The sequence below is a fragment of the Ylistrum balloti genome, unplaced genomic scaffold (genome assembly GCF_031769215.1).
Source record: "Ylistrum balloti isolate Yb309-2 unplaced genomic scaffold, AGI_CSIRO_Ybal_v1 Utg370018, whole genome shotgun sequence".
NCBI classification, from domain to species: Eukaryota; Metazoa; Mollusca; class Bivalvia; order Pectinida; family Pectinidae; genus Ylistrum; species Ylistrum balloti.
In genome coordinates, this window is record NW_026782087.1 from 6,374 (window position 1) to 150,552 (window position 144,179).

Consider the following 144,179-nt stretch of genomic DNA (forward strand, 5'->3'; position numbering starts at 1 on the left):
CCCCACACCCAACTGTCCTTACCTTCTCAACACAACCCCACACCTCACTGTCCTTACCTTCTCAACACAACCCCACACCCAACTGTCCTTACCTTCTCAACACAACCCCACACCCAACTGTCCTTACCTTCTCAACACAACCCCACACCTCACTGTCCTTACCTTCTCAACACAATCCTACACCCGACTGTCCTTACCTCCTCAACACAACCCCACACCCCACTGTCCTTACCTTCTCAACACAACCCCACACCCAACTGTCCTTACCTTCTCAACACAACCCCACACCTGACTGTCCTTACCTTCTCAACACAACCCCACACCTCACTGTCCTTACCTTCTCAACACAACCCCACACCCGACTGTCATTACCTTCTCAACACAACCCCACACCTCACTGTCATTACCTTCTCAACACAACCCCACACCTCACTGTCCTTGCCTTCTCAACACAACCCCACACCCGACTGTCCTTACCTTCTCAACACAACCCCACACCCCACTGTCCTTACCTTCTCAACACAACCCCACACCCAACTCTCCTTACCTTCTCAACACAACCCCACACCCGACTGTCATTACCTTCTCAACACAACCCCACACCTCACTGTCATTACCTTCTCAACACAACCCCACATCTCACTGTCATTACCTTCTCAACACAATCCCACACTTCACTGTCCTTACCTTCTCCACACAACCCCACACCCCACTGTCCTTACCTTCTCAACACAACCCCACACCCGACTGTCATTACCTTCTCAACACAACCCCACACCCCACTGTCCTTACCTTCTCAACACAACCCCACACCCCAGTGTCCTTACCTTCTCCACACAACCCCACACCTGACTGTCCTTACCTTCTCCACACAACCCCACACCTCACTGTCCTTACTTTCTCAACACAACCACACACCTCAATGTCCTTACCTTCACAACACAACCCCACACCCCACTGTCCTTACCTTCTCAACACAACCCCACACCCCACTGTCCTTACCTTCTCAACACAACCCCACATCTCACTATCCTTACTTTCTCAACACAACCACACACCTCAATGTCCTTATCTTCTCAATACAACCCCACACCCCACTGTCCTTACCTTCTCAACACAACCCCACACCTCACTGTCATAACCTTCTCAACACAACCCCACACCTCACTGTCCTTGCCTTCTCAACACAATCCTACACCCGACTGTCCTTACCTCCTCAACACAACCCCACACCCCACTGTCCTTACCTTCTCCACACAACCCCACACCTCACTGTCCTTGCCTTCTCAACACAACCCCACACCTCACTGTCATTACCTTCTCAACACAACCCCACATCCCACTATCCTTACCTTCTCCACACAACCCCACACCCAACTGTCCTTACGTTCTCAACACAACCCCACACCTCACTGTCCTTGCCTTCTCAACACAATCCTCCTGTTACCTCCTCAACACAACCCCACACCCCACTGTCCTTACCTTCTCAACACAACCCCACACCCAACTCTCCTTACCTTCTCAACACAACCCCACACCTCACTGTCATTACCTTCTCAACACAACCCCACATCTCACTGTCATTACCTTCTCAACACAACCCCACACCCCACTGTCCTTACCTTCTCAACACAACCCCACACCCAACTCTCCTTACCTTCTCAACACAACCCCACACCTCACTGTCATTACCTTCTCAACACAACCCCACATCTCACTGTCATTACCTTCTCAACACAATCCCACACTTCACACCTTCTCCACACAACCCCACACCCCACTGTCCTTACCTTCTCAACACAACCCCACATCTCACTGTCATTACCTTCTCAACACAACCCCACACCCCACTGTCCTTACCTTCTCAACACAACCCCACACCTCACTGTCATTACCTTCTCAACACAACCCCACATCTCACTGTCATTACCTTCTCAACACAACCCCACACCCCACTGTCCTTACCTTCTCAACACAACCCCACACCCAACTCTCCTTACCTTCTCAACACAACCCCACACCTCACTGTCATTACCTTCTCAACACAACCCCACATCTCACTGTCATTACCTTCTCAACACAATCCCACACTTCACTGTCCTTACCTTCTCCACACAACCCCACACCCCACTGTCCTCCCACACCTCACTGTCCTTACCTTCTCAAGACAACCACACACCTCACTGTCCTTACTTTCTCAACACAACCACACACCTCAATGTCCTTACCTTCTCAATACAACTCCACACCCCAGTGTCCTTACCTTCACAACACAACTCCACACCCCACTGTCCTTACCTTCTCAACACAACCCCACACCCCACTGTCCTTACCTTCTCAACACAACCCCACATCTCACTATCCTTACTTTCTCAACACAACCACACACCTCAATGTCCTTATCTTCTCAATACAACCCCACACCCCACTGTCCTTACCTTCTCAACACAACCCCACACCTCACTGTCATAACCTTCTCAACACAACCCCACACCCAACTGTCCTTACCTTCTCAACACAACCCCACACCCCACTGTCCTTACCTTCTCAACACAACCCCACACCCCACTGTCCTTACCTTCTCAACACAACCCCACACCCCACTGTCCTTACCTTCTCAACACAACCCCACACCTCACTGTCCTTACCTTCTCAAGACAACCACACACCTCACTGTCCTTACCTTCTCAATACAACCCCATACCCCACTGTCCTTACCTTCTCAATACAACTCCACACCCCACTGGCCTGTTCTGCCTCTGATAACCGACCTTCAGGCAAGTCAGAAACCCTATATAGACAAACTGTCAAGAAGTCTTAATGGACAGATGCAATATTCTCTCCATCTTGTGGTGTTCCTTAGCTGGTACATATCTGTCAGTTTCCGTGACTAAGAGGAGATAACTTCTTCTAGCAACACACAAATAGTCAAGTTGTCTTGCTTGTCCAGTTGTCAAGTTGATCATCTTCTGTAATGCATCCGCCGTAGGGGGAAGTAAGTGTTACAATAAAGTATATCATCAGCTTATAAAACACTTGCATGAATTCATATCATGTGTAAAAGCATTTATATACAGAGATAAACTAGTAGAACTTTACAGTTTTGTATTACTCCTTGTCAAACCTCAGAGGGTTCCGACATCAATAAATCTTTTTAAAAAAAGGGGAATTCATTACTTCTGAAAATAAACAGCCTTCACTACCAAAATGTTCATTTGTTTTTCATTAAATTTCTATACTTACACTGTATAACTGAAAGAATTTCTAATCACGATTACATTTGATCACAGACTTTACATCTAAACCTTAGACCGCGATTCTTGGACAAAGGCGACACTTTCGTAAGAGCTGTTTGAGATAAGCATAGTTCACCTTTCAATGGCATGTTCCAAATTTCTGTTGAACATTTCAGCTTTTGCCATAAAGTTATTGAGAGAGGATCTTGCATCTTTCCAATGATATTTGGAATTTTCTTAATTATTTAATAATTTAACGCGTCATGAGCATTAAGAAAAGTCACAAGTTGAATTATTTGATAAGTTTTATAAATTCCACAGTATATCACATAAACATGAATGTAAGATTCTATTTATCTTAGAATCTGTCGAATAAGCGAACACTGCAGTCTCAAATTATATTTCATTGCATAATAGCTAGCTTTTTGCTCGGAAAACTAATTACATATGATGTCATAATTGATGCGTTTCTTCTAAACTCTTGTTGATGTGATATTTTTTTTTATTTTACACGCTTAAAATAAAATTAAATCCTAAACTCTTCAACATTTGCCAACACTTTTTAGCAACATTCATGGTGGGTTATTTATTTTTCGCTAACGTTTATCATACATTGTCTGGTCTTTTAATACTGCCATTCGCCCCACGTACAGTAGAGTTACATTTCAAAGTTGGTTCAGATTGATTCTCGTAAACTCCGTTACAGCATTATGAAACAGAATAATTGTAATAAACCCTGTTGTAATTATGCCCAGCTTTAATCCTAAATTCGCTGAACTAACAAGAACTCGTATATGGCAGTGGTAGTGTGAGGAAACGCTGTACAATTACTTATTCTATACGTTATTTTTTATTATGGGCTTCGTATGTGATTAAGAGCTCTTCAATACATAGAGGAAACAATGCATTGATGTCGTACTCCTCCTTAATATAATTGCTTTCTTAAATCGTGTAAATAATAAGTACGGAAGAAACTGTGTGAATAGCATTATCCTGCTTCCGGGGCAATTGCGTTTTAGAATGGATTACCCAATTGTATAAACTGTATTCTACCTGTTTCATCAATGTTTACATTTTGCACTATGGTGTATAGGTCAAATGCCGAAAGGTTCCGAAAACTTAGGTGCTGCGCATGTCGTGTGTATAATGAGAGAATAATGGCGGAGAAAGTAGGGAAGACGACTGCCGTGGGGACTAAATCCATGCCCATGAAATTATTTGCTACATGGGAAGTGGAAAAAACATCCCCAAACTGTATACCAAGGTCTGTATAATTTATTTTTCTGGTAGTTGTGCATGCACCATTTTTCGATATCTCCGCTACAGCGAATGTCATCGGGTGCATGATGCTGATTCATATGAAAAACTTGCTTGATTAAAGAAATCTTTGGATTAGAAAACATCATTTTGGGAAATATCCGTCGTACATACTGATTAAAGCTGTTTTAGCTGACTTCATTTAAAATGTACATAATATTTATTAAGACTCCATCGATTGCAGACGTCTTGTGAACTGGTGTTTATAAATTTAGGATTCGTTTGACAGGTGTAATGCTTGATCGTAGTGATGAGTGCATCGTCTGTCAATCAGCTACTGCCCGAGGCGGCATGGTTACTTTCATTACGTAACAGAGAGACGGTGTCCTCAAAACATAAGAATTTCAGAAGTACATAATAACTAAAACGGTCGATTTGTAACGATGGTTGTACAATATCCAAATATTTCTGTTTTAAGTAATTACATGTAGTTTATCTCTGACACAGAGGAGTTTCATGAGAATTACCAGTAGCTTCTAATGAAATCACTTTCCCTTAAGTGTAAATCTTATATGATTCTTTTTCCTAAGGCACAATGTTATTTATATATTCACAATTACATGTGCATAACTTAATTGACTCCTGGAAATTAAATGTATGCATTGTGGTATATTCATGGAAGGATTCTCTATTAACCCCACACATGAGCATTTAAGATTTTTGTTAAACTACAGACATTCAGGTACTAAAGTTTGTGAATGCCAATTTTCATGGTAGTTGTGCAGGCCTTAGAGATACATAAAACCAACCTAGAAGCCATGACTGCTATGCTTATAAACAAAGTCTGATTGTCTGATAACAAAACAATAGTATTATGTTGCCTACTGGGCCATCAAAAAAATTAATGGTAAGATAACCAATGAGTATCATTTTTGGGTACCCCAAGTCCCCAACACTACATGCAATCTGACCATGACACTTTAATCTTACAGATGGTCCTAGAATAATCATGCCGCTGTCTGTCAGATGTTAATAATGTCGGGTGGATATAGTGTACCGGTCATTTTTACCCGACTTGGTTAAGTGACAGAAAGTATACTCTAATAGAACTAGAAAAGTCTTGTTTCATATATTATAGTCAATTGTTTATTCAATACACTTCTTAAAAGTAACTGTATGATGTCTGCTAAGATATATTTGACTGCAGTTCTTAAGCACCTTGAGGAAATTCAGGCTGATGGCTATAAGGTCATTGATAGCCAACAAGTGGTCATTTTGGATTTTTACACTGAAAATTTCTAATTTGTTATCGTTATTTCTTGTGGAGTATGGAATAAATCTTTCAAAAATTTCTTAAGTAGGTTCCCCTTTGTCCCTAGCTGTGGCTGTTTGATTTTAATACTGATTAGAAAACGAAGAATAGAAGACAGGCAGCCATCATTGATCTTTTTTAATAAAAGTTTGTTATCACCATTTCTTGAGAAGTATTGGATGGCTCTCTCTCAAATTTCATATGTATGTTCTACTTTGTCCCTATGATTTTAGAACTGATCAGAAAAATAAAATGGCTGACATGCAGCCATCTTAGATTTTTACAATGAGTTTATTATTGCTTTTTCTTGGAAGCACTGGATGGATCTTTCTCAAATATCATGTGTAGATTTCTTTTGGTCCAAAGTTGTGCCATTTTGATTTTTGCAATTAATTTGAAAAATAAAAATTGCTGAAAGATGACCATTTTGGATTTGGCACATAAAGATTATCTTAAATCTTAAATTAGTTTTTAAGATTTCATATAATCGAGTGAAAGTAGAGTAAAGGAGGGAAAAGATTACATTTTTCAAGCACAAATGAAGATCAAACTATCAGTGTTCCCATTCACGCACATATGTACGTAATTCACGTTTAAAATGTAAATTCCCACGTAAGAAAATACAGAGATATACGTAATATTCACGCACATTTATGAATCACTAATTCTTGCCCTCAACCCGTCAGACTTATGATAATCCTTCGGAACGTGTCGGGCCGCTTTATGCGGATTATGCCTAGAACCGAGATACCCGAATGCATAGATGTATACACAAAATGGCGCAGGTGACACTCAATAGCTTTTGGGAATCGTCTGCTGTTAGCAGAAACAAACGAAAAAGTAGAGATGATGATGAAATAGACAGCTCGTCTGAAACAAGAAAACATACTAAAACATCATCGGCACAATATCCAAAAACTTTTCAACAGAAATGGCTGTCAGAATTCGATTGGCTGAGAAAAGAAGATTCTGGTATGTTCTGTTCCCTATGTAAGGAAATGCCGCACTGTAAATTTTCGCCGTTTTGTAAAGGAACCAAAAATTTTCAGAGATCAGCGCTTGTGCGACATCAGCAGTCAAAAGATCATCTACTATCGATTCAGACAAAACGACAAAAGGTGTACATGAACGCTGCCAAAACATGCTTGAAAAAGAATTATCAGCCTATACTCGAGGCTCAACTGAAGACGGCACTGTGGCTGGCCAAGGAGGACATACTCATCCTCATATTCCATAAAGAACACATTAACTAATATGAACTGAAAAGAAACATGGAATTTGACCCTATATACCTATAACATCAATCATACCCCCACTTTTTAACTTCATACCTCCAGTTTTTGGAAGGTGGGGGTATGAATACCCCCAGTTTGAAAAGTGAGTGGGAACACTGACTATGGTGGGTGCCAAGATCCCTTTGGGATTTCTTGTTCTTCAATCCTATTTATGATCGTGCCAAATTCAAAGTACAGATAAAGATAACACCAAAATCCTAGATATCAAGAGATGAATGTGTCCTGGCATCACACAAAGAAGACATGGAAATCCTAATATTGCCAGCAGACAAAAGATGAGCAACTCTTATGATGCTTAAGTCCATATACCTAGAGGAGAGCAAAGAACTCCTGAGTGATAAGAGTTTGGTTAAGTGTCACAAGAGGGATCTTACTGATAGACATATCACTACACCAGTACAACTTCTGAGAGCCCTTAAACACCATTAATGGATTCTGACAGTCACCCAGTATAGGTGCATATATCCTACATCCACCAACATCCTAGGGTTACAGAAGTACTCCTGCCCCTCAGAACCATAGTGTCATCTTGAGATTCTATCACATATAACAAAGCTTAGTTCCTCTCTAAAGTTTTATTCCCTTTGATAGTACTGAACTGGGAAGAGACCCACTGTAACAGTACTAACTGTGCTGAGACCTGAGGATGTGACAGTCCTGTTTACCAGTGTCCCAGATGAGCTCGCATGTCATCTGACAGAGACTTGGGATGATCCTACACTCATCCAGCTAACAGTGTTATCCTTCCAACATATCACAGATCTTATGGATGTATGTCTTCATTGTGATTGGTAACTTTCACCACAAACTGGTGTGACTCTCCTTGATCTGTCTGATCATAGCCAACCTTGTCATGGAACACTCCAAAGAATTGAGCTTTTAGAGATATTTAAGGTGGATATATTGATAATAAACTGGCTTTCAATCTGATGAATGTGGTAGATAATTTCATGGATCATTAAAAGAACTGTCACCCAGCCATACAATTCTGTGTGAAAACGAATCCCTTGAATTCACTGTCTATTGGTAAACCCACCCAAAACAGACCTATGCCTTCAATACGACAGCCATCAACCTCTGAAACACAAACTGTATGTAATTCAGTACTTTAACCCACAGGGTCAACTTCATATGTTCCACAGATAAGGCCAAACATTCATGAGTACCACCTTAAGAAAGTCCTCAGTGTGTCTTGGCTATAGTAACTGGTCTTTGGATCTTGCTGGCAGCTGGACCAAAGCCACATAACCAGCAAGTGGCTGCCAACCAGCCAATGGACACACTACTCCTCCATACATATGAGGAATATCAGAGCTAATAAAGAGAAAAATCCACCAAGTGGCAGTGATGGTACTCACCAAGCCCCACAATACCATTCAGGGGATGTTGGTAGCACCTAAGGACAAAATAACAACAGACAAATCTGGTGAAAGATCTACCTCACTATTCTTACAGATTGTCCACCTTTGTATGTTGGAGAGACAGAAAGTCCACTCTGTAAATGGGTGTAAGAATACCACAGATATTCCTCTTGCGTTTGGCATCCTGGCCCACATAGAGATCACTCCCTCAATTTCCACTCTACAACATCAGAATGTTGTACTCACGCTTGTTTCAATGTGTTGTAAAGTGGTAATTTACATAATTGCTTTCAGACCTGACCTCAACAAGGATTAGAGGACATGACTACACACCATACCCATCCTCTATGCCAATCTTTGTTCATTTACATGACAATGGGATAATCTCCAGTCATGTCACAATATCATTAAGATAAAGCACAATTTTTTTTCAGAGCTGATAATCTTTACTTACTCTTCCATTAAGGAATAGCTTTGAATATATGAATAGGAGGGAAGATTATGAAAATCCACATTTTGTAATTTACACTGTATACAGTACTGCATGATCTTCTTTTCACAGGTCAATTAGGTTAATTTATCAAAATTTCAAGACATGTGATTTTCAGATTTTTGGTTGAGGTCAGAAAACCAGTTGTTTACTCAGGATAATGAGTAGATACACTGTAGATATTTGTGTGCAGTGTAGATAGATGTTGTGTAAACAAACCTTGTATATGTTTCCAATTGACTTGACCTCTGTGGGCCTTCATTTCATCATCAGTAGAATGGCACAGGCTCCAGTGTTTCTAAAGTCTGTCTTTACTCAACATGAACATAGCTCATCCTTTTGTTGTATCTGCACCAAGGGACATTGGCTTTCTTCTAATTTACAGAGAATGATAGTTAAGTTATTTGGTACAGTTATGGATATTTGACATTGTATGGTGTAATAAATTCTGGGTTGATGGATCAATGTAAGATCAGAACCCTTTCAATCCAGGTTATACTGGGGTAATTATGTACTCAATAAAGACAATACATGTATATACATACAGTGTTATTGACAGTCAGAAAAAGATGTTTATCATAGACAGACAGAATGATGATTAATATTATAAACAGAGGGAAGGAAGATGAATATCAACAGAGCAAAGGAAGATCTACTATAGACAGAGTAAAAGAAGGTAAATATGATAGACAGAGGGAAGGGAGGTAAATATTATAGACAGAGGGAAGGGAGATAGATATTATAGACAGAGGGAAGGGAGATAGATATTATAGACAGAGGGAAGAGAGATAGATTTTATTGACAGTGGGAGAGAAGATAGATATTATAGACAGAGGGAAGAGAGATAGATTTTATTGACAGTGGGAGAGAAGATAGATATTATAGACAGGGAGATAGATATTATAGACAGAGGTAAGGGAGAGGGAGGGAAGATAGATATTATAGACAGGGAGATAGATATTATAGACAGAGGGAAGGGAGATAGATATTATAGACAGAGGGAGGGAAGATAGATATTATAGACAGAGGGAAGGGAGATAGATATTATAGACAGAGGGAAGGGAGATAGATATTATAGACAGAGGGAGGGAAGATAGATATTATAGACAGAGGGAGTGGAGATAGATATTATAGACAGAGGGAAGATAGATATTATAGACAGGGAGATAGATATTATAGACAGAAGGAAGGGAGATATACTATAGACAGAGTGAAAGAAGATGCTGTAGCAAGAGTTCTGAACGTCAACTAAAGCACAACATTCTGTCTCTTAGACTGATTGGTACACTGCTGACCAACCTCAGACAGGCCAATTGAGAGTTATGCTGCCTCCTCAGGATTGTTTCATGAGGTTGTAGCACTTGTACAAGTACACAAAATATTGCAAATGAAGAAGTCAGGGGCACAGAATCGAAACATCAGCCGAGATACTGTGCTAAGGCCTCTCATCTCCCACATCATGAAGCCAAGTCACATTTAAGTGGGAATGCCCCTTAATGATCAGCAACATTGTATCAAAATCAAATGGGTCCCACAAAAGCATCTAAATGTATTTCCGGTGTAATGATGTGCCAGGAACTCTTCTTTGATGAGTCAAAACTTATCCTGTATTGCCAATATGTTTTTTAACATCTTGGTAAATGCTATGCCAATAACTTCATGGTTAAATGTGACAGGTTTGGTGGTGGTGGTAGTGTAATGTTGTGGGGCAAGATCTGTAGTGGCTGCGGAACCCACTTAGCTGTTATTGAAGGCACAGTTTGACAGCTAAATGATATATTGACACTGTTCTGTAACCTGTCGTGGTGCTTATTTATCCACCAACACAAGGTAATTTTCCAACAAGACAATGCTCAACTTTCTTGTGGCGTGACATACAATAGGATATTTCTGTCAAAACAATGTAAATAAGTTACCTTGGCCGCCATATAGTGCCAATCTCTCATCAAAATGCTTATATGGAACATGTTAGGTTGACACATTCAAATACATCCAGGTCTATTAGACTCCTCCTGCTCTGTGCCAGGTACTTCTTGGTGAGTGCAAGAACATCCCTGTGGTACAAATAGACTGTGCATAAAATTCTATGCATCACAGAAATCGAGCAACAGCAAATGCTAACAGGGGTCATACTCATGTTTGAAGTCGAAAAATTTTGATGTCAACCACCTCATTTGCCTTGGCCTTGTTAAAGTATTAATGGATTAATCTTAATTCACTGTGTTGTCCAATAGCTTAGATGTGCATCCTCGAATGGTTGTATAATTAATGATGATAGTGGGAATAAAGTAATGAAAATATTGGAGGTTGTGTTTCTTCTGTTTGTCAATAAATATAGCATCAAAATAGAAACTGTCTTTCTATTGGATTTATAAATGACACTGGTGCAAAGGCAAATATAACTTAAGCCCATTATCAGGTTTAGTCAAGAAGCTGTTTGTGTTATATAGTAATATATTTAAAGTAAGAGTTGCTGTATATTTGAATAGATTTTAAATTAAAATATCCCCCCCCCTGATAAAATCTTCCTTTATTTCGATAAACACATCATACACAGCATTTATGAGTGTCCTTCACACTTTTATTTAATATGATTTCATGAAATGCATTGTATGTGTACCATGTAACCTGTTGTCTTTTCAGATTGTGCTCCCTCACACTAAACCGTCTGATCGTGTTAAAGCCACTGGAAAATGAAAACCATTCATTAATTATCGCTGTCAAAATGCAGGTAAGACTTCTGATCATAACGATAAAAACTCTGAAGATTTATTGATAATAGCACAAATGGAATTTGCAATATTGCAAGACTTATATAATGTATGTACTACCAAAAAATAGTCTTGCAGTATATTTAATCTGTACAAAGAAAAAAAAAACCACTTTTTTATTGTGATAGTCCTGTGTTATCTTATTCCTAGATATAGTTAGAAAATGTTTTCAACAAGTAAAATTTACACAGGTGTTCTTGTAGAATTGTGTTGTATGATTCTTGATGTAGAGGCCTTTAGACACAGGTGCATGTTCACTGATACTGAGTGGAAAGCAGGGAAAAAAAACCTGTTGTGTGACTGAAGATATGTGTACTACTGAGCATAGCAGTAACAATTGCACAGCACAAGCTATAGTAGCAAAGCTGTAATAATGGATTTCAGCAATGTGTGTGTAATATGTCTTGAGGCTCTCTACAAATGTCATGGCAACATCAAGTAATATATAGAAAGTTCATGTATTCCATTTTTAGCTTACCTGCCCAGAGGACAAGTGAACTGATGTTGTAGAGTCAGTTTGTCCAGCTTAAACTTTTTTCTTTCATGAGTAACCAAAATGCTCCTGTCATGATTTAAGTTTATATTTAAATACACTGCATCCTGTTATGTTTGAAAATTTCTCTAGAGTTCCCAAGTTTATGCTAAGGAGTCTGGTGTCACACCAGGACAAAAATACATTCATCAGCTTCTCCAAGGGTCAAACTTGACCCTCTTATACCTGTAATGTTATGTCTAGGGAAGATGTGAACAACATCCTTCATGTTGTCTCTGGGGCCAAAGTTGACCCTCTTATACCTGTAATGTTAAGAAGATGTGAACAACATCCTTCATGTTGTCTCTGGGGCCAAAGTTGACCCTCTTATACCTGTAATGTTATGTCTAGGGAAGATGTGAACAACATCCTGTAATGTTATGTCTAGGGAAGATGTGAACAACATCCTTCATGTTGTCTCTGGGGCCAAAGTTGACCCTCTTATACCTGTAATGTTATGTCTAGGGAAGATGTGAACAACATCCTTCATGTTGTCTCTGGGGCCAAAGTTGACCCTCTTATACCTGTAATGTTACATGTGAACAACATCCTTCATGACCCTCTCATACCTGTAATGTTATGTCTAGGGAAGATGTGAACAACATCCTTCATGTTGTCTCTGGGGCCAAAGTTGACCCTCTTATACCTCTTCATACCTAGGGAAGATGTGAACAACATCCTTCATGTTGTCTCTGGGGCCAAAGTTGACCCTCTTATACCTGTAATGTTATGTCTAGGGAAGATGTGAACAACATCCTTCATGATGTCTCTGGGGCCAAAGTTGACCCTCTTATACCTGTAATGTTATGTCTAGGGAAGATGTGAACAACATCCTTCATGTTGTCTCTGGGGCCAAAGTTGACCCTCTCATACCTGTAATGTTATGTCTAGGGAAGATGTGAACAACATCCTTCATTTTGTCTCTGGGGCCAAAGTTGACCCTCTTATATCTGTAATGTTATGTCTAGGGAAGATGTGAACAACATCCTTCATGATGTCTCTTATGATGGCTTTAAATGTTAAAAAGCAGCAAAGTATAGGCTTTCAGAGCTTCTGAAAATGTAGGCATTTGGAAACTTCTGCAGTTTATGTACGGAACATAGAATGGTTTTAATTTGATCACATGAGCTGTGCTAGGTGGGTGGTATCAATTACTAATTGTTAACTTCTATAAAAAGGGTTTTATGGGGTTTTTTTTTACGCAAAAGCTTTTCACAAAAAGGGATTAATTTTTCATGGAAGCCATGAAATACATTCATGCTTTCATCATTTAACAATCGACCTCCATGTTTCTACTTTCCATGGTATGATATGATTTTTTATCTTAAAAAATAGCAAAAAATTGATTCCCTGGAAAAAATCTTAGTTTTTTCAGTATGCATGTCCTATAGAAATAAACAAGCAAATTTGTCTTTCAACAAACTGAAAAGGAAGTAAAAACAAGCAGAGTCTACTTCACCTCGTTAATATATATAAATAGGAAGTGATGATAAGTGGATTCTACTTAAAATGTGTTATTTGGACAAATGTGAAATGATATTGGTGAAATTTCTGTGTAGTTGTAAGATAACTACATATCACTTCTCTTGACACACAATATGATCTTTGGATTCCTATATCAAGGACTAACTATCAGTTAGGGACCTTCCTTCAGTGTTCCACATGACTGCTGTTAGAATTTCGGCTCATTAGGAAGTGTTTGATAGAGCTATTCTGCCCATACGTAACATTCTTATCCTGTTTTTGTCCTCGTGTTATGTACATTGTAGCACAGAGATGACAGGAAGAGCAACAGGATCAATACACCCCAGTCTCTGTCATGTCTTGTTTACAAATCTGTAGCTGGCTCCATGTTATTGTAGCACTGTCACCCACATCTACCACACAATTAAGTTGGGGAAATGTTTGGGAAAGTTTGAAAGGGTAAATGAGTCCAGACAGGCTATAGGTTAAACATAGAGAGACAAACTAAATCAATGTTGTCATGTTGCACAGAGGTTTGGGGAGATTTTCCCTAAGATGTGCATATATTAGGTTTAGTCTGAGGAGTGTCCTGCCAGTTTTATGTGAAAACATTCAGTGAGAGTAAACAATACATATGTGTAGGTACTGAATAAAACGAGATACACATGGTATGAGTAACACATTGAATTAGTCGTCAAGAGTAAAGTATACTTTTATATATAAAATAAGATGTGATGTCAGAGCTTTCAATTGAGTATATAGCTTGTATGGTGCAATATGTTAACTTACATATTCAGATATAAATACTTGCAGGGTGCTTGTATGTCAGTGACAGAGATAGATTTGGCCTTGTTTTACAGCTAAAAAGCTGTTTTCCCTAACTAAATCAGGGACAAATCAGACAAAACATCTTAACAGTTTCTAAATAAGCATAGAAAGCTTTAAATTCAGAATAAATTCAGGAATAAAGTTTGTTTCATGTTTTAACCTTTTTATAGCACTTCATAGTACCAGTGCAATACATATTATACTGTCATTAAAATCTTATGTGAATACATCTAGTTAGTTATATTAATTCCATGTACCAAAGTTTCTGCAACTTCGAAATCATAATAAGAGACCCTTTCGTTAACTGTTCTCATTATCACATGATGAATACATAATATGGCCCCATGGCATGTAAGGAAAATGACGGAGTCTTCATTCACATAAATTCCAAGCTGCTTTCCCCAGTCCATATCTGAAACGTAATTCACATATTGTATGAACCTTGTTATTAACCAATGGGAGACTGGATAAACATTCAGTCTAATCTCAAAGTAATCAATTACATATATAAAGAAAATATCATCATTAATAATTGTTTACCTTAATTCTGTGTCATAAAACGATGATTTTATTTTTCCTGTTTTTGTTTTTTCAGAACTCCAAGAGAACACTTCGCTCCAACGAAATAAGTATGCCATCATCAGGTCTTCTGGATGTGGAATTAGATTTAGCCTTTTCTCTACAGGTAAAGTCCAAAATGATATTGTGTTTGGATCTAAGCTGATCTCTTCAAATAAACTTCAGGTTGTAATGATAATTGTAATATAAAGAAGAACGTACATTGTAAACGCTTATACCATTTCAGACTTCAATAATGTATTTAAAGCCACTAAAATAACTTACTTTTAGGCTGTCCCAGTATCACCAATACTTTGAGACAATCTAGAGACTTATATAGTGTAGTCCCAGTATCACAAATACCTTGAGACAATCTAGAGACTTATATAGTGTAGTCCCAGTATCACCAATACTTTGAGACAATCTAGAGACTTATATGGTGTCGTCCCAGTATCACCAATACTTTGAGACAATCTAGAGACTTATATGGTGTCGTCCCAGTATCACCAATACTTTGAGACAATCTAGAGACTTATATGGTGTAGTGTGTCACTAAATGTATCACAAATACCTTGAGACAATCTAGAGACTTACATGGTGTAGTCCCAGTATCACCAATACTTTGTGACAATCTAGAGACTTACATGGTGTAGTCTCGGTGTGTCACTAAATGTGTATTGAGACAATCTAGAGACTTATATGGTGTCGTCCCAGTATCACCAATACTTTGAGACAATCTAGAGACTTATGGTGTAGTCCCAGTATCACCAATACTTTGAGGCAAACTAGAGACTTACATGGTGTAGTCTTGGTGTGTCACTGAATGTTTATTGAGGCTGTTAAAAGACTTGTATGGTGTAGTGCCTGTATCAACAAAACTTTGAGATAATCTAGAGACTTATATAGTGTAGTCCCAGTATCACCAATACTTTGTGACAATCTAGAGACTTATATGGTGTAGTCTTTGTGTGTCACTAAATGCTTAGTGAGGCTGTTTAGAGACTTATATGGTGTAGTCTTTGTGTGTCACTAAATGTTTATTGAGGCTGTTTAGAGACTTACATGGTGTAGTCTTGGTGTGTCACTAAATGTTTATTGAGGCTGTTTAGAGACTTACATGGTGTAGTCTTGGTGTGTCACTAAATGTTTATTGAGGCTGTTTAGAGACTTACATGGTGTAGTCTCGGTGTGTCACTAAATGTTTATTGAGGCTGTTTAGAGACTTATATGGTGTAGTCTTTGTGTGTCACTAAATGCTTAGTGAGGCTGTTTAGAGACTTACATGGTGTAGTCTCAGTGTGTCACTAAATGTTTAGTGAGGCTGTTTAGAGACTTATATGGTGTAGTCCTGGTCCCTGTATCACTTTGAGGCTCTCCTGATATATTTAGTCACCCAACAGTAACACTTGTTAAACTATTTATGTTGTTCCAGGAAAATATACTTGCACCTTAATAGCAGTGCTCCATGGTGATAAGGCTTGAAATTGAGTCATTGATCATGACTAAGACAGCTTAATCCTAGTCTTCAGGGTGTTTCACACAGAGTAGGATCTTTTGGTTGTTTGAAGTGAAATATGGCGAGGTATTGGCAAGAAAAGGATTGAGTTAATGTATTTTTACTTTAATTCATACGACTGTGTTATTTGGCATTCAGATTAATTACTGAGATTTGGCTGTGTAGAAAAGTGACATATATTTCCCATATGAAAACCATGAGACTGAAGATTTAATGAAGTCAATAGGATTTCACTATTTATTGTTTAGAGTTCTTCATTGTCATGTGTTTGTTGTGAGCACTCATGAGTTTTCATTTATTTCCAAGACCTAGATTTATTTAGCATCTGAAATGCTGATTTAGGATTTCTAACTTTTTTATGAGCTGCAATTACAACAACTTGACATAAGATGGTAGAAATTAGTGTATCACTATTCTGAAAGTTAGTATTAATGCTATAAACAAGTCCTTTGGTTGCAATCACTTGTGTACTAAAATATGTTTTATGCCAATAATTAGATTAATAAAGTCCAACAAACCAAACAATGATTACTGGTCAGGATCATAGTCATCAGATTAAGATGGCCACCACTATGTTTAGTTTTTCCATCAAACCACAGAGGGGATCTAGATCTTCCTGAAACTTTAGCACATGATAATTTATTGTTGAAGTAAATAAGATGGATGCCTTCATCCAGCTAAATTGTGATATTTGGTTATTATTATTTGTTATTAGGAACATTTGAATAAAACTCAGATTTGAGATCAAATTCAGCATGCCACCATTTGATCAAATTAAATCAAAATGTCAGTATTGCCAACAGCATTGTCATATATAACAATGTCAAACCAGCTGACAAGTGTGATCACTCATCCAACACTGCTTACCAAGCATAAAGTGTCATCATGATCATAACCCTGTCTGCAGTGTGATCACAACCCAAGTGTGATCATAACCCTGTCTGCAGTGTGATCACCAACCCTAGTGTGATCATAACCCTGTCTGCAGTGTGATCACAACCCAAGTGTGATCATAACCAAAGTGTGATCATAACCCAGTCTGCAGTGTGATCATAACCCAAGTGTGATCATAACCCTGTCTGCAGTGTGATCACCAAGCCTAGTGTGATCATAACCCTGTCTGCAGTGTGATCACCAACCCAAGTGTATTCATAACCCTGTCTGCAGTGTGATCACCAAGCCTAGTGTGATCATAACCCTGTCTGCAGTGTGATCACCAAGCCTAGTGTGATCATAACCCTGTCTGCAGTGTGATCACCAACCCAAGTGTATTCATAACCCTGTCTGCAGTGTGATCACCAAGCCTAGTGTGATCATAACCCAGTCTGCAGTGTGATCACCAACCCAAGTGTATTCATAACCCTGTCTGCAGTGTGATCACCAAGCCAAGTGTATTCATAACCCTGTATACAGTGTGATCATAACCCAAGTGTGATCATAACCCTGTATACAGTGTGATCATAACCCAAGTGTGATCATAACCCTGTCTGCAGTGTGATCATAACCCAAGTGTGATCATAACCCTGTCTGCAGTGTGATCATAACCCAAGTGTGATCATAACCCTGTCTGCAGTGTGATCATAACCCATAAAGTGTGATCAGTGTAACCCTGTCTGCAGTGTGATCATAACCCAAGTGTGATCATAACCCTGTCTGCAGTGTGATCATAACCCAAGTGTGATCATAACCCTGTCTGCAGTGTGATCATAACCCAAGTGTGATCATAACCCTGTCTGCAGTGTGATCATAACCCAAGTGTGATCATAACCCTGTCTGCAGTGTGATCATAACCCAAGTGTGATCATAACCCTGTCTGCAGTGTGATCATAACCCTGTCTGCAGTGTGATCATAACCCAAGTGTAATCATAACCCTGTCTGCAGTGTGATCATAACCCAAGTGTGATCATAACCCTGTCTGCAGTGTGATAACCCAGCCAAGTGTGATCATAACCCAGTCTGCAGTGTGATCACCAAGCCTAGTGTGATGATAACCCAGTCTACAGTGTGATCATAACCGAAGTGTGATGATAACCCAGTCTGCAGTGTGATCACCAAGCCTAGTGTGATCATAACCCAGTCTGCAGTGTGATCACCAAACCTAGTGTGATCATAACCCAGTCTGCAGTGTGATCACCAAGCCTAGTGTGATCATAACCCAGTCTGCAGTGTGATCACCAAACCTAGTGTGATCATAACCCAGTCTGCAGTGTGATCACCAAGCCTTGTGTGATCATAACCCTGTGAGAATAGTTATAACTGAGCCAACAATGTACAGGTACCCATTGTGGGAGTCTTACAATAGTTCAGATTCATATTCAACAAATGTTTGGCTACTTCTGATTCATGTTTGTCTACCTGCATCAGTGCAGCAACACAGTTTACTGATAAACACCAGCACAAGTGTGGGATCATCAGTATCGTTCCACACAATGATGCTTAACTCATTGTGGTTAAAAAGGTAGAAAATCCGGAATAAAGGAAACAGAGGAGTTATATTCCATATTTCTTTTATCTAAGGAAATCACAAGTTAGGGTTTTGCAATGAGGAAGAATATTGTGTCCGTATATCATGACTATTATAAGCTTCTCACCTTGTCTTGACAAATGATTTTATGCATCAGATGTGTCTATTACTGCCTAGTTATATGATGGCCTCACAAACAGAACTCTTTCAGTGGTCATTAGTCGAGTTATTGTACAGATATTGAGAGATAACAGGATGACTCTGTACCAGCTAACATCAGTAGTCAGTTGTATAGTCAATGTAGAAATGGGAATGGGGATGGGTTTGATCTTCTAACACTAATTATCAGTAACCTATATTTTCTAAAGACAGTATATATATGTTGGTAAGTGTTTCTCCTTAGTGCCAAGGTTATTTGGGGGTCAGCCTAAACACAAGACTAGGTACATTGTATGAGCAGGTAAGTAAGACATGGGTTCAGTTCCATCTTGAGACAAGTCACACACTGTGCTATTGCAGATGAGACAAAACTGATAAAAATCAATACATAGTGTGTATAGTCTAAGCTTCTATGCTGAAGCTTTTGTGCTCTGTAGCATATTTGAAATTCTTGTGTATCCTTGAAATTGACTTATGGGTTTTAATTTAACCCAATAGCTTTTTTTTTTTTTTTTTAAATGTGGCAAGCAAGACAAAAACCACACTGATCAAATAGAGAGCAAGTTTGTTGCAGTTTGGAAAAAAAATATATACACTGAAATGTAATGATCTGAAAACCTGTCACACTTGATATTTATAATTCATAAACTTTGATTACATATCAATGCAAAATCATAAGTTTCCAATCAACGCAAGATAGTGGAAACCTAATGATTTCAGCATTGTCAGATACTGATCAGGGTAGACAGTGATTAAAAAGAAGTAGAAGAAGTTGAGTGATGACAGCCAATGTTAAAAATGAAGTATAGAGTTAGCAGAATTATTTTTCATCAATATTAACTCTGTGGATTGAAAACTTTTCATAATTACTTAAAGTGAAAGAAAACAAGTTAAAGAGCCAGACCCACTCTGTTATAGATATTTTTTCATATTTTATTGACTGAAAATGTTGTTGTATATTAATAGATAATATATAAGTAAAGATTTGTATAAAGTTTCGAACTTGAAATTGAAAGGGTACCGCAGATATCGGTGCCCGAATTAGTCTCATTAATCAACACCAGGATAGGAATATTGATGAGGAAAAGTCACATGATATGTTCAGATGTGGTCAGAACCCCCAAAAAAATGGAGGAAGAGGTGAGTAGTACGTCCATGTGACATCGCTTGTAAGGAGATTTTACCGATAAATGCAATCAATACTCTATATATCCTGTATGGAAATCATCTAATGTATGTATTGATCACATCTTTCAATGCTTAGATATGACACGAAAACGTGCAGATTACGAGAAAAAATGATTAATTGCAAAGAGGCCTTCAAAACATGTTTTCTTCCCCACTTCCCTCACACTCTTTCTGCCATGTTGGAAGACGGCCGATTTATTTACAGTTCTTTGCTCATGCGTCAGAGGGCAGGACTTCCCGCATAATCATGAATTAGCAAATTCTTTTTTAAAACTATTTATTACGTTAGATTGGTGGTGATTTACTTTAAAATTGCGGTATTACAGGGTTAGTCAGAACTTTTGCTACCCAAGAAAAATAGAAAATCATGATTTTTTTTTTATATAAAATAATATCGGTCGAGAAGTGGGTCCGGCTCTTTAAGAATTTCATTTGTGATATATCTGGGAAAATTAGAAACTGGACAAGTAAATTTAGGTCATTTTAACTGCCTGATAGATGAGTAATTTTTAAAGTTTTTAAGATTTTGCCTTTCATTTAGCTGCAATATAAAAAGAAATTAGTATAAGAAAACAGTCTATGTCACTCAGCTGATAGAGAAATTAGTGTAAGATGAGTTTATGTCACTCAGCTGATAGAGAAATTAGTGTAAGATGAGTTTATGTCACTCAGCTGATAGAGAAATTAGTATAAGGTGAATCTATGTCACTTAGCTGATAGAGAAGTTAGTATAAGATGAGTTTATGTCACTCAGCTGATAGAGAAGTTAGTATAAGGTGAATCTATGTCACTCAGCTGATAGAGAAATTAGTGTAAGATGAGTGTATGTCACTCAGCTGATAGAGAAGTTAGTATAAGATGAGTTTATGTCACTCAGCTGATGGAGTTGTTAGTATAAGGTGAATCTATGTCACTCAGCTGATAGAGAAGTTAGTATAAGACGAGTTTATGTCACTCAGCTGATGGAGTAGTTAGTATAAGATGAGTTTATGTCACTCAGCTGATAGAGAAGTTAGTATAAGACGAGTTTATGTCACTCAGCTGATAGAGAAGTTAGTATAAGATGAGTCTATGTCACTCAGCTGATAGAGAAGTTAGTATAAGATGAGTTTATGTCACTCAGCTGATGGAGTTGTTAGTATAAGATGAGTCTATGTCACTCAGCTGATAGAGAAGTTAGTATAAGATGAGTTTATGTCACTCAGCTGATGGAGTTGTTAGTATAAGATGAGTGTATGTCACTCAGCTGATAGAGAAGTTAGTATAAGGTGAATCTATGTCACTTAGCTGATGGAGTTGTTAGTATAAGACGAGTTTATGTCACTCAGCTGATAGAGAAGTTAGTATAAGATGAGTCTATGTCACTCAGCTGATAGAGAAGTTAGTATAAGATGAGTTTATGTCACTCAGCTCATGAACCATCTTTCATTGACTCACTTGTTGAGCCAGTCTGCTGATGGCTTATGTATTTTTGGCTCAGTTGAATTCATTTCCAGTCAGAGCATTCTGTTTGAATGTGCTTATTTTTGCTTCATTCATTTTACAAATTGTAATCAAAGCTTGCCACCAGGGTTGTGATTCCTACCAATTGCATCAGGCTGGTGATCATGACATTTAATATGAGTAATGATCTTTCCGTCATGTATTGTGTTACTGATAGTGTAACACGACACGAATTGGATTCCGATTAGACTTTTCCATGACGTTTCCAAGCTGAAAATATCGTTGGATAAAATCTTAGTCATCATGCAGTCAAAGAATTACTATTGATTGTTTTCATATCGAATGATGAATAGTGATCAATACATTGATTTGTACAGCCTGAGTGTAATTGGTTAAAAAAAATGAGGTAATTATATCATGTTTCGTTTTCTTTTTTTTTTAAACAATTCCAGAAAAATGTCGAAATTGATAATGAAGGTAGCTAAAGATGTGTAAGTGCCTGTATTCATGGGAGAATACTTCCGTCTCTGGAAAATTGTGTTGATATAAAAACAACAAGAAAATACTGACATAAACAAAATGGCAAACCAAACTCAAAATGGATGTTATGAGAGCAAAATATTAACAAAAGAAAGATTGACATGGGGATGCTTGAGAAATATTCTTAAGAGACCACGTTTCAGCTGGTATACACTCTAATTTGGAGTACCTATCTACTTATTAACATTTTGATTTGAAATCTGGTATATTGTTGTATAATGGAAAATTGGAGGTTAGATTTTTACCTGGTTCTTGTCAATGAATATTTCCAGAGTTATGGCCCATGAACTTTAAAAATTTAAAGAAATTCTCTGTTTTTGCTCATTTTCAGTGTTGGATGGGAATGTTGAACTGAAATTTGATTAACACCATTTCAGCTACTGATTAATTTTGGTTGATGACTTTGGTCAGCCAATACCTACCAGGACAGTCTTAAAAGTCATGAATACACCTGTAACCAATAGCCGTAAATATCTTAAAAAAGGACACTGTGTCACACCACATATTGCAATTTTCTAAATAGCAGTGTTTTGATTACATGTGTTATAATGAGAAGAGAATTCTTATTAAGATCTAACTCATTGGTTTTCAGTATCCACATTTTCTGAAGCGAGATGGAAACAAACTCCATGTAATGTTACAGAGACGGAAAAAGTATAAAAATAAAACCATCCTAGGCTACAAGACATTGGCTGTGGGTCAGATTAATATGGGACAGGTAAGGAAACAAATTCAAGGTCATCAGTCTTTGATGTCTAAGGTCGTCATTGCTGTGTCTGTTGTTCATAATCAGTGTATCCCTCGTTCTTGTCCATATGTTACATCATATACTGAAAGACAAGCATGGTTTTTACCATTGACATTTAAAAGTAAAGAACAAAAAGCCAAAATCTGCCATTTTTGTTTTTGTTTTAGGTTGTAAACAATTGGCTGAACACATGTAAGCCTGTTTTTTTAATGTGATATGATTGGTTTACATGTTATTTTGTTTGTAGGTTCTACAGAGATCAATAGATAAGGATCTTAACCTATTCAGCGATACCAAAGACAACAGTACAGTGCTAGTGGCCAAATTGACAATGGTGACAGTGTCAAGTCAACCGGTGGACCATGTAGAGAGTGACCAGAGAAAAGCCATTTCATCTGATGTTGGTAAGGGGTCAGTCACCTTCAGTCGGACAATGAGGACATTTTTGTCACTGTTGATGTCTGTGTTCTCAATATTGATCTACTTTGTCACAGTTAATTTGTTGATGATGTCAGTGTTGTCACTATTGATGTCTGCGTTGCCACTATAAATGTCTGTGTTATACTGTTGATGTCGTATTCTTTTGATGTCTATGTTGTCATTGTTAATGTCTCTGTAGTCACTATTGATGTCTATGTTGTCATTGTTAATTTGTTGATGTCTATGTTGTCACTGCTGATGTCTGTGTTGTCACTAATGATGTCTTTGTTGTCACTGTTGATGTCTGAGTTCAAAGTTTTGATGTCAGTTTTGTCACTAATGATGTCTATGGCATCACTGTTGATGTCTGTATTGTAACGATTGATGTCAGTGTTATCACTTTTGATGTCTTTGTTGTTGCTATTGATGTCTGTGTTGTCACTGTTGATTTCAGTGTTGTCACTTTTGATGTGTGTGTTGTCACTATTAATGTCTGTGTTGTCACTATTGATGTCAGTGTTGTCACTATTGATGTCTGGTTGTCACTATTGATGTCAGTGTTGTCACTATTGATGTCTGAGTTGCCACTATTGATGTCTATGGCGTCACTGTTGATGTCTGTGTTGTTATGATTGATGTCAGTGTTATCACTATTGATATCAGTGTTGTCACTATTGATGTCTGAGTTGCCACTATTGATGCCTGTGTTGTCAATATTGATGTCTGAGTTGCCACTATTGATGTCAATCTTTTCACTGTTGATATCTTTGTTGTCACTGTTGATGTCTGAGTTCTCACTATTGATGTCTGAGTTCGCACTATTGATGTCTATGTTCTCACTATTGATGTCTGAGTTCTCAGTATTGATGTCTGAGTTCTCACTGTTGATGTCTGTGTTGTCACTATTGATGTCTGTGTTGTCACTATTGATGTCTGTGTTGTCACTATTGATGTCTGTGTTGTCACTATTGATGGCAATCTTTTCAATCTGTTGATGTCAGTGTTGTCACTTTTGATGTCAGTGTTGTCACTATTGATGTCTGTGTTGTCACTATTGATGCCTGTGTTGTCACTATTGATGTCTGAGTTGCCAATATTGATGTCAATCTTTTCACTGTTGATGTCTGTGTTGCCACTATTGATGCCTGTGTTGTCACTATTGATGTCTGTGTTGTCACTTTTGATGGCAATCTTTTCACTGTTGATGTTGGTGTTGTCACTTTTGATGTCAGTGTTGTCACTTTTGATGTCAGTGTTGTCACTAGTGATGTCTGAGTTGCCACTTTTGATGTCAATCTTTTCACTGTTGATGTCTGTGTTGTCACTTGATGTCTGTGTTGTCACTATTGATGTCTGTGTTGTCACTATTGATGTCTGTGTTGTCACTATAGATGTCTGTGTTGTCACTATAAATGTCTGTGTTGTCACTGTTGATGTCTCTGTTGATGTCTGTTCTTTTGATGCCACTGTTGTTCTTTTTGACAGATCGTTCTCCTGATGTTGATAACGACAGCGATGATGATTACCCAGACCATGAAGAGTGGTCAAATGATGGTTTCAGTGATTGTGATAACACACTGATGGAGGATGATGGACGTACTCGGCCTAGGAAAGTTAGTCGGGGTAATATACGACCTGTGCCTCGTGGACGAGTAAGTTTAGATCACATTTCAAATGTAAATCACATTTAGCAATCACAATGGAGGAGGATGGTTTGAAAGAGGTCACATGCTAGGAGGAATTAGGGATAGATTTATGGAGAAATTCAACATTTAAGGAAAAATCACTTACAATGATCTGTAAACACTTAAATACTTTGTAGCACCCTTAATCTTGGTATTTTGTCAAAGTGGCTTGATGAGGTTTGAGAAAAGCGTATTCAGAGTTTATATTCTGAGGATGTGAAGTCTGTATCCAGGAAACAGGATTGAAGGCAATTTGTATATTTTGTTGTGTTTGAAAGGATTCAGTATGATGTAGCTGAAAATGTGGAGGGGTTTAGGTACATGCTCTCAACATGTAACCATTTATTATGTTGGATTCCAGTTCATAGATTAACTTCTAACGTATGACTTCAATACAAAGATGGGTGGTCGGGTGGCGCAGTGGTAACGTATTCGCCTTTCACCTAGCTGACCGGGGTTTGATTCCTGGAACGGATGTGAAAATGTAAGGGGTCACCTACCCGACCACATGGGTTTTTCCCGGGTACTCTGGTTTCCTCCCACAATAAGACCCCTCGCGCTTACATCCAGGCCAACAAGAGTGATCAATATAAGTTGACATAACTTGTTTTGCAATATTGTTGTAAAATAAATAAAGTTTATATATAAAATACAAAGATAGGTTTAATTAAGCTAAAAACAATTGAAAAAAATGACAGATAGATTTCTTTGCTTTGTAATTAAACATATAACCAGTAGAGCATTACATCAAAGGACTGTAAGATTGATTTCTTGAGGTCACAAGTCTTGTATTGGAAGGAATAACCGGACTTTATAGATAGAAGGGATTCAAAGTACAGAGAAGATTATAGAGAACTTTTGGGTTTCTAAACGAATTCCACAGTAATTTTAGTCTGTAGCTTAGTATAGGGAAATATCATTTTAACTGGTAATGACCTTATTTGGGTATGGATTAATTAGTTCAACCTGGTTATTTATAATAGACAACTCTATACAGAGACCACAGTCAATCCTATTTGTGAACACGATATTTGTTATTTCAAAAACACAAGAATATGGTTAAATTCAAAATGTACATTTGGAAATAGCACAAAATATACTCAGCAAAATACTTTAGCATCTTTTTCTATTCAATGATGTTATTATATCAAATATATTTTTGTTTGTATTTTTATGATGTAGGATCAGTGTGCAGTAGTGTACTGTAAATCATAAAGTTTGATGAAATAGCACACCAGGATCATATACATGAACATTCTGTCATTTCTGGCATGTAGTACTTTATGCATGATTGCACATAACTTTGACACATGTAGGTAAATGCCCTTTGAAAGTTCACCTAAATGTCAAATGGGTCGATGCCAGGCTTGTCAGAAAACCTGTGTCAGTTGATAATAGGTATGTTTGATGCTGGTAGGTACATTAGAGATGTTGCTTTTCACTACCATGTTCATCCTTCAACAATATCCTGAATGAGACGACCAGATATGTTTCTGACTGTCCTTCCATCTGGACAACCTAGAAAAACAATGGCACAGAGGACTGTTTTCTTGTAACAAAGTCAAGACTTCAAAGTTCCCTTTCTGTGCCAAAAATTGCTGATAGACTTCACAGAGCTACAAGACTTAGTGTTTCTTGTCAAACTGTGTGGAATCATCTCTTCGCGGTGAGTTTACATGGTAGACATCCAGTAACCAGTGTTCCATTGACACAACACCATCGGTCAAGTTGTCTTAAGTTGGGCTGCAACACCAATGGAACAAAGTCATTTAACTGAGTTGCGCTTCAATGTCCAGTATGTTGTTGAAGGGAGGTGTGTATGCAGACGACGTCACGAGAGATATAACTATGGTGATATTATCCAGCACAATCAGTGTGGAGCTGGTAGTGTGGTGGTGCGGGGAGGGATCACATGGAGAGGAAAGACTGATCTGGTAACAGTCCAAGAACCACTAATTACATAGCATTACTGGACATCTTGGACACGGTATTAGACAGCGTCACCATGTTAATTTCATTGCAGAACTCTTACACTCTCTTCGTCAAGAAAGGGTTACCATTGTTAAAATCAGAAATCTGATCAGAACCATGAGGCAATGCTGTATAGCTGTAGTGGCAGGGGATAGCGGACATGCTCACTATTAACTTTTGGTGTAATTGCCATAGTGTTACTCCTGTCCTGTATGATTTAATCTCACAATTAAGTGCTAGAAGCTACCATAAAGAAAATGGCCGGATTTGGTTCTTGAGGCATCATATTCCTTTTTGAATAGGAAATGAATTGGCCTGTGGTTTTTACTGAAAGAAAATGTTACAGATTTCTGCACTTTTGTTGTTTGGTATATTAAGACCCCTATGTGAGTTTTTGCCAGCTATGTAAAACTCATACTATGCCCTATATATAATTGTCCCTTTGAGGAAATTGAAGTGGAAGTGTAACAAAGACATTGAATCGGTAAAAGATGTTTGGTAATAAGCTTTACCAACCTGTATGTGAGCTCAGTGACAAGCTCCACACATCTCTTGACTTAAAGGCTTGGCATAAAGACCCAAGAGTAGATTTGTTTGAGTTCCACAGGTACATGTAAATCAAGGCAAATGTTGGGATGTATGAAGTTTAGCCAGTTATGTTTATGTATTAAATAACGATATACATTTTTACATCTAAGCTGATGCTCATAACCTTTAATTTTTTGGTTTCAGCTACAGAGAAACATAAAACAGAGATTTATTGCATTGCTGAAGAAGTTCAAAGCATCAGAGGATGTAAGTAATACAGGAATTTCACTTTAAAAGAAACACATTATCTTCACTGACAATGTAATTCATCACATACTCCAACCTCCTTTACCCCATGTTGTTTGAATGTTCATACAGCAAAATAGTCCGTTTAATTCTAATCCCAAAGAAGGGTCTACAGTACTTGTCCGGTGTTGTTGTACACGATCATCGATCGTGTATACTGTCACCCGGATTGTAGGGGATTAAGTATGGCCTGTGTTTTAACCTGGATGTTTCAACCCCAACACTAGCGAGATCATAATCAAATGACATGTGTGAAAATCCACAGCTGGAGGTCACTGTGATGGACAGTTAAAATACAAATTTAGATCCACTTCTGTGTCCGTGTCCCCTATCATTCCCTGAAAAATAAAGTTGTCATTAGGGCTGGATCACACAGGCCACAGTTTCATAGAATAGATAGAATCTAGAGAGAAGGAAAGAGAGAGATAGAAAGAGAGAGAGAAAGAAAGAGAGAAACAGAGACAGAAATAAAGGTCTGGAACCTCATTACAGAATGCTGATAAAAAACTAACACAAATAATTGTTAGTTGTTCTATATAGACTATATGTGTCTCTGTGGTGACTGAAGGTATTATTTTATGTTAGTATGCTTCCTTAAAATTATTTGGGGGAACATCTATAGTTGCTGCTTTTTGTCCGTTCGTCCTTTCGTGTCTGGAGCATAACTTTGCACAGTTAATGGAGGATCATGAAATTTAATGTACTCATTGGTCATACTAAGTGGATGTACAGTGTACTGAATTCAGGACCTGCGATCCCCACAATTACAGTGTTAGTGCTCTTTGCTAAAATTCCATGGTCAGAGCATAACTTTTAGTTGCTTTCATTTAATGTAGTCTAAACATTCTGTGACATCACTCTCTCCAGAACCTGGTCATCCATTTCTTTTTATATAACACGCTATCTATGATAGTTACTTTACTTGTGGGGGTGTTCTAATCAGATGCGACAACAGTCAGATACTGCAAATTTACCGTATTCGATCCAATAAGCACCCAGAGCGCTTAAAAAATTGCAATTAAGTGGGGCGCTTATTAGAAACCATCTTAGATGTGAAAGAACACATTCAGTACTAAAAAAATCTGCCTCCACCAGCAACTTTCAGTCTCCTTTTTGAGGTGTTTTGTAAAGAGGTTTTCAATTCACTCTCTTTTTGTCTTCAATCATGAATTCACTACTCACTACTCACGAAGATGTTACCACCAGTTGTAAAAACAGCAAAAGGCCTGCATACCAAACTTTAGCCACGGAAAAATTGCAATTCATGTACCAAACTTTAGCCATGGCATGGGAGGTCCATGCTTTAGCTATGTACCAAACGTTAGTCATGGCAGGGGAAGTCCATGCTTTAGCCATGTACCAAACTTTAGCCATGGCAGGGGAAGTCCATGCTTTAGCCATGTACCAAACTTTAGCCATGGCAGGGGAAGTCCATGCTTTAGCCATGTACCAAACTTTAGCCATGGCATGGGAGGTCCACCAGTACCAAACGTTTTGGCAGGGGAAGTCCATGCCATGTACCAAACTTTCTGCTTCAGCCATGTTTTAGCCATGAGGGGTGTTTTGTACCAAAACTCATGCTTTAGCCATGTACCAAACTTTCATGCTTTAGCCATGTACCAAACTTTAGCCATGGCAAGGGGAGGTCCATGCTTTAGCCATGTACCAAACTTTAGCCACGGAAGGAGAAGACCTTGCTTCAGCCATGTACTAAACTTTAACCATGGCGGGGGGAGGTCCATGCTTCAGCCATGTACCAAACTTTAGCCATGGCAGGGGAGGTCCATGCTTCGGCCATGTACTAAACTTTAGCTATGGCAGGGGTAAGTCCATGCTTTAGCCATGTACCAAACTTTAGCCATGGCAGGGGAAGTCCATGCTTCAGCCATGTACCAAACTTTAGCCATGGTATGCTTTAGCCATGGGAAGTCCATGCTTTAGCCATGTACCAAACTTTAGCCATGGCAGGGGAAGTCCATGCTTTAGCCATGTACCAAACTTTAGCCATGGCAGGGGAAGTCCATGCTTTAGCCATGTACCAAACTTTAGCCATGGCAGGGGAAGTCCATGCTTTAGCCATGTACCAAACTTTAGCCATGGCAGGGGAAGTCCATGCTTTAGCCATGCTTTAGCCATGTAGCCATCAGCCATGTACCAAACTTTAGCCATGGCAGGGGAAGTCCATGCTTTAGCCATGTACCAAACTTTAGTGATGGCAGGGGAAGTCCATGTTTTAGCCATGTACCAAACTTTAGCCATGGCAGGGGAAGTCCATGCTTTAGCCATGTACCAAACTTTAGCCATGGCAGGGGAAGTCCATGCTTTAGCCATGTACCAAACTTTAGCCATGGCAGGGGAAGTCCATGCTTTAGCCATGTACCTAATTTTAGCCATGGCAGGGGAAAGTCCATACCAAACTTTAGCCATGGAAGTAGTCCATGCTTTAGCCATGTACCAAACTTTAGCCATGGCAGGGGAAGTCCATGCTTTAGCCATGTACCAAACTTTAGCCATGGCAAGGGGAGGTCCATGCTTTAGCCATGTACCAAACTTTAGCCATGGCAGGGGAAGTCCATGCTTTAGCCATGTACCAAACTTTAGCCATGGCAGGGGAAGTCCATGCTTTAGCCATGTACCAAACTTTAGCCATGTACCAAACTTTAGCCATGGCAGGGGAAGTCCATGCTTTAGCCATGTACCAAACTTTAGCCATGGCAAGGGGAGGTCCATGCTTTAGCTATGTACCAAACGTTAGTCATGGCAGGGGAAGTCCATGCTTTAGCCATGTACCAAACTTTAGCCATGGCAAGGGGAGGTCCATGCTTTAGCCATGTACCAAACTTTAGCCATGGCAGGGGAAGTCCATGCTTTAGCCATGTACCAAACTTTAGCCATGGCGGGGGAAGTCCATGCTTTAGCCATGTACCAAACTTTAGCCATGGCAGGGGAGGTCCATGCTTTAGCCATGTACCAAACTTTAGCCATGGCAGGGGAAGTCCATGTTTTAGCCATGTACCAAACTTTAGCCATGGCAGGGGAAGTCCATGCTTTAGCCATGTACCAAATTTTAGCCATGGCAGGGGAAGTCCATCCTTTAGCTGTCTCTGTGAAAATGTGTCTCTGATGCATGGAGCTTATTATGCAGTAGGTACTTGTAAATTACCAAGGATACTCTTAGTCCATGGTTAAAACATATTGATATACAGTATAATTTGTCACCTCAAGTCAGTCCTGACATTTGCTTACACATTCAAAACAAAATGAGGCAGTATTTAAGACAAAATATAATTCATTGATAAAATTTGTGAGCTGACTACATTCATTTGTAATGTTAAATGCAACTCATCATTGCATGACCAAATATGGCATCAATATAAATAGCACAAACCCAAAGGCAGTAATTAATAAAAGCATCTTTCCATCATTTTGCATAAACAGTGTACTTGTGTTTTTGCTATCAGAGCCAAAAGTATGGTCAACTGAAACATCATTAGGTCACAAACTACCGCACCAAGACCCACGGATAACACACATACACTGCAGTACTGTTGTAAGTTAGACATGATGTTTGTCTCTAATTCCCAGCCTCTGTCCACACTGAGTTGAACCTGTGTCAGTATACAGGTGAAAGCTTGGGTCTTGAGTGGGCGTGAGCTGGTGTTTCAACCATGTCTGCGAGTGGGAGGGATTGTGGTCTACACTGTGCAGGCGTTTGAGTACCACAACACTCGACACATTCTGTTGAAAGATATTGACATATTAAGTTGGTCATTAAGCTCAACTCATTAAAAAATGATATGCACAAGAGTGTAATCCTTAGCAATAGATTGTTGACATTTAAATTCTGACACTGATAGGTACATGTCTGTGTCATTGTTGTGATTATATAGTCAGCAGATTGTCACAAGTGATTGCTACAAAGTGCCATCAATGGTAAACCATACTTATTTTGTATGTCCCTAACATGTAGCATGGTGTTTTGATGTAGAGATATGTATATAAAAAATGAAATGTAACTGCATCCCCTAATGATGGTGCAATGTACAGGAATTAGGTCACTGTGGCTTTCACCTCAAAATCAGTGGTTAAATACCAGGATGAGTACTCGGTTAATTCTTATCCAGGCTGTCAAAGATACCTTACATTTGATGGGACTTAAAAACACAGCTACATCACTCAGAGATGGTGTGCTGTGAAATTAAGCCACCGTGTCCTTCACCTGCATATAAAAGATCAAAGTGCAAAATTTTCAATGCATTCATGTCTCAGCAATCATATTTGAACAGAATGCAGTTGGTTAATCACCCACAGATAGTATGCAGAGCCCTGAAACTGAATCACAGTGACCTTTACCCTCAGGTCAGAGGTTAATTAAGTACACAATTCCTAATACAATATTGCCTGTATCTTTGAACCAGGTAATAATCTTACACAAACTTAATGCATTAGCAACCAGCATTGGTCATTACATCATAATTATGTCAAAAAAAAAAGAATTTTACAAAACATTTATGTAAGTTGGACCTTGTATCAAACACAGACTAAGAATGTTAGTAGTCAGAAATTGCATTTCTTTCAATATTTATTGGAGCTTACTGAAGTGAGTTTTATTTGATATCATAACACAGCAGTCATGTCATTTTGTTTTGTTACAGGGCCTGGATTCTGAGGCAGACCATGAACTCTGTGATCCTGATGTAAACCCAGACCCTGCTGATGCTGATGACATTGAGGACTTGATTGATGAGTTAGAGGATCTAAGTGACAGTGGAGCAGAGCCAGAGTTAGATACTGTCAGTGTGGTGTCTACACCAAAACCCAGACTCAGGTACAAACCATTTACCTTAGTGGTAGAAAACCCAGACACAGGTACTACCTTACTGGTAGAAAACCCAGATTCAGGTACTACCTTACTGGTACAACACCCAGACACAGGTACTACCTTACTGGTACAACACCCAGACACAGGTACTACCTAACTGGTACAACACCCAGACTCAGGTACTACCTTACTGGTACAACACCCAGACTCGGGTACTACCTTACTCTTACAACACCCAGACAAGGGTACTAGCTTACTGGTACAACACCCAGACACAGGTACTACCTTACTGGTACAACATCCAGCCACAGGTACTACCTTAGGGGTACAACACCCAGACACAGGTACTACCTTACTGGTACAACACTCAGACACAGGTACTACCTTACTGGTACAACACCCAGACACAGGTACTACCTTACTGGTACAACACCCAGACTCATGTACTACCTTACTGGTACAACATACTACCTTACTGGTACAACACACAGACACAGGTACTACCTTACTGGTACAACATCCAGACACAGGTACTACCTTACTGGTACAACTACCCCAGACACAGGTACTACCTTACTGGTACAACACCCAGACTTGGGTACTACCTTACTGGTACAACACCCAGACACAGGTACTACCTTACTGGTACAACACCCAGACACAGGTACTACCTTACTGGTACAACATCCAGACACAGGTACTACCTTACTGGTACAACACCCAGACACAGGTACTACCTTACTGGTACAACACCCAGACACAGGTACTACCTTACTGGTACAACACCCAGACACAGGTACTACCTTACTGGTACAACACTCAGAAACAGGTACTACCTTACTGGTACAACACCCAGACACGGGTACTACCTTACTGGTACAACACTCAGACCTAGGTACTACCTAAGTGGTACAACACCCAGACTCATGTACTACCTTACTGGTACAACACTCAGACACAGGTACTACCTTACTGGTACAACACTCAGGCACAGGTACTACCTTACTGGTACAACACCCAGACTTGGGTACTACCTTACTGGTACAACACCCAGACACAGGTACTACCTTACTGGTACAACACCCAGACACAGGTACTACCTTACTGGTACAACATCCAGACACAGGTACTACCTTAATGGTACAACATCCAGACAAGGGTACTAGCTTACTGGTACAACATCCAGACACAGGTACTACCTTACTGGTACAACATCCAGACACGGGTACTACCTTACTGGTACAACATCCAGACACAGGTACTACCTTACTGGTACAACACCCAGACACAGGTACTACCTTACTGGTACAACATCCAGACACAGGTACTACCTTACGGGTACAACACCCAGACACAGGTACTACCTTACTGGTACAATACCCTGACCTAGGTACTACCTTACTCTTACAACACCCAGACACAGGTACTACCTTACTGGTACAACATCCAGACACAGGTACTACCTTACGGGTACAACACCCAGACACAGGTACTACCTTAATCCTTAATGGTACAACACCCAGACCTAGGTACTACCTTACTCTTACAACATCCAGACTCAGGTACTACCTTACTCTTACAACACACAGACACAGGTACTACCTTACTGGTACAACATCCAGACTCAGGTACTACCTTACTGGTACAACATCCAGACACAGGTACTACCTTACTGGTACAACACCCAGACTCTGGAACATATATCCCTTTTTGCTACAAAACCCTGACTTTGGTACATATTTACCTTAGTTTGGTATATCATATCTATGAACAATTTCAATTAATAGTATTTAACTTGAAACCAATAAATCAATATAAGATCTGTTGTGATAATTAAAACCCAGACTCTGGAATATATCCTTTACATTACTGATATAAAACCTGGGCCTTTTGGTGCTCATGGTGATCCATCTTGATCACTAACCAAAATCAGTGTTATCACTCTATCACTTAAATTGATGATGAATTTCTATCAAACTACCTTTTTTGGACAAAGACCAGTTATTAACAAAACCTGATATGAGTTGATGTTACAGGATTCCAAGGTCAAGGTCATCTTTACGCTTTAAAGGAATTTGTTAAAGATAGACATGCATAGTTGTATACATTGGAGCTGGGACATTTATATCTTGCCTACATTTTCATGTTGAATAATAAAACACCTGTATGGTCTTTCACATCATAATCCTACATATTCATATTAAAAATGTATTCTGAATTCTTCAAGGTTTTTTTGCCAGATATATGAAAAAATGATTTAGTTATAAATGATTTCTATTTTGTAGGCCATTCTTTACTCGCAATGGATTTGATGCTTCTGAATCAAGTAGAGTAAGTACAATGTTGATGGTCACTTTCGTAAAGCATGGTCAGATTAGTCACGAAATGCTTTAGTTCTCTTTTTAGTTTTTGTCTGTTATCTGACACACCTTACAATAGAACTCCTCCTATGTTTCTTGTCCAATATAAACTACCTTGTACTTAGTTGTCCATGTCGTTCCGGTCTAACTATTTAAGTTGTCATGCATGCCTTGTTGTTGGAGACGACATTCAGCAGTCACATAATCATTAAATCACTGGCTCCTACAACACATTTAAGATTCAGCAACATTAGATGCAGTAATTAGGGGGTCCAAAAATATCTTGTTACTGTACTTGTTACATTTACATATGTTAGCTCTCTCAAACCAAAAGTGGGGTTGTGTGGTTGGGGGTGGGGGGTGGGGGGAGGTGGGGGGATGTTATCGTTTATGTGGTGCACAAATGTCACGTTACTGTATGGTATCATGACAAGGCTATGCTTTACATAAAGGGGACATGTATTGCTGTCAAATAAACCAAGGAATATGTGCTACACTCAGATAGACCAAAGGATATGTATTACACACAGGTAAGCCAGATATATATGTATTGCACTCAGGTAGACCAAAGGATATGTATTACGCTCAGACAAAGGGATATGTATTGCAAACAGGTAGACCAGATATATGTATTACACACAGGTAGACCAGATATATGGTAGACCAGATATATGTATTACACTCAGGTAGACCAGAGATATGTATTACACTCATGTGACCAGATATATGTATTACACACAGGTAGACCAGATATATGTATTACACTCAGGTAGACCAGAGATATGTATTACACTCATGTGACCAGATATATGACCAGAGATATGTATTACACTCATGTGACCAGATATATGTATTACACTCAGGTAGACCAGAGATATGTATTACACACAGATATATGTATTACACTCAGGATATATGTATTACACTCAGGTAGACCAGAGATATGTATTACACTCATGTGACCAGATATATGTATTACACACAGGTAGACCAGATATATGTATTACACTCAGGTAGACCAGAGATATGTATTACACTCATGTGACCAGATATATGTATTACACTCAGGTAGACCAGAGATATGTATTACACTCATGTGACCAGATATATGTATTACACACAGGTAGACCAGATATATGTATTACACTCAGGTAGACCAGTAATATGTATTACACACAGGTAGGCCAGATATATGTATTACACACAGGTAGACCAGGAATATGTATTACACTCAGGTAGACCAGTGATATGTATTACACACAGGTAGACCAGGAATATGTATTACACTCAGGTAGACCAGATATATCTCTTACACTCAGATGGCCAGAGATATGTATTACACTCAGGAAGGACAGAAATATGTATTACACTCAGGTAGACCAGTGATATGTATTACACACAGGTAGGCCAGATATATCTCTTACACTCAGATGGCCAGAGATATGTATTACACTCAGGTAGACCAGTGATATGTATTACACTCATGTAGACAAGATACATGTATTACACTCAGGTACACCAGTTATATCTCTTACACTCAGGTAGGTCAGGCATATGTAAAACACTCAGGTAGACCAGAGATATGTATTACACTCAGGTAGGCCAGAGATATGTATTACACTCAGGTAGACCAGAGATATCTCTTACACTCAGATGGCCAGAGATGTGTATTACACTCAGGTAGTCCAGAGATATGTATTACACTCATGTGACCAGATATATGTATTACACACAGGTAGACCAGATATATGTATTACACTCAGGTAGACCAGTGATATATATTACACTCAGACAAAGGGATATGTATTACACTCAGATGAAAGGGGCATGTACTACACTCGGTTAGATCAGGGGTATGTATTACACTCAGATATATCATAAATAAATATGTGTTACATTCAGATGGATCAGGGATATGTATTACACTTAGATATATAGACACTGAAATATGGTGATTACACTCAGATTAGTAATACTTCAACATGATAAGTTTGTGTAGTGAATGAAGGCATTAGACGGTTGCTTTGATGTCCATGATAGGTTATTATAAATATCTAACCCAGTATAGAGTATATAACACTGTGTGTGCATGACTCTTGTGTTATTGTACAGGAAAGTGGTAAACTCAGTGACGACAACAGTTCTCGGAAAAATGACTCCGACAGTTTAGCTGTAAGTACAATTTTCTTTTGTTTATTTTCTGTTCTTAGAGGTTTTTGTGTCCACTGTTGTATTTCTGCGAAACTTTTGTTGGTCAAATATGATAAGCTTACTATGAATAGTTATTATCCTTGTATGTGCTAACTAATAAGGAATAATAGAGTGATATTTTGGTAGCCATGGTAACCAGTTATCATCAAGCAAAGAATGATGAAGATGATAAGACTTTTCCCTCATATTCATGCAGAGCAAATTTGAAATTTCATTAAAAGATCAAACATCAGTAGACACTTATATTAAATTTTGAGTTTGGTATTTTCTATGAAAAATCATTACCAAGGACACACCCATATTAACTGAAATCTCATTATATATGATAGTAAAAAACCTTTGTGATTTTAAATAATTCCTCCTAGAGAATTAATAAAATTACGCAGCTGTATGATCTTGTTTGGCCATCCAGCATGAGATTTGCACGGAACACTGTAGTATTTCGAGGGTATCTGGAAACTCTTGACCTCTTCTTTCAAGTGTTAACTAGCTTGATATTTGTTACTAAAGCTTTCTGATTCATCATATACAACTACGAGGTCTTCAGTCTTCCCTTAACTATCATTTACACACACAATGTCCCATTCTGTCACTCTTATATGCCTGTATATTACCTTTAGCCTACACTTACCTAGTAGCCTTCATAAACCCAACCCTGATTAAGTTGACTGCTGAAAAGCTATTTTACACCTACCCTCTAGCTAGTAGGCTAAAGAAAAGTACCGGTAATTTTACACCAAACCTCTAGCTAGTAGGCAACAGAAAAGCTATTTTACACCCATTTCCTAACCAGAAGGCTACAGAAAAGCAATTTTACACCTATTTCCTAGCCTGCAGGCTTAGAAAAGCTATTTTACACCCATTTCCTAACCAGAAGGCTACAGAAAAGCTATTTTACACCCATTTCCTAGCCTGCAGGCTTAGAAAAGCTATTTGACACCCATTTCCTAACTAGCAGGCTACAGAAAAGTTATTTTACACCCATTTCCAAGCCTGCGGGCTACAGAAAAGTTATTTTACATCAATTTCCTAACAGCAGGCTAGAGAAAAACTACCTTACACCCATTTCCATTGCAGGCTATGCAAATATTACCTACCTTTCACCCTACACTAGCTAGCAGACTGAAGAAATGCTACCTTACACCAATCCTCTAGGTAGCAGACTAAAGAAATGCTACCTTACACCAATCCCCTAGCTAGCACACTACAGAAATGCTACCTTACACCAATCCCCTAGCTAGCACACTACAGAAATGTTACCTTAAACCAATCTCCTAGTCAACAGCCGACAGAAATGTTTCCATAATTGTTCACCCAGTCTTCAAACAAATGGACTACAGACATGCTGAATAGTTTACACCTATCCTTTACTGAAGGTAGCAGGTTACAGAGATGCAGGCTTAAACCTTCCTCCTACCTGTCAATTTGTATATTACATTGTTATCCTAGATTCTTTTGATTACATTGAAAGGATAGTGACTGTATTCACATTTCAGTGTTTGACACAATTTTACTACTCAACATGAATTTACACCATCTTCTTTAACTTTCATAACCTCAAAAACAGTGTTTGATAGTAAAAAAACCTACATTTACACTAATTAATTGTTTCTGTGGAATCTTGACTAAGAGCATAAAAACAGAATTGGTTACTCTGACATTTTGCATGTTGTAGTTGAAAAAATGTTATCTAGGTATGTTTAAAGTGAAAGCAGATGATACTAGAATCCAAGTTTATTTTGTAGTTTTGTGTGATTTTGTTTTTGATGTAAGCTTGTACATTTAGGATGTTGTTGTTGGGATCAGATTTAAAATTCTGGTCTTAAGGATGTAGCGATTTAATTATTAAGATAATGGGTAAGTCTGGTTTATAGACTTCTAAATCTCGGGCCCATGTTGATTTAGGAATGTGTGCAGCCCTTGATTCAGGGAAGCCAAGAGAAAGCTGCGCCATGCGAGGTAATGTATGGTTGGCCACATACTGTCTTCTCTAGTTTTTACCTCAATTGTAGTTGATGCAGCATTTTCACTTCTCAAGCACAGAAAAAAAGTCTGCATGGTTTTTACAGGGTGAATTTGTGCTGTCATTTTAACTTTTTGTTAAAACAGTCCTGCACATATCTTGGCCTATTTTGTGTTTTATATGACCAAGGTGTAAATAGGAAAGGGCTGTTGTTTGAATTTTCCCAAATTTGAACCCTGTTTATTAACAACTGCATCATATCCTCTTTGTCAACATCATGTATGGTATTGAAATCTAAAAGGGAGCCAAAACAGAGTAACATCTACTGCTCAAACAAGCACTGAGCGTGTTGATACGTTTTGTGTAAGTTATCTACCCTTTGCTTGGTTTGTGGGGTTGTATGCTTAGTCTGCAGGTTTTTATCAGGGTTTGTTGGCCCATTTGTATGCCTTGTTTTATTGGTTTATTTAACATTTAGCCCATGAACACTAATTAATGTATCAGCTGATAAGCAATAATAATTCGTGGCGTATACCCTGATAAAACACTCGTCTGTTTGGGTATATATATAGGACCGCGATACTGACCCGGACCAGGTTGAATCGCACGGCAAGCCCAAATCTCCAAAACTGAAACCCAAGATGTCTCGCATGCGGAGCCGCTCATACCGAGAAAAACAAGCCAAGAAGGATGTGAAACAGCTTGTGCGACGCAATAGCACTGGAGTGGTTGAGGGTTCGGTCAGTACCTGTCTAACACGTGTGGTATTGGACTGACCAGGCTGATTTGCATATATCATTAGGCTCTACAAACCTTGCCAGCATACATTTACCCATTTTTTTTTCATGTGCCTCTCACTCAGCTAGCTTTTCACTGCACTGTTTACTTCTGTCTTTTCTCTTTATTATTATTTCTTTCATTCATATTTGGTGGGTTTTTTTTGTCTTGAAAAAGAATGTTTGAACTACATGTATTTTAGATTTAGATGTGATTTCAAGTTTCTGTGATGGAGCTTTGTCTATCATATATATATATGCACTTTGAAATGTCTGTGCAATGGGTGGGGAGCCACTGCCCCACATTTCACAGGGGTTCAGTATTTTATTCACTTAGCATGTTTTAGCTTGATCACTCCTGGTTTGGAATGCAAACTTCTGGAAGTTTCTTTTTACTAGTACATAAGTGGACAAATCAACTGAATGTGAAAAAAATTGATATGGAAAATAATGGGAATTTTTTAACAACACATTTTATTGAAATTAACCGTCAAAAGTAATGCTGTGGGATGCCCGTGTCCATTATTTTTACATCAATTTTATAATTTTAAACCTGGCATAATTGATGTGAAGGTCACAGGGATTTGATGAAGGGCAGGTGGTGGTGGTGGTGGTGGTGGTGGTGGTGGTCGGGGTGGGGGGAGGTGAGTAATCTAAAGACTTGAAAAAAATTGTTTATTCATATTCAAGATTGCAACAATTAAGTTTTTGAAACATCTTTTTGTGTAGTGTTAAGACTTGATTAGTAGTAGGCAATGGCCCGCTTTAATTTGCAAGTGTTTTTAAGTGAAATATCTTGACCTTTATTTCTGATCTATCTATGGTGATGATGTCTAATTTGTTCAATTAGTTAAAATTAAAAAGCTTCTTCTCAAGAACCAGTAGGTCTACAATCATATTTACCTGTTAGCACCATTTTGAAAACACTAAAATGTCTTGCTTTGAAGATAGAAATGACTCACATCATAGGTGTTGTATTGGTTGAAATGCCTAGCAACTTCTTCTGATGAACCAAAAATCCCAAGTCCAATTATTTTGCCATTTTTTTTTTAATTGAATTATGTATTACACTATGTACAGAAATTTCTTCACATTTAGTTGAACTGTCAGTGACTAATCCTATTTCCAGTATATTTCTTTCTTTATTATGCTATTATGTAGATGACCTTGACCCAACTCCAACCTGATTTAAGGTAGGACAGTTGTAGAGACGTTCAGCTGGTTTGAGATAGTTATTGTAATTTGATCTCTCCCTTTGTCCTATGAATCCAAGACAACTTTATCTTTAAACAGAAGACAGTGTCTGTGATTACTTATTATCCTTACTCATATAGTACTCATACTTACTTAATCTATGTGTATTTTACAAATCTTAGTAAAGACTACTAACATTTTTTCAGACACCTGCCTGCCTTTTGCCATGAGTTAAGGTCAGCATTAATGTTCCCATATGGTAAAAGTAACACAGAAGATATCTAATTATGTTTTCATCAACAAAGCAAAACAAATGTTGAAAGGATGATTCTTATAGATCAAATTTTTATGTTTAAATCCTATTTTAGAAAAAAAAATTCAGGAGTAAATTTGTTCTGTTTTATGTATAATGGTATGTAATATGGTATGAATTTTAATCAATATTTGCGATTTAGAGATGTGGATGCCCTGAAACAGTACTGGCCTCTAAGTGTTAGTCTATTTCATACCAGAAGATTATTACAGAAATAGGTTGTCTATAGATAAAAGTGACCTTGTGATGCAATAGTCCAGGTAAATGAGCAGTAGAGATTTTGAGTTTAAAGTTAAAGCATTTATTACTGATGTGACTATTAAGTTTGAAATTCTGATTTGATACAGGGCTGTTAATGTCTAAAGCTACTAATCAGGAGTTTCTCCCAATATAGGCCAGGTCACTTAAGTCCCATGTAATGATAGCCAGGGTACTATGTAACTTATACCATGAAATACTTTAGTGACGTCTATACTTTATTTACTCCTACGGCTTTCATTTCTATTGCCTGTTCCTGCTTTTGTTTTGTTTTTAAACCTACTAAAGGCTTTTTTTTTTGGTGACGATGCCAGTTTGCAGACTAACACCACAGTGAGTTTACGTGGTGATTGCTTCAATCACTCTTCATCCAACTGTCATACTTAAATTTCTAATCAAGAACATCCCGAAAAATGGTAACAATGCAACAAAATTTGCTGATAATAGGCAAGCAGAGTGATAGGATTTATCCTCTAACCAGTTCAGTGTGTGAATACAATGCCATTATTGCCACAATGAAGGAGGAGATATAAAACAAAGGTGTTATGGTGCCACTCACTTTCAGGTTCTTATGGAGAAATGTCACAAGAGGTTAACAGCTTTGATAATCCGACTTTCATGGTGTAGGATATGGGATTTGTCACTTCCATCATCATTTAGTTTCGTTTGTGCTGCTTTTCCTAATTGGGAGTGAGATGTCTATCACCATTTCAAAATTAGAGGATAATATGCTTGTTTTTATGCATATACTGGAGATTAATGAATTTTGCTTTTGTCAAGTGTTAAAATGACAAAATACATGATTTAATTGCCAGTATATGAGTAAAAACAAGCATGCTATCCCCATTTTGAAATAATTCGAGTCTAAAAGTGATGTTATTCTCACAATATCAACAAAATTCAAGAAAAACTAAGACCTGCAAAATTTTATGTGAAAAGGCCACTCACAATGTCCGAGCCAATCAAAATACTCCTTTCAAACATTGATGACATAAAAGCTCCGTCATAGGGATTGGGAATAATTGTCATTCTCTATATTATTTTCCTGTAAAGGTAAGAGACGATACCATGTGACATGATTTTACTTAGTTGTGATAAATCATAATTGAAGTTGATCCCTGAATTTAGAATATCACATACTTTAGAAATCATGATCTTTATCGACATTCTGAAAAACTCACTTTAAGCGAAAAGTCTAATGGAACATGTCACAAAGATTATCATAATCATACTCACGTCGTGACATGTTTTAACATATCGTTATAATATATTTCTACAATGTTAATGCTGATCGTCTGCCTCAGCAGGAAAGCTGGTCACTATCTTTTAGGCTAGCGTCAGAATTCATGAGTCTACCAGGATCATGAAAATTGTCCAATAAAATAACCACTATTTTAGAATTTTTTTTTTTTGTTTTAAAGTACTTATTTCTATCCCACAATCATCAGCTTATCAAATCACCCTTTATCAACTGTCTTTTTTTGTATCATACTTCCATTGTCCGTCCATCTTCAAACAATTCTTGTTATCACTATTTCTGAATGGATCATTCTCTGATTTTATGATGTAGGTTGACCTTAGTCCTTTGTTGTGCCTTCTGTATTTTAGAACTGATTGAAAAAAAAAAAAAAAGATGGCCAACAGGCAGTCATCTTGGTGTTTGACAGTCATATTTTTTGTCCAGTTTCTGGAGAAGTGTTGGATGGATCATTCTCAAATTTCATATGTAGGTTTGCTGCAGTTAGAAATTATAGAAATTATGCGTATTCCATTATGGGACTGATCAAAAAACAAAATGGCTGACCGGTGGCCATCTGGGATTTTTGACAATGAAAGATTGTTATTGCTTCTTCTGGAAAAGTCCTAGATGGGTCTTTCCAAAATTGGCTTTATCCCTAGTTGTGCCCTTTTAACTTTTTTGACTGAAAAAACAAAATGGCTGACAATTGACCATTTTGGATTTTGCTATGAAAGTTTGGTATTGGGATTTTCTTGAGAAGTATTGGATGCAGGTTTCTTAAATTTTCAAATTTCAAATAATTAAGAGTAAAAACAAAGGGAGGAGGAGAAAAGAGCTTTTCTTCAATGATAAAATATAGAAGAAGAAGATATTATTTCAAAGTGATTTAAATCTAGTTTTATTGTAACATGGTGAAAAGGCACTAGTGACTAGGAAACCTATTGTAGGAACTATAATTACCTCCCTTTATGCCTGGTGTCCACTGTAATGCATGAAGTGATGACCTGTCACTGGGAAACATTTTGTTCCATATCTATTTTCATCAAGGCGCTATGAGGTGTGAAATTTTTCAAAGAGAAAGAGGCTGTTTGACAGTTGAGGACTGTCGACTTTTGAGCTTGTGTTTCATTTTTCGTACAAAAGAGAATGCTTTGTGATAGCCTGTTGAGCATTATTCTGTTTTGGAAAGGTATGTTCTGAAATTCAAATGCACATGCATGGAGACTTGGATTTACAACATGGTGAGTCCTGCCAGGAAAAAGTAAACGTAAAATAAGTGGGGGGGGGCAGTCATGTGGGAATATATTTTGTAAAGAATTAACTTTCTCTAGACCTGGGATCCATGGTAACACTTCCTGTGTTGACCATTTACTAGGGAACCTGTTGTGTGAACTATTGCCTCCCATTATATCTGGGTTTCTGGTATCTATAATATTTGAAGCATTATTGCATGTATATATGAATGACATGGCTGATGTATTTGGAGCTTTAATATATATATAATTATATATGTATATATGCATGTGTTGTGTTTGATGGTTGCAGTGTGTATATATATTAGCTTATTAACCTGGGGCACCTTATATAATGTTTCAGAGGTATTTCTATGTTTTTTCTTTCTAGAATATTACCAAGCTCATGAAATTTATTTCTAGGTCATAATCCATGTAGTCACCATGTTGAATCGGTTTCCTACTTCTCATTATATTTTTTTGGTCATCTTTTAAAGAGACTTAACAAAAAGGTAACAGTCAGATCTTATCAATTCTTGTATTAAAAATTCTTTTTTTTTTCATCAGACAAAGAAATGCCATATTCAGATCTGCTGTTTGTAGATGATAAAGCCACTTGTGACAAAGTCTCATAGTGACCTATTGCAATAAATACCCTTTTGCATCATCGTCCATCGCCTGTCCATAAACTTTTTACATTTTTGAATTCTGGAAAATCCTGTAACTGATTTTAATGAAACTTGGCAGAAACCTTCCATCGCCAAAGATGAGCAAAATTTGTGAATTAAGATAGTCCCCACCCCCTAGGGGACTGAGGGGTGGGGCTGAAAATAGTAAAAAATTGACCGAAATTTCAAAAAATCTTCTCGATACCCAAATATGGTAGAATCAAATAGCATTTCCCATTTTTTCTTCTCTTTACTACACTTTCATTTCAATAGGTGAGTTCACTCAGGTGACTGTTTAAGCCTTTGGGCCTTTTGTTTTAGGTGAGGAATTCAATTTGTTCAAACAAAATTATTAGTAAATTACCTTTCTATGAATTACCCTATAATTATTTGTGAAAAATCTCCCTATGAATTACCCAATAATTATTTGTGAAAAATCTATCTATGAATTACCCTAAACTTATTTGTGAAAAATCTCCCTTTAGATTTGAAATTGCCCGGTGCATTTCAAAATTACCTCTTTTGTCAGTGTTAAATTGCCCAATTCATTCATATCTCCCTTGAATTGTGGTAATTTCATCCAAGTTCCATCCATTTATCAAAAAAATAAGCATATTTAGCATTCTGCAATTGGAAGCATGCAAAATTAATTTTAAAACTGTAGCTAGTTTTTTTTCTAATCATGAAAATGATATATATGCAAAAAAGAAATAATAACTGTTATACCTATGAATTTGTCTCTCTTAACATTACACAAGTATCTCTGAAACTTCTTAAATTTCAGATAACAATTTAAGGGCCATTGGCCTTTCTATGAGTATGTAAAACCACAACAGCACAATTAACATCTAATATTTCTTTCCTCTTTTCAGAGTTTTTTTTTTTATTTATTCGTAATATATAACAAAATGTACTATTGTTAAAATAAGGTTTGAAAATTTTTTAGTTAAGTTGAGAAATTCCGGCTGTAAAAAAAGTTCTCATAAATGAATCAGCTCTTTGCCATCGTATATTTTTGTGGTAATACCAGTGGAGTAGCTTTAACTGGTATTGAAGATAGGTCGGATTATTTTATATCACTTCTTACAGTAAATTGACACTGGATGATTTGGTCAACTGGACACAAGCTTTGGTCAGTGTCATCACTGCCTGCTTTTGCATGTTTAATTTACTGTAAAATCATATATTTTTGTGGGGCTCAAATTTCGTGGTTATCCAAAATTCAACATTTTTGTTAAGCCTTGATTTAGTGGTAATTCTTGCCCATCCAAATAAAACTGCTTGAACAGCTAATTTTTTTTTATTTGAATTAAAAAACCTCAACTAGCCTACTTAAATGTAGGTATTTTGTCAGTCCCCACAAAATTCCTTTTATCTTAGTAGTAATAAAGACTACTAAAACTTGAATATGGGAAACTGAAAAAACTCTGATAATTTCCAGTAAAATTTTGGTTCCAAAAAAGCAAAATCCTTCTTAAACATTCATTTTAACCAAAAGTTCAAATTTTCAGCCATATACAACACATTAAAACAATGATTTGACTTCTGACAAAGTGTTATGAAAATCTGACTTTTGTCAAAATAAAAACATGTTCATATAAAGAATCAGATTTCAACAATTTTGGTCAAATGTAAACGGAATCTTTCAGGAAGCCGTTTATTTGCCACTCAAGCTCAAGAAAATGTGACATGGAAATCAAATACACAGTCACATGGAACTTACTGCACAGCTGAAAATATAAGTGTGGTCTGGTTCTCTTGCTAATGGTTGCACATGAGCGTATAATGCTTTGATATGAAAAAACTGCCATGGTGTGTCATCTTTCATTGATCCAGTGTCAATTTTTCCTTTTAAATGACTTCTTCTCAATAATCAACATTTTCTGGTGTCATGATATATGGCTGGTGGTGTGTTGGGATGGAGCCCAACAAAATTTGCAAAAAGAAATGACCTTGACCCTTATTCAAGGTCACAGGGGTCAAATTTGTTTAAATAACTTCTTCTTACCAGAAGACTAAAAAGCATGGTATTTAGCTAACAGGTTCCTAGGATGAAACCTGACAAAGTTTGTGAAAAGAAATGGCCTTGGCACATATTGAAGGTCGAATGGTCAAATTTGTTAAAAAGAAATTAAAGTGACTTCATGTGCACTAACCAAAAGGTGCAGAAGCATGGTTTTTGGATGATATGTTCCTATGATGAAGCCTGACAGAGTTTGGGAAAAGAAATAACCTTTACCTATATACAAGGTCACAGGGGTCGCATTTGTTAAAACTTTTTCATAACTTCTTCTGACCAACTGAAAGACTCTGAAGCATGATATTTGGCTAATATGTATCTGGGATGAAGCCTTACAAATCTGGTAAAAAAATGACCTTGAGCCATATTCAAGGTCACAGGAGTCGAATTGTTGAAACCTGTTCAAGACTTCTTCTGGTAAATCAAAAAATTTTAAAAAGTAGGATATTTGGTGGAAAGGTGTTTCTAGGTCAATAAAGTTCGATAAATTTTGAGTAAAAAAAGAAATGACAACACAGGTCATAAATGTCACTATTTAGAGTTTAGTATTAGAAACTTTGTATTGTGGAAATTGGTTAGAATTGATTGGATGTGCCTACTTTGAAGCCAATGATACCAATTTTACTTTTGATGAACTTTTAATACCAAGTGAGCAGTGCAGGCCCATTGGGCCTCTTTTTAAGTGTCACATTTTACTGATGATGTTTCTTGCTTTAGTGTGACCTGTAGTGCTTAATAAATATCTTCAAGTACATGGACACTCCAACACAGTGAGTGCTATTGTGTCAAGTTTGTAATTGCATACCTCTATTCTGAACATTTCATCTGCTTACTGTGATGTCTGAGATAACACTTGCGCGTAAGTGTTGTGATGTTACTTGGGTTATTTCATGAAATATTATATCATAACTTTCATAAATCTACCTCTAACTTTTAAATGAATTACTGAAATTGTGTTTCATTTAATAATCTTTTCTTTCGATAACTTTGAAATTGACCTGTATGTCTGTTAATGAATGACACAAACAACCTCATTTTGTTTGCTCTTAAGGCTATATATTACACAAATTCACAAACTCGGGAAGTTTTTCCACAATCCTTAAAACTTGGAGTTGATAACGTTTGACACTTCTGTAATCCATGTCAACATTTATCTGTTTATTATTTTGTGGATTTAGAGTACCCATGAAATTCATCAAAAATAAATGCCCCACAAAAATTAATGATTTTACAGTAACTGTTCACAGGCCTTGATTAGTGTCAGTGCTGTACGCTCTCTCTTGTATGACTTGAGTAGTTTATTTTCAGGCTGGTAAGTATTACATGTAGATACTGGTTTGATATAGCACAACCAGTGAAATTTTGGTTGATCAAGGTATTTTCATGCAATATTTCAATAATATATAACTATAGGATATGTCCTTTTGTTCAGTTTACTAGACAAATGTCCGATGAATATCTATATACATGAAATCACGATGTAAAATGTAATGGATGTAAAAATGAAATTGATGGCTTACAATTTGGCTGCTTTTACAATACAGGTGTTAAAAATGTGAAATATGACAATCAAATAAATATGTATAGTGATACCTAGAGTATACAGGTAATTATATATAAAGCTGATGGTAGATGAACTACTTCCCTAGATTGTGTTGTACACAACACATTTATCAACAATAGTAAAACCCATTGAGACTCATTATCCCTGTCTCATTGGTTATAGTCTTTTAGGCCCCTAGCTGACATTCGTGGACCCAATCAGTAATACCACATGAGGAACCGAAAGATCTTGTAGAAAGCATGTCCATGGTCCTGATAGAAAGAGAGGAACTGATTTTAAATCAGGCAGTGTATTTTTTCACAATTATTAAATGAGGTACTTCAAACTGTTTAGAACAACCAGTTTCAGAACATTACAGGCTTACTGGTATTTATTCTAGCATATTGGCTTTGGGCAGCCTAGTGTTTCATATCATAGCCATTTTGTTTATGGACTGTCTTGAAGAGGCAACCATAGTCTAGCTCCCTTAGATTGCAGGCCTAGCTCATGGGGATGATACTGACAGTCTATCAGAGGTGATAAGGTTTGGCTACACCTGAACTGTTGATCCCATGAACAGTATCATGTGGTACCCAGAACTATGTGGTACCCAGGACCATGTGGTACCCAGAACTATGTGGTACCCAGAACCATGTGGTACCCATGACCATGTGGTACCCAGAACCATGTGGTACCCAGAACTATGTGGTACCCAGGACCATGTGGTACCCAGAACCATGTGGTACCCAGAACTATGTGGTACCCAGAAGTATGTGGTACCCAGGACCATGTGGTACCCAGAACTATGTGGTACCCAGAACCATGTGGTACCCATGACCATGTGGTACCCAGAACCATGTGGTACCCAGAACTATGTGGTACCCAGGACCATGTGGTACCCAGAACCATGTGGTACCCATGACCATGTGGTACCCAGAACTATGTGGTACCCAGAACTATGTGGTACCCAGAACCATGTGGTCCCCATATAGTAAAATATCACCTCTTGAAGTTTCATAGCATAAAAACATGAGAAGACCAGTGTTTAACTATGTATATTTCACATTTCATTTTCCATTTGATTTTAGCTCATTAAGTCCAATAGGCCTACTTTTTAGTATACATATACTTTACTGATTTTTTGATTGCTGAAAGGTGACGTGTTATTTATAATACTCGTCATCAGAATGAGACACATGATCTTAACTGTTTCACTGGTTCTGCTGTAGAAGTTGGTATCTACAACTAGTCATAGGCTTTAATGTCAACATCTGTCTTTCTTGTCATTGTTGATTCCAGCATGTTTTTTATGGTAGTTACAACTGTTGCTAGGCAACTACCTATATATACTGCTCTTTTTTTTTACAGCCGAGGAAAGCATTACTTGATCAGTTGAGTGCTGTCCTGGGAGGATCAGATGACCTTTTACCAGAGAATGTAGTACTGGTCAACACAGTGGAATGGCAGGGGCAGGTGGGTGGTCATTTTACCCAAAACTTATTGATGTGATATTTTCTACTCCTAAAAACATACTCTAATGTTGTCCATGTTTTGTTTCAATCTGAAGCTTTAGTGTAATCTTTATTCAATGATATCATGCAAAGATTAAAGATGAACTTGAATTTGAGCCAGTTCCGCTACATTTAATTTGCATGCTGCTATTCTTTCCATTTCTTTGCATGAGGGGGATTAAAAACACTGCTATGGTCCAGGTAATTGTTACTAAAAACAGAACAGATAATATACCATCAAAATTTATTATTTGAAATACCTTACTGATGATATTAAGAAGCAAAATTGACAGTTACTGGAACAAAATCAGGTCAAATTTAAACATTTTACTGACGGATAGTTTGTATAGTATTATAAAGCAAAGTTGAGCAGATTCAATGAGAATCATTTTGCGAGAGGTCAAGGTTGCCAGGTTGAAGCAAAAGATAAATTTGTACCTGGGGAAAGCAAAGTTGACAAGAATCAAATGGGAAATCGTCTTATAGCTGGTCAAGGACACAAGGTTAAAGGTCAAATTCTACATTTTTCATTGGTAGAAATTTTATGATGTTATGAAGTAAAATTTGCTGAAATGAAACAAGATGTCAACTGACTGTAGCTCAAGTTCAAGGTCATATTTTGAATACTATATAAGTAAATCATATGTTATAGTATCATGATTCAAAGCTGATTAATGGGCAGCCACGTGACCAAAATGTCAGGGTCATCGGGTGGAAGGTCAAGGTCACATATTGATTATTTTATTGGTAAATTCTTTGTTTAGACATGACATGATCATCCAAACGTCAATGTTAACATTTTATATCTCAATTCTAGTGAACAATTTTGTCTCGGTAAATTGAATTGAAACTGTATGTTTTGAATTAAATGAAGACTTACTGTGCAGGAGGAGGATATGAAGGGTGATAAGAATCGCAAAGAAGAGCCCATTACAGCTCATGATTAATTACCATTTAATTCACACAGTTTTTAATGTCTCTAAATATGTATCCGTGTTACCAATAGTGGTCTATAGTGGATATTAAATATGTTTTGTGTTCGGAGCATATAAACTGACTATCTGAAGTTGAATGTAACCTTCCAGTTATACTTGTGTTTAGAGTTATACACATGGCAGGGCCATTTGTATTGTGTGTAATTGTAGCTGTCAGCTGATGTGTTTAGGTTATTTGTATTGTGTGTAATTGTAGCTGTCAGCTGATGTGTTTAGGTTATTTGTATTGTGTGTAATTGTAGCTGTCAGCTGATGTGTTTAGGTTATTTGTATTGTGTGTAATTGTAGCTGTCAGCTGATGTGTTTAGGTTATTTGTATTGTGTGTAATTGTAGTTGTCAGCTGATGTGTTTAGGTTATTTTTATTTAGTGAAATAATTACAAGATATGCTTTCATTTAGTGACTGCATGATCATGATTCTTGGTTCAGTTGATGGTGCAGAAACTCCAGGAGAAACAGCTAAAGGTGATCTGTACATGTGGAGATGCTGACGTCAAGGCAGCTATGAGCTTTTTGGTCACAAAAATCCAGAAATTGTAAGTACTACTTCCAAAGAGTATTGTAATTGATAAGTAAAAGACAAAAAATATCCAAATCCGAAACGTGTTGTGGACCAATACCATTAGCAAAAATACTGGATATGTTTTATCTATGCTTAAATGATTGAAAAAGATTGCCACATAAGATTTTACTGTAAATTTGTTAAGTTTTTTTTTTTTTTTTTTTTTAAATTTTTTTTTTTTTTTTTTTTCTTTTTTTTTTTTTTTTTTTTTGATGTAGAATTGTTATTTTATTTTTTTTTTTTTTTTTTTTTGTTTCAATTTGTTTCAATCCTAACAAATCTTTTGTGGATTCAAAATTATACACAAGGTTTCATTGGCAAAATCCTCACAATAAAGCTGATAGGAGTGAGTCCAACACAGGAGGTTCTTTTCATCCAGATCTAATGACAGTGTTTGTTTTATCCAGATCTAATGACAGTGTTTGTTTTATCCAGATCTAATGACAGTGTTTGTTTTATCCAGATCTAATGACAGTGTTTGTTTTATCCAGATCTAATGACAGTGTTTGTTTTATCCAGATCTAATGACAGTGTTTGTTTTATACAGATCTAATGACAGTGTTTGTTTTATCCAGATCTAATGACAGTGTTTGTTTTATCCAGATCTAATGACAGTGTTTGTTTTATCCAGATCTGTTTGACAGTGTTTGTTTTATCCAGATCTAATGACAGTGTTTGTTTTATCCAGATCTAATGACAGTGTTTGTTTTATCCAGATCTAATGACAGTGTTTGTTTTATCCAGATCTAATGACAGTGTTTGTTTTATCCAGATCTAATGACAGTGTTTGTTTTATCCAGATCTAATGACAGTGTTTGTTTTATCCAGATCTAATGACAGTGTTTGTTTTATCCAGATCTAATGACAGTGTTTGTTTTATCCAGATCTAATGACAGTGTTTGTTTTATCCAGATCTAATGACAGTGTTTGTTTTATCCAGATCTAATGACAGTGTTTGTTTTATCCAGATCTAATGACAGTGTTTGTTTTATACAGATCTAATGACAGTGTTTGTTTTATCCAGATCTAATGACAGTGTTTGTTTTATCCAGATCTAATGACAGTGTTTGTTTTATCCAGATCTAATGACAGTGTTTGTTTTATCCAGATCTAATGACAGTGTTTGTTTTATCCAGATCTAATGACAGTGTTTGTTTTATCCAGATCTAATGACAGTGTTTGTTTTATCCAGATCTAATGACAGTGTTTGTTTTATCCAGATCTAATGACAGTGTTTGTTTTATCCAGATCTAATGACAGTGTTTGTTTTATCCAGATCTAATGACAGTGTTTGTTTTATCCAGATCTAATGACAGTGTTTGTTTTATCCAGATCTAATGACAGTGTTTGTTTTATCCAGATCTAATGACAGTGTTTGTTTTATCCAGATCTAATGACAGTGTTTGTTTTATCCAGATCTAATGACAGTGTTTGTTTTATCCAGATCTAATGACAGTGTTTGTTTTATCCAGATCTAATGACAGTGTTTGTTTTATCCAGATCTAATGACAGTGTTTGTTTTATCCAGATCTAATGACAGTGTTTGTTTTATCCAGATCTAATGACAGTGTTTGTTTTATCCAGATCTAATGACAGTGTTTGTTTTATCCAGATCTAATGACAGTGTTTGTTTTATCCAGATCTAATGACAGTGTTTGTTTTATCCAGATCTAATGACAGTGTTTGTTTTATCCAGATCTAATGACAGTGTTTGTTTTATCCAGATCTAATGACAGTGTTTGTTTTATCCAGATCTAATGACAGTGTTTGTTTTATCCAGATCTAATGACAGTGTTTGTTTTATCCAGATCTAATGACAGTGTTTGTTTTATCCAGATCTAATGACAGTGTTTGTTTTATCCAGATCTAATGACAGTGTTTGTTTTATCCAGATCTAATGACAGTGTTTGTTTTATCCAGATCTAATGACAGTGTTTGTTTTATCCAGATCTAATGACAGTGTTTGTTTTATCCAGATCTAATGACAGTGTTTGTTTTATCCAGATCTAATGACAGTGTTTGTTTTATCCAGATCTAATGACAGTGTTTGTTTTATCCAGATCTAATGACAGTGTTTGTTTTATCCAGATCTAATGACAGTGTTTGTTTTATCCAGATCTAATGACAGTGTTTGTTTTATCCAGATCTAATGACAGTGTTTGTTTTATCCAGATCTAATGACAGTGTTTGTTTTATCCAGATCTAATGACAGTGTTTGTTGTATACAGATCTAATGACAGTGTTTGTTTTATCCAGATCTAATGACAGTGTTTGTTTTATCCAGATCTAATGACAGTGTTTGTTTTATCCAGATCTAATGACAGTGTTTGTTTTATCCAGATCTAATGACAGTGTTTGTTTTATCCAGATCTAATGACAGTGTTTGTTTTATCCAGATCTAATGACAGTGTTTGTTTTATCCAGATCTAATGACAGTGTTTGTTTTATCCAGATCTAATGACAGTGTTTGTTTTATCCAGATCTAATGACAGTGTTTGTTTTATCCAGATCTAATGACAGTGTTTGTTTTATCCAGATCTAATGACAGTGTTTGTTTTATCCAGATCTAATGACAGTGTTTGTTTTATCCAGATCTAATGACAGTGTTTGTTTTATCCAGATCTAATGACAGTGTTTGTTTTATCCAGATCTAATGACAGTGTTTGTTTTATCCAGATCTAATGACAGTGTTTGTTTTATCCAGATCTAATGACAGTGTTTGTTTTATCCAGATCTAATGACAGTGTTTGTTTTATACAGATCTAATGACAGTGTTTGTTTTATCCAGATCTAATGACAGTGTTTGTTTTATCCAGATCTAATGACAGTGTTTGTTTTATCCAGATCTAATGACAGTGTTTGTTTTATACAGATCTAATGACAGTGTTTGTTTTATCCAGATCTAATGACAGTGTTTGTTTTATCCAGATCTAATGACAGTGTTTGTTTTATCCAGATCTAATGACAGTGTTTGTTTTATCCAGATCTAATGACAGTGTTTGTTTTATCCAGATCTAATGACAGTGTTTGTTTTATCCAGATCTAATGACAGTGTTTGTTTTATCCAGATCTAATGACAGTGTTTGTTTTATCCAGATCTAATGACAGTGTTTGTTTTATCCAGATCTAATGACAGTGTTTGTTTTATCCAGATCTAATGACAGTGTTTGTTTTATCCAGATCTAAGGACAGTGTTTGTTTTATCCAGATCTAATGACAGTGTTTGTTTTATCCAGATCTAATGACAGTGTTTGTTTTATCCAGATCTAATGACAGCGTTTGTTTTATCCAGATCTAATGACAGTGTTTGTTTTATCCAGATCTAATGACAGTGTTTGTTTTATCCAGATCTAATGACAGTGTTTGTTTTATCCAGATCTAATGACAGTGTTTGTTTTATCCAGATCTAATGACAGTGTTTGTTTTATCCAGATCTAATGACAGTGTTTGTTTTATCCAGATCTAATGACAGTGTTTGTTTTATCCAGATCTAATGACAGTGTTTGTTTTATCCAGATCTAATGACAGTGTTTGTTTTATCCAGATCTATTGACAGTGTTTGTTTTATCCAGATCTAATGACAGTGTTTGTTTTATCCAGATCTAATGACAGTGTTTGTTTTATCCAGATCTAATGACAGTGTTTGTTTTATATCTAATGACAGTGTTTGTTTTAGATCTAATGACAGTGTTTGTTTTATCCAGATCTAATGACAGTGTTTGTTTTATCCAGATCTAATGACAGAGTTTGTTTTATCCAGATCTAATGACAGTGTTTGTTTTATCCAGATCTAATGACAGTGTTTGTTTTATCCAGATCTAATGACAGTGTTTGTTTTTTTGTTTTATACAGATCTAATGACAGTGTTTGTTTTATCCAGATCTAATGACAGTGTTTGTTTTATACAGATCTAATGACAGTGTTTGTTTTATCCAGATCTAATGACAGTGTTTGTTTTATCCAGATCTAATGACAGTGTTTGTTTTATCCAGATCTAATGACAGTGTTTGTTTTATCCAGATCTAATGACAGTGTTTGTTTTATCCAGATCTAATGACAGTGTTTGTTTTATCCAGATCTAATGACAGTGTTTGTTTTATCCAGATCTAATGACAGTGTTTGTTTTATCCAGATCTAATGACAGTGTTTGTTTTATCCAGATCTAATGACAGTGTTTGTTTTATCCAGATCTAATGACAGTGTTTGTTTTATTATCTAATGACAGTGTTTGATCTAATGACAGTGTTTGTTTTATCCAGATCTAATGACAGTGTTTGTTTTATCCAGATCTAATGACAGCATTTGTTTTATCCAGATCTAATGACAGTGTTTGTTTTATCCAGATCTAATGACAGCATTTGTTTTATCCAGATCTAATGACAGTGTTTGTTTTATCCAGATCTAATGACAGTGTTTGTTTTATCCAGATCTAATGACAGTGTTTGTTTTATCCAGATCTAATGACAGTGTTTGTTTTATCCAGATCTAATGACAGTGTTTGTTTTATCCAGATCTAATGACTGTGTTTGTTTTATCCAGATCTAATGACAGTGTTTGTTTTATCCTGATCTAATGACAGTGTTTGTTTTATCCAGATCTAATGACAGTGTTTGTTTTATCCAGATCTAATGACAGTGTTTGTTTTATCCAGATCTAATGACAGTGTTTGTTTTATCCAGATCTAATGACAGTGTTTGTTTTATCCAGATCTAATGACAGTGTTTGTTTTATCCAGATCTAATGACAGTGTTTGTTTTATCCAGATCTAATGACAGTGTTTGTTTTATCCAGATCTAATGACAGTGTTTGTTTTATCCAGATCTAATGACAGTGTTTGTTTTATCCAGATCTAATGACAGTGTTTGTTTTATCCAGATCTAATGACAGTGTTTGTTTTATCCAGATCTAATGACAGTGTTTGTTTTATCCAGATCTAATGACAGTGTTTGTTTTATCCAGATCTAATGACAGTGTTTGTTTTATCCAGATCTAATGACAGTGTTTGTTTTATCCAGATCTAATGACAGAGATTGTTTTATACAGATCAAATGACAGAGATTGTTTTATCCAGATCTAATGACAGTGTTTGTTTTATGATCTAATGACAGTGTTTGTTTTATCCAGATCTAATGACAGTGTTTGTTTTATCCAGATCTAATGACAGTGTTTGTTTTATCCAGATCTAATGACAGTGTTTGTTTTATCCAGATCTAATGACAGTGTTTGTTTTATCCAGATCTAATGACAGTGTTTGTTTTATCCAGATCTAATGACAGTGTTTGTTTTATCCAGATCTAATGACAGTGTTTGTTTTATCCAGATCTAATGACAGTGTTTGTTTTATCCAGATCTAATGACAGTGTTTGTTTTATCCAGATCTAATGACAGTGTTTGTTTTATCCAGATCTAATGACAGTGTTTGTTTTATACAGATCTAATGACAGTGTTTGTTTTATCCAGATCTAATGACAGTGTTTGTTTTATCCAGATCTAATGACAGTGTTTGTTTTATCCAGATCTAATGACAGTGTTTGTTTTATCCAGAATGACAGTGTTTGTTTTATCCAGATCTAATGACAGTGTTTGTTTTATCCAGATCTAATGACAGTGTTTGTTTTATCCAGATCTAATGACAGTGTTTGTTTTATACAGATCTAATGACAGTGTTTGTTTTATCCAGATCTAATGACAGTGTTTGTTTTATCCAGATCTAATGACAGTGTTTGTTTTATCCAGATCTAATGACAGTGTTTGTTTTATCCAGATCTAATGACAGTGTTTGTTTTATCCAGATCTAATGACAGTGTTTGTTTTATCCAGATCTAATGACAGTGTTTGTTTTATCCAGATCTAATGACAGTGTTTGTTTTATCCAGATCTAATGACAGTGTTTGTTTTATCCAGATCTAATGACAGTGTTTGTTTTATCCAGATCTAATGACAGTGTTTGTTTTATCCAGATCTAATGACAGTGTTTGTTTTATCCAGATCTAATGACAGTGTTTGTTTTATCCAGATCTAATGACAGTGTTTGTTTTATCCAGATCTAATGACAGTGTTTGTTTTATCCAGATCTAATGACAGTGTTTGTTTTATCCAGATCTAATGACAGTGTTTGTTTTATAGATCTAATGACAGTGTTTGTTTTATCCAGATCTAATGACAGTGTTTGTTTTATCCAGATCTAATGACAGTGTTTGTTTTATCCAGATCTAATGACAGTGTTTGTTTTATCCAGATCTAATGACAGTGTTTGTTTTATCCAGATCTAATGACAGTGTTTGTTTTATCCAGATCTAATGACAGTGTTTGTTTTATCCAGATCTAATGACAGTGTTTGTTTTATCCAGATCTAATGACAGTGTTTGTTTTATCCAGATCTAATGACAGTGTTTGTTTTATCCAGATCTAATGACAGTGTTTGTTTTATCCAGATCTAATGACAGTGTTTGTTTTATCCAGATCTAATGACAGTGTTTGTTTTATCCAGATCTAATGACATTTGTTTTATCCAGATCTAATGACAGTGTTTGTTTTATCCAGATCTAATGACAGTGTTTGTTTTATCCAGATCTAATGACAGTGTTTGTTTTATCCAGATCTAATGACAGTGTTTGTTTTATCCAGATCTAATGACAGTGTTTGTTTTATCCAGATCTAATGACAGTGTTTGTTTTATCCAGATCTAATGACAGTGTTTGTTTTATCCAGATCTAATGACAGTGTTTGTTTTATCCAGATCTAATGACAGTGTTTGTTTTATCCAGATCTAATGACAGTGTTTGTTTTATCCAGATCTAATGACAGTGTTTGTTTTATCCAGATCTAATGACAGTGTTTGTTTTATCCAGATCTAATGACAGTGTTTGTTTTATCCAGATCTAATGACAGTGTTTGTTTTATCCAGATCTAATGACAGTGTTTGTTTTATCCAGATCTAATGACAGTGTTTGTTTTATCCAGATCTAATGACAGTGTTTGTTATCTAAAGAGCGCGTATGATTTGAACACATCTCAAGACAATTGTTTTGTCCAGATCTAATGACAGTGTTTGTTTTATCCAGCACTAATGACAGTGTTTGTTTTATCCAGATCTAATGACAGTGTTTGTTTTATCCAGATCTAATGACAGTGTTTGTTTTATCTAATGACAGTGTTTGTTTTATCCAGATCTAATGACAGTGTTTGTTTTATCCAGATCTAATGACAGTGTTTGTTTTATCCAGATCTAATGACAGTGTTTGTTTTATCCAGATCTAATGACAGTGTTTGTTTTATCCAGATCTAATGACAGTGTTTGTTTTATCCAGATCTAATGACAGTGTTTGTTTTATCCAGATCTAATGACAGTGTTTGTTTTATCCAGATCTAATGACAGTGTTTGTTTTATCCAGATCTAATGAATGACAGTGTTTGTTTTATCCAGATCTAATGACAGTGTTTGTTTTATCCAGATCTAATGACAGTGTTTGTTTTATCCAGATCTAATGACAGTGTTTGTTTTATCCAGATCTAATGACAGTGTTTGTTTTATCCAGATCTAATGACAGTGTTTGTTTTATCCAGATCTAATGACAGTGTTTGTTTTATCCAGATCTAAGGACAGTGTTTGTTTTATCCAGATCTAATGACAGTGTTTGTTTTATCCAGATCTAATGACAGTGTTTGTTTTATCCAGATCTAATGACAGTGTTTGTTTTATCCAGATCTAATGACAGTGTTTGTTTTATCCAGATCTAATGACAGTGTTTGTTTTATCCAGATCTAATGACAGTGTTTGTTTTATCCAGATCTAATGACAGTGTTTGTTTTATCCAGATCTAATGACAGTGTTTGTTTTATCCAGATCTAATGACAGTGTTTGTTTTATCCAGATCTAATGACAGTGTTTGTTTTATCCAGATCTAATGACAGTGTTTGTTTTATCCAGATCTAATGACAGTGTTTGTGATCTAATGACAGCGTTTGTTTTATCCAGATCTAATGACAGTGTTTGTTTTATCCAGATCTAATGACAGTGTTTGTTTTATCCAGATCTAATGACAGTGTTTGTTTTATCCAGATCTAATGACAGTGTTTGTTTTATCCAGATCTAATGACAGTGTTTGTTTTATCCAGATCTAATGACAGTGTTTGTTTTATCCAGATCTAATGACAGTGTTTGTTTTATCCAGATCTAATGACAGTGTTTGTTTTATCCAGATCTAATGACAGTGTTTGTTTTTATCCAGATCTAATGACAGTGTTTGTTTTATCCAGATCTAATGACAGTGTTTGTTTTATCCAGATCTAATGACAGTGTTTGTTTTATCCAGATCTAATGACAGTGTTTGTTTTATCCAGATCTAATGACAGTGTTTGTTTTATCCAGATCTAATGACAGTGTTGTGATCTAATGACAGTGTTTGTTTTATCCAGATCTAATGACAGTGTTTGTGATCTAATGACAGTGTTTGTTTTATCCAGATCTAATGACAGTGTTTGTTTTATCCAGATCTAATGACAGTGTTTGTTTTATCCAGATCTAATGACAGTGTTTGTTTTATCCAGATCTAATGACAGTGTTTGTTTTATCCAGATCTAATGACAGTGTTTGTTTTATCCAGATCTAATGACAGTGTTTGTTTTATCCAGATCTAATGACAGTGTTTGTTTTATCCAGATCTAATGACAGTGTTTGTTTTATCCAGATCTAATGACAGTGTTTGTTTTATCCAGATCTAATGACAGTGTTTGTTTTATCCAGATCTAATGACAGTGTTTGTTTTATCCAGATCTAATGACAGTGTTTGTGATCTAATGACAGTGTTTGTTTTATCCAGATCTAATGACAGTGTTTGTTTTATCCAGATCTAATGACAGTGTTTGTTTTATCCAGATCTAATGACAGTGTTTGTTTTATCCAGATCTAATGACAGTGTTTGTTTTATCCAGATCTAATGACAGTGTTTGTTTTATCCAGATCTAATGACAGTGTTTGTTTTATCCAGATCTAATGACAGTGTTTGTTTTGAGATCTAATGACAGTGTTTGTTTTATCCAGATCTAATGACAGTGTTTGTTTTATCCAGATCTAATGACAGTGTTTGTTTTATCCAGATCGCTAATGACAGTGTTTGTGATCTAATGACAGCGTTTGTTTTATCCAGATCTAATGACAGTGTTTGTTTTATCCAGATCTAATGACAGTGTTTGTTTTATCCAGATCTAATGACAGTGTTTGTTTTATCCAGATCTAATGACAGTGTTTGTTTTATCCAGATCTAATGACAGTGTTTGTTTTATCCAGATCTAATGACAGTGTTTGTTTTATCCAGATCTAATGACAGTGTTTGTTTTATCCAGATCTAATGACAGCATTTGTTTTATCCAGATCTAATGACAGTGTTTGTGATCTAATGACAGTGTTTGTTTTATCCAGATCTAATGACAGTGTTTGTTTTATCCAGATCTAATGATCTAATGAAGATCTATGTTAACTTGAAAAATTGATGATGTTGGATAAAAAAAAGAACCTCCTGTGTGTCGGACTCACTCCTACCAGCTTTATTTTATATGTTTAGTATGTAAACAGGAAATATCAACAAGACAAAACTTTTGTTTTGCTTACATCATACTGTTGTTATTAAGGACGAAAAAAGGAAATCACCTGGAGACAGCCGACAGACTTGCAAATGTTAGTGATACAAATATTTTGGCTTGTTGATGCTTCATTTTTACATATTTCGACAATAAACAATATTGGTTAGAAGTTGAATTTATTAAGTATTTCAGTAACACCTGTCTAAGTAAATACATGTTACCTGGTAGACCGTCACCTACTTACAGTTGTAACAGTAACTCTAAAAGTCCACAACCTGTGAAGGTGGGCATTGCTGGGGGCGATGGCTACATCAATTCCGTACTACGACCATATGTAGAACAGTTCTCCGCCAAACCTCATGACTGGCAGAACTACGTACGCTTTCTAGTCATACCATTTGGTAAGTAACATTTGATTGGTTAAGGCAGGATGCAGGTTGCAGCGACTGACCAATCAGGATGCAGACATAGCTGCTCTGTTGCTGTTTTGTACATAACATGCATGTATATATATAGGTTTGTTAATTGATGGTGTATTAGTATATCTAAGTTAGGGAAAGAAAATGTCTATACACAATTATTAAGAAATCTGGTCAAGGTTGGCATTGTCACGGACCTACATTCATCCTGTCACTATAGACTCCTGTCACTATAGGCTCATGTCGCTATAGGCTCATGTCACTATGGACTCCTGTCACTAAGACTCCTACATTCATCCTGTCACTATAGGCTCCTGTCACTATAGGCTCATGTCACTATAGACTCCTGTCACTAAGACTCCTGTCACTATAGGCTCATGTCACTATAGGCTCCTGTCACTATAGACTCCTGTCACTATAGACTCCTGTCACTAAGACTCCTACATTCATCCTGTCACTATAGACTCCTGTCACTATAGGCTCATGTCACTATAGACTCCTGTCACTATAGACTCCTGTCACTAAGACTCCTACATTCATCCTGTCACTATGGACTCCTGTCACTATAGGCTCATGTCACTATAGACTCCTGTCACTATAGACTCCTGTCACTAAGACTCCTACATTCATCCTGTCACTATGGACTCCTGTCACTATAGGCTCATGTCACTATGGACTCCTGTCACTATAGACTCCTGTCACTAAGACTCCTACATTCATCCTGTCACTATAGACTACAGACTCCTGTCACTATCGACTCATGTCAATATAGACTCCTATCACTATAGTCATCTGTCACTATCGACTACAGACTCCTGTCACTATAGACATCTGTCACTATAGACTCCTGTCACTATAGACATCTGTCACTATAGACTCCTGTCACTGTAGGCTCCTCTCACTGTAGACTCCTGTCACTATAGACTTCCCTTGGCCTGCCCTGATGGTTGATGTATTTAAAAGTATTAATGACTGATAACCACCCAATGATTTCCATGACAACAACATCAACATTGTCTTTCAATACCAAACTGTCAAATACCATAGGAACATCCACGAGGTCATTGTCATTAGCTAGATGGAAGTTAGAGTAAAGGGTTTGCAACTTTTTTATGAATGAGTTGAAATCTGAAAAAATCTCCTGAATAATCAGATGCCAACAGGTTTAGGATTTTTGGCAGGAAACATTTTGAGCAGTGTCTCCTTTTTTCAAATTTTTTCAAAATGATCGAAAAGTTTAAACTACTTTCAAGGTCCAAGGGATCAAAGGTGTTGCCTTCAAACAATTTCATCTGAATAACTCACGAGTTGTGAAATTTAGCTATCAAAGTCAAAGGGGTCAAATATGTTACCTTTAAAGAATTTTATTTGAATATTTGAATAATATATATATATTTGAAAGGCCATAGGTCATGATATTTTCTCATATAATGATGGCATGAAGGGATCAGATAAAATTGCCCAGACCAATTGTTGATCAGGTTTCTTTCCCTGGAGAATATTTATAACATGTGTGACAATAAGTTGATGACAAATATCCATAATGAATTGTAAATATCAGTATATATATATGTGTGTATAAGGGCTATCGCTGACATTCCTTTAGATTCACAGAACTGAATTATAACTGGTGAGCAATATAAGTATATTGACGTTTCCTTTTTTGCTTGACTCAAGTAAAAGCAATGTGTTGACAGGTCTGTCAGTCTTTTGTGTTCAGCAACTTGTCCTGTCAAAGAGACATTCTGTCTTGATCAAGGGAGATTTAAATGGGATGATATTTGTCCTATTACAGGTGCAAGTTGTATAGGTAAACATCTTGGAGCCCTGGATAACACCTACAGTTCCCTGTTCCTCGACTCCCTGTGGAAGGATACATTTGAGAAGCCAGAGATCTCTAAGCTAGGTAATGTAAAAAAAAGATAGTCCTTCAGAATCAGGTATTGAAAGAAACCGGACAAAGTAAGGTTTGTAACTGCTATAGGACAGGGATGGTCCTAAATAATCTGGTTGTGAAAGGATTATAGGACAAAGTTCGGTTTGTAACTCCTACAAGACAGGGTTGTAGAGAGAAGTAGCATTCCAATCATATTTTCTTCCTCTTTATATCAACATTTTTAACACACCATCATCAGATGGTACATTCAAATTGCCCTATGTTGGTAGCCTGTGGTTCGTCCGTCGTCCATCTGTCCATAAAAAAGTTTGTTTTCACTATTTCTTGAGAAGTACTGGATGAATCTTCCTCATATTTGTTATGTAGGTTTCCTTTGGTCCCTTGTTGTTCCCATTTGATTTTGAGTCTGATCAGAAACAAAAAGGGGTCATCAGGCAGCCATTTTGGATTTTTTTAAACAATGAAGTCCATTATCTATTCTTCTTGAGAATTAGTACCCAATGGATCTCTTTCAAATTTCATATTTCTCCTTGGTTCCTATTAATGCCCATTTGATTTTAGAAATGATTAAAGTAAACAAAATGGCTGACAGATGGTCATCTTGGATTTAGCCTAATACAGTTTATCACCACTTTTTGAGAAGAACTGGATGAATTTTTCTCACATTTCATATGTATGTTTCCTTTGGTCCCTACTCATGCCTGTTTGGCTTTAAGATTTATTGATACCTGTACCTTAAGTATAAACTAATGAGGATTGGTAGTTGACCCACACATAAAGTATAAACTATTGAGGATTGGAAGTTAACCCATACATAACGTATAAACTATTGAGGATTGGAAGTTAACCTTTACATAACGTATAAACTATTGAGGATTGGAAGTTGACCCATACATAAAGTATAAACTAATGAGGATTGGAAGTTAACCCATACATAAAGTATAAACTATTGAAGATTGGAAGTTAACCAGAAGTAAGTCATTATGAACACAAATGCAGTTCATATTTACTGCATGCAGGATTTGAGGATTTGTGAGGGTGATGAAAAGGACATGGGAAACAGCTATATTCTGCAGGTGTCACTCCTGAGCTTTGTGTCACTTGGCAAGTATGTGCCAGATCCAGCTCTGGTGAAAAGATAATCAGGAAGAAAATCATAGTTCATGTGTTGTATCTAAATGAACTTTAAATCTGTGTTATGTTTAAAAATTTGTATTTAAGAAACCTTTTCATTTGTTGCAGATTCTCAGGAAATTCTGAATCGGGTGTCAAAGTACCTGAGTAATGCCAACGGACTGTTACAAATCCCAATCTCTGAAGCAATGGTCATGTGTCGTGGTAGGAGGTAGGTATTGATGCATGATGTACTGGATGGGCTGCTATCAAAATTTACGGAGTTGTCATTTTGCAAAATCATCAGACTGATGAATTTGCTGTCGTAGTAATTTCTATATAAACAACATTCAGTAAGTTTGCAGTCGTATTTTAGCATATTACTTTTACATGTCACAGACTAGATCAAGATTACAACTATAATGTGCACACTCATAGTATATCTCTATACACATGGACACAGGCCATGACGGCTCAGTTGTTAGAGTACACGTATCCTGTTAATACAAGGTCAGATGGAGATCAAAGGCATGTGTTCCAAACCCTACTTGGGGGTAGTTTAAGGAACAGAATGTCCCATGCTATCATGGTTTTAACAATTTTGGCTAGACACTTTACTCAAATTGCTTTCAACAGCATGATGTGACCTCCCATATGATGTTCAGTAAGGTATATAGCTACTACAATATGACCTTGACTGTTCATAGGAAAGTAGACCCCACAAACAAACATATTGACAAGTTTCTAGCAATAACATCTTTACAGGTTGATTCCTATTTGTTATCTCAAAACCAAATGGATCTTTTTTAGATCTTTAGGGGTGAAGAGTTACGAATGTTCAGATATATTCTAACTGTTGATTATTATACCCTCACAACAAAAGTCATTGCATATGTATGGTTATGTCTTGAAAGATTTCACGATTCTGCTGACTGCCTTTAACATCTGTTCACATTTCAACCTTCAGCAAACAAAAACTGTGACACTATTACTGTAAAGAACCATCAGTATAAATAATGATGGACAGAATTTGGCTCAATGTTTCAACGTTCTCATTTACAATATAAGGTAATTAGTTACTTGTTTAATGTACATTTCTCCTGGACAGTCCAGCTCAGGAGACAGGGGAAATTTCATTCAACTTTGGTGCATGATGCATGTATTAGTCTTAGTTGCAAGGTCTTGTTACAGACACATCAATGCAATGGTAAGACATCAGCATAGTTGACATATTTTGTTATAGATTTATCATATACTCTTTATAAGGTCCTAACTTATAGATTATTTTTACCCGGTAATTTGTGTTTTCTGCTGTCATTGTACATTTACTTCGGAGTGTGATCATTAAAACAGGGAATGGGTGGTGGTAAGTCTGTATCCTTGTTAGAATGCCTCTTTCAATTATCATACAATTCTGTTCTGTTTACAGCTCTGATGATGAGTCTTCTCAGATGTTTCTACCTTTCCTGAGTGTAAGTTTTAAGTTCCTGGCCATCATCTGATGTAAAAAGTGCCAGACTTATTAATATCCTTAAACAAGACATCATTTGTGTCAAGCATTTATTAAATAATTGTTTTTAATTACAAGTGCATGTACACTGTGGTTGAAGTTAAGGGGTCAGAGGTCACTCAGTTTTGTTGATAGTTGCATTGCGGTATTGAAATATCATGTTTTACAAATATTTTATTTTAGTAATTTTGGTAATGGTGAGGAAATTTCTTTGTCCCTAATTACTTTTATCTGGCTTTACAGGAAGTGAAAATTGGAAATCCGGAAATGTTAAATGCATCAGGTAGGTATTGGACCAGCGTGTTTATAGATCGTTACTTGAGCAGGATTAACACTGTTAATGTCTCTACATTATTTTGTATCATTTATGCAATTACATCATCTCGTTTAATTTTCTTTAAATTCCTCGCAACTCAAGTGACCGTCAGGGTTGATGGTCTTCCCCCATTACTAATCAGATAACCTTCCCAGAAGCATGGTAACATAAATCCGGTGTCTTGTTGTAGTGGACCTGGATGACACAAGTTGTATGGTGAACTCTCCCTCTTTGTCCAGCTCACCTCCCTCTGCCATGATTCTACTAGATAAGCCAAAGGAGACACAGACCCCTCCCAGCTCTCCCAGTGTCAACCTCACCCTTTCCAACCAGAGGTAGGTACATCTGCCTTAGATATTAGCAATATAAGGTTTTGTTGGTAGAACCACCACAATGTCTTTTGTAGGTAACAATTGTTTTGCAATAATATATATAAAGTTTTATGATGAGCACACTTTAAGTACAGCCATGTCTATAAATGATTATGAGATTTATTTGCCTACTTTATATCACTTACGGTATTAAGAGGGATCTTGGAGCATTACAGTCATAAACATATTTACCCATGCCTCTACATGATCAATAGGATAATTTGTTGCTCCATAACAAATGTTTACAAAGAAGTCCTTGTATGAATACAAGCATAGTGTTTAGACTACTTTTGATTCAGGCTTTGGTGAGATCAATGTCGTCACGTTTTATTACATCGACTAAGACATGGTGTCCCCTTACAAAACATCTATATGTCAGTTTGTCACCTTAATAGACAGTTTACTGTACCATGTATTTCAGTGAATCTTGATGAAAAAATTGAATCCTATTCTTTGATGTCCTTCTTGGTTGAATAAACAACACAATGTTAATATTATCACTGAATAGGTAAACAATGAATGAGTTAATTAGGGTCCCACACCAAGATACATATGCCCTGTCATAATCAGCCGTCAGTTTGTCTGTCCGTCGATTTGTCTATCCAATTTGACTTTCCACACAATAACTTGTGAATTTGATATGTGGCATTATATCCAGGAGACCTCGTATGGATGACCAGTAAAATCCTTCAATATTTACAAGAGTTATGGGACTTTGAAGGATGATGACTTACCATTTATTACTCTCCACATGATAGTAGTCTGATGCTCTCCATATTTGGTATATGGGTTCACATCAATAAAACCTCATAGGTGTTTGATAACCAGTGTCATCCATTACAATTGGCATGAGTTATGGGACTTTGAATGCCAAAAAAATAACTTTCACCTTTTGGTTAGTCAGAAGAAGTGTTTTTTTTTTTTTTTTTTACAAATTTAACCCCTGTGACATTGAATAAAGATAGAGGTCATTTCTTTTTGTTTTACATCCCAGCAACCCTCCAGCCAAATATCATAACGTTCAGTATGTAGTATTGTTCATTAATCATTATAAAAAATCATTTTGCTTGTGTTTTCAGTCAGGGAAGCACCAGTAGCCCGTCTGGTCTGGGAGAGCTTATGGAGCTACAGGTTGATTACTGGACAGCCACCAACAAACCTGACAGCTCAGAAAAAACAGACAAAGCCAGTAAAAAGGACAGCAATAAGTCCTCCCTCAAAAGTACCTTCCGATCCCTCCAGGTCCAACGAGTCACACAGCCACCCATTTCACCTGGCGACAGCCAATCAGCATGCTTCTCGATGGTCGTGGTTACCAGGGAGAAAAAGCAAAAGAGTTAGTGTGTTTCTCAATCCATGTTACTTTACATATCTGCCAATACAAAATTGTCAATACATTTTAAGCCTTCAATAAGTTTAACTGAACAATAAAGACATGAATGGATGCATGTATTTTGAAAATAATTTAAGGCCAGGGTTAACAATTTTTTTTTTTAATTTATCAAAATGATTATAAAACTTATTACACCCACAAAGTACTGAACCAAATTATGTGTTATCATTCTGATCATTTTCATATTTTAAAGTATATTAGTTAAACAATAAGATTTTGATATATTTTTGCTGAGTATATCATGATACAGACTGTAGCATCAGATTGAGGTGATTATGTATGTTAGCACGTCTGATTCATTGTTTTATTTGTCATTTTAGTCATGAGGCTTGGTAAGAAGGCCAAGGAGATTGAGTCGAAAAGCCAGGTTGTGGAGGGAATCAATAGACTTATATGTACATCCAAAAGTCAGAATTATTCACTCAGAGGTGAATATTTCAGTTTCTTATACAAATCACACCAATAGCCTGATAGATTGAAATTTTCTGCAGAATAAACAGTGAAAGATGAACCAGTCAAGTATAATAAATATGAACCAGTCTGAGAAATACAAGATGAACCAGTCAAGTATAATAAATATGAACCAGTCTGAGAAATACAAGATGAACCAGTCAAGTATAATAAATATGAACCAGTCTGAGAAATACAAGATGAACCAGTCAAGTATAATAAATATGAACCAGTCTGAGAAATACAAGATGAACCAGTCAAAAGCAATATGAGCCATTAAAGTAATGTGAGATTAACCAGTGTTAGTATCTAGAATATGACCCACTCTTATATAATAGTTACTTGTCTAAGTTACATACTATTAACCAGTCATAGTAAAGTAATATGAACCAGTTGGAGCAGTATAAGATAAACCAATCACGATAATTGTATGTCTCTGTTCACAGTGATGGTGGACGGTACAGAGTGGAGAGGAATCAAGTTCTTCCAGTTATCGTCACAATGGCAAACACATATCAAATCGTTCCCTGTGGTTGTCTTCTGTAATGCTGAGATCCTTTGAACCTACGTCACCTTTTTTCCAAGGTTATCAGGATATATCCCAATGTTGTGTGGATGTCCAAATGTTTTTGTAATTCCAAGGTTGTTTTAACGACCAAGGTCAGTTTATTTTAATGGACAGGTGCAATACCTGGTGACCGTGCCTGTGCTTAAGTAAATACGAAAACAACATAGCGGGGCTTCCTTCACCATGGTTACCACAGTAACCAAGAGCTTTAACACAGACAAAACGGTCTCCAATATGACTTTGCTTTAACTCTGTCAGTGTAGGACAGTGAAATGGAGCGAGACCATCTACCAGTAGACAATGCTTTCTCCAGGATTTGTATGATAAACTTTTTAATGTTGTATGGGGTGGGCTGGGTACGGTCGGCCAGTAAGGGTCCAGATTGCCAAATGTTTATTGTGATAGTGCTTCTGTGTGTCCTGTAGATAAATGTTTATTTATGATGCCCAATGGTTGTATTGTAGAACCAGTCTCTGTAACAATGTGTTACCCTTTGTCCATACCAATGGTATCATATCAACTTTAAGGTCCCCGGTATAGTCTGGCTGTGATTTATATGATTTCTTTCTCATTTGATACCCTGTTTTTGTGATTCATTCTATTTATAATTCTTTGCATATATTACCTGTCTGACCTGGGTTGGTACATCAGATTTCTTTAGAGACTTCTACAGAGAAACAACACCGCTGTTGGTATATAAGGTATCTACAGAGAAACAACACCACTGTTGGTGTATAAGGTCTCTACAGAGAAACAACACCACTGTTGATATAAGGTCTCTACAGAGAAACAACACCACTGTTGGTATATAAGGTTTCTACAGAGAAACAACACCACTTGTTATATAAGGTTTCTACAGAGAAACAACACCACTGTTGGTATATAAGGTCTCTACAGAGAAACAACACCACTGTTGGTGTATAAGGTCTCTACAGAGAAACAACACCACTGTTGGTATATAAGGTCTCTACAGAGAAACAACACCACTGTTGGTATATAAGGTCTCTACAGAGAAACAACACCACTTGTTATATAAGGTCTCTACAGAGAAACAACACCACTGTTGGTGTATAAGGTCTCTACAGAGAAACAACACCACTATTGGTATATAAGGTCTCTACAGAGAAACAACACCACTGTTGGTGTATAAGGTCTCTACAGAGAAACAACACCACTGTTGGTATATAAGGTCTCTTTCTGTGTTTATCTGTTGTTTACCGTAGATCTGATGTTTTCTGATGACACCTTCAGTTCCTTTTGCACTTTCCTGTGCTAAGTTTCCTTTACAAAGATTTTATTTTTCTATTTAGCAGTTGTCCACTTTTTGTATTTTTCCCAATTTCTTTGACGTGTTGAAGTGCTATGTTAATAAAAGTATGATGATGGTAAAACGTCCCTTGAAATTGTGATGTTATACCACTTAAGTGCAGAAAAATAAAGCATTATACAGTCTACTGACTTAATCTGACTGATGGTTTGCCTACCTTAGAACTATGTACCAATCTTAATACTGAATTCCCTTCTGTATTGTGTTTCCAATATATCAAGAATATATCACAATAGTATGTATCATTAAGATACGAAGTTCAGGTCGACCATAAACAAAGGTGTAAATAGTGTGAAGACATGTTACAATTTTTATATGATATGAGGTACGAGTAATCCTTTGATATTTAAACTCTTTTAAGTTAGCTGACTTATTTATGTCGGTGTTCTCACAATCATTATTTTCCAATGTACATGTATTGCATTGGTCACAGTATTAATTTCCATTATGTTCTGTTTTGTAAACATGTACTTGTTGTAACACACACTCTCCATCAAATATCTTTCAAGTTTCAGGTACATGTGATTTGTTTGAACTTTTGAACTTCAGCAAAAACTTATTTGCTGTATATATATATATATATTATTCATGTTGTTTGTGTCTGTCCATCAGTTTGTAGATAATTAGTGCAATTCTTCTTTACTTATGTACACTTCTACTTTTTAATGGTGAAGGTTTCTCTCAGACTACATCACAGTGACTTTTATAACTACACAAAACAACATATGAAAATCATTTCTGAACAGTTTATTCAATTTTTCATTTCCATGCAGGTTCACCAAACATTAGCATCCTGTCACATCAGTTGGTTGTGTTTTATGTTGTTATCAAGGCCCGTTCAGCCAAAAGGAAAAGCAGTTTCTAGAATTTTCGGGTTTTTTTTATTCGTACAGATTCTCCAATGGTAATCTGCATGTATGGTGTTATCTAGGATTCAATGTCTAAGACACTCAGGTCTGATTGACCAACATCTTCTGTAGTATGATGTAGAGAATTTTCACTCTCTTTCACGTGGAAACTTGTCACAAACAAAAAGTGCTTGTGAATTTCTATTTTGGAGCAAGGTTTTTTGCCCATCTACTGACTGCTTTTTTTTTTTTTTTTTTAACTTTTTGATGCAATATTCTGGATAGGGAATACCTCCACTGGAATCACATGATACATGTTTTCTTAGTCTCTGGGGATTCACTTGATTCTGTTGCAATATATTGAGAGTTAGATTGTATTTCTATTGATGGATCAGAACACTACTGAACAATTGAAAGATGAGTTTAAAATTTGTAAAAGTCTCTGGACAAGTTGTCTGCAGTGCAACTAAATTTGTACTCTTATATCCAAATACTACATAACAGAAGGATGTTTTCCTTGTTGGTAATGATAGACAGAGTCCAAATTGGGGAAATATTAGTGTATATGCAAGTATTATGAGAGTGTTTTGAATTGTTAATGTTAGTAGACTTTTGGGAATTTGATAATACATTATTCTTTCCTGACCTGAAATTAAGCTTCAGGTCTTTTGTAGTTTTAGTAATAGTTTCATTTAACTATAGATGTGATTACTAAGGGTTAGTTATTTTAATGCTATGTGATGTGTTTGTTTTTCTATAGTTTAATTGCTCTAATGATTACTAGACATTCATCCTTGTATGACCACCTTTTTGTATCGATTACATTTACCATAGTCTGACTTGAACTTAACTTGAACATCACCAGTTACAGAAGAAAACAAATAAAGTATGACCAGGTTCTTTTTACTTTGTATATTAGACAAATTATTTTGTATCTGGTCCTTTATGTTTATCATGTACATTAAAAAAGAGACCACATTTATGAGAAGCAGATTCTGCCAACTTTTTCTTTAAAGGAAGGAACTTTCTTTTTCCAAAATTACAACATACTGGCCTAAATTTTGATGAGGTGGGGTTTACCATCAAATAATGTTCCATAACCATGAGAAACATAATATTGCAATACAGTTATAATCAAACTTAGATACGAGGGAGGGGGTGGGGATTTACTAAGTGATATTTAAATAGTGTTCAAATACTGGTGCAATGATTGTTTGTTAGTATTAACAGCTTCTAGATATTGATCAGGAGTGACCAGTACTGTGACATTGATCAGAGTGACCAGTACTGTGACATCGATCAGAGTGACCAGTACTGTGACATTGATCAGGAGTGACCAGTACTGTGACATTGATAAGAGTGACCAGTACTGTGACATTGATCAGAGTGACCAGTACCGTGACATTGATCAGAGTGACCAGTACCGTGACATTGATAAGAGTGACCAGTACTGTGACATTGATAAGAGTGACCAGTACCGTGACATTGATCAGAGTGACCAGTACTGTGACATTGATAAGAGTGACCAGTACTGTGACATTGATAAGAGTGACCAGTACTGTGACATTGATAAGAGTGACCAGTACCGTGACATTGATCAGAGTGACCAGTACTGTGACATTGATAAGAGTGACCAGTACCGTGACATTGATCAGAGTGACCAGTACCGTGACATTGATCAGAGTGACCAGTACTGTGACATTGATAAGAGTGACCAGTACCGTGACATTGATCAGAGTGACCAGTACCGTGACATTGATCAGAGTGACCAGTACCGTGACATTGATCAGAGTGACCAGTACTGTGACATCGATCAGAGTGACCAGTACGGTGACATCGATCAGAGTGACCAGTACTGTGACATTGATAAGAGTGACCAGTACCATGACATTGATAAGAGTGACCAGTACTGTGACATTGATAAGAGTGACCAGTACTGTGACATTGATAAGAGTGACCAGTACTGTGACATTGATAAGAGTGACCAGTACTGTGACATTGATAAGAGTGACCAGTACCGTGACATTGATCAGAGTGACCAGTACTGTGACATTGATCAGAGTGACCAGTACTGTGACATTGATCAGAGTGACCAGTACTGTGACATTGATAAGAGTGACCAGTACCGTGACATTGATAAGAGTGACCAGTACTGTGACATTGATCAGGAGTGACCAGTACTGTGATATCGATCAGAGTGACCAGTACTGTGACATTGATCAGTGACCAGTACTGTGATGTTGATAAGAGTGACCAGTACCGTGACATTGATCAGAGTGACCAGTACCGTGACATTGATCAGAGTGACCAGTACTGTGACATTGATCAGAGTGACCAGTACTGTGACATTGATCAGAGTGACCAGTACTGTGACATTGATCAGAGTGACCAGTACTGTGACATTGATAAGAGTGACCAGTACTGTGACATTGATCAGAGTGACCAGTACTGTGACATTGATCAGAGTGACCAGTACTGTGACATTGATCAGAGTGACCAGTACTGTGACATCGATCAGAGTGACCAGTACTGTGACATTGATAAGAGTGACCAGTACCATGACATTGATAAGAGTGACCAGTACTGTGACATTGATAAGAGTGACCAGTACCATGACATTGATAAGAGTGACCAGTACTGTGACATTGATCAGAGTGACCAGTACTGTGACATTGATAAGAGTGACCAGTACTGTGACATTGATCAGAGTGACCAGTACCGTGACATTGATCAGAGTGACCAGTACTGTGACATTGATCAGAGTGACCAGTACTGTGACATTGATCAGAGTGACCAGTACTGTGACATTGATCAGAGTGACCAGTACTGTGACATTGATCAGAGTGACCAGTACTGTGACATTGATCAGAGTGACCAGTACTGTGACATTGATCAGAGTGACCAGTACTGTGACATTGATAAGAGTGACCAGTACCGTGACATTGATAAGAGTGACCAGTACTGTGACATTGATCAGGAGTGACCAGTACTGTGATATCGATCAGAGTGACCAGTACTGTGACATTGATCAGTGACCAGTACTGTGATGTTGATAAGAGAGACCAGTACCGTGACATTGATCAGAGTGACCAGTACTGTGACATCAATCAGAGTGACCAGTACTGTGACATTGATAAGAGTGACCAGTACCATGACATTGATAAGAGTGACCAGTACTGTGACATTGATCAGGAGTGACCAGTACTGTGATATCGATCAGAGTGACCAGTACTGTGACATTGATCAGTGACCAGTACTGTGATGTTGATAAGAGTGACCAGTACTGTGACATTGATCAGAGTGACCAGTACTGTGACATTGATAAGAGTGACCAGTACTGTGATGTTGATCAGGGTGACCAGTACCGTGACATTGATAAGAGTGACCAGTAATGTGATGTTGATCAGAGTGACCAGCATGGTGATGTTGATCAGAGTGACCAGCATGGTGATGTTGATCAGGGTGACCAGCATGGTGATGTTGATCAGAGTGACCAGTACCGTGACATTGATAAGAGTGACCAGTAATGTGACGTTGATCAGAGTGACCAGCATGGTGATGTTGATCAGAGTGACCAGTACCGTGACATTGATCAGAGTGACCAGTACTGTGACATTGATAAGAGTGACCAGTACTGTGATGTTGATAAGAGTGACCAGTACTGTGATGTTGATAAGAGTGACCAGCATGGTGATGTTGATCAGAGTGACCAGCATGGTGATGTTGATCAGGGTGACCAGCATGGTGATGTTGATCAGAGTGACCAGTACCGTGACATTGATAAGAGTGACCAGTAATGTGATGTTGATCAGAGTGACCAGCATGGTGATGTTGATCAGAGTGACCAGCATGGTGATGTTGATCAGAGTGACCAGTACCGTGACATTGATCAGAGTGACCAGTACTGTGACATTGATAAGAGTGACCAGTACTGTGATGTTGATAAGAGTGACCAGTACTGTGATGTTGATAAGAGTGACCAGCATGGTGATGTTGATCAGAGTGACCAGCATGGTGATGTTGATCAGAGTGACCAGTACCGTGACATTGATCAGAGTGACCAGTATTGTGACGATGAACATAGTGACTAGTATTGTGACGGTGACCAGTATGGTGACGATGAACAGAGTGACTAGCACTGTGATGGTGACCAGTATTGTGATGGTGACCAGTATTGTGACAATGAACAGTGACTACCAGGTAGTACCCACGAAAGTTCTGTTGATTGTTGATAGTTTTATTTATTTCCCTATTATAGATTGTGTTTTTATGCCTATATTTGTAGCAGATTTGTTTGTATTGTTGTGATCTTGCCCGAATACCAAAATAGACTGTCAGTATTGCCCCTGTTCCCACCCTTCCTATAATCCACCATAGGATCAATAGGTAATGGTGCTATATTTGGGTATTATTTTATCCCAGATTAACAAGGCCATTCTTGTTGCGAGATTTGAACTTCTTGTTATTTAATGCTATCAATAGGTTGTTGTTTCTCTTTGTCCTGATGTTTGAAATCTGATCATGTTAAGTAGGCAACATTTGATTTCAGACTGTAAACATATTTTCCGAACTTTCAGATCTGTATTAAAATGTTCTGTACATAGGAAAACTCCCTTCAGGTAGATGATGTTAAGTTAAATAACCATAATAAAGTAATGAGAAACCAAATGGCCTTTGTTCGCTGCTTTGGTGTGGCATCTGTCGTCACTTTATCCTTTGAATGACTTCAGTTCAATAAACTGGAGGCATTTTCTTGGTAGCTGGCCAATAAAATACTTGGATGAAGGAGTTTTAAATTCATTCAAATAATTGACTTTGACCCATTTCATGGTCACAGTGAATAAATGTCAAAACCTTTACACATATTTTCCAGGAAAACCAAAAGGCCCAGGGTCTGATATCTTAACAAGTGGTATATTGGACAAACAAGGTATAAATCTTCTCTTCATAGGCTTCATAGGAAAGCAGGTGAACGATAAAGGCTGTTTGGGCTTGTGATGTCATCGGCCACAGCTTGTGTTGCATGGGTCCTTCGTTGTCACTATAATGTATCTAGTGTGCCCGATTCACTCTCCAGTGGTGTCAGTTATCATCATTTAGTCCCAGTTTTCAATTTGTAAAAACAATTTCCCTTGTAAGGGATACATGAGTGGTTTGTGTTAATTAACTGACTTTATTGTGTTGACTGACGTTTATCAGATTTTGTTGCAGTAGTTATATAGATTGGAACTAGTCACTAGAGACGTCCAGTATATGACTAGTCAGAGTATTAGATAAAAGTGATGTGTTTGCTCCAGATAACCCTTAACTGACTTATGACAGGGGTACAACATAAAACAACACAAATTTAACAGGTAACCTACACCCTGCCATTTGCCATGTATTGTTAACAATGAAAGTAATTCAACAAAAAAGATCAAATATCTATGTTGGAATTCAAGGAACAGAAAATGTATTTGTTTTAGTTCTAACATCTGGAGTTTCCTTGAGGAGAGACTGCTTATATTTAAAACTTTAAAGCTGCAGAGAAATGTGTATGAAGATCCCCCTTAGACTTCCGTCTTTAAAAAGATGAGATTTGTAAAATTATGTCTATTTTAGAAGATTAATTCTAAGATTGGAAACAAAAGTGGGAGTCTCCCTCCTAAATTGTACAGAAAATGTGATAGCCCTAGATTTCTGGGAAATTATTGGTTCACTTTTTAAAATTGTTCATATGTCTTAAAAAGTGCTTTTATTTTTGCAGTTTTAATTAATTTTAACAGTGCTTTATTTAAAGGAATACAGAAAACATAACAAAATGCTACAGATATGACAACTCCTAATTTAGGACATGGTTGCAGTTTTCAGCTGACCAATGGTTTTGGTTTTCTGAGGGACTTATTCTCCTGATACAATATTACTTTCTGTGTAAAGGTATCTCGTCAAGAGTTCTTGTTATCTAGTTACCAAGGGACATAGGAAAAACAGTTCCCCATTCCCAATTTCAAGTTAGCCAAGGAGTTAGGAAAAGGGTTACCCAGTTTCTAGTTAGCCAAGGAGTTAGGAAAAGGGTTACCCAATTTCTAGTTAGCCAAGGAGTTAGGAAAAGGGTTACCCAATTTCTAGTTAGCCAAGGAGTTAGGAAAAGGGTTACCCAATTTCTAGTTAGCCAAGGAGTTAGGAAAAGGGTTACCCAATTTCTAGTTAGCCAAGGAGTTAGGAAAAGGGTTACCCAATTTCTAGTTAGCCAAGGAGTTAGGAAAAGGGTTACCCAATTTCTAGTTAGTCAAGGAGTTAGGAAAAGGGTTACCCAATTTCTAGTTAGCCAAGGAGTTAGGAAAAGGGTTACCCAATTTCTAGTTAGCCAAGGAGTTAGGAAAAGGGTTACCCAATTTCTAGTTAGCCAAGGAGTTAGGAAAAGGGTTACCCAATTTCTAGTTAGCCAGAGAATTAGAATAAACAGTTCCCTGTTTTCTTGTTAGTCAAGGAGTTAGGAAAGTTACCCGTTTTCTAGTTAGCCAGGGGGTTAGGAAAGTTACCCGTTTTCTAGTTAGTCAAGGAGTTAGGAAAGTTACCCGTTTTCTAGTTTGTCAAGGAGTTAGGATATTGAAGAGTACCTTGAGACTTCTTCACCGTATGTTTATTTGCAATATCACTATAAATGATAAGTATTTTAACAGAATTGCTCAAATATTTATCATTATGAGCATAATACAATACAATTGTTAATGCTATGTACAACTTTGCAACTTGACAGCATTAATTGTATGACCGTATTAGTCTGATATCATTTTACTTGTAATATAACATCAGGTCAGCAGATGTGGTGATGACAATGACATGTGATAACTTACTAATGGTCTACTACACATTTTTACTGATATGTTAACTGCTGTATATACAAATAGTCTCCCCAGTAATAACACTTCACTTAAATACAAATACCGTTTCTGTGTTTAGAGTTGTCTAATGTAGTTAACATTACATGTGCTTTTCAGGATGTTCAGATCCTTAAATTATTTTATGTTCTGAAATCCTGTCATACAACACATCTGATTCAGCCATACAACACGTCGGATCCAGCCTACAATAGGTCAGATTTTGTCATAAACACATCGGACTCAGTTACACAACACATCAGACTCGGTTACACAATACATCAGACATAGTCACACAACACATCAGACTCAGTCAAACAGCACATCAGACTCAGTCACACGACACATCAGACTCAGTCACACACACATCAGGCTCAGTCACACGACACATCAGACTCAGTCACACACACATCAGGCTCAGTCACACAGCACATCAGGCTCACTCACACAACACATCAGACTCAGTCACACAACACATCAGACTCAGTCACACAACACATCAGACTCAGCTACACAACACATCAGGGTTAGTAACACAACACATGAGGGTTAGTTACACACTTATCAGACAAAGTCACACACACATCAGGCTCAGTCACACGACACATCAGACTCAGTCACACACACATCAGGCTCAGTCACACAACACATCAGACTCAGTCACACAACACATCACTCAGTCACACAGCACATCAGACTCAGTCACACGACACATCAGACTCAGTCACACACACATCAGGCTCAGTCACACGACACATCAGACTCAGTCACACACACATCAGGCTCAGTCACACAGCACATCAGGCTCACTCACACAACACATCAGACTCAGTCACACAACACATCAGACTCAGTCACACAACACATCAGACTCAGCTACACAACACATCAGGGTTAGTAACACAACACATGAGGGTTAGTTACACACTTATCGGACTAAGTCACACACACATCAGGCTCAGTCACACGACACATCAGACTCAGTCACACACACATCAGGCTCAGTCACACAACACATCAGACTCAGTCACACAACACATCACTCAGTCACACAACACATCAGACTTTGATGCTTTCCCTGCTAGATCAATGGACTTTTAGTTAAGGATTAGTTTTATTGTGTGATACATTACTATCAGGAACCTGATAATGAATTAAGTACAATGTTAATTACAATGAAGAAACAGGTGATGTAACTTATGGTAGTTTTTTATTGTCCATTGTTTCTGTGATAATTTATAAATAATATCACTGCTGCTGCAATGTTTTGGTATTAAACTTTATGAACATGCTTTTTAGAGAAATCTTTTTTAGGGGAAAAATTGAATTGTACCTTAATTTTAATTCATGTCATTATGATATGTGTGTGCTAACTCCCACATGCAATCCTCTTGTTCCAAAGGTGTAATGGTATTAGTACTGAACAAAGTATTGATTTAAGTGATTTGTTTTAATATTGTCTCATGCTGTCTACCTGTCCATGACCTTTGTATAAAAGTTCATGGTGATGTCATTAATAAGTAAAGGTGCAGACCTATTTGTAAGTACTGCAGGCCAGAGATCCTGGCTTTTGTTATACCATATATGGACTGATTCATGTCAAAAATTTTAAAAAATGAACAATAAAGTATCAGTCATAATTTTGCTGTTTTTGTTGTTACAGATTTTTCCTTTTCCTGTCTCCACAGCATTTAATGGTGCTTCAATTCCATTGTGTTTGTATACAAACTCCTGTCCTGCTGAAATATGAAGCACAGCACCTCTGTGAGCAGTAGAGGTGAAGCTTGGTATTCAAAACTGTTTAAAATATCTCCTTTCCGACTTTTGTATGGAATTTGGTCCAACACCATTATGATATGAAAAATCTTCAGAGGTAGCTTTGAGTTACAATAACCATTACCTTTGAACTCTAAAAAACTCTACAAAAATGACTAATTAAAAATTATATGATATCTGATCCAAAATCCGTTGATTTGAACAAGGTAAGACACTTGATATGATTGTCAATGCCATCATCCCTTTTCCTCACCATAGAAATATATGTAACCTATGAATGCCAGAACTCATTCCCTCCATTTTAGCAGATTCTGGTTATGGAAGATTACTGGACCAAATACAATACTTCCTTGACAATTACTTTGATGGACGGCAAATCGGTACAAATATTTACTCCACAGTGACTTTACTGGTAGACCAATTCAAACATTTCCTTGACAAAGACATTAAAGGATATTAATTCACTACAAATCTTACATGTATTTATATATAAATATATATATTTATTAAGGATGATTTACAAATAAAAACATCAATTTGACAAAGATTTTAATGGAACACAAATGGATACAAACATCTACTTGACAGTGATTTTAATAGCATTTTTGTCGGACACTGTATACGAGTCCCATCTTTTCTCTGGGTCATATGGCTCCCATCGACTCGCCGGAAAAATGTGCTTATTTCTGTCATACCAACTCCGCAGACACACTTTACCCGCATGAGATTCGTCCTTTTCCACTGTTGCATCACTAATAATCCTTACATCTGCATGAACATCAAAACTAAACAATGGGCCACTCTTGCCGCGGGCTTTAGTGACAATAAAGTCGTAGAAACTGTAATGATGTGGAATAATTAAGTCCTCTTTGACATACATGAGCTGATCAACAGTCACACACTTGAGGTCGTTGAACTCTTTCCGTAGTGTCTCCAGACATTTTTGTAGGAACTGCTGCATTGTGTTTCCCTTCCTCATCCTCACCTGACGCCGATGTCCAGACCCATCCCAGTAACTATATGTGATGTCTATTTCCTCATTCTTTAACTTCTCCTGTTTTCCAACCCATTCTTGTTGTAGTTGTTCTCTATAATCAAGAAAAAACATTAAATGAAAAACTGTCAATTTTGATGAAACGTTTTTTACATGAGACTGAAAATAACTAAACACCTAACTTCTGATATTTAATCTGGTTGATACTGACAAAAAACGTTATTTTTAAATAATAAAGACCTAGAATCAAAATTTTCATTATAAAGTAATGTTTATTCTGTTAATTCAAATGTTTTCCTGTCGACAAAGTCCTTGTTTCTATCATCAGCAACAGGTGAATGAGGTCCACAGTCTACAAGGACCATTACAAAGCATGAGGTCCTCCGGTTCTAATATTACAGAAGGACTATGACAAGAGGTCCAGGGACCTTTACAGTCTACAAGGACCATTACAAAGCATGAGGTCCTCCAGTTCTAATATTACAGAAGGACTATGACAAGAGGTCCAGGGACCTTTACTGTCTACAAGGACCATTAACAGTCAAGAGGCCCTGGGACTTTTAATAGATTATAAGGATCATTAAAAGTGGACCAGAAACCATAAAAACTTATGAGGACCATAACAAGTGGCCCAGAGACCAAATAATTCAGAAGGTACATCACAAGAGGCCCAGGAAATTGATAGTTTATAAGGAACATAAAATGAGGCCCGAACCCTAACAATTTATGACCATTACAGAGGCCCAAGGATTTTGGGAGTTTAAAAGGACCGTAACAGGCTTAAATATACAGAAAGTTTAAAATTACAATTACTGGAGGCCACGGGACCTAAACAGAAAGTGACCAGCTAAATATGATATTCCATCCTGGAGTAGGTCTTACCTAAGTTTGTTTTCCTCTTCTTCTCGATCTCTGTCTGGTAAAAAACTGGTGTCCACATCAGGGTCCTTCCCTGTCAGAGAAAAGTCCACATGCTATAACAGTACTGATTCATATCATACAATGTGCAATACAGCATATCTGACCGTGGTGTCATAATATATAGAACTTATATACCAAATCTATCTATCCTCAGTGTTACTATATATAGCCCTAATATACCAAGTCTATCTATCCCCAGTGTTACTATATATAATCCTAATATACCAAGTCTATCTAACCCCAGTGTTACTATATATAGCACTAATACACCAAGTCTATCTAACCCCAGTGTTACTATATATAACCCTAATATACCAAGTCTATCTAACCCCAGTGTTACTATATATAGCCCTAATATACCAAGTCTATCTAACCCCAGTGTTACTATATATAGCCCTAATATACCAAGTCTATCTATTCCCAGTGTTACTATATATAGCCCTAATATACCAAGTCTATCTAACCCCAGTGTTACTGTATATAGCCCTAATATACCAAGTCTATCTATCCCCAGTGTTACTATATATAGCCCTAATATACCAAGTCTATCTATCCCCAGTGTTACTAAATATAGCCCTAATATACCAAGTCTTTCTAACCCCAGTGTTACTAAATATCCCCCTAGGGTATCAGAGCTATCTGACCTCAGTGTTACTATAAATGACCTAAGGTATCAGGACTATCTGACCTCAGTGTTACTATATATTACCCTAAGGCATCAGGACTAATTGACCTCAGTGTTACTATATATAACCTAAGGTATCAGGACTAACTGACCTCAGTGTTACTATATATAACCTAAGGTATCAGGACTAACTGACCTCAGTGTTACTATATATTACCCTAAGGTATCAGGACTAACTGACCTCAGTGTTACTATATATTACCTAAGGTATCAGGACTATCTGACCTCAGTGTTACTATATATGACCTAAGGTATCAAGACTATCTGACCTCAGTGTTACTCTATATGACCTCAGGTATCAGGACTATCTGACCTCAGTGTTACTATATATGACCTAAGGTATCAGGACTATCTGACCTCAGTGTTACTATACATGACCTAAGGTATCAGGACTATCTGAACTCAGTGTTACTTAATATGACCTAAGGTATCAGGACTATCTGACCTCAGTGTTACTATATATGATCTAAGGTATCAGGACTATCTGACCTCAGTGTTACTATATATACACTAGGATACACATTATTTACCAAGTCTTTTCTTTTTCCCTTTTTCAGTTTCTTTTGTTTTTATTTCTTCTAATTTTTCCATCTTTTCATCTTCATCCTCCTCCTCTTCTTCATCATCATGAGGATCAAAGGAAAGCATAGCCATCTGGAAAGATGAAATTTGACAGGGTGGTATCTCTATCCGACATTGGTGCATAAATTAACCTTCACATGTTAAAATGAGAACATTATATTATGAGATCACAATCAAAATAATGTTTGCCTGCTCATGACAATCTCTGTCAGTAACTGACTCCATCTCTCGAATAAAACAAATTCCTTAAATTTGAGGTATACCATACTTTTTTTTTCTGATCTTTCCAAACATAGCCCTTCTAAACCCTGAGGTAGAATATCCATTTCCCCTAAACCAATGGTTGAATCTACTAATCCTAAACCACTACTAGAACCTGTCCTTTATACCTTCCTTTGTTCTTTCTTTTTCCTATCTTTCTTCTGTTGATCCAACAGTTGAGCCTCTGAGTGTTTCTTCGCCAGCTGCTTTTCTCTCTTCTTAATGACATCTTCTTGTTTAGCTCGCATCTCATCAAGGGTGACCAGACCTATAAATAAAAGTATGAAATCTTACACCACACGGGACTGTAATACTAAAGTACTGGTACCTTAAGTCAAGTGTGACCATATCTACAATATACAGGTACCTTAAATCAGGTGTGACCACACCTATGATGTACATGTACCTTAAATCAATCCTCTATACCTCTACACTATCTAGGTTCAAAACATCCTACTCCATCTCTATTCATAATATAATTCTACATCCCTACAATTAAACTCTACTTCAGCAGTGATGTATTTCTACATCCCTACAATGAAACTACTTCAGCAGTGATGTATTTCTACATCCCTACAATGAAACTACTTCAGCAGTGATGTATTTCTACATCCCTACAATCAAACTCTACTTCAGCAGTGATGTATTTCTACATCCCTACAATCAAACTCTACTTCATCAGTGATGTATTTCTACATCCCTACAATCAAACTCTACTTCAGCAGTGATGTATTTCTACATCCCTACAATGAAACTACTTCAACAGTGATGTATTTCTACATCCCTACAATCAAACTCTACTTCAACAGTGATGTATTTCTACATCCCTACAATTAAACTCTAATTCAGCAGTGATGTATTTCTACATCCCTACAATTAAACTCTACTTCAGCAGTGATGTATTTCTACATCCCTACAATTAAACTCTACTTCAGCAGTGATGTATTTCTACATCCCTACAATTAAATTCTACTTCAGCAGTGATGTATTTCTACATCCCTACAATTAAACTCTAACTCAGCAGTGATGTATTTCTACATCCCTACAATTAAACTCTACTTCAGCAGTGATGTATTTCTACATCCCTACAATTAAATTCTACTTCAGCAGTGATGTATTTCTACATCCCTACAATTAAACTCTAACTCAGCAGTGATGTATTTCTACATCCCTATAATTAAACTGTACTTCAGCAGTGATGTATTTCTACATCCCTACAATGAAACTACTTAAGCAGTGATGTATTTCTACATCCCTATAATTAAACTGTACTTCAGCAGTGATGTATTTCTACAGCCCTACAATTAAACTCTACTTCAGCAGTGATGTATTTTCACATCCCTACATGCATTTCTCCACCTTCGTCAGAATCAGATCAATAACAATGTTTACCAATAGTGTTTGACTTTAACTGCTGTTCTATAGCATCATAGTGTGTTGCAAATTTGTTCTGTATGCTGCCAATCTTTAATTCTTCTTCAATTTTCTTCTTCTTTATCTCCATTTCTTCCTGTTCCTTCTGTCGTTTCTTGATTAAGTTGGCAGCACGGCCTCCCTCGGACGCAGCACCTTTATACTGGGCCATGATTGCTGATGACACCACACCTTAATAGTCTATGTCTGTAATGTGAAATGGTGTTAATTAATATATAGAATTACAGCAGGAGGTAAGGAGTGAATCTGGGGCCACAGATATATATATATATTTTATTCATAAAATGTTAGTTACATTCCTTTGGCCCAGGAGTGATAAATATTTGTGACATTGCCCAGTTTTTGTCAAATTTGAAACAAATTCTTACAAACAGTGATTTTTTTTGTCCATAGCTCTATTGAAAGCCACTTTCAAATGACAATCTGTCATCCATTATACAGCATAATTCACCTATTCACTCCCAAGATTTTTTTCATAACGAATTCCAGCGTCAATTAATGGGGGAGCTTTCTGAAAATCTAAATCATTTACTGATGATCTACAGCAATAAGCTATTACCCTAAGGTATCAGGACTATCTGACCTCAGTGTTACTATATATGACCTAAGGTATCAGGCCCCACTTGTATAAAACATCTCAACTTGAGATTTCCTCAAGCCCAGATTTTCCTCAGCTAATAATAATATCTCCTTGAAAATATCTTGCATGAAGACATCCTAGCCGATGACTTCCTCCTGTTCCTTGAGAAAATTTTATACAAGCCGTTTTTGAGGAGATATCAACTGAGGAAAATCTCGATTTAAGGAAAACTCAAGTTGAGATGTTTTATACAAGTGGGGCCAGGACTATCTGACCTACTATATATACACTAGGGTACACATTATTTACCAAGTCTTTTCTTTTTCCCTTTTTCAGTTTCATTAAAACACGATTTACATTCACAGAATCGAAGTTTATATCTTACCAGAATAACTTACAAACGTGTGCGCCTATGTTGATAGTGTAGTCGTTGTCTATCCAAACGTTACCAAACGTTCCCTTCCAAGCTGCGTAAATAGTTTGCGTTAAAGCGGAAGTTGTTGCAGGAAGTCCGTTTGCTTGCGCGTGCGCGATTTACATAGAAACAAAATGGAGTTGATGACGCGCCTGAAGCAGGCTTCGGATGACACAACTCCAGTAGATATTGCCAACAACTTAGAAACATTACAATTCGAAAGTGCTCTGTCTGCAGAGGAAACACAACTTCTTCATCTCCGTAACAGGACACATGCCATCACCGTGTCTTCATGTGCCCAAGCAACATATTTTGCAAGTGTCCTACATGAAGCAAGGTACTTGTTCACTTCGTAGCTAGAATGTATTCTCGTACAATAATCATATTAGTTTTAAGGTTTTGTATATTCCATCCCGAAGTTATAAAATGTTGTAAAACCCTCGATTGAACTTCAGGATATTCCACAATTTGCGAATTCTCACACACATACAAATGTAAAGCATCTCTAATCCTACATAAAAAGTCATTTGTTGCGACGATAGGTAGGGGTGTCTTTCTTGAGATGACACTGCAGGATTTTGGATCTAGCGGAGGGGAGAGGCTAATTATCATTGAATGGGTTGGAGACGTCTTAAATGTATGACCTTACACATTATCTTATGGTATGAAAAGGGCTATTGTGTAGAGGGTTGTCATCAGGTAGTATAGAGAGGATTATTGTCAGATTGTGTAGATACGGCTATTATCAGATTTTGTTGAAAGGGTTTTCATAAAATTTTGTAGATTGTGTTAACATCATATATTTTGGGTATAATTATTATCAGATGCTGTAGAGGGTTGTCATGAGATTTTTAGAGGGTTGTTAGCAGATGTTGTGAAGAGGGTTACCACAATATCATGTGGGTAGGGCTATTATCAGATGTTGTAGAAAGGGTTATCATTACGTTGTCTAGGTAGGGTTATTATCAGATAGGTTTGTCATCAGATTGTGTTGTGAGATAATCTAGGATGATATGCAGGTTGTTGTCAAAAATGGTTAAGAGAGGGTTATATGAATATTTCATCCTGTGTGAAGTAATAACCGTGGATAATGTGTAGTACAGATGATCATCGTCACATGGTGACGTGAGGGTTGTCATCAGATGGAGAAAAGAGAGACATCATAACATACTGAGAAAAGGGTTGACCTCAGATGGTGAAGAGAGGGTTAGCATCAGATGGTGAGGAGAAGTATGTCTTCAGATGGTGAGGAATGGATTGTCATCAGGTTGTGAGGAGAGAGTTGACATCAGATGTTCAGGGGAGGGTTGTCATCACACAGTGAAGAAAGGGCTGACATCTGATGGTGAAAAGAGGGATGTCATCACATTGTGAAGAGAGGGTTGTCATCAGGGGGTGAGGAGAAGGTTGTCATTAGATGTTGAGGAGAGAGTTGACATCAGGTGGTGAGGAGAGAGTTGACATAAGGTGGTGAGGAGAAAGTTGTCATCAGGTGGTGAGGAGAGGGTTGACATCAGACGGTGAGGAGAGAGTTGTCATCAGGTGTAGAGGAGAGGGTTGTTATCAGATGGTGAGGAGAGAGTTGACAACAGGTGTTGAGGAGAGAGTTGTCATCAGGTGGTGAGGAGAGGGTTGACATCAGATGGTGAGGAGAGAGTTGACATCAGGTGGTGTGGAGAGGATGCTCTTGAAGTTTGAAGTTTTTAAGTTTTAAGTTTTAAGTGGGTTTTCACCTTAGGACCATCCAACCATTTCTAATATGTTAAGTGTAAAGTGTGGAAAGGATTATGTATGGGTATTTAAGTGTCGTTTTTAAGGCATAATAGAAGTCTTAGGGAATTTTAAAGAAAGTAAAAGAAATTTTACTGGGATACATAGTTCAAGATATAACATTAAAAATAACCTATCTGTTACAGACAGTTGAAAAAACAGCTTAAAAGTCCACAGAAAAGAACTGCCAAGATATTACAGGATCGTGAACCTCGTGACCCACTGAAGGTTGGAATCATAGGATGTGGTCGTTTAGGGAGTCAGCTTGCTCATTGTCTGCTTACTTATGGAGATATGAACCCTAAAGACTTAAAAATATCTACAAGGCGACCGGAGACCCTTGGTATGTTTTTGTATTGTTCTAATTAATTTTGGTAAACAGCCAAGAGCACCTGTTTTTATATCAAACTTCCAGTAATTGTTGTCTATGAATTTAGCATGAACTCTTGACTAGTAACCTAATTGAATAATAGGCTATGATGTTAATTGAAATAAGTGACCTTGGCCAACTTTAGAAAAGTGCGAAGGCAATTTCTCCAGAATAGCTCAAGTCTCCAGTGTCACGATATTTGTCCAGGAGTTACATAGCTTTATAAATAACTGAGATTAAAAGTATTAAAAGTTTGGATAACCGCAAAATCCACGATGATCGTAATTTTAAAAAACTTAGTAATGAACTGTTATAAGGTGAAGTGTCTGAGGTAATGACTTTCGCTGATTCAAAAGTAGCATAAATATTTAAGATTACTAACTGATGAAATTTACAAATATCAATTATAGAGATTTAAAAGCAAAATTAATATCAATGATGTGTAGAGAAAATCACATTAAGTAATTTCAGTAAAGAAATTTACCAAATTTGATGAAATTCCATGATGTAAGCAATGCTTTCCCATTGGCTAAGATTTTTTCAAACATGCAATGGTACATTTGATTTAATGTAAATACATGTGAAATGTTTTACATACTACAAGACATAGAAAATACTCACACTGTCAGGTTGTATTATCTAGTTATTGGTAAATAGTACTGTCAACATTTAAAATCTTTATATTCCTTAATAAATTCAGTTAAAATATTATCTGATATTTTTTTTTTAAATTGTTTCAACAGAGTATTTAAGAAACAAAGGAGTGGACTGTGCCCATGACAACATTAAGTTGGCATCAACTTCCCATTTAATATTTCTATGTGTGCTTCCATCACACATTCAAACTGTCGCTGAAGAAATTTGTGAACATTTACCACGGGCATCTATAGTGTATTCCTTTGTCAGTACATACACTCCCAAGAGACTTAAACAACTGCTGGGTACCAGCAGTGTGATGAAGCCAGAGTATAGCTGGTCAGAGGAAAGTGAGAGGAATACATGGAATTGTAATATCAATGTAAACTCAGCCCTCGAGGATCCAGAGATTGTAGAAAAAACATGTCCCATTGGATACAGGAAAACAGGTGAGGTTATAAATTTGATCATTGCTGAAGCTGAAACTTACTGAAAAAAAAAAAAAAATCAAAACAACGTTACAGAATCAATTTTCATTTAACTGGTTTGGGAAATGATAAAAAGCAGGGAATGTTTAAGAAAAACTAATCAACTGCAATTGCCCACTTAAAATGGTTACTTCATTTACACAAACTAGGACCTTTTTATAAAAAATGTAATAGTGTTATACATTTTTAAGAGATTTTAATGTCTATTTCAGAATGTGTTGTGATGTGTGAAGAGAAATTAGCAGAGATTATCATATTTGCTTTTATCAACATGGTAACAACTCTACGTGTGAACAAGGAGGATGCTCTCAGTATCCTCCACATTGTCATGTTTGAGGATATCCCGGAGGACCACCTGCGTGAGGAGGACTTCATTAGGAGCTCACTTGACCAAACAGGGTATGGAACAATATGGGCATCACTCTCCAAACCATTTAAAACCAAATGAGTTTCACATATTTATGTATTAGTGAGAATAAGGAGTAATTTCTACAGGTCAGAACTTGGACTGCTATTAAATTATGAAATATAGTTGGTAATTAACCATAGATAATCTTCTGTTATTAATTTTACTACTTATCGATAACCAATACCATTTGTTACGACTGGACTGTGTTTTGTACTTTATCCCTTTAACAAGTTATAATAATAATAATAATTTAATTATTATTATACAACAAGTTATAATCTTTTACAGGATGTTTCCAAGGTTCAATCTGACCCAGCTGACAGAGGTAACAACATCTGTGCTCAAAAGAATCTCAACATGCGCACCCCTCAGAGCAGCATTTGTGAAAAAATATCTTGGAATATTTGACAGTTATGTGCAACAAAAAAATTATGAAATGTTAAATGGAACAATTTGACATGATTCTGACACTTCTGTGTTACTGTATGTGATGTGTCATTCTGAAATATTGTTATAATATCTACATTTTATATGATTAAATGTTATTTTTCTAATCTAACAGTTTTGTTCACTTTTTTGTGCAATGTCTCCCTTTGTCTGGGACCAGGTGTTAAGGAAGGACAAGCATTTCCTGCTCTACCCACAACACCCGCCAATTTGGTTTCTTCTGAGATATTTTTTCAGTGTTCTCTATTTCTCAATTAAGTGACACCTGAAGGATTATATAACTAAGAGGGAAGTCTCAGGTTAACAAATAAAATAGGCAATAATTTTGACCTATTACATATATACACATAAACTTAATATTACATATTTTCTGCTGTTGTTGAAGATTCGTGTTAAATCAAACACTTTAGGAGTTTTACCATTTATATTCAATCATTTCTTCTCCTTCCACTGAATATAGTAAGAAAGAAGAATTTCAGCAGATAAAAAATATGACATCATATCTTAGTGTTAAAGTAACTGTCACTTTACCGAGGCAAGATACAACAAAGGACATCCAACAATGGTGATAAATCATTCTTGCTTCCCCCAGGTACATCAAATTCTCTACCAGCAGAGATACAAATTCAGTACAAATGTGCATTAAAAGTATGTGACTTGATGTTTTAAAAGTTGTTAAATTCAAGGCTGCATTAAATTGATAGTGACTGAAGGTTACATTGGAATAAAAAGTTCACTTTGAACATTGTAACTGGAGGTTACATTATAACTAAAAGTTACATTGTGATTGTGTAACTGTGGGTTACATTGTAATTGTCTACCTGTGGGTAACATTGTGATTGTGTAACTGTGGGTTACATTGTAATTGTGTAACTGTGGGTTACATTGTAATTGTCTACTTGTGGGTAACATTGTGATTGTGTAACTGTGGGTTACATTGTAATTGTCTACTTGTGGGTAACATTGTGATTGTGTAAGTGTGGGTTACATTGTAATTGTCTACTTGTGGGTAACATTGTGATTGTGTGTGTTACATTGTGATTGTGTAACTGTGGGATACATTGTAATTGTCTACTTGTGGGTAACATTGTGATTGTGTAAGTGTGGGTTACATTGTAATTGTGTAACTGGGTAACATTGTAATTGTGTAACTGGGTAACATTATAACTGGTTTACATTTTAATGGTGTAACTAGGTTCAGACGGAAACTTGAATTATAAATTTTTTCGGCCTTGATAAAATTCTTGACTCTCCAAAATAAAAACAGTAAGCAACGAAATTTACGAAAAAGATGATCACAGATAAAGTTCCAATAATGCCCTAAAAGGACGTTTCTGACCGCAAATGGCAACAGCTTTTCCAATTTTGAAATTTCACCAACTTTGCAGTTCAATGTGCACAATCGACGACAGTATCATTCTATTCTACTGCTGAATCAACATTTATGAAATGTACATACTTTAAGTATAGCGATACATCTGTAAATAATTTGATAAAACTAATTTCCATTTATTAAACATTGTAGAAGTCTTGTTTCCTAGAGACAACTTTTTCAAACAGCTGTGACGCTTTTGACAGGAAGATGTTTGCCTGTCAAAGAGAATCGACATGCCCAGAACTCTGAACGTATGACGTTTTTACTATTAAATCTTGTCGCGTGTTCTTAAATGTACGTACTCCATTCTTTTTACATTTTTACTCTATATTTTTGCAACTTAAAATGTCACAAAGGTTATTCTGTTTCTTTACAGTTAATCTTTTGATCCGAAAAGTAAAACAACAACAAATGTCATATATTTCTCATCTGTATTTGATAAAAATAAAACAAATAAATAAACAAGCACGGAAGCTGTAGGTTACATAATCCAGTGTTGACTTTGGAGTCCTTATTGATATTTTCCACCCGCTTTGGCAGTCTGTCGTACGAAGCAGCACAACAGGTTTCTACGGATCCAGTCTTTCTTGCTGCGGGCTTTGGATGAACATGTCGTCTGCCCGTCGACTGAGGTGCCACTGCTGCCACCTATTGGACAAAGAATAAATCAAATTGACACATATAACATTAAAACGTGATATTTCACATAAACCTTCTTGATAGTAGATAATTTTCTCACCTTCTCTAGCAGTGACGATTTTCTTGGCTCCATTCTTGTTTCTCTAAAACAATCGTAAAAACAAATTATGTAGAAAGTGCCTTATTAATTATCCGTGTAATGAAAATGCCGAAATATAACTTTTGTATATTCTCTATTGTTTTTTAACTCTAATGAAGAAACTATAAGCTTCGTTGAAATCGGTTCAAAATAGTGACTTTCGTTTTGAATTTTGTTTTGTTTTAAAATGAAAGAACTTCTTTTTTCACTGACATTAGTATGTTTATTTTTGTCAGCACTAGATTGTGTATATTAAATGATATCCCAATAGTTGATCACAGACTCAGATTCGATCATGTTCTAACACGTGGTTCACAATGGTGATGATAAGCTAACCTTAAAAAGTATGTCAAACAGTCGTCCCAATACATTCTTTTTGCCGGATGTCTCGCTGAACTGACGTGTAGTCATGGTCTCATCAGCTGTTTTATAACAAGAATACGAATTAAATATCTGATTAAGTAATTAGAATATTTTTACTAAGATGAATTCAGACGATACAGCTCTGATAAAATGATGCGGAATTCCATTGATATCAATGAAAACGTATGATATATTTCTAGAACGATTCGCTCATTCATCGCAATTATTTGTTTAATATAAGACAGTCTGACGTCTTGTACTTATCTTACTCAGTAATGCCGTATAAGAAATAATAGGGTTTTCAATAATACCTTGGATGATGGCGGTGGTTATTTGAAGCAGATGGTCACTTCCGCTTCCGGCCACTTCTTGATTGATTCCCGCGTAACTAACCTCCGGTGAATTACTTCCTGTTGTGATGGTTGGTACTTCCGATGTTGTTTTGAACAGTCCTTCTATTGTTTTGTCAGAGGGTGATGTTTGACCATCGCAGATGGCGGTGTCTGATTGTCTAATGGTCAACGCGACTTTATCTCTTAATTCTTTATCAAAGTGTCCTACCCATTCCTTCATCTTATCATCGGTGGGGGAAGTTTTTCCATCTCGTATGGCGGTAACTGACTGTCCAATGGTCAGTTTCACAATATCATCCACCCCCATGTCAAGATCTCCAGCCATTTCCTCTTTAAAGATTTTGTCCATTGCGTTGTCTATTGCAGTATTTATCAAATCCCGCGCTATACGGCGCAGTTGTTCATCATCCATTGTGTATTCTGAAACATCAGTTCGTGTTATTTAGGTTTTGTCTGAAGTAATTAAGTAACTGACCCTGCAATGTCGAGGGATAATGATGTGATATCCTAATTACAAATATTAATTAATAAACAACGACATCACTGTTTAATATAATGGTCCAAACTGTTTTATAAGTCTAGAAAGAAAAGACAAACGTTGAAATACTGACCGATTACAGACTGTCTATATACAAGATATCTATTTTAAAGCTCACTGGAACGAATTGACAGTTTAATAACCAACTCTAAAACGAAATGTAAATAGATAAATTATGATAATATTTAATAACAGTAACAGTATGGTAAGACAGCTCGTTTCTGTATGAGATATCTTGTATGGGCCTGGAACGGGCAAACTTAAGTCTATCCAAGAATCAACTTTCTGCTCAACGATGTCGAGAAATGTATGGAGAGGCAAAACTTATGGATCACGGTAACGGTTCATCTGAGTGTATTATTGATCATATAGAACAACTGAAGTTCGCGTTTATTGTGTTGGAAGATCACCATGATTTGTCGTAAGACACGTTAAACCATTTTGTCACACTTCTTGAGAAATTTGATAAGTTGACAAAGTCACGTACCTGTATGTTTAAGACTCCAGACAAATAAATGTCCTGGCACGAATTGCTAAAGATTTGACACTAGAAGGGCGAAAAGCAATTTACACGGCTTTCGTTTTATCAAATTTTAATTCCTACCCACTTATATATTTATATTTATCAGCATCAATAATGGACGCAGGCTTAAAGCCTCTGTGTCCATATCAAATATTACATATTGCATAGTAAGTAATTCCTGTGTAATGGCTTATATCAGTTAATTAATGTACAATCATGTATAGAAACGGATATTTTTCCAATGTTCATCTAACTTTATTTAAAATTTTATTACAGAGTCCACATTGATTACTGTTTGTGGTAAACTATTCCACAAATCCACAACTCGGTAACTGAAAAAGTGCTTTCTAACATCAAGACGACATCGTTTTTTTTAAATATTTTCTTGTTATGACCTCTAGTTCTGCTTATATTGTCCATTTCAAAAACGTTCCTTGTTACCCTACTATTATATATGTTGTTTACTATCTTAAAAACGTTAATCATATCTCCTCTGGTCCTTCGGTGTTGAAGTGTCGGAAGATTTAGTTTTTCCAGCCGTTCCGGGTATGAGAGATTTTCAAATCCAGGAAGCAGTTTTGTGGCCCTTCTCTGTATGTTTTCAATAAGTTCTATATCTTTTAATTTTGACGGGCTCCATACACTGGCGGCATACTCCAGGTGGGGTCGCACTAGAGATGTAAACAGCATTTTAAACATTGACTCGTCAAGGTAAGAGAAAGATCTTCTAATTAGTCCTACTATACTGTTTGCTTTGTTAACCATTGACTGTATGTGTGCTCGGAAGCTTAAATCCTCATCTATGGTGACACCAATCTCCTTTTTTTTGCTAACTTGCTCCAGCTGAATTTTTTCTCCTCCAGATCCTTCCGTATAATAATTTCGTTTTTGGGTTGCCTTAATTGAAAGAACTTTGCATTTGCTAGGGTGGAATTTCAGTAGCCATTCGTTGGACCAATTCTGAAGATTATCTAATTCATTTTGATATCATGTTCGTTGTTTACTTGTCTATAAAACTTGATATCATCAGCAAAGAGTGGCGATCGAGATTTGGGTATTTCAGATGGATCGTTGATAGATACAACAAATAATATGGGACCCAATACGCTTCCTTGCGGGATACCACTCAGTAGTGGGTATGTTTTAGAAGATTCGCCATTGACAATTACTCGTTGGCATCTATTGTATAAAAAGTCTTGTATCCAGTTAACAACTTGAGGACTTAAACCATACCCTGACAATTTCTTCAGTAAGCGTTGATGTGGCACTTTGTCGAACGCCTTCATGAAGTCCATGTATATGACATCCAACTCCCCGCCCTTTTCTATTATCTCTGTCCATTCTTCTAGTACTGTTAGCAACTGCAGTTGAGTTGACCTTCCAGACACAAAACCAAACTGTTTGGGGCTCAGAAGATTGTATTTGTCCATGTGCTCAACAATACTATCTCTCACTGGTTTTTCCAGTGACTTAACTACCACACTTGTCAGACTTACAGGTCTGTAATTTCCTTTGATCCTTTTTTTTAAATATAGCATTCATGCTCAAAATCAAACGCCTAAAAGTTATGTTAATGTTTTATATCATGATCATGTTTAGTAGTCTGTGTTGCATTGTGTGTATATATTAATAGAATTGTTTTGTAGGTTTTTTTAATATAATGCCACACGCTTATACTTATATCTTAGTTTAGTGTCAATCAATTTTATTGCGAACAAAATACAACAGGATTGGACAAAAGTTATAACAACTTACTTACGTCCTTTCCGTAACAAATAAAAACATACAAATTAAGATAGTCACGCAATAGCCTTAGAACTTTTCATATTTTTAATTAAAGATAGGCTTAGAAAATGAGAAAAAGAAAACAAAATTGGGGTAAGGGGGTGGGGGCACCGACGAGTAATTCTGTGGATTTGGTGACTGTCATTTCCTAATCCAGTCGGCAAAGAACTGACTCTTTACTGGACACACATTGCGCTCTACTTATCTAAAATATTCAGTCACATCCCATGCCTTAGTTGTCGTTCTCCTGGATCACTCCTTGTCCTTCTGCGATGCCGGACTCTACCTGCTTTGCCGACAAGATTAAGGAACCACAGCCGTGATCTTAGTATATGGTTTTGGTAAAATATGAATATTTTACGAAGTATGTATTAAATAAACATTATAATTATATAAATAAAACAATACCCGTCGGTGTTGGGAGGGGGATGAAACCGGATGAATGGAAGGGGTGTGGGGAAGGGGTAGTATAGACATACTAGGTGTCCTGGTTATCGACGATTAAATGTTAAAACGTTTAGAACTGGAAATAAATTATTGCATATCTTAATTAACCAATACCGTCGTATATGCTTTTGTATATATGCCTGCTGTTTTGATATAATTTACATATGTTTACAGTCGGTTGTCCAAACCTTTAGCTTGTGATTATTGTTATAAATGATGTATCGACTTAAATCATCATCATCATTATTATTATGACATTCTTAACGGCTCGTCAACACATCAAAGATCATTAGGGCCATCAACCGGTAAAACACATAGTGATCCATGAGATTTTCTGGACTTGACTTCATTTTATATAAGACGAGATGTCGCATTACATGAGATATCTGTTATGATTGAACTCAAATATGGACCGACATAGCTCATCGAATAAATGATAAGAACTGTGCTTCAATGAGGTATCGAACCATGCACCGTCCCAGTCTGTCTCTGTACAAATTAAGCGGAAGTAAAATTTACTATCGCGCGAATCAATTACGTGGCATGTGATCAGTCAACACAGAAAGGTAAAAAAAGCAAAGTAAATGCTACTGTAATATTGTAACCACCTATGAGCGTTGTGAATTCGGTCTAGTTATTGTCTAGTCGGGCTCGTCACACAGATAGATTAACTTCGCAATACATTATACGAAGTAAGAAGCGCTAAATGCATTTTAATTGATAATGTTAAAAAAAGATCGCGCCCAAGCATGGTAAGGATTTGTCTCATGGCTGCTTTCGAGTTCAAGTCAAAAACGTCATTATATCACAAAGGAATTGTATAGTGTAGATACCATATTGGATGGTGATTTGTGTACCTTTGAGGGAAAATTGGTCTTCAACAGGAAAATAACAAGTCGCTTATCTCCTTCTTCCTCCTTCTCTGACTACGATGCCTTCCGTCGCTAGCAACAGAGTGACGATGACGACCAGGAAATCTTACGTGACGTCTGCATATTATGACGTCATAGCTAAGCATGTTTATTAATAGAAGACGAACCATGATTTATTCAGTACATGGAAAAACAATGGACATTTTCCGGGTTGTCTTTATACAAGAAAAGAAAGACGGAAAAAGTAAGGAAGGACAACGTCTATGTCACGTGTTTTTAACGTAGCACATTAACACGATATGATTTTGTTTTAAACGATTGGGAAAAAACGTTTCACAAGTGTTAAAACGTTTCTTTTTCGAAACAAGAAATAATTTATCAACATCATAGTTAGGTTAACTTTACGGTCATTTCACGTGTTCTTACCAATTAACATATATTCGTAATGTTTTTTTTATCTGTAAGTTCACCTACTGGCTAGGTATGGTTGCGGATAGAACTCTAAATAATTCCTTCAAATTAACTATCGTATACTTGTAATGTGGTAAATTGGGGCATATGCTCAACTTTTCTACAAATTTTACGTAAAACGAAACAATGACCAAAACAAAATAACAACCCCCCCCCTGAAAAAAAATTATAAAGATGTGGTACAAGGGAGATAACTCGCAGAGATGTGGAAGCAATGATGCTGCTTGATCACGAGACATTTGTGTACCCGCTAACAAAAACGCTTTTTGGCCTCCTTGTAGGTAAGTGCCATTCAAAGCATGTTTTGGAAAGCAATAACAGTCCGATTGTAATATTTACCTGTAGTAATAATTTCATCATTATTTTGCAAAGTTACATTATACTTGTAAAGCTTAAATATTGCGATTTGTCGGAATCAAGTGAGTTGGGAGCAGGCGATGGCCTACCCAGCGGCAGCGCTGACCGAGCGACGATGAGTATATTTTGACACTTTCCGTTGAAAAGATGTACTTTTTGTTTTTACAATTGTTGTAAGCTCATGAAAATACGTCTGTTTTAATCAAGGAGTTAAGTATAATCATTGTGTAGAAAAGAATTTAAATACGAAATCATGCAGGTGTTAAAAATAGTAACTGTGTACCCATAATACCATGCGATATCAAATATGGCTGCGCCCATGCAAGTTGTTGGCGGTGAATCGATTGAAATAATTTGTAAACACAAATTTTCACATGAAGCTGAGTGATGCAAGTGAACCTTTTGTTAAAAACATTTTACTAGTGTGCCTACATTAATCAGGCAAGTAAGTCAGTGTGTGTATTTTGGTTAAGTTTATGTAGCTAATTGACTTTGTGTCGTTGTTGATATCTTGTCAAACTTGAAATACATGAAGAAAAGAGGTTAATTTGTAAAGAGGAATATCCAAATGTCAGTTGTAATGTCAATGTCAAGTATGTTTATAGCTAAGTAGGTGCAGATTTATTCATAGAGGTTTTTATTCGATTTTAATGCAGGAAATAAGAAATAGAAATCATTAGAACAAGATTGAAATGGTTTTGATTCAATCAAATTATTCTATATTCTACTACAAATTCTTCTTATGAAATCGTTATTATGGAATTCGTTCATTTTATTGAGGTTTGCATCATTGCTTGACTTGTTTTCTTTTGGTCCTGGATCAAATTGTATTATAAGTGGTTACAACTAATGTTAGTTAGTAGTCATGTTACTTTTACTATAAGTTACAATGATTGAATCCCAATACTGTCCTAAAAGTATGAAGTCAGTTAATTGGTATGACTTGTGATTGAGTATAACAGATCAAGTGGTGATTGTATTTGGCTATTGTCTTTAAGAATTACAGAGTTACATAGAATTACATAGTTATAATAGAGTTTCATAGAATAACAAAATTATTAAGAGTTACATTGAATTATACCAAGAGTCTCAATAGTTCCCTATTTCACCCTAATTAATGCTGTTATGAAGTGATAATGTGATATGGACTAGCATGGACATTGTTTCTCGGCTCGTAAAAACATTTTACACTATTCCTCCATCACAATTTCCAAACACTCTGAACTGTTGATCATCATTTTATCCAATCTGACTATAGGAGAAATCAAACAGTGTTCTTTTGTCTTAAAAAGTGTGTTTTGTTACAATTTTCCCCAAAACTATAGAGAGTGTTGACGGACTGTTCAGCCAAGCATAAATATCACACTCTTGGAGTCGATACGTAGCAATCATGAGCCAAGCTAGACAAGTGAAATCAGCGTATCAGTGTAAAGACTTTTCTAACATCAGTAAATGCTTTGATAAACTGGATTCGAAAATTTCTGGTGAAATAGCTTCACTGAAGGAAAATGTATGTTCAATTATAACAGTGGTAAAGAAAATTGAGAAGACTTGATAAACATGAAGCTACATTAGAATATGTGATGGGGGAAACGAAAATTCTACATGAGGAAACTATCCCAAATTTAGAAGCCTGCCTTGAAAGTGAGAAAAATGAGAATGGCTTTAGAATTGTGGGGCAGAAAGTGGAATTTGGTGGTACGTGGTATCCCCGGCAATGCTAAGGAACCTCCTCGTGACACCCAGTTGGCAGTCCGTGTCTTTCTCAAGAATACTCTGGGGGTGCCAGCTCATATTGCAGATGCCATGTTGTTTCAGGCAATTCATAGGCTCCCAAATGGTCCTCAGGAAAAGAGGAACATTATAGTATGTTTCGTAAGTCTACAGGACAGTGATCAAGGTTAAACCCGGATCCGGCTTTGCTGTAGTCCCAGACCTACCCCCTTCACCAGCATAACTGCATTATGAACTACTTACGAAGAGGAGGAGCCTCCCTGAAGGTCAGCGAAAGAAGACCAAATTAGTGTATTTGAAGGCACATCCATTTCTCAAATTAACCGAAAGGCATTGATGCTTGGTGGTGACAAGGTTTGACCAGTAATGACTGTATGTAAATAATGGATATGCTGATCAAGAAATCAGATTTGTCTAACTGTTATTAAGATGTCGTTTCATTTACTCAACTATGGTTGTCTGTTATCAATTCATTGTTCTTTCTCCATGCTAGTGTAAATGTCCCAATCCTTATTGTCTACTTTAATATTAAATAGCGCTTTAGCAAAATGCTGGTTATAGCATATCACAAAAGTATAATCTATACCTTATTCATATACATAAAAAGGAGATGAACAGGAATGCATTGCCAACGCGCGCTAAATAAACTAAGATCTGCCGAAGAATACGATTGATGCAGTTATATATGCTATTATACTTATTTTGAAAACTTGAATAAATTATGCAATGTAATTAACTTACAGAACATTGCCAGTGCAAGCATTGCTACATAATGTGCTGATATGATCACTGTACCGCTAATGTAAAAATAATTATGTGACAATATATCTCTGATACCGAACTCATTTTGTAAGTTTAATTACCTAATTCCGAAGCCTGCTGCGAAGTTACCTAATAACGCTTATATCATCATCTGTTTTCGCTTGTTTTGAAAATAATTTAATCATGTGGTTATACTTTCATTCAAGTGATGTCATGCCAAACTACAGTAGTATACTGTCCCATAGAGTGTTGCTATGTCCGGTGGAGGCATGTTATTATTGAACACCTGTACAGGTGAGGTCTCAGTAGTGGTGCCAGTGCACATGTTTTGTCCGCGCACCAGCTGTGACCCTGATTTACTAACCCTGTAATAGAATTTACTTTCATGTGTGATATTATCTGTCTATACTGATCATTAAATATTTAATTGTTGTCTTTGTGAGACTAATCTGTTCTTACCTTTGAAAGTAATAGATCAAAATGTGACTTAAACAGTCCTATGATATGTACATTATATCATGAGGTGTAAATATATTTCTATTGTAAAATATCTATGTTATTTTCATAAATATAATAGAGGGTTTTCCATAAGAGCCGGTCGTCGGCCAATTTGACCGGCTACTTTGATCATTTGGCCGCCTACACCAATCCAGTTCCGTAATAATGTTCCGTACACGACTACACGTACACAGCAGGCCAGCCTCCTACTTTCACTACACAGCCTACTACTAACAAAATTATGGAAAACCCTGTAATATATGGTCTACGACGGTCAAGTTTAATGGTGTAGTAAATGCGATAAAAATACAGTTTGATCTACTTTACCTTTTTATGTTATCACTATGTTTAAATGATTAGATATGTATATCTCATCTTGATTTACCGATTTAAAAAAAAATGGGTAAAAAATCAACACAATTTTTGGTTGGTTTTCCATAATTTATTAATTCATTTTTCTTTATAGCTCCTATTAATAAAAAAAGATATTTGATATCATGACCTTTTTCTTAAATCATAATTGATAAGTTAATACAATATATTAAAACCTTCATAAGCATGAACTAACATATATGTATATATACATGTATAGGAATATTTTCCCAGTATATGTATAGTAATTACTGATGAATTAATGAACGTATATCAGTAACGATTGACAAAACGACATTGAGAGTTATATTGCATTCATCATTTTCTATCTCATTTTATTTCTACTTCCCTTCGTCAATTTCATACCCTATACTGTTGTATTAATTTTGTAATTAGTATTCAAAAAAAAAAAAAAAATCACAGAATTCTTGAGCCAGCGGTCTCTTAGATGTCCATACAAACTTCTCACATGTTAATCAGACTGGGACGGATTCTTATGCCGATCAATCTATTGACTTGAATAATCTATGATGTCTTATGCCGAACATACATCACTGAATGATAAAGTAATGTTAATTGTTTTTATATGTATATATGCCGTTTTGTTACACTTGTTTAAAATGTATATATTAGCCATTTGCCATGCCTGTATTGAGAATAACAGTTACACATGTAATCATTGCTTACGATATTTAAATCCATTTCTTTGCCAGTTGTACTTTATCATGAATTTCCTTGTTCATTCACATCACTCTCCTTACCACTGTTCATCACATTTAATGTATATCTTTTTTGGTTAAATTAGTGATTCATCCAGGTATGAAGGGAGTTGTGAATGACACACTACTTAGTATTGGTGCCTCTGGTGGTTCACTGAGCTCGTCTTCTACTATTTACCATTTTCATATATTACTTCTCTTCATATTACTAGCCTGTGGCGATATCCATCCGAACCCTGGACCCCATCTACAAGACAATATCAATCTTAATGATTTATCTGTTTGTCATATCAGTATTTGTTCTTTAAGTAACAAGACCCACATTCTTGATGCTGAATTTTCTGAATATAATATCTTATGTGTTACTGAAACTCATCTTAATAATTCCATTTCTGACAGCAATATATCTCTTGAAAAATTTGGCAATATTTTCAGAAAGGATAGGACTAATAATAGTGGTGGCGGAATACTTATATATATAAAAAATAACATTAACATTCAAGACGGGCTGACTCTGGGACGTTGCATCCTGACCTTATTTTTAATAATGGAGTTATAAATAATGTCTCTAATCATAAACACCTTGGTTTGATATTCAATGGCAATGCCAACTGGTCAACTCATATAAATTTTATTTATGAAAAAGCTTATTCAAGACTTAATATTCTTAGAATGTTGAAATTTAAGATTGATAGGAATTCACTTGGGAAAATTTATATTTCATTCGCTCGAAGTCTTAGAGTCAGTCCAACTTGAAGCATTACAAATTATTTCTGGATTAAGGCGAGGCACTAGCCATGACATTTTATATAAAGAGACTGGCTTTGTTACACTTAGTCAGAGAAGACATTTACATCAAAATATTGTATTTTTAAAATTTTTTAACAGTATTTGTCCACTTCATGTATCAGACTTGCTACTTCCCTTTTTTTAACAACACTGTTAATTACAACTTTCGACATAACGGTTATTTTATGTTCCATTATCAAGAACGCATTTATATAATTCTAGTTTTTTTCCAAAACTTATGTCGGAATGGAATGAGCCAGCCTTGTCTGTTACCCACTATGACATCTCTTGGTGCACTAAAAAAGGAATGTTTAAACTCATCAGATATGGGTGCTTACCCAAAATGTAACATTTTTAAATGTCATGGTGATAGGAAAATTAATATAACATTATGTCAGTTAAGAAATTTTGCAAGGAATCTAAAATCTGATTTATTCAATTCATATCTTAATGATAGCCCTGTTTGTACATGTGGTGCTCCATTCGAAGATCGTGAACATTTTTTCCTGCACTGTCCTCTGTATTCTAATCAAAGACTAATATTATTTAACCTTCGTTAGCGCTAAATGACTATTCCTCTCAATATTCAAACTTTCATTTATGGTTTTCAGCCTCAAGACGTAAATATGAATATTGATATTACGGAGACGGTTCAGAAATACATCAGAGACACCAAACAATTTTTCTAGACCGTTAACTAGCTTAATTTTACAATAATTTTGATATTTAAAATGTTTCTTGTCCATTGAAATTCACTGAAAAGCACAATTAATTTCCTGTCCAAACTCTATAATAATTTTTGAAATTTCTGTATAAGTAATATTCATATGTAATGTGCATGTATATACTGTTATATTTGGTAAGGAGAGGGCTTATATAGGCTCTTCTGAAATGAAAATATATTACACATTATTCAATATTATAGCATGTAGGAACATATGTTTTTCATGACAAATTAAGTGTTGATAAATAATTGTGTCATTTACTTATTTCATATCTAAATTTTTGGTGTAAGTATGTGGCCATATCATATTACACATTTTTTCCTTCGAAATTAACTAGGAAAATGGCAAGTCAATTAGTGAGTGATCAAATTATCCTGCGCCGTGCTATCAAAAGAACTTTAGAAATGATCAATTTTACGGAAGGAAGTTCTGAATCTTAGTTTGATTTGCTTGACCAGAATTCGGAAAGTATATTTGAAAATGAAAATGATTCATTAAGAGAGAATCAGAGAGATCAGACGATTCAACTTCGAGAAATAGTCAATAAATTAATTTACAAAATGATATTGAAATAAGAAGTCAGGTTTCAGATAGTGATTTCAGTAAGGAAATATCAGAAACCCAGGAAACTGATGTGTCAGACTCCGATAATACTGATGACGATGATGATAGTCAAAACAATTTTACTGGTGATCTTATGGATTATGGATTCTTGAAAGTAGTACTGCTGCATGTCACAGTAACAAATTAATTAAATTATTAAAACCCTATTTCCCAACTTTACCAAAGGATGCAAGAACATTTTTAGTCACTCCAACCTCATATAATATTTTTGAGATATTTGGAGATTATTAGTGAGAATAGGGAGTAATTATTTTGCAGGTCAGAACTTGCACTGCTATTATGACATAAAGTTGGTAATTAACCAAAGATAATCTTCTATTATTAGCTCACCTGGCCCAAAGGCCGTCTGTGCGGCGTCCATCAACTTTTCATTTAAACAACTTCTTCTGAAATACCAAAAGGCGTAGAGTTATTATATTTGGCTGGAAGGTTCCTTTGATGAAGCCAAACAAAGCTTGCAAAAAGAAATGACCTTGACCCAATGTCACAGAGGTCAAATGTGTTAAAGCCTTTAAACGACTTAGTGCAATATACCAGAAGGCCTAGAATCATTATATTTGGCTGGAAGGTTCCTTTGATAAAGCCAAACAAAGTTTGCAAAAAGAAATGACACTGACCCATATTCAAGGTCACAAAGGTCAAATGTGTTAAAGCCTTTAAACGACTTCTTCCAAAATACTGGAAGGCCTAGAATCATTACATTTGACTGGAAGGCTCCTATGATGAAGCCCAACAAAGTCTGCAAAAAAAATAATAACCTTGACCCATATTCAAGTTCACAGAGGTCAAATGTGTTTAAACATTTAAACGACTTCTTCCAAAATACTGGAAGGCCTAGAATCATTATCTTAGGCTACTATGCTCCTCGTATGGTGTCCTACAATGTTTGCGAAAAGAAATGACCTTCACCAATCTTCAAGGTCACAGGAGTCAAATGTGTTAAAACGTTTAAACAATTTCTTCTGAAATATTGAAAAGCTTAGAATCATTATATTTGGCCAGTATGTTCCTTTTATGAAGTCCAAGAAAGTAAAAAAAATTACCTTGACCCATAGTCAAGGTCACAGGGGTCAAATGTATTAAACGTGGAATATATGCACAGATATAGTAATGTTGGTCATAAAGATCCAGGTGAGCGATACAGGCTTTCTGGGCCTCTTGTTAATTTTACTACTTATCGATAACGAACACCATTTGTTACGACTGGACCGTATTTTGTACTTTATCTCTTTGACAAGTCATAATCTTTTACAGGATATTTCCAAGGTTCAATCTGACCCAGCTGACAGAGGTAACAACATCTGTGCTCAAAAGAATCTCAACATGCGCACCTCTCAGAGCAGCAATTGTGAAAAAATATGATTGTCCATCCTCGCATGCCTCCAGTGTTGACTTGGGAGTCCTTATCGATATTTTCCCCCCGCTTTGGCAGTCTGCCGTACGAAGCAGCACAACAGGTTTCTACGGATCCAGTCTTTCTTGCTGCGGGCTTTGGATGAACATGTCGTCTGCCCGTCGACTGAGGTGCCACTGCTGCCACCTATTGGACACAGAATAAACAAAATGACACATATATCATTACAACGTGATATTTCACATAAATCTTCTTAATAGTAGATACTATTCTCACCTTCTGTAGCAGTGACGATTGTCTTGGCTCCATTCTTGTTTCTCTAAAACAATCGTAAAAACAAATTATGTAGAAAGTGCCTTATTAATTATCCATGTAAAGAAAATGCCGAAATATAACTTTTGTATATTCTCTATTGGTTTTTAACTCTAATGAAGAAACTATAAGCTTTGTTGAAATCGGTTCAAAATGGTGACTTTCGTTTTGAATTTTTTGTTTTCAGTGAAAGAACTTCTTTTTTCACGGACATTAGTATGTTTATTTTTGTCAGCACTAGATTGTGTATATTATTGTGCCAATAGTTGATCACCGATTCAGATTGGATCATGTTCTAATACGTGGTTCACCATGGTATGATAAGCTAACCTTAAAAAGTATGTCAAACAGTCGTCCCAATACATTCTTTTTGCCGGATGTCTCGCTGAACTGACGTGTAGTCATGGTCTCATCAGCTGTTATATAACAAGAAGACGAATTAAATATCTGATTAAGTAATTAGAATATATTAAGTTAGATGAAAGACGATACAGCTCCGATAAAATGATCCGGGATTCCATTGATATCAATGAAAACAAATGATATATTTCTAGGACGATTCGCTCATTCATCTCAATGATTTGTTTAATATAAGACAGTCTGACGTCTTGTACTTATCTTACTGAGTAATGCTGTATACGAAATAATAGGGTTTTAAATAATACCTTGGACGATGGCGGGGGTTATTTGAAGCAGATGGTCACTTCCGCTTCCGGTCACTTCTTGATTGATTCCCGCGTAACTAACCTCCGGTGAATTACTTCCTGTTGTGATGGTTGGTACTTCCGGTGTTGTTTTGAACAGTCCTTCCATTTTTTTGTCAGACGGTGAGGTTTGACCATCGCGGATGGCGGTGTCTGATTGTCCAATGGTCAACTCGACTTTATCGCTTAATTCTTTATCAAAGTGTCCTACCCATTCCTTCATCTTATCATCGGTGGGGGAAGTTTTTCCATCGCGTATGGCGGTAACTGACTGTCCAATGGTCAGTTTCACAATATCATCCACCCCCTGGTCAATATCTCCAGTCATTTCCTCTTTAAAGATTTTGTCCATTGCGTTGTCTATTGCAGTATTTATCAAATCCCGCGCTATACGGCGCAGTTGTTCATCATCCATTGTGTATTCTGAAACATCAGTTCGTGTTATTTAGGTTTTGTCTGTAGTAATTAAGTAATTAACCCTGCAATGTCGAGGTATATTGATGTGATATCCTAATTACAAATATTAATTAATAAACAACGACATCACTGTTTAATATAATGGTCCAAACCGTTTTATAAGTCTAGAAAGAAAAGACAAATGTTGAAATACTGATCGATTACAGACAGTCTATATACGAGATATCTATTTTAAAGATCACTGGGACGAATTGACAGTTTAATAACCAACTCTAAAACGAAATGTAAATAGATAAATTATAATAATATTTAATAACAGTAAAGACAACCGTATGGTAAGACCGCTCGTTTCTGTATGAGATATCTTGTATGGGCCTGGAACAGGCAAACTTAAGTCTATCCAAGAATCAACTTTCTGCTCAACGATGTCGAGAAATGTGTGGAGAGGCAAAACTTATGGATCACGGTAACGGTTCATCTGAGCGTATTATTGATCATATAGAACAATTGAAGTTTGCTTTTATTGTGTTGGAAGATCACCATGATTTGTCGTAAGACACGTTAAACCATTTTGTGACACTTCTTGAGAAATTTGACAATTAAAAAGTTGACAAAGTCACGTACCTGTATGTTTAAGATTCCAGACAAATAAATGTCCTGGCACGAATTGCTAAAGATTTGACACTAGAAGGACGGAAAGCAATTTACACGGCTTTCGTTTTATCAAATTTTAATTCCTACCCATTTATATAGCATTCATGCTCAAAATCAAACACCTAAAAGTTATGTTAATGTTTTATATCATGATCATGTGTAGTAGTCTGTGTTGCATTGTGTGTGTATATTAATAGAATTGTTTTGTTGGTTTTTTAATATAATGCCATACGCTTATACTTATATCTTAATTAACCAATACCGTCGTATATGCTTTTGTATGTATGCCTGCTGTTTTGATATAATTTACATATGTTTACAGTCGGTTGTACAAACCTTTAGCTTGTGTTTATTGTCATATATGATGTACCGACTTAAATTATCATCATCATCATTATTATGACATTCTTAACGGGCCGTCAACACAAAAGGTCATTAGGGCAAACAACTGGTAAAACACATAGTGATCCATGAGATTTTCTGGACTTGACTTCATTTTATATAAGACGAGATTTCGCATGACATGAGATATCTGTTATGATTGAACTCAAATATGGACCGACATAGCTCAACGAATAAATGATAAGTTGGCTTGCCACAGAACTGTGCTTCAATGAGGAATCGAACCATGCACCGTCACAGTCTGTCTCTATACAAATTAAGCGGAAGTAAAACTTACTATCGCGCGAATCAATTACGTGACATGTGATCAGTCAACACAGAAAGGTAAAAAAAAAGCAACGCAAATGCTACTGTGATATTGTAACCACCTATGAGCGTTGTGAATTCGGTCTAGTTATTGTCTAGTCAGGCTCGTCACACTGATAGATTAACATCGCAATACATATACTAAGTAAGAAGCGCTAAATGCATATTAATTTAAAATGTTAAAAAAGATTGCGCCCAAGCATGGTAAGGAGTTATCTCGTGGCTGCTTTCCAGTTCAAGTCAAAAACGTCATTATATCACAAGGGAATTGTGTTGTGTACTTACCATATTGGATGGTGATTTGTGTTATACGTACCTTTGAAAAAATGGTCTTCAACAGGAAAATAACAAGTCGCTTATCTCCTTCTTACTCCTTCTCTAACTACGATGCCTTCCGTCGCTAGCAACAGAGTGACAATGACGACCAGGAAATCTCACGTGACGTCTGCATATTATGACGTCATAGATAAGCATGTTTTTAATAGAACACGAACCATGCTTTATTCAGTACACGGAAAAACAATGGACATTTTTTCCGCGCTGTCTTTATACAAGAAAAGAAAGACGGAAAAAGTAAGGAAGAACAACTTCAATTATGACTGCAACTGCAAACTGCATTCTTAGGTGATCAAAGTGAGGATTACAGGGACTTGTAACAGAACCCCAACCCATCAAAGGGTTATCCGTATATTGTGTGCGTATCAATTATCGAGATTAGAAATACATGCAGTGTGCAAGACAAACCCCAGACATTTTACACCGGTGTGAAGCCGCTTACCGGTACTGAAATATGCTAAAAACTAAACATTTTCATGAAGACAAATACCTTTGGATTTCTTTTGTTAGAAAATTTGTCACTGGTTGTGAGTTTAAAACCCAGTGCACGCAAATTAACGAAATCGAATTTACTTTAATTCTTATGAAACAAAACAAGTCAATCATCGCCTTTTAAACATATTCAATTGAAACAAAGGGATTGGGCACAAGTTATTGAAAGTATGTTAAGCCTCTCCCGCATTATTACAAACAGTAACAACTGATCAGATAGCAAACTTACAAATAAATAATTTATGTACATTAATATATTATGCGACAATTATCATATATAAGATAGTAAAATTAAGGATAATCCCTTACCTCACAACTTTCCTATATTTACAATTTCGTTTCCGCCGAGAGAGAGATACACTGACGTTTTTGTGATTGGAGACGACGTAAGAATTATTAGATTGATATTAACACTTCATTTCACATTTCAAACAACCAACGATTTGATTTTTTCATATTTAAACGTTTCCTTTCGAAATAAAATAGAAAAATAACACGTGATCTCCCTTCAATAAAAGAAAAAAGATAGGAGCATTCAATCCAAGAACTTTTCAGCTGAGAGCAGGGATCTTACCACGGTGCTACCGTTACGTTATTGATTCTAGACCTATTAAATGTAGAGTTTGAAATGCCAATGTTTCTTTCAAAAAAGAAAATTGAACATTGTTTGTCGCTTTAACGTTTTGCTAATATGATTTACACTGGAAGTTTAACTCAAGGAACAATCGTCCAGTGGCTTTCGATTTGCCATAGTCGACTCTATAAGGGCGAAAATGTTTTAAATGGTTTTAATTATTTAAGGTTTTACGTCCACTATTACGACCTTTCGGCCTTTCAGCGGACGAGAAGGACATAGGGATGTATGAAGGTATATATATGGGGTCCATACAGTAGTCTCGAAAGGTATTAATGTTTAAAATAACAAATTACGTAGTCATTTTTTCACGAAAAAAACTGAAATAAGGTGAGATTTTGAGGCTATTTGATTAATTTGCAACTACATGTACATTAATTTCTACTGGATGCCATGGGTTGTGTTCTCTTAACGCTATTCGAGTCGTAGGCACGTGAGCGCACAGGTAGAATGGGATCAGTCATGGTTGAGCGATTTCATCACACTTAGACTCGGAGATCCGTGCAGCCGTGGTTGTATTGATATCTGTCGCAATCTACATGGAGGTAGAGTCCGGTGGATAGGACTATAAACGGTGGCTCGTGCGATGATTGTCCATCCTCGCATGCCAAAGATCCCCTTGAGACTGTTCGTTAAAAGAGTAGGAGCGATAATGATGGTTTAGGGGTCTAGGAATAGCATCAGACGATACACTCTTTGACGATATCAGACGTAACAAGGTTCAGACGAAAACTTGAATTATACATTTTTTTTCGGCCTTGATAAAATTCTTGATAGTCCAAAATGAAAACAGTAAGCAACGAAATTTACGAAACTGATAATCACAGATAAAGTTCCAGTAATGCCCTAACAGGACATTTCTGACCGCAAATGGCAACAGCTTTTCCAATTTTGATATTTCACCAACTTTGCAGTTGAATGTGCACAATCGACGACAGTATCATTCTATTCTACTACTAAATCAACATTTATGAAATGTACATACTTTAAGTATAGCGATACATCTGTAAATAATTTGATAAAACTAATTTCCATTTATTAAACATTGTAGAAGTCCTGTTTCCTAGAGACAACTTTTTCAAACAGCTGTGACGCTTTTGACAGGAAGATGTTTGCCTGTCAAAGAGAATCGACATGCCAAGAACTCTGAACGCATGACGTTTTTACTATTAAATCTTGTCGCGTGTATTTAAGTATACGTACTCCATTCTTTTTACATTTTTTTTACTCTATATTTTTGCATCTTAAAATGTCACAAAGGTTATTCTGTTTCTTCACTGTTAATCTTTTGATCTGAAAATTAAAACAAATGTCATATATTTCTCATCTATATTTAATAAAAATAAAACAAATATATAAACAAGCACGGGAGCTGTAGGTTACATAATCCAGTGTTGACTTTTGAGTCCTTATTGATATTTTCCCTCCGCTTTGGCAGTCTGTCGTACGAAGCAGCACAACAGGTTTCTACGGATCCAGTCTTTCTTGCTGCGGGCTTTGGATGAACATGTCGTCTGCCCGTCGACTGAGGTGCCACTGCTGCCACCTATTGGACACAGAATAAACAAAATGACACATATATCATTACAACGTGATATTTCACATAAATCTTCTTTATAGTAGATACTATTCTCACCTTCTGTAGCAGTGACGATTGTCTTGGCTCCATTCTTGTTTCTCTGAAACAATCGTAAAAACAAATTATGTAGAAAGTGCCTTATTAATTATCCGTGTAATGAAAATGCCGAAATATAACTTGTATATTCTCTATTGTTTTTTTTTTTTTTTTAACTCTAATGAAGAAACTATAAGCTTTGTTGAAATCGGTTCAAAATAGTGACTTTCGTTTTGAATTTTTTGTTTTCAGTGAAAGAACTTCTTTTTTCACGGACATTAGTATGTTTATTTTTGTCAGCACTAGATTGTGTATATTAAATGATATCCCAATAGTTGATTACAGACTCAGATTCGATCATGTTCTAACACGTGGTTCACCATAGTATGATAAGCTAACCTTAAAAAGTACGTCGAACAGTCGTCCCAATACATTCTTTTTGCCGGATGTTTCGCTGAACTGACGTGTAGTCATGGTCTCATCAGCTGTTATATAACAAGAAGACGAATTAAATATCTGATTAAGTAATTAGAATATATTAACTTAGATGAAAGACGATACAGCTCCGATAAAATGATCCGGGATTCCATTGATATCAATGAAAACAAATGATATATTTCTAGGACGATTCGCTCATTCATCTCAATGATTTGTTTAATATAAGACAGTCTGACGTCTTGTACTTATCTTACTGAGTAATGCTGTATACGAAATAATAGGGTTTTAAATAATACCTTGGACGATGGCGGGGGTTATTTGAAGCAGATGGTCACTTCCGCTTCCGGTCACTTCTTGATTGATTCCCGCGTAACTAACCTCCGGTGAATTACTTCCTGTTGTGATGGTTGGTACTTCCGGTGTTGTTTTGAACAGTCCTTCCATTTTTTTGTCAGACGGTGATGTTTGACCATCGCGGATGGCGGTGTCTGATTGTCCAATGGTCAACTCGACTTTATCGCTTAATTCTTTATCAAAGTGTCCTACCCATTCCTTCATCTTATCATCGGTGGGGGAAGTTTTTCCATCGCGTATGGCGGTAACTGACTGTCCAATGGTCAGTTTCACAATATCATCCACCCCCTGGTCAAGATCTCCAGTCATTTCCTCTTTAAAGATTTTGTCCATTGCGTTGTCTATTGCAGTATTTATCAAATCCCGCGCTATACGGCGCAGTTGTTCATCATCCATTGTGTATTCTGAAACATCAGTTCGTGTTATTTAGGTTTTGTCTGTAGTAATTAAGTAATTAACCCTGCAATGTCGAGGTATATTGATGTGATATCCTAATTACAAATATTAATTAATAAATAACGACATCACTGTTTAATATAATGGTCCAAACCGTTTTATAAGTCTAGAAAGAAAAGACAAATGTTGAAATACTGATCGATTACAGACAGTCTATATACGAGATATCTATTTTAAAGATCACTGGGACGAATTGACAGTTTAATAACCAACTCTAAAACGAAATGTAAATAGATAAATTATAATAATATTTAATAACAGTAAAGACAACCGTATGGTAAGACCGCTCGTCTCTGTATGAGATATCTTGTATGGGCCTGGAACAGGCAAACTTAAGTCTATCCAAGAATCAACTTTCTGCTCAACGATGTCGAGAAATGTGTGGAGAGGCAAAACTTATGGATCACGGTAACGGTTCATCTGAGCGTATTATTGATCATATAGAACAATTGAAGTTTGCTTTTATTGTGTTGGAAGATCACCATGATTTGTCGTAAGACACGTTAAACCATTTTGTGACACTTCTTGAGAAATTTGACAATTAAAAAGTTGACAAAGTCACGTACCTGTATGTTTAAGATTCCAGACAAATAAATGTCCTGGCACGAATTGCTAAAGATTTGACACTAGAAGGACGGAAAGCAATTTACACGGCTTTCGTTTTATCAAATTTTAATTCCTACCCATTTATATAGCATTCATGCTCGAAAACAAACACCTAAAAGTTATGTTAATGTTTTATATCATGATCATGTGTAGTAGTCTGTGTTGCATTGTGTGTATATATTAATAGAATTGTTTTGTTGGTTTTTAAATATAATGCCATACGCTTATACTTGTATCTTCATTAACCAATACCGTCGTATATGCTTTTGTATGTATGCCTGCTGTTTAGATATAATTTACATATGTTTACAGTCGGTTGTACAAACCTTTAGCTTGTGTTTATTGTCGTATATAATGTACCGACTTAAATTATCATCATCCTCATTATTATGACATTCTTAACGGGCCGTCAACACATAAAAGGTCATTAGGGCAAACAACTGGTAAAACACATAGTGATCCATGAGATTTTCTGGACTTGACTTCATTTTATATAAGACGAGATTTCGCATGACATGAGATATCTGTTATGATTGAACTCAAATATGGACCGACATAGCTCAACGAATAAATGATAAGTTGGCTTGCCACAGAACTGTGCTTCAATGAGGAATCGAACCATGCACCGTCACAGTCTGTCTCTATACAAATTAAGCGGAAGTAAAACTTACTATCGCGCGAATCAATTACGTGACATGTGATCAGTCAACACAGAAAGGTAAAAAAAGCAACGCAAATGCTACTGTGATATTGTAACCACCTATGAGCGTTGTGAATTCGGTCTAGTTATTGTCTAGTCAGGCTCGTCACACTGATAGGTTAACATCGCAATACATTATACTAAGTAAGAAGCGCTAAATGCATATTAATTTAAAATGTTAAAAAAGATTGCGCCCAAGCATGGTAAGGAGTTATCTCGTGGCTGCTTTCCAGTTCAAGTCAAAAACGTCATTATATCACAAAGGAATTGTGTTGTGTACTTACCATATTGGATGGTGATTTGTGTTATACGTACCTTTGAACAATTGGTCTTCAACAGGAAAATAACAAGTCGCTTATCTCTTTCTTACTCCTTCTCTAACTACGATGCCTTCCGTCGCTAGCAACAGAGTGACAATGACGACCAGGAAATCTCACGTGACGTCTGCATATTATGACGTCATAGATAAGCATGTTTTTTAATAGAACACGAACCATGCTTTATTCAGTACACGGAAAAACAATGGACATTTTTTCCGCGCTGTCTTTATACAAGAAAAGAAAGACGGAAAAAGTAAGGAAGGACAACTTCAATTATGACTGCAGCTGCAAACTGCATTCTTAGGTGATCAAAGTGAGGATTACAGGGACTTGTAACAGAACCCCAACCCATCAAAGGGTTATCCGTATATTGTGTGCGTATCAATTATCGAGATTAGAAATACATGCAGTGTGCAAGACAAACCCCAGACATTTTACACCGGTGTGTAGCCGCTTTCCGGTACTGAAATATGCTAAAAACTAAACATTTTCATGAAGACTTTTGGATTTCTTTTGTTAGAAAATTCATTGAACTCATACAATGCCATTTTCTTACCCGTATGTTTATACTGAGATTAACGCGTGTCTCTCACAACTTCACGTGATTGACATATTAAACTAAATATATTGATTTTATTTGACGAAAAATACTGAATAATAAAGTTTAACACATACATGAATAGATAAAATCATTATGTTGGATGATTTGGCACTACACATTAACATATTTCTTAAATCATTATAATATAAAGAGAAAATTACCGTTAGTCTATAGATATTGATACCTTATTTTTCATTTCGATAACTACATATGAAATCCTTTATTTCGAAGATATCAATGCACTTTGATCAGAAAACAATATGATTATTTACTATATATAAACAGCAGTCCGTCGATGACTCATCAATACACGTTCATTGATGACGTGTTTACCAGTACAGCGTTGGGACTGTGAACTGAAATTACGTGCCATAAAAAAAAGACAAAACTAATTTTTAATTAAATTTTGTCAAAGTTATATCTATGTATTGGAAAGTTATTATACTTGATAGTCAGGGGCATACATTTGGAGATTTATACATAAAATATTTCACATTGAAGTTGTCAAAATAATCGTTTTGTTAAGAAGTTGGTAAGATTATGAAGGAGATTCATGTGTGAGTTTCAACTAAAACATGTCACAACTAATTTTTATCTTTTTTAAAAAATATATATTTGTAACGAAGAAATGATTAATTTCCTGATCAGAGGCATACATTTCGGAATTTTCATCTACAAATGATCTTTTAATATTTTTCTGAAATGCCGCTGTATAAGCTTTGGTAAAAAATCATTCACCTGAAACGATAAAACCGCGAATGTGCGTAAGTAAAACTTACTATAAAACGAGTTACTTCCCTTAGACCGATTCGACCAAATAAATAACCAGTGCTGCTTTCTCCGAAACACCAATTCTTACTTCAGAAACTATTTTGGGACTGGAATAAAGTAAAACAGGTTAGGATATTTAGAATTTACTCAAAATTTTTATTTTTTATTTATTTCTATTTTGTTCTAACTATTTTCAAGAACTATCTAAAATCTAAGAAAAGTTCTGTTTTTTTATTTCTAATCTTAAATGTATGTGACGCGTTATTTTCACTCTGACAGCGTCTGATCATCAGTTGGTTATTAAATTCTGACTTTAATTATGTCCTCAAATTAAATACAAATTGAATTGATCAATGGCTGAAATTAAATGTTTAAATTTGGTGAAACTTTCTCTCTCTCTCATTATTTTATTCATAAGTGTTCGCAGTAAAATTGGTGTCAGTGGGATTCAAACGGGATTAATGGCAAGGTCCAATTTAAAATTTTGAAACATTTGCAAAGAGTTTCACCTACCATATGAAATAAAACTATATACTAATGTGTTTAAACTTAACTCAGTAATTATTTGTTTTAAATATTAACACTAAATTAAGTCTCGTAGGTTTCATCGATGTCAGAAGTTAACAGCGTGTAGATATCAGATCACAAGTAAAATAGAGTTTGAACCTTCGAAGATAATCAGGTCCATTGGTTTTGTTTCAATGTGTGTACAATTAATTTCATTTTAACTAAAAAAATACAGCTTGTCTGAATTCAATCGGCATGGAATGGTTGCAGTGTAAATTGCAACTGAAGAAAACTTATGACCCCCCACCCCCATCCAACACACACACAAACATAAACAAACAAACGCACTTACGCCAGCACGCACGCACGCACACACACACACACACACACAAACGCACACACACACACACACACACACACACACACACACACACACACACACACATACACACACACATACATACATACATACATACATACATACATACATACATACATACATACATACATACATACATACATACATAAATACATACATACATACATACATACATACATACATACATATAGATAGATATTTGATCATTTTACAGGTAAACTGTATATTTTTGTATTGTTCAGTGTTAAAGCATGATTATGGAATTGTTCACGAACCATGTGTATGTTAACAGGGGTACTGACAGCAGAAAATTGAGTTAAAATCAAAATTGCAGGAAAAAATTTTAAAAAAGTTTTGAAGGTCATGATTTCCATTGTCAAATTTCTCAAAGTTTCGTTTATTTGCAAAAGAAGGGGGGATAGAACTGTCCCAATTTTTACCCTGTCGGTAAATTTGAAGCACTCCTAGTTTTCATTTTGACGTCTGAAATCTTCACTGTAAATAAACATTTATAAAACAGGAAGAATAATGTTCTCTTCCAGTCCGTGATGTTGCCAGGTAATGAATAAATATTATGCGCGACCTCCAGAGATGTCGAATGTAGCCCAAAAGGAAAACGGCGGTCAGTTTCTCATACAATAAGAGCGGGGTTCATTAAAAACTACACGTTAAGCCCCAAAGTCAATATTGACCCTATCTACAATTACATAATACCTTTCTAGCCCTTAATTCCACACTTAATGTTTGTTTGAAAGCCTTTGAATAACACTTAATACAGATGTTGAGTGGGACTGTGTATATCGAACGATAATATTATAGATAGAATGCGCCTGATTGGAGAGTAGAGATCGAAAAGAGGTGACCGCTGGATTTAGAGATCGAACGCACCTGATCGATCGAACGCACCTGATCGAAAGAACTGAACACACAGGCTTGCGATATCGTTCAAACGTATCCAACAAAGAACATGAACCAGATAAAGCAAATTTATTGGTACTGAAGATAAATCAAAGAGTAACTGTAACGAAATATGTCTGGTCAAGGACTGTTGCCTTACCGCTTAAAGAAAGTAATGCTGGTAATGTGAAATGAGGTCTGGCATCAGTGAATGCCACCCAAGTTTCAAAACAAAACAAAACGAAAACAACTACAGTAAAGACATGAACATGACAAATAGACGTATATGATTTAAAGTACTCACAAAATCAGCAGTCTGGCGTAATTAGTCTACAGTTGGTCAACGCAATAGATGAATTAGCATACTAAAATTCGTACATTTATCTTAGCAGGATGTGACGAATTGTCAGACAACTGTCATGTCCGCAAAATCCTAGTTAACAGACCCGATGCTGAGAACAAGAGGTCAAGACAGGTAAAATGTTTACGTATAATGGAACATTACAAAATGATATAAACAGGTAGCTGTCCGTAAAATCTGGAGGTGGTAAAGAAAGATCGATAAAGTGCTACCATAATTCGACGATATTTAATATAAAATATTTAACGTAAAATATTTACAGCAGTTGATGCTGCCAATTCCAGCAAGTAATTGTATAATTGATGTTTTTTATTTCCGAAGGGAGCTAACTCAGTGAAAATGTCGACAATTCAAATGATTTATATTTTTAGAAGTTGAACTGGCATCCATACGATGATATATGTTTTTCAGAAATTTATTGGTTTGAAAAAGTAGTTAAAATCGAAGAATGGATACGTTTTTTCTTCTCATTTATCTATTTCTCGATTTGTTTTATTCCATTACAAGTTCATATTTTTCGGTCAATAAAAATCTCGTCGTTGCGTTAATGTTTACCAGTTCAACTTCTATAAAAGAAAGTTGACTTAATGACATTTTCAGCTCCATCTCTCCAGCCTTAAAGATAAAATCTAATTCTGTATTGTCTGTAAGGGACCCTGGATTGATGATCCTAAATAATTGCGTAGTACATATCGTTGCTACGCAATAAAACATCTCCGAATCTATTTCTTTCAGTGAAATGAACACTATGATGATGACGTCACGGCAGTGTCATCAGTTTCAATAAAGTACATATTATTTTCTCCGTAGAGTAAACGTGTCCCTATTACCTGGTTAATGGGATATTGACGGAACATCCAGGAGTTCCTACACACTTGGACAACTGTATACTGTTTAAGTAGAAATTACGCCTTTTTGCTGATAACTAGAGTAAATAAACGAGTAGTCATTTCACGTAAAAACATCATCGTGTACAGCTCTTCTTTGATGTTCAACATGGCATATTAGAGTACATACGACCCTGCCAGATTTTGTATCTGACACTGATCTTGTTCCAATAACATAACTACCGATGTTATGAGGCCAATGTTTAAATGTACAAGTGTTTCCCTCATTTGTCACTTTATAGACGCGATCAATCAGGTCTTTTATTTTAGATCTTTTAAAGATTTTTTAAGTTCACATTGAAGTTGGAAATAATACTTAGCATTTACTAAAATAGGTTTTAGCATTATTCTGGGTTTCTAACACGTAAACCCAGAGAACATGTCTATTTCTCAGTGTCTCCTCACATTCATGAATGTTTTGATGAGATAAGTATTTGACTATTTGAAAAATGTGTGAAATCCTGTGCGATCAGAAATGGCGCGATATCCGAATTCAAGGTTTCTCTCCTATTTTGTTAACAACATCTGCATTGTTATATGTTCTTCACATAATTTATAACAGATTAAATAAATAGTAAAATCAATTAGAATTAAATACAGAAAGTTTTTGAATGGGACAGAAAACAAAGTCATGTTTCTGGAAAATGTCATATGTATTTTGTTCAAACATTCTTTGTGCCAGAGAGTACATCCCAAATTACAATATCAATAAGCAGGGATCATTAAGTTTCAGGATGAAGGAAAATATCAACAGCAGCAGCAGCAACAATAACAACAACAGCAGAATCAGCAGCAGCAACAACAACAACAACAGAATCAGCAGCAACAACAAACAACAGAATCAGCAACAACAACAACAACAGAATCAGCAGCAACAATAACAACAACAACAACAACAGAATCAGCAGCAACAACAACAAACAACAGAATCAGCAACAACAACAGAATCAGCAGCAACAATAACAACAACAGAATCAGCAGCAACAACAAACAACAACAGAATCAGCAGCAACAACAACAAACAACAACAGAATCAGCAGCAACAATAACAACAACAGAATCAGCAGCAGCAACAATAACAAAAACAGAATCAGCAGCAACAACAAACAACAACAGAATCAGCAGCAACAACAATAACAACAGAATCAGCAGCAACAACAATAACAACAACAACAGAATCAGCAGCAGCAATAACAACAACAAACAACAACAGAATCAGCAGCAACAACAACAAACAACAACAGAATCAGCAGCAACAACAAACAACAACAGAATCAGCAGCAACAACAACAAACAACAACAACAACAGAATCAGCAGCAATAACAAACAACAACAGAATCAGCAGCAACAACAACAAACAACAACAACAACAGAATCAGCAGCAGCAACAACAACAAAAGAATCAGCAACAACAACAAACAACAGAATCAGCAGCAACAACAACAACAAACAACAGAATCAGCAGCAACAACAACAAACGACAACAACAACAACAGAATCAGCAACAACAACAACAACAACAGAATCAGCAGCAACAACAACAACAACAAACAACAAAACAACAACAGAACCAGCAGCAAATCAAGAAGAAAAAACGGTGACCTATATTTTCATCACCATTCAAATTGTTACTTTGTTTTCTCTAGAGAAAGAGGAGGTTGTATATGATCTGTTGACCAAGTACGTACTTGTTTCCGGACGTCTGATGTTTAAGACAAGGGTCACCGGTACAGTACCAAAGCCATACATTAGCATGTTGACACAAGCGGCCGAACAGTGGACGGTGACAGACTGGCTGGCGACAAAGTTCCATATTAAATCAACATCTGACCACTGTGTCCAGTATTGACCCATGCCAGGACTCTCGCGTCTTTGTGGCATGTGACGTAAAATGAAAACCTACACCGATTTTGGGCTCATTAATAATTCAGAAATAAGTTGCTGACCTCTTTACACCATGTCAATATTATTGCGAGACAGAATCTTACCCTATTACACCCCAAAAGTAGTCCTCCAAACACAATAGCACTTAGCTTTGAAGATCGCTTATGACTTACACGTATTAGCCGACTGATTTACAACATGGAACATGATCGTTAGAACAACCTACAAATCCCCCTGACACTTATGAGAGCGACCAAGTCCCCACAAGTTAGGAACCCGAGTCTATTGAAAGTCTCCAATAGCTTTGAACACGACTCTAAACAGACATTCGTCCTTTATAAGAATACTGATGAAGTATAGCAAGGAAGAAAAAAGATAGAACTTTCCTCCTAGTAGCAAAGGCAAGGGTACCTTTATTAAAAATAATGCTGTTCTTGGTAAATTCTCTAGAAAAATTGTTATGTAGATCTTTTGACTTCCTAAAATACAATATCCTTTTGGAAGAACACAGAAAAGCTGGCGATGTTTTTCCAAATTATCTCTCATTTTTAGTGTAATAAAACATTTTTTCAAGTCAACATCACAATTTTCTTCTGTAAAACAAGACTAACAAGATAGTTCTTCACCAGGTGTTTCAATCAGTGGCGAATTGACCCTTCTCTGATCACAGTGCAATTCCGTATACTTTTAATGAAATTATTTGAGTTCATTTCGTGGTTATATGTGATGTATGTCAATTTTCTATTATGTCTGAACCCGTCCAAACTGGTAATATATTTTCTTGGAAAGTGTTGTGTGAAAATACTCGTCTTTGTAAAATAGGAATTCGAGTACAGCATTTTAGTATGGTTTTGTATAACAAAGCTCTATTTCTCGGGAAATTTTAATCATTTGATCTTGTGGAAATGTTTGGTGTCTGTTATTCTATATTATTGTTTTCCTATCATTAAATATTCTGCATTTCAATCTGCTCTTCATATTTGTATTGAATCGAAAGTAGCATGTTTTTACAGAAAACGAATTTAAGGAACATAAATGTAATCATTTATCAACTATTTTCGCCCTCACCGGTTTTTTCTTTTTTCTTTTTTCTTTTCTTTTCTTATTTAAATCTACATCTCGATATGCATTTTTTGTTATGCTTCAAATCTTTCCGTGTGATATGAGGGGTTATGGTGACAAGAATGGAGCAATTTTTAAGAGGATGATGCAAAATTTCAATTTTTCGAAAGGAAGTAATTAGTGGCTCTTTTGAAATAAAAATAAAATAAGAATTAATGTGGATAAAAATGGATCGATGTTCTTCTCCGTCGGATTAATTTAAAATGCCAAAAGTAATATTAAAATAATTCCCCATTGAATGGTACATTGTGACAACACTTATATTCTACGGCATTTCTAGACACGATTAAGATGACAAGAATAAAGTAAGTTTTCCGATATAAATAACATAATATATATACTTACCCACATTCCAGTATAAAGACTCATTTAATGAACACACTGTATCTACTGAGGATTTATAATGGTAAATTTCTGGTAGTTTTATCATCTGAGCAGCGGTCCATTTTTGGAAACGTTCTACCTTCAAAGTTCCTGCCAGAGAGCATTTACGATCAGAAGAAACGCCTGCCCTAATAAGATACAGAAGTAATTAATTAGTATTGATTGTACACAACCATAAGAAATGTATTACATATCTTGTAGACACCAAAAGTCACGTTGCAGAGTCAACAACAATTTATTCCAGATGATGGTAATTAATTACTGCACGAGGCCAAAGCAATTGAGTGTATTCACTGAAAAACAAAACGCCCATATTTTTGAAATTGTGTATGCTCAAATATATCACTTATATATTTTTACATTGACATACCTAGGAACTAACTGTGCTCCTTTGTTGGCTAACTAGTTGCTTTCAAAAGATACTTAATTTATTGAAGAGCCTATCAGAACAAGTCACAAAGACCTTTTGCATAGTCCTTGAATTTCATATATATTGATTACGTCTTGCCTTTAAATAATAAGAAATGTATCTAAGTCCATCGTATATATTGACCAGAACTGGAAATCAAAGACACGACACACTCTTTTTCCTACAACAAAACCAACAGGGACAGTATTCCACCAAGCTGAATGGTAAACGTGATGATGGCTATTTTCCATTTCGGGATAGCAATATCCCTGCATCCCCGACCTATGATGTTTCCATGTCGCAGTTGTTTCGGTATTCAAGGTTCTATTCAAATTATCACGATTTTTGTGCCTGAAGTCGTCAACTACATTGTTTTTGGTGTACGGAATCTCTTGTGATGTCAAATGATTAAAAAATTTCTGACGACTTATGCAATCTGTTTTGTATGACCTTATATATAAACTTAACGCCAAAAGAAAGAAAGTATTTACGTCATATTTATCAAGCTTGATGGACCCTAAACATGGCCACTATGAGGAAACTTGCTGGACCTAATACATGTAACGATAAATAACAAGACAGAGACTAGTTATGATTGAACATGGATACTTATTTTAATAAACGACACATTTAATGATATCGATTTGCAATATTTGGGCCTTGTTGGTGATAAACGCATTTATGTTATTTTAAGAACCTACTGACAGATTTCCACTTGGTAACCACACAAAATTCCTAAAATCTGTATAAATCACCTGAAAGGTTGACTGTTGACGGAAAACTAACACATTTTCGGACCACAGCTACAGCCATAACATACATAAATGACTACTTGATTTATAGGATTATTACACAACAAACGTCAATATTTACTAACAGTGAACAACAAATCAAACTTTCTGAATGTTAGTTCAAATTAACTGTCGGCTTAGGTAGAGTTTCATCATAAGCTTTATTTGTGATCATTGTATATGAACAGGATGTGTATGTATATAAGTATATGTAAGTATTGGGGTTCATCAAATATTGTTGTGTTTGATGACAGATTTACTTGTGTAATTAATGCTAGTGTTTGCTACTATCAGCAATCTTGCTATCCATGTTATATATACATCGTGCAGTGTTTGCTTTTCTTCTACTAGATCAATATCAAACACAGCCTTTCATATCAAATGTATTTGTTGAATTACTGATACTGTATCTACATGTGTTAACTTTTCATAACTGAAAGAGAAAAGCACAGATAATGTATTATTGGTGGTAAATGCTCTCTGTAAAATCATCAATTTTCGTGTGAGACTAATTTTCTTTGATTTCGTGCGAACTCTGAATCCATGAGTTTACATGTTGGCGTCGATAAAATTAAGTGTTTACAGCCACAACAATTCAGCCACACAAAAATATGTGATATAATAATATATTTGTTGTTGAAGTTCATTTACGTTATATTAGTGTGCCCTATCAGTAAAAACAGATATTTTCATCGAAAATTTTAATCAAAACCATGTGCCATTAAATATTACCAACGGCAACGTTTACTATGCATGGTAGCACTTGATGTAAACACTGCGATCAAAACTGAGGTAAATTATCGTGAAAAGTGAAAATATTCGGATTTAATTTTTCCCAATGATAAACCATTACAATAATGACAAATCAGAAATGTTGATAAACATTACATATGATTAGTTATTTTTACTTTGTCTACTGTCATGATAAACAGAGATAACTGGGAATAATTAATAAATGTAAAATGTAAAAATGAAAGTATATATATATATCTATAGAGAGCATTTACAAATTTATGAGTGGTGTTTTCAATCTTGCTGTTATATCTGCTTCTAGTATAAAGCACAATACTGCTACTCAAGCGGTGTCTAGATTCAGTATGGTGATTATTATTGGAAAGTCCCGTGGTCGTCATAGCTATCTCATTGCAATAAATTCGTCCTCGTTGTTGCTACCCCTGTTCTATTTTTGAGAACGTACCATTACTTGGATTGATTTATGTGGTGGGCCCCACCGATGAAGCAAACGATTTTTAGCCTCCCTCATCACATAGTAATAATTTCCGTATCCTTTTTACCTTGAACTGCATGTTCCCTTTTCTTTAATCATATTTACCTCTAATCCAACTATCGATTCAAATTAGAATTACAGTTTATTTTACACGTGGATATTATCTTTTTCATGCGATACAATGAATATATGTAATTGAAGTAATTAAGTCAATATTTAAAATTATATTTTTGATAAGCCCCTTAGAGATGAAATCCTGTTAGAATCTATAATGTTTTACCGACACAAAACCAAACATGACCTTGCAATTACCTTGATAATAACCATCATATTGGTACATGGTAGTTTTATGAATCATGTGTAATTTTCATATTATGTGTGATATATTTGAATGTCTGGTTTATAGAATTTTATTAGTTTTCATGAGTCAGTATAGAAAAAAGTACAGAGATACCACACTTAGCTTGTACTGTTTCAGAGCACTGTAGTTAATCATGCATCTATACGTACACATAAGGTGCTTATGACAATACAAATCTATTCTACAGCCCGGAGACGTTTACCAAATATGGGAAGGTGGTGTTATTCTCCGATGTTTTCGTACTGTTCTGGGTCTACAAGAAGGCAGAGCCTATTAGCAGTACAGGCGTTGTGATGGTCACGCCCATTTCACACTGTCAACCACTGTCAATCAAAGGTAGGAAAACACACCTGAATGTAGAACACGACATTACAATGACTTAAATCCACAAAAATTATAACGCAAACATGCATGCATTACATTTTTTTTCTTTTGACGGGTGATGGGGGGAAATATGTACGTATTTAGGGTATATTGTCTTTTGAACCTTGTAAGCCTACCACTAGTTATCTAGATATTTATGACATATTATGATTAGGACAAATTCGCATTGAAGACAGAGTATGGAAACGATACCATTAGAAAAAAACAATTACATGGAAGTGATAAGTGGAGGCTATAATGAGCTGACTGAAAACGAATACCAAGTGTGGTGGACTTGACCAGCGGTTAGTTAAAAATTAAATTGTCGCTGTAAAAAAAAACAAAAAAAAACGGAGTTTCCAAGGAAAATATATTAATCTGACCCGTCACAGCAAATCTACAGCTGTTGTCAAATTTTCTCAATTTTGTTGAAGTCCTATTTTAAAATATACACTAACCCCTTGTTAATCCTAACCAGCTTTTCAACAAGCGGAACCTGATGTCTTGTATAAGCAGGCATCGTAGGTTGATCATGTGGATAATTGTGGAATTTATTTGAATTTATCCACACTACGTTGGATGTTGCATGTAGATATAATTAATTGAAATCTTTGGATTTTTCTATATGGATCTACATAGTTTTTTTTTATGTATATTTGATTTATTAATGATAATTTCCTTTTGATTTCATAGTGTTATTAAAATCTTATCCACATATCGTCGGACTTTGTAATCAAACATGATAAATCTTTTACACTTCATTGATTATATTATTAGTTGATTCAACCACACAATATGAGATTTTCGACCGAAATGCCATACTAATAATATAAGTCGGAAAATAGAAGTATCCTGATGTTCTTAACAAATAGATTAATCTAGACATCAACACCACCACTTGATTTAAAGATTGATGTTTTTACAAGAAACGTTTCTCCCACAGGAGAATCTCCACGTGATTAAAAAGCCAGGGCTGGTCAAACCCTAGAACCGGGGATGTAAATTATTAATTAAATTTTGTATTTTTTTCACTTCACATGAGGAACCTCTTGCCTCGTGACGATAGAATTAATACTGATATAATGATATTATAGTTTATAGTATTGAAAATTAATTAAATTGTGTTAAAATCGAAATTAATTCATAGTCCTTTTAACGTATCAAAATAGCTATCACAGTAGAAACTGCTTTATTCAGAAACCACATGTTTTGAATAACATCAATAATGATGTGAATAATCAGTCTTTTACTTATTTAAAAAAATTATTTGTGTCTTTGTCTTTCACTTTTTCTTAATCTTGAATTTTCTCTTTGTTTTGTTCAAATCAACGCATATTTATAATTATGACTGACCGGAGTTTCGAAACTTATCTTTCTTATGGCAAAGCGTTTGCTTTGAAATATATGCACACAGAAAATTAAGAAAATTGGAATCGGAAGTTTTGATATATATATCAGTGTAATTTTGCAGCCTTGTGCCTTAGATGATTTGAAATGGAGAAGTCTGAACATGTTTTGACACACGCGAAAATCATTGACATAGATTAAATAACATTCCATATAAAAATCTCATTGTAAGGAGTGCAAACGTCCAACAGATGTGTGATGGAATTTCCGATGTCGTATCAACCCTAGTAATATACAATATTTAAGGTCAGAGTTTCTTGTAGTAACATAATTGTTATCTGCAATGAAAAAACGATCTGATATACATATGGCGAAAACATTTCAAAATGTTTCTGTAAAGATGGAAAAGATATAGTAAACACAAATGGATATAATTCACAGGCGCAATGTCAGTCTATCTTGCATTTCTTTTTTGTGTTGATTGGATACAACGGGACTTTAACCTAGTTTAAGTGCGTTCAGTAAATGGAAAAATGTGGTTTCAAATCAAGGTAATGGGTTATTTATTGTGTACTGAATCCTTCATGTTTTTAGATTCGGGTTATATACTTTCAAGTTCCTTAAACGGAAATTGCAATACGTTAACTCCTGGTCTCTCGTGGAGTCGTTTCCTCTTGCTCTCATGAACATTCTTATTTACCTCGGCTGATTGACGTCGTGTACGATGGGAAGTTTGGATATCTGTATCTCGAGACATAGAAAATAGTTTTCTGAAGTTCAAGACAATACAGGTAAGGTATCTGAAATTAGAGACATTATAGACGAGGAATATAAAACTTAAAACAATCAGTCGAAATACCCTCATTCGAGACAATATATCTGGTAGGACCTTTTGAACATCTCGAGAAAATAAAGGTGAGATATCTAGAACTAGAGATAATATTAGTGAGTTATCTGGAACTCGAGACAATACAGGCGATATATCCACATTCAAGACGACACATATGGTAAGCCCTATTGTCATATAGATGTAAGAGTTGTTGTTGATTTTGATAACGAAAATGAAATAAAATATTTTATATCGGGGTTACTAACTTTTATAATTAAAAACGGCATAATTATGCACTTTTAAATATACATATTCTGATAATAGTGCAACTGATATCTTCACTACACACAATCATCGCTTTATCCTTAAAACAGTCACCCATCAGTGTTTCTCTTGGAAGGTCAGCAACACTATACTATCATGCATAGAACTATACCGCCTTGATCAATCCTACATGACAGAAAAGTTACATTGTTACAAGTAGCTACATTCTTATTGGAGGAAGACACTGTTATATCACACTGATCATGATGATATTATAGATCAAACTTTTGTTTGTGATGTTTGAAATGTTAAAACATGAACAAATATTTTTTCATCGCATGGGGAAATGCAGACATCGCAAAAACCAGTAACATTTTGTAGACGTAACACGACATTATTAATCTATCATTGATCTGACTTGTTGCAATATAATAGTTTTAAGAATGTAATATATTAGAAAAAAGAAAATCGGATTGCTTAGATCATTAGATTCATTGTTATGTATCACTTAAAATATGTTCACATTATTTTCTCTTAAGCATGCATATCACGGCATATTAAAGACATTTACATTATTTACAGTGTCATATGAAGGTTCAAATGTTTTTAATTATGTTTTAATGAGACATTTATTTTGTCCTTGTACAGCTACAATAATACAAATGGAAACGAGAAAAAGTAAAACATGGATCGGCAATAAAAAATGTTGCTTGATCTTTAAATTAATTATGTAATGAATTGTTAATTTAATAATAATGATATATTTTTGTTTGTACATATTAACATTTTTTTTAGAATTATTGTTAGATTTACAGTTCATTTAGTTGATGAATCAACATGTAAGAAAATATGTCTGTCGTAAGAGTATCGAAACAATAGGAAAATACCGACAAAATCAGGTGCTCGTAAGTTTAAATTACGATTTTGTTTAGATGCCAGTAAATGTGGTTGTTTATGTACATTTGTTTATCATAAATAATTCTAATATAAACGATCTTATGTCTGCTGGCGCTGTTGTGAATTCATGGGTCAATCTTGAATATCGTTTAAATATCGATTCAAATAGAGTTTAAGGGTCATAAGGGATGTTGTTACTGAAAACCAAACTGAATATTGAAATATGATGGCATATATTTTAGTGGTAATATGATACTGTAAGGTATGTGTCAATAGTGAGTGAGTGATGTAGGTCCGTAGTTTCACTTTTATGAATGTATATCCAATCAACACGGTCAGTTGAATTATTATAAAACTTATGATGTCATTCATATATTTCAAAGTGAAATTGAAGGATTTGGTAAGGTAATTTTTTTACCTTATCCGATAAATTTATGTTTTCTAGTTCTAGTTTTCTAATTGCGTTGACCAAGAAGTGTAACACCATCTCCATATCATAGTATTCGTGAAAAGAACTTCAATTTCAACTGAACTCACAATACAGAGTGATGAAGATTATGGTAAATTCTATGGTTAGCACTATGATGGGATGTTTCATTTAGTTGTGAAATTTCAAGTTTTACTCCCGTTATTATGAGTGATGGTTCCTTTGTTGTTTAATTTGTCCTCATTTAGTATTTACATTTACATTATAATCATTAATATCAATTTCTGAAACTGATTCGCATGAATGGTGTAACCGTTTATCCTTCTGATGTTTCCAGTTGTATTTTCTTAGGTCCCATGTAATATAACAAAATTATAAAATGCTTAAAAGCCTGTGTTACAGGTTTCTGTACGAGATAAGTGAAAATAATGAAAGAAGTCGGGTTGCAAATTTGTCTTGAACAACAAAAATGTGTATTTTTTCAACCAATTTATAAATGTTTTTTGCAGGAATTGCCACAGCGAAATGTCCCTTGTGATTAAGTGGAGTTATTGTTTACTTAAACAAATCTGAGATAGTCTTTCCCAGAGATAGTACAGTAAATGTACAGGGTTCGGTTTATCTATATTTTATCTAAATTTTATGGTTATTTATTTTACAAAACATCAATGTTATGAGGGCTTTCCTAGTAAATTCATCGGGTTATCTTATATTTCCTGCGCAAAATATGTATACAAATTGTAACTGTATTATTCATATCTTTTTCTCCTACCGTGCATGCGAAATTGCATGTAGTGAAGTATTCTCATTGAACCTTTAATAATATTTATAAACCCATTTAATGCAATTATTTTTTCTTTCAATAAGTCGATTACATACACAAATGGATATAAGATACTTCTAAGCATTTGTTTGTTCTAATTTAGTTCCATTGCAGGTTGTAGAAATAGGTATTTCGCTTAATTTTGACCAAAAATAATACCAAAATAACACGTGGCGAAATTTGCTGGCAAATTTTTTCTAATATGAATGTATCCTTGGTAATGTATGAGATTGAAATCAAAAGTCATATTTTAAGAAGCTTCATATGTAACATAATTCTATTGAATTAATTCGTAGTGTCTATAATCAGAAATAGCAAAATCCAATATTGTCTAGTTTAAAATGCCTCAAGTATTATTTAGTATTTTTCAATGGGATTTCAGCAAATCATTACATATCATTAGTTTGTATTTAGAGTCAATTTATTAAATCAAGTGTTACACAAAAGGAAAGATACTTTAAATTTGGTTCATTTGGCGATCTTCCTTATATTCTTGATACCGTGTAGGCCAAAAACATTTCCTAAACCTTGATTTCGGTAGACCATTTTCCTTTTATAATGTCGATGGTTATCAACCATTCCGAAAAAAGCAAATATTGATTCTGAAGCAATTTTGTATCGGTTTAGGGATAAATTTGAGTAATTTGAATGAATACAACTAATATCAACTATTAATACAGTTCTTTATTTTTGTGAAGCGATCCTAGATTCCAGGAAGAATTATTTTGTTTCTGCCCACATGGTCACTCATTTTTTTCCTTCCAGTCTCTTTTTGTCTTCGATATAATTCCTTTTCCTGGCCAGAGTACCTGTTATCTATCTTTCCTCCATTATTTTCTTTCGGCCCTGCAGGATAGTGCTTTTATACGTAAAACCATAGCTGTAAAGTTTCAAAGCAAAATGAAAAACAAATAAATTGACGTCAACATGCATATGACGCTATGAAATTATGAGGTCGCAATGGAAACAACAGAAATCTTAGCCAATCACAGTCCCGCTAGATCCTACCATATGTGTGTCATAACGAAACATATGAAATGTGTATAAATACCAGTAACATGGTAATTGTTTTGATAAATATATTCATATTTTGGCGTCCTCCTGAAAGTCATACAGTTGATTCTTTGAAACAACACACAGCACTATTAACATTTTTCAGTTTGTGTATACTGTATCTATTGCGACATTTGAAGGTCTATTTATAGATGTTCATTTGAGACATCTTTTGAATAGGAACTTTAAATACACAAAATACATGTTATTATCACACATTTCCATAATTTTATGCAAACATTTACTATGTCTATCCGTTTTGTCTGACAATTACGCATACACGTAAGTGCCTATGTGACGAATCGTTCTTCTGAGAATCCTAGATAACATGCTATGTATATAACAATATCCATCCTAAAAACTTTATAACTCTGCTCATTACAACAGAATTATTTCCAAATTTTACTTTATTTCACACAAAACTTACCCTCTCTGTCTAGGTGTTTCGTGTCGTTAAATTTGTTATTTAAAGAAATTAATATATTTTCTGTTTGTTACATAACTTTGTTTTTACTTTTGTTGTTGTTAAATAGGTTAATAATATTGGTTTTTATAATATACAATGCATGCCATTATTTCGATAGCGATGTTGAAAGTTTTCAAGAAGAATCAATTGCAAACGTTATTGTTATCTCGTAAGGTATACTGTATATATTATTGTAGAAAAAGATTATATACAATCTCTGTTATAAACTCTGCGACCATCTCCCTTAATATCCTCCAGCTAGGTAATATCTTGTTTATTCATACGCTTTATTCATATTAATTGGCTTGTTCTTAGGTTAAGTCTATTTTCACCAATTAGCAAATATTTTCGATAATGGTGTATCTAGTGTTTAGCCTTATCTAATGTTTAGCTTTCGAAATACGATACTAATCACATATCTTACATCGCTTTTGTATAAAACTGAGTGTTTGTAACTTTACTTACAAAATAGCAGTTATCCTTAACCAAGATAGAATCAAGACAGTGCACTTTTGTGGTTTCGAATCGTACGTAAGTATTTTATATTTTGTTATCAACAATTATGTCCACATCAGTCCTAGTGAATAGACCTTTTGCTTTGTCGCTGAAACGTGTTTCTGTGGATACTGAACTCGCTTTACAGACAATGAATGAAATTCTTCGTTTGTATTCAGTAGTACATGTCTGATGATTGTAATTGTAATTTTCTCCCCTTCGACAAGGATGAGAAAGTTATGGTTTTGTGTAGTTCAGTGTTTTTGATTCTGAAACTGATTGCTATGCAAGGACATGCTCCCTGATTTAACAACTAAGAACTTCGAGAGATGCAGGTTGATAAAGACTATGATTTTAATATTTTCATCATCACCCTGGAATATATATCGATAATTTGTTCACTATTTGTCAGTGTGTCGTAATGGATTGGTTGTTGAGAAGATTTAGTTAAATCTATATATCAATATGTACTGTTTAAGATGTCTCTGTGAAAGTTCCTTTCGTCTTTTTATCTTGGTTTTCGAAGGGATTATAATTATTTGCCATTTTTATATTTAACTAGGTTTCTGAACTTACTTACAAGCATTAACTATTTCTTAAAGGCGAAACTCAACTAAAGGGTGGGAAAGAACCACCACTGCCTTGGTGTCTGTTGAAATGAAAGCTCGCTTTGTAGGTACATTCTATTTCATCATAATTCTAAAAGAACGAGACAGACATTTTGTTTACTTCGTGATATTTCGGTGATAAGAAAATGCTCGTTCAGCTGTACTTTACATTGTCACTATTAACTTTATATACTATAAAACATCATGAGAATATCACACGGTTTTTCCTTTCGATACAGGACTCTCTACTTAGTCTGCAAAGTCTAAAAGATAGAAATACAAGTTTGATATCCGACATCTGTCTGTGATTTACGCACGTGCCTTACAACCTTCACCTCGTATTCCACGCCTTTACCCTTTTGACTGCTTTTTTCTTTATCTGTTGATATTTTCGTATAGAAAAATTGACACAAGCTACAAAAATATTGTAACCAATATAAATGTGCTGTATGTGCACTCCCTGGTCTCAGATGACAATGTCAACACTATTAATTCCTTTAAAGTTATACATGTATATCGTTCAGTGCACATAAAACTTTAACACTTAAAATAAACGTACAATCATAGATTGTGTGATTAATACTAGATTAGATCAGCATGGTGAGACGTCTATTTCATTCATGTTTATGCAAATCAAAGAAGAACTTTATGAATCATAAAAATGATCGAGTTTCTGGTTTCATCGAGATCTTCCAACAGACTATTGGCATTTCTGTGGGACCTAACTGTGCCCCTCTATTGGCTGACTAGTTTTTGTTTTCATAATAGGCTGAATTTATCGAAGAGTTTTTTCAAAACAGGCCACTAAAACCGTGTACAAGAATTTTACATCCATCGTCAATCCATAACCACCAGAATTGGAATTAAAGGACACGACAGACTCTTCTACATCAGTCGCTTGTCTCGATCTTTTTCTACAACGAAACCAACATGGATAACTTTCCACCACATGATGATTTCATTTTCCAGATACTCAATTTTCCATTTCTGGATGGCAACACTCATGCATCTCCAACCTATATTGATTGATGACATGTCGCAGTTCATTAGGTATTCTATAATGACGATTTTCGTCGACATCTGACGGACAAACTCGTAACACAGGGTGACAAAGGATGCAGGTTGATGAAAGTTATGGTAAAGAATTTTACGGTCTCATAGAGATCTCGTAGAAAAATATTCTATTTCTCTTTGCTATATGAATCTGGATGTGTTAGCTGCTCGTTAGTTTATCTGTTGGTTCCGATGTTGCATATCTTGTCTTGTTTGAGAACGTGGCATTACGTACTTGACCAAGATTTACAAGGCAGATATCGTCCATGAAGCAGAAGACGCTTTACCTTCCGAAACACATGGCCTTATTCTCCTTGTACATTTTCGGGAGTCTCCGTGTAAACCTTCCTTTTGTTCATATTTTGCTCTAGTTATATCGAATTTGAGATTGGGTTATGACAATATTTCTTTATTAGTTTTTGTAAGAACTATCAATTTGACATGACGAGGTTGTAATTAATTGCTTCCTGTATTAATATGGTTGTTGGTTCTTGGTACGCCTGAGTTGATTACAGGCACACGTTATATCTAAAACTGCTACTTACAATGTCTCCTCTCTCTCTCTCTCTCTCTCTCTCTCTCTCTCTCTCTCTCTCTCTCTCTCTCTCTCTCTCTCTCTCTCTCTCTCTCTCTCTCTCTCTCTCTCTGAGATTTCTGACACATCCTCAAACACCTATCACCTATATATATATATATAATCCATTATTGTGAGAAGATATATTTATTGGCAGTACGGTATAATTCATGCCATTGCCATCACTTTCATTTCCTTTAAGACTTGTACACGTGTTTATCTATTTACTGAACAACTTTTTATTTATCTATTTGCTTTAAGGAATAAACAACCCATCGCTATGCTAATTATTGTTGTGTTCATAATACAAGGGTGCATTTTAATCGATAGCCTACTGAGAAGGACAGGCATTGATCAGGTGATGATGGTGAATTTAGCACTATTGTTATATATAATTACTAACGTTTGAAGTGGAGATCCCTTCGCAAAGTACTTAGGCCTACTTCATGTCATAGAGAATCGCAGGTGTCCCATATAGTTGGGCCACGCCCCTCAGATCCACACCCGTCCCCAGCTATAGTTTCCCGTACAAAGTACTCTTTATAGCCCATCTCCGGTTAAATGGAAGCCCAGGCGTTTGCTGTATGCTGTATATGAATATAACTGGTCAGCGATATCGCTTATTCTTCAGTACATATTGATCCTGACCTCACCGAGGTATTTCGAGTTTGAAGTGAATGGGTTCTTCATAACGTTATGATGATCAAAGGGGGCTCTCCATTGTTACTGGCAGCTAGATCCGATATTGCGGCAGATTGGACAGGTAACACAGACCAACTTTACCCTATATACCTGCCACTGTCTATCAATGTCACGTGACAATTTTTGTAACATATAATGTATATATGTCAGAGATCGTGTCAAAGTTTTTAATAACTAATTTGTTTCCTTCCTTAATAAATTCCATTATTGGTTAAGTGTCATATGTTCAACAAAATGGTGTAGTGTAGAGTAGGCACACGTACAGCGCAGACATACCTTGTAGATAGTCATCAAATTATTACACTTTAAATTAGGTAGGAACACTCCCAATATGTGTAATGTAATGTAGGGATACTCCAAAACACAGTAGTGTACACCTATACATCACACTACTACGGACAGGTGTAATGTAGTGTAGGGACACCCCAAAACACAGTAGTGTACACCTATACATCACACTACTACGGACAGGTGTAATGTAATGTAGGGATACTCCAAAACACAGTAGTGTACACCTATACATCACACTACTACGGACAGGTGTAATGTAGTGTAGGGACACCCCAAAACACAGTAGTGTACACCTATACATCACACTACTACGACACCCCAAATCACAGTAGTGTTGACCTAGACATCACACTGGTGTAATGTATGTAGTGTAGGGACACCCCAAAACACAGTAGTGTAGGGACACCCCAAAACACAGTAGTGTACACCTATACATCACACTACTAAGGACAGGTGTAATGTAGTGTAGGGACACCCCAAATCACAGTAGTGTTGACCTAGACATCACACTACTAAGAACAGGTGTAATGTAGTGTAGGGACACCCCAAAACACAGTAGTGTACACATATACATCAAACTACTAAGAACAAGTGTAATGCAGTGTAGGGACACCCCAAAACACAGTAGTGTACACCTATACATCACACTACTAAGGACAGGTGTAATGTAGTGTAGGGACACCCCAAATCACAGTAGTGTTGACCTAGACATCACACTACTAAGAACAGGTGTAATGTAGTGTAGGGACACCCCAAAACACAGTAGTGTACACATATACATCAAACTACTAAGAACAAGTGTAATGCAGTGTAGGGACACCCCAAAACACAGTAGTGTACACAAATACATCACACTATAACGGACATGTGAAGTGTAGTGTAGGGACACTCCAAAACACATTAGTGTACACATATACATCACACTACTAAGGACAGGTGTAATGTAGTGTAGTGACACTCCAAAACACAGTAGTGTACACAAATACATCAAACTACTAAGGACAGGTGTAATGTAGTGTAGGGACACTCCAGAACACAGTAGTGTACACATATACATCAAAATACTACGGACTGGTGTTATGTAGTGTATGGACTCCCCCAAAACACAGAAGTGTAGACATATACATCACACTACTAAGGACAGGTGTAATGTAGTGTAGGGACACCCCAAAACACAGCAGTGTTGACCTAGACATCACGCTACTACGGACTGGTGTGATGTAGTGTAGGGACAGTCCAAAACATAGTAGTGTTGACCTAGACATCAAAGTACTAAGGACAGGTGTAGTGTAGTGACACCCAAAACACAGTAGTGTAGACCTTGATTGTACACACCAATGAATAACACCTTTCAACACAAATTTAGGGTTCAATAGAGCAGAATGAAATGATGAACTAAACTACATCATACAGTTGTTAAGTCCTTCTGGGATTCGTCAATTTGAATCCTAGGAGGCGACTTAGGAAAATCTTGTTATTTCTGATAATTTCATCGAAGTTCATGTGTTTATTCTTTACCTTACCACTATTCGAATGATTCAAAAACCTTGTACAACCGGCAATCTCGATACAGACTGGATACAAAATGTTAGCTGTAGAGTACAAACCATCACTTTGTGTGAATAAACGACCGGTGTGAACATCAATATTTCTAACTGTAAGTAACGGATAAGAGACAATTTACTAACGATCTGCACTTAGGGTGATGATATATTAAAGATGATTAATTTAATTTACAGGTCAGGGGTCAGCAAAGTCTCCATAGAAATCTAATTATGGAGGTTTTCTTGATTACGTCAGATTTTACACTTGAATGTAACAGCTGCTAGGAAATATACAGAAGGACCGTGGTGATCTGGCTGTCTTTTGTAACATAAACAAACGAAAGGCCAGAATTAAATTATCGGTTATATGATTTGTCGGTCATCGATAGATCTAGATGTGATATACATTTATTAAAAGAGATCGATCATATATATTAGGATAATACTATATCAAGATAAAGTATCTTCTGTAGACAGTGCACTTGTATTGTAAGAACGAGATGTAAAAGTACAATGTGAAAAAAAAGTGAAAATGATGTCTATAAAACCAGGAACAGTTTAACGGGATCTAATGTCAACAAATATTTCTCATTCTTCTGTCTTTTAAGTCATTAAATTGAACTCAGTAAAACATATAAGAAAATTGAAATCTTTTCTTTTTCCCTTTTGGCTTTCAGTCTTTATCGACATGGTATTGGTGTGATGTATTGGGGTTATTTCGAATGAATAAACACCACATTTTAACCTGAACGCCAATCGCCTTAACAGAAGGCATTGGACATCGGCACGTGTCTAACGGGAATTGCATAACTTATCGCTGACACGAGGTTTTCACGAGACTTTGATATCAACAGACCACGTGACATAGGAACAGAACAAAGCTCTGACGTTTCTAGAATTGGTCTCTGTTGCGTTCGCGCATGCGTCATGAGTTGGTTCCAGTCTGACCTGCATCATGTCAGGTCTTATCGTAAAAGGAACACGTATTTGTTTTTCGGATTATTGTGATGGTTACCGAGTATCAATCAATTTAAGTAGAACATTTTAGCAGTATGAAGGGAAGCACATTGGGTTTTGAGAGGATGATCGTCCATTAAATAGATCTAATCTAACTCCGTGTCATCAACGTTAAACAACAATTACTGGAGTCGCTCTTTAAGAAGTCTTTATCGAAACACCTTTCTTAATTTTATGACATTTTAATTCATTAAGAATCACATCAACTCCCAACAGTTCACATTGATCTTTGTTTCACTAAGCCCAATCTTCTGAATCAATTAAGAATATCGCTTTACCACACATAGACGTACAAACAAGTAACTCGGCATTCACCAATCTACCTAGTATAGGATAAATCAAAATAAGTATTACATATGGTTTTCATACTATTTGGAATATGAGCAATTACATTGAATCTACTAATCATAGTTATGTTTACTCATTACCACTACCGCAAACGTAAATGTGTTATAGATCTCCCACCATCAATTAAACAAACATAAATTATAAAGCTTATAAGTTACATTACATGTTACGTTTCAACTAACGTAATACAATGTATATATATATATAAGTATTTAAGTTCAAAGTAAATAAAACTCCATTCACATCTGACATGATATTATTCTTATCTACATACATAACATATCATTTAAAAAGTATTCAAATATTAATACCATATGTTATATAGAAACATCCACATAAAATAACAGCACTGATAATAGAAAATAACTCCAATATCACATCCATTTAACAGTACTCAAGTACCAAACAAAGAAATTTCGATAAATATTTCAAACGCAAAATAGTACTAAAATATCGTTGTATATATATTATAAAATATTGTGGAATATTCAATTTTTATTACTAGATATCATAGAATAGAGGTTTCAGATATTACAACCCTACATTACAACTGACAAATATATAGAAAATGTAGAGGTTTCAAATATTACAATCCTACTGTACAACTGATAAATATACAGAAAATGTAGAGGTTTCAAATATTACAATCCTACAGTACAACTGACAAATATACAGAAAATGTAGAGGTTTCAAATATTACAACCCTACAGTACAACTGACAAATATACAGAAAATGTAGAGGTTTCAAATATTACAACCCTACAGTACAACTGACAAATGTACAAAAAATGTAGAGGTTTCAAATATTACAACAATACAGTACAATTGACAAATATACAGAAAATGTAGAGGTTTCAAATATATACAAGGTTTCAAATATTACAATACAGTACAACTGACAATTATACAGAAAATGTAGAGGTTTCAAATATTACAACCCCACAGTACAACTGACAAATGTACAGAAAATGTAGAGGTTTCAAATGTTACAACCCTACAGTACAACTGACAAGTATTACAACCCTACAGTACAACTGACAATTATACAGAAAATGTAGGGGTTTCAAATATTACAATCCTACTGTACAACTGACAAATGTACAGAAAATGTAAAGGTTTCAAATATTACAAGCCTACAGTACAACTGACAAGTATACAGAAAATGTAGAGGTTTCAAATATTACAACCTTACAGTACAACTGACAATTATACATAAAATGTAGGGATTTCAAATATTACAACACTACAATACAACTGACAAATATACAGAAAATGTAGAGGTTTCAAATATTACAACCTTACAGTACAACTGACAATTATACAGAAAATGTAGGAATTTCAAATATTACAACACTACAATACAACTGACAAATATACAGAAAATGTAGAGGTTTCAAATATTACAACCTTACAGTACAACTGACAATTATACAGAAAATGTTAAGGTTTCAAATATTACAACAATACAGTACAACTGACAAATATATAGAAAATGTAGAGGTTTCAAATATTACAATCCTACTGTACAACTGATAAATATACAGAAAATGTAGAGGTTTCAAATATTACAACAATACAGTACAACTGACAAATATACAGAAAATGTAGAGGTTTCAAATATTACAATCCTACAGTACAACTGACAAATATACAGAAAATGTAGGGGTTTCAAATATTACAATCCTACAATACAACTGACAAATGTACAGAAAATGTAGAGGTTTCAAATATTACAACAATACAGTACAACTGACAAATATACAGAAAATGTAGAGGTTTCAAATATTACAACAATACAGTACAACTGACAAATGTACAGAAAATGTAGAGGTTTCAAATATTACAACCCTACAGTACAATTGACAAATATACAGAAAATGTAGAGGTTTCAAATATTACAACAATACAGTACAACTGACAATTATACAGAAAATGTAGAGGTTTCAAATATTACAACCCCACAGTACAACTGACAAATGTACAGAAAATGTAGAGGTTTCAAATGTTACAACCCTACAGTACAACTGACAAGTATTACAACCCTACAGTACAGTAAAGGTTTCAAATATTACAAGCCTACAGTACAACTGACAAGTATACAGAAAATGTAGAGGTTTCAAATATTACAACCCTACAGTACAACTGACAAATATACAGAAAATGTAGATGTTTCAAATATTACAACCCTACAGTACAACTGACAAATACACAGAAAATGTACTTTGATATACATACTTATGATAGTATTCCAGGAAAGGGCTTAATATAAGTTCGCCAACTTGTGCCCAATCCCAATGTATATATTGATACAATAAAATATGCTTAAATAAAAAAATAGTATTCCGTCTTCTAAAATTCTAAAATTGACTGTCACGCCCATCAAATAATGTTCAAATATGTGTAAAAATCTACACCCATACAACAAACGTTGACTATTATAACAATACTTCAGACAAAAGTTATATCAAGTGTATCACATCCCTTTAATAGTATCCTGATAGTATAGAGAAAAAAATCAAATATAATATACATATAAAGTCTAATCTATAGCACTGCAATGTCATACTCGGAAGTTGAATTTCTGAATTAGTAGAGTATCATACGAAAATTATAACAGGATACCCTAGCTTTATAATTGTCTTCATATATTGTAAAGAAAAAAAATGGTCTTAAATGTTAAATTTATACAGCAGTACTGACGCATAAAAATGTACTTGAATAAATTAAATGTTATATAGTACCACATGTCATACCTATAACAATCGAATATTATACAGAATATCATCTATAAAATGATATTTCAGTATCACAAGAGAAAATGTATCAACGTGTTGAACATTCCTAAAATTGTTCTCGAATATCATTTAGATGATTGGATTAAAATATAAATAAGATGAAAAACTGAAATTTAAAAGAGAGATTACTATGAGAATGGTGCACTTGAATATCACACCCGAGAAATTTTCTCATGTATGATACAGAAAAAATGTAATAACATGAACTCGTAGGTCAGTTTTAGCGACACATTTAAAAACACTTATCGTTTTCAATTCTTTATGGCAGAGTTTGCTCCCTTTTGTTTTCATTTTTCTTAATCACTAGATGGGATGGCGTAATAGGTCGTTTCATATTCAATGCGTCTTCTAAAGAGTCACAAAATTCAACACAACTGATAGCAGATGATATCAGAAGAAGTCCTGAAGAGAGGTCTATTTCAGAATACCAAGAGAATACCAAATATATAAACTAAATTGTACAATTCGCAATAAATGAGGGCAAAATGACTTGTTAAATGCAACGATTACAAAAGGAAAATGAAGCATTACCAATATCAGTTAACATGAAACCTTTGGAGCTCTACTTGCAGAAGCGATCTGTAGCATTGCTACCCACCACACCACTACCACAAAAATATAGAATCATAAAAAGTGTAAAAACACCAGTATATCTGTTTCCAGAGAAAACGAGTTCGTCACCAATATTACATGATATTTCATACCTTGCATTTCCGCACCAAGCATGCAGAGTGTATATCAACAAGACGTTACGTTGTATAACAATATAAAAAATCGAATATGACAACTTTAGCATTAAGATAATTTTTCTACCGTACTGATTAAAATAATCTTTAGCCACAATGTATTAGAATTTTCTTCATAACCTACTACAGATTACATGTCGAATTGATAATCACTACAACTGTCAATAAACTTTAATGGATGTTTCTTTTGACATATTAGGATAATATATAATTACGTGTATATCAAAATATAAGTCAAGAAATGCCAAAATATGGGTCAAATCCATCATTCACATTGATCTTAATAGGAAAGAAAGTTATTCGGTATACCAAAGACAAAGATTATAATAAATATTTAACCTGTGAATGTAAAGAACAATATTGGTCACCATAGGGAACAGGTCATGTTTACTATGAGTATACCAAAAAAACAAAGGTCATCAAAGATAAGATATTATCATGTGAAGTAGTCATCAAGATATGAAGTCAGGGCGCACAGTATTTCTACATCGGTTCAGAAAACAAGTTAATCTTTGCTAATGATGTATATAAATGAATTCGAACAACCAGTTATTTAAATAATAGAATACGAGTTGGTCAAATTGTGTCAATCTATTTATAGAAAATAGTAAATAATAAAATCCAGACTCAACACACAACACATAAAGATATTCCATGAAATTTCTCAATGCAGCACACTTGTAAATATTTAATATCAAACTCAACATACAAAACCAAAAAACATTCCATGAAATTTCTCAATACAGCTACTTGTAAATATTTAATATCAAACTCAACATACAACACCAAAAAAACATTCCATGAAATTTCTCAATACAGCACACTTGTAAATATTTAATATCAAACTCAACATACAAAACCAAAAAACATTCCATGAAATTTCTCACTACAGTACACTTGTAAATATTTAATATCAAACTCAACATACAAAACCAAAAAAACATTCCATGAAATTTCTCAATACAGCACACTTGTAAATATTTAATATCAAACTCAACATACAAAACCAAAAAACATTCCATGAAATTTCTCAATACAGCACACTTGTAAATATTTAATATCAAACTCAACATACAAAACCAAAAAACATTCCATGAAATTTCTCAATACAGCACACTTGTAAATATTTAATATCAAACTCAACATACAAAACCAAAAAACATTCCATGAAATTTCTCAATACAGCACAATGTAAATATTTAATATCAAACTCAATATACAACACCAAAAAAACATTCCATGAAATTTCTTAATACAGCACAATGTAAATATTTAATATCAAACTTAACATACAACACAAATAAATGCACTTGTCATTATCAAATAGCAAATTAAAGCATTGCTCTTTTCTCGTGAAAATATAGCAATGTTAAACATAATGTTTGACATATGTTGATAATCGAATTAATCAGAAAAAAATATGTCTCTAATTTACAAACGAAAACATTTCCGCTGAATTACAAAAATATGTTTTTAAACAATAAAGTAGAGAAGATTCACTTGTGATATCACCTTTTTCAGTAGTTCTCGGGAGAGTAGCAATATTTACAAAACCATTACAGGTAAATATATCACTGAAAATTCACAGGACTCCGAAATTACGTTGTGAATGTACGTGTGATTGTTAAATGTAAAAACGAAAGCAATATTTGATCCAAAAATGAATCAATTTGATCACGTATGTAGAATTTCATAGTCATTGTCAGTGTACCAAAACTCGATACGAACACGAATACAACATATAAACAACTAATCACAAAACACACCACGTGTAATAGATTTCTATATAAAATATATATAATATTCTTAGGGAACTGCTGTCATTATAGTTTTCAATTTTTATTATGAAATTCGGTTTGTTTTGGATATATTGTCAGATAACATTATTGAAAAAATGTAAGTTACTTTTCTGTCAATCTAGTTCTATCATATCCTGAAGAATGGAATATACTGGAATATAACGGAATATTTCTTATTTAACGAAACATTAAATAATATTGGATAACACTGGATAGCAGTATGGACTGCAAAGAAGCTGTAACTCCTACCACGGGAAATCTTGATTTATGATAGTCCTACTACAAAACATCTTCTTTTGTGTTTACATTAGCCAGTAGACATCAAGTCCGTATTGTCAGCCAGGTTTACCTAGTGGTTTATTAGACGTGATGCTAACATAGTAATACACCACAGTTATTGGTTGACCGTGTGTACTTCCACTATATTACTGACAAACTTGTGTGTTTTTTCTTCTCGTCACCATTGACAAAATCCTACGCCTTTATATAAAACTCAAATACAGTTGTTTGCCCTCCACATGCTCGCTGAGAAGTCGGCAAACACTAGTTCAATGGAGGGGTACATAAATAGTTGGCCATTACGGGCTCCCAGGGTTCCACTCTAAACCAGCTTAACAACACTTCAAACCTAAAATACTTCTCTTCTCTGTTGCCTGAAAATATTTCTTCTTATGCAGATTTTTGCGAATGTGTACATTTTTGTGTTTTCATGTAATTCATATTAATTATTTTAAAACAATCCTTGAAATATTGTTTGCATGTTGTCGTTAAGCTAAAGTATCCGGAAACATATCGGCTCCGGAGTTT

General features: G+C 35.7%; 5 protein-coding genes across 5 annotated transcripts; 3 read left to right on the forward strand and 2 right to left on the reverse strand.

Moving 5' to 3' along the window:
- The first annotated feature begins 4,393 nt into the window (after positions 1-4,393).
- On the forward strand, positions 4,394-69,354 carry LOC132548602 (phosphofurin acidic cluster sorting protein 2-like). The gene is made up of 23 exons (XM_060212469.1): positions 4,394-4,500; positions 11,595-11,682; positions 15,142-15,231; positions 23,008-23,133; positions 23,411-23,567; positions 25,069-25,235; positions 27,972-28,034; positions 32,729-32,901; positions 35,181-35,226; positions 37,368-37,427; positions 39,372-39,425; positions 40,002-40,169; positions 50,042-50,146; positions 51,609-51,715; positions 61,570-61,724; positions 63,538-63,648; positions 64,882-64,984; positions 66,182-66,224; positions 66,506-66,545; positions 66,769-66,913; positions 68,029-68,285; positions 68,663-68,770; positions 69,239-69,354. Exons 1-23 carry the CDS (start codon positions 4,394-4,396, stop codon positions 69,352-69,354), a joined length of 2,589 nt encoding a protein of 862 aa, XP_060068452.1.
- Positions 69,355-71,952: 2,598 nt separating this feature from the next.
- Positions 71,953-75,332, forward strand: LOC132548608 (protein starmaker-like). Its single transcript, XM_060212476.1, has 3 exons — positions 71,953-72,009; positions 73,083-73,441; positions 75,188-75,332. Exons 1-3 carry the CDS (start codon positions 71,953-71,955, stop codon positions 75,330-75,332), a joined length of 561 nt encoding a protein of 186 aa, XP_060068459.1.
- Positions 75,333-80,706: 5,374 nt separating this feature from the next.
- Positions 80,707-86,047, reverse strand: LOC132548588 (protein FAM50A-A-like). The gene is made up of 6 exons (XM_060212452.1): positions 86,014-86,047; positions 85,007-85,234; positions 83,743-83,882; positions 83,302-83,425; positions 82,048-82,117; positions 80,707-81,259 (listed from the first exon to the last, which is right to left on the reverse strand). Exons 2-6 carry the CDS (start codon positions 85,197-85,199, stop codon positions 80,749-80,751), a joined length of 1,038 nt encoding a protein of 345 aa, XP_060068435.1. The 5' UTR covers positions 85,200-85,234; positions 86,014-86,047; the 3' UTR covers positions 80,707-80,748.
- A 130-nt stretch (positions 86,048-86,177) lies between these two features.
- LOC132548609 (NADP-dependent oxidoreductase domain-containing protein 1-like) lies at positions 86,178-90,173 on the forward strand. Its single transcript, XM_060212478.1, has 5 exons — positions 86,178-86,380; positions 87,960-88,156; positions 88,927-89,268; positions 89,520-89,706; positions 90,005-90,173. Exons 1-5 carry the CDS (start codon positions 86,178-86,180, stop codon positions 90,171-90,173), a joined length of 1,098 nt encoding a protein of 365 aa, XP_060068461.1.
- A 1,876-nt stretch (positions 90,174-92,049) lies between these two features.
- On the reverse strand, positions 92,050-107,033 carry LOC132548555 (uncharacterized). The gene is made up of 5 exons (XM_060212417.1): positions 106,698-107,033; positions 92,991-93,360; positions 92,653-92,738; positions 92,278-92,320; positions 92,050-92,186 (listed from the first exon to the last, which is right to left on the reverse strand). The coding sequence occupies exons 1-5, from the start codon at positions 107,031-107,033 to the stop codon at positions 92,050-92,052; spliced, it is 972 nt and encodes a 323-aa protein (XP_060068400.1).
- Positions 107,034-144,179: the final 37,146 nt, after the last annotated feature.

Excerpts from the sequence above, each read along its gene's own strand:
- LOC132548555 (XM_060212417.1), bottom strand. The coding sequence starts at position 107,033 with ATGGATGATGAACAACTGCGCCGTATAGCGCGGGATTTGATAAATACT. Across the intron at positions 92,739-92,990 it reads AACCACCGCCATCATCCAAG|CTGATGAGACCATGACTACA; the intron begins GTATTATTGAAA and ends GTTATAAAACAG. Across the intron at positions 92,187-92,277 it reads AATCGTCACTGCTAGAGAAG|GTGGCAGCAGTGGCACCTCA; the intron begins GTGAGAAAATTA and ends TTTGTCCAATAG.
- LOC132548588 (XM_060212452.1), bottom strand. The coding sequence starts at position 85,199 with ATGGCCCAGTATAAAGGTGCTGCGTCCGAGGGAGGCCGTGCTGCCAAC. Across the intron at positions 83,426-83,742 it reads AAAAGAAAGAACAAAGGAAG|ATGGCTATGCTTTCCTTTGA; the intron begins GTATAAAGGACA and ends TCATCTTTCCAG. Across the intron at positions 81,260-82,047 it reads GAAGAGGAAAACAAACTTAG|AGAACAACTACAACAAGAAT; the intron begins GTAAGACCTACT and ends TCTTGATTATAG.
- LOC132548609 (XM_060212478.1), top strand. The coding sequence starts at position 86,178 with ATGGAGTTGATGACGCGCCTGAAGCAGGCTTCGGATGACACAACTCCA. Across the intron at positions 88,157-88,926 it reads AAGGCGACCGGAGACCCTTG|AGTATTTAAGAAACAAAGGA; the intron begins GTATGTTTTTGT and ends TTGTTTCAACAG. Across the intron at positions 89,269-89,519 it reads CATTGGATACAGGAAAACAG|AATGTGTTGTGATGTGTGAA; the intron begins GTGAGGTTATAA and ends TGTCTATTTCAG.
- LOC132548602 (XM_060212469.1), top strand. The coding sequence starts at position 4,394 with ATGGCGGAGAAAGTAGGGAAGACGACTGCCGTGGGGACTAAATCCATG. Across the intron at positions 64,985-66,181 it reads GTCATGTGTCGTGGTAGGAG|CTCTGATGATGAGTCTTCTC; the intron begins GTAGGTATTGAT and ends TTCTGTTTACAG. Across the intron at positions 66,225-66,505 it reads TGTTTCTACCTTTCCTGAGT|GAAGTGAAAATTGGAAATCC; the intron begins GTAAGTTTTAAG and ends CTGGCTTTACAG.
- LOC132548608 (XM_060212476.1), top strand. The coding sequence starts at position 71,953 with ATGAGTTTAAAATTTGTAAAAGTCTCTGGACAAGTTGTCTGCAGTGCA. Across the intron at positions 72,010-73,082 it reads TCTGCAGTGCAACTAAATTT|AGTGACCAGTACTGTGACAT; the intron begins GTACTCTTATAT and ends GACATTGATAAG. Across the intron at positions 73,442-75,187 it reads GACATTGATAAGAGTGACCA|TGACCAGTACTGTGATGTTG; the intron begins GTACTGTGACAT and ends TGTTGATAAGAG.